General features: G+C 53.4%; 5 protein-coding genes across 20 annotated transcripts in view; 1 reads left to right on the top strand and 4 right to left on the bottom strand.

The window, feature by feature from the left end:
* Nucleotides 1-36,173: 36,173 nt before the first annotated feature.
* AQP12B (aquaporin 12B) lies at nucleotides 36,174-43,158 on the bottom strand. Its single transcript, XM_010359120.2, is given in 4 exon segments — nucleotides 36,174-36,345; nucleotides 36,348-36,491; nucleotides 40,081-40,197; nucleotides 41,896-43,158. Coding segments are annotated over 4 exon segments (1,137 nt in total). The 5' UTR covers nucleotides 42,719-43,158; the 3' UTR covers nucleotides 36,174-36,292.
* A 13,706-nt stretch (nucleotides 43,159-56,864) lies between these two features.
* LOC104658961 lies at nucleotides 56,865-89,484 on the bottom strand. 11 transcript variants are annotated; one of them, XM_030916509.1, is made up of 17 exons: nucleotides 88,718-88,849; nucleotides 87,995-88,123; nucleotides 87,714-87,755; nucleotides 87,320-87,416; nucleotides 87,106-87,227; nucleotides 86,493-86,567; nucleotides 83,207-83,280; nucleotides 81,979-82,158; nucleotides 76,824-76,922; nucleotides 73,860-74,051; nucleotides 72,866-73,014; nucleotides 72,136-72,170; nucleotides 71,508-71,655; nucleotides 70,498-70,713; nucleotides 62,526-62,755; nucleotides 62,197-62,268; nucleotides 56,865-58,046 (listed from the first exon to the last, which is right to left on the bottom strand). In XM_030916509.1, exons 1-17 carry the CDS (start codon nucleotides 88,719-88,721, stop codon nucleotides 57,535-57,537), a joined length of 2,376 nt encoding a protein of 791 aa, XP_030772369.1. In that variant the 5' UTR covers nucleotides 88,722-88,849; the 3' UTR covers nucleotides 56,865-57,534. The 11 variants fall into 11 exon arrangements, with proteins under 11 accessions (XP_030772369.1, XP_030772366.1, XP_030772367.1 ...); XM_030916506.1 differs by having other exon boundaries at nucleotides 88,672-88,840; XM_030916507.1 differs by lacking the exon at nucleotides 88,718-88,849 and adding an exon at nucleotides 89,338-89,484 and having other exon boundaries at nucleotides 87,714-88,123.
* Nucleotides 58,242-60,336, bottom strand: LOC115893219 (skin secretory protein xP2-like). Its single transcript, XM_030916511.1, has 2 exons — nucleotides 59,481-60,336; nucleotides 58,242-59,145 (listed from the first exon to the last, which is right to left on the bottom strand). Exons 1-2 carry the CDS (start codon nucleotides 60,307-60,309, stop codon nucleotides 59,120-59,122), a joined length of 855 nt encoding a protein of 284 aa, XP_030772371.1. The 5' UTR covers nucleotides 60,310-60,336; the 3' UTR covers nucleotides 58,242-59,119.
* Nucleotides 88,995-93,486, top strand: LOC104673094 (E3 ubiquitin-protein ligase ARIH2-like). Of its 2 annotated transcripts, none has more exons than XM_030916510.1 (5): nucleotides 88,995-89,075; nucleotides 89,567-89,681; nucleotides 91,905-92,002; nucleotides 92,405-92,572; nucleotides 92,806-93,486. In XM_030916510.1, exons 1-5 carry the CDS (start codon nucleotides 89,010-89,012, stop codon nucleotides 93,367-93,369), a joined length of 1,011 nt encoding a protein of 336 aa, XP_030772370.1. In that variant the 5' UTR covers nucleotides 88,995-89,009; the 3' UTR covers nucleotides 93,370-93,486. The 2 variants fall into 2 exon arrangements, with proteins under 2 accessions (XP_030772370.1, XP_010375324.2); XM_010377022.2 differs by lacking the exon at nucleotides 88,995-89,075 and adding an exon at nucleotides 89,156-89,290.
* A 27,828-nt stretch (nucleotides 93,487-121,314) lies between these two features.
* The window catches only part of KIF1A (kinesin family member 1A), a 113,008-nt gene continuing 94,379 nt past the window's right edge, over nucleotides 121,315-139,943 (bottom strand). For 4 of the 5 annotated variants that reach the window (XM_030916630.1, XM_030916627.1, XM_030916628.1 and 1 more), the window contains 11 exons: nucleotides 134,932-135,046; nucleotides 133,057-133,190; nucleotides 131,451-131,512; nucleotides 130,889-131,034; nucleotides 129,937-130,137; nucleotides 129,298-129,375; nucleotides 128,426-128,550; nucleotides 127,298-127,450; nucleotides 126,521-126,713; nucleotides 125,593-125,711; nucleotides 121,322-124,955 (listed from right to left, as the gene is read on the bottom strand). In XM_030916630.1, the coding sequence (XP_030772490.1) occupies nucleotides 124,913-124,955; nucleotides 125,593-125,711; nucleotides 126,521-126,713; nucleotides 127,298-127,450; nucleotides 128,426-128,550; nucleotides 129,298-129,375; nucleotides 129,937-130,137; nucleotides 130,889-131,034; nucleotides 131,451-131,512; nucleotides 133,057-133,190; nucleotides 134,932-135,046 (1,369 nt within the window). In that variant the 3' untranslated portion in view covers nucleotides 121,322-124,912. Of the gene's footprint in view, nucleotides 124,956-125,592; nucleotides 125,712-126,520; nucleotides 126,714-127,297; nucleotides 127,451-128,425; nucleotides 128,551-129,297; nucleotides 129,376-129,936; nucleotides 130,138-130,888; nucleotides 131,035-131,450; nucleotides 131,513-133,056; nucleotides 133,191-134,931; nucleotides 135,047-139,943 lie in introns of all 5 variants that reach the window. The other variant, XM_010377021.2, reaches the window with a different exon arrangement.

The raw sequence follows: 139,943 nt of genomic DNA, 5'->3' as shown, positions 1-139,943 counted from the left end.
AAATATGAGGGCAATTTAAATGCCAAGAGTGACCTGTGGACGGAATCTACCATTTGAGGCGTTGAAAGGAACAGCTGCTAAGCGTCAGGCAGCAGGCTCTGGGTACAATCCTGGGTAAGGCCAGAGATGCAGCAAGGGCAGGAAGCTTTGGGCTGGGAACAAACAGGACACGTGCTCTGGCATCTCGGGGGGAAGTGGGCCTGGAATGGAGCAATAGGGGGTTTGGAATGAACTGAAAAGCAGAGGGGGCTCCGAATTACAGGTGGTGAAAGCCCCGTGTCTGCCTCACTCAGAGGCCAGCATCCCTGTAGGATCATTTGGGGTCCTTTCGAAGGAGGCCTATGCCCCCACAGGTGGTGTGACTTTTGTCCCTCCTAGTGACAAGCTCTGACAGCGCTTGAGGACTGGAGGAAAGTGGACATTGGCGACTGAGTCCAAGTCACACAACAGCCCCACTGACGCAGCTTTGAGAGCGGTGGCTGCCTGCATCCCAGCACACACTGGAGTCTCCAGACCAGTGCCCACTCTGCCCTGAAGGAAGCAGAATTGTCAGCTCCAGCTGTCACGGTTGTGACCAGGCAGTGGCTGGGGGTAAAGGTGGGCCAGAGAGGGGGTGAGGGTGACAGTTTAACTTCTGAGGTTCTTTCCACACCCAAGACCAGTCACAGGAAGTGGGAGGTGAAGGCCACATAGCAGGGAGGGTTGTCAGGGGTCCTGGAAAGTCTTTGTCACTGTTGTTTTGCCTGGAGCAGGACAGGCTGAAGAGAAGTGGATTTGACCTGTGAACTCTGCTCAGGACCCCTGGGCACTGTTGTATTAAGGTTAGGGTGGCCTCCCAGCAGCGTGCCCCAGGGAGATTAACAGGAGAACGGGCTCTCACGTCCTTGGGGTCACAACTGAGTTCAGGGTCCCTGCTGGATGTCCAGTGACCCTGTCCCATCTCCAGTCACCCCCTAGAGCATGCTCTGGGACACCCTGGTCCTGAGAGATGATAGGGTGAGTGGCCTGGGAGAGGAGAGGTGCTTTGGGGAAACCAGTTTGGGCAGCTGGTTTGCCTGGGGAAGACAGTGAATGGGACTGACTTCCAGAAGCGCTCAGAAGCTGCTACTGTGGCACCAGGTTTAAGAAAAGACAAGTTTTGCTGTGGGTCAGCAACAAGGAGACAGGATGCAGCTCACATCCATCTCCCCATCCTGGCCTTAAGGCAGAGCTGTCATTAGGAAAGGTCTGGGGTGGGTTCTGGGATTAGCAAGTGATTGCCGGAGGGAAAGGGGAGGTCTGGAATGTCCCCTGGGCATGTACAGCTGTGTCTTCATACCTCTGCATTTGGGTCACATGTGCAGATTCAGGGGCAGTATGAACGTGAGGTGGAAATTCGGGCCGTGATGTCAGCAAGCTGCTGCCCACTCCAGCCTTCCCTTTGGGTCCCCAGGAACGCAGGCAGTTTTATTCTCACAAGGAGGGAGTTCCAGCACGCCGCTGCTGTTCTTACCTGCCATCCTGTGAGCTCAGGAGTCCCTGCTGTCAGTCACCGCTCTCTCTAACCCTTCCGGGCACGGTATCACCTCCCCTCCCCGACCCCGGCTGCTTCTCCTCCAGAGCTGGATTCGGGACTGAAGGAGGTAGGGAGGCAGCACCGAGGCCAGGTCTCCCACAGGCAACCCCCAGCACCCGCGATGGATGGACAAGGGAAGTATGTTTTGTGGAAGAGTATTTCCCAAACTTTCCTACAAATCAGGTTTTAATGAGTTGAACATAATTGGCCTTATAACTACTGTATATCCATCTCTGGGTCCAAAGAAAACAGTGTTTCTGCATCTCCCCAGATGTGAGTCAGCCCCCTATAAAACCCTCACTGAACTTCCCCGGTGCAGGGTTTTAATAGGTGGCTACACCCAAGTAATGTCCTTCCCTTGTCAGAAGGAAAAGAAACAGTGCCCGCCGGAAATTCACTTCCAAATGAGCTTCATGTAGAAATCACTACCCCAAGAACTAGAATTCCATCCAGCTTCAATAGGACCAATAGTGTAATCACTTCACCACCACGGTGGAACCAAAGGCGAGGGCAGGACGGGCTGAAGAGGGGTGAGTTTGACCCCTGAACTCTGCTCAGGGCCCCCAGGCCCCTATTGTGTTAAGGTTAGGATCGCCTCCCAGCAGAACACCCCAGGAACATTAGCTGGAGGAGAACGAGGCCCCCAGCTGCTTCTCCATATGAGGAGGATACATATTAGCTCCAATAGGAGGTCCAATATTAGCTCACAAAAGAGAGAAAATGGGTTTCTGACTCACTGAAACTTGTGACTTGGGAAAAAGATCAACGAGAGGGCAGGGGATGAAGGACCTCTGGTTCCTGGATGAAGAAACTTAACAATGACACAAATATTCTTCTTGCAGTATTCAGAAATCAAATAATGTGGAAATGGTTTACTAAGCTTTACATTTACATAATGTACATTTATAAAACACTACCCTAAAAATTACATTAGGTCTCCATTTGAGATATTGTGTAACCACTTAGTAACAAAAAAAAGAGAAAAACATGGAAATGATTTTAGAAGACAAAATTGTTGCTGTGTTTCTGGATAACTTTATTACACTAATTAGCAACAACAATATAACGTGATTACACTTCCTGCTAATGGAAGACCATTAAAGCCCTTAATCACTCACTGGGAGTCATGTTTTAGGAACCTGCAGGATATTATCTAAGAATTATCAGCTGTTGGAATCCCACTGAAGTCACTGAATGACCAATAGCCGCAAAACTCACAGAAAAAAAAATCAACATTGCTTTAGTAGAGAGCAAAGCGTCTTGCTGTGGTTGCGGATCTTTGTAAGTGGGCTCACTGTAAAGTGGGGTCACTCGGAGGCGAGACACTGTGGACAGCACTTGGTGCACACGCAGGTCTCTGCTCCTCAGTGGAGGAGATTCTGGGCCAGGGCACCCTCAGTGGGGAAGACTCCCAGCCGTGTCTTCCTCCCTTTCTGGAATCTGCAAAAGGACAGAGTCCGCTTCCTAGGAGCTGCACCCTCAGGACTCTCTAACATGTGGCAGGGGGATGTGGAGAGAAGATGGAGCCGTGTCAGCCACATCCTTTCCTGTGGGAGAGCTGGATCAGGGCAGCAGTAGGTGGTGCCAGGAACACAGGATTCAAAGCCTGAGTTCCAGTGCCCGATCTCTGGGGTAGCGTCATGTGAGGCTCCGCCTCCTAGACCTGGGATATGTGGTCCACGCAGGGCCCTGGAACCTGGACCTCACCTGCCACAGCCACGTGCTCCTGTTTCTCAGGTTCCCATCACCGCGAGGGACCTCTGGCAGATGCACCCCATGCATTATCAGAGACATGAGGATGCACCGGGACTCCTAAACTCCTTCCGTAATTTTTATCTCACACTGTGTGTGTTAAAGAATTTAACCTTATACAAAATGATGTCTAGCCCTTCCTTCGGCTTCTGGAAGGTCATGTCTAACCCTTGGAATGTCATGACTGACAGTGTCTTTGTTTACCTTGGAAAATGCCAGATAATCCAGCACGATGACTTAGGATGGGGGTGGGACACACTTGATAGTGTGTCCAGAATTGACGGGTCCGTGGTCTTGCTGACTTCAATAAAGCCACGGACCCTCGCGGTGAGTGTTACAGTTCTTAAAGGTGGTGTCTGGTTTGTCCCTTCAGATGTTAAGATGTGTCCCCAATTTCTTTCTCCTGGTGCGTTCGTGGTTTTGCTGCCTTCTGGAGTGAAGCTGCAGATCTTCAACGTGAGTGTTACAGTCTTAAAGGCGCCACGGACCCAAAATCCACGCAGCAGCAAGATTTAGCATAAACAGCAAAAAAAAACAACAAACTATCCCACATCCTGGAACAAGACTCCCCAGAGTCGGCTCTGCTGGTTGGGCAGCCTGCTTTTATTCCCTTATCTGGCCCCACCCACATCCTGCTGATTGGTCCACTTTACAGAGAGCTGATTGGTCTGTTTTGCAGAGAGCTGGTTGGTCCATTTTACAGAGAGCTGATAGGTCCGTTTTGACAGAGTGCTGCTGATTGGTGTGTTTGCAAACCTTGAGCTAGACACAGTGCTGATTGGTGCATATATAATCCTCCAGCTAGACATAAAAGTTCTCCAAGTCCCCACCCCGCTCAGGAGCCCGGATGGCATTGCCCAGTGGTTGCTTAGCTGGGGCCACCGGTGGAGCTGTCTGCCAGTCCTGAGCCATGCACTTGTACTCCTTAGCCCTTGTGCGATTGATGGGACCGGGCACCACGGAGCAGGGGGCAGTGGCTGTCGGGGAGGCTCAGGTGGCACGGGAGCCCACTGTGGGGGCAGGACTCTGGCATGGCCGGCTGAAGGTCCCGAGCACTGCCCCAAGGTGAGGTGGCTGAGGTCTGGGGAGAATTTGAGTGCAGTGTGGGCAGGCTGGTAGTGTTGGGGGACCTGGCACACCCTCTGCAGCTGCTGGCCCAGGTGCTAAGCTCCTTAATTCCCTGGGACCCACGGAGCTCTCCAGCAGCTCTGAGTGCGGGCCCAGGGGGCCTGCGCCCACCCGAAACTCGTGCAGGCTGGCGAGCACCATGCTCAGCCCCGGTTCCTGCCGGCGCCTCTCCCTCTACACCTCCCAGCAAGCAGAGGGAGCCGGCTCCAGCCTCTGCCAGCCCAGAGAGGGGCTCCCACAGTGCCATGGCGGGCTGAAGGGCTCCTCAAGTGCCACCAGAGTGGACGCCGAGGCGGAGGAGGTGCCAAGAGTGAGGGCTGCTAGCATGTTGTCACCTTTCAATGGTAGTTAGGTGGGGGCTTTTAGTCACACGGCTCAACGTTCTGAGGGCGGGAGACTAAGGTCAGCTATGTGAGCATCTGTCAGTCAACCAACCAATCAATTAATCATGCCTACATAGTGGAGCCCCAGTAAAAGCTCTGCACAGAGATCATCAAGTGAGCCTCCCCAGCAGGCCGTGCTGCAGGCGTGTCACCACATATGCATGCCAGTAGAGGAAAACTGGCCTTACGGCATGGGGAGAGGAAGACAGAAGCCTCTTGTTCTTCTGGATTCTGCCCTGTGGGCAGCTTCCCTGGCTGACTTTAAACTGTGTCCTTCTGTGATAAACTGTAACCACAAGTATAACAGTTTTCAGTGAGTTTTATGAGTCTTTCTATCAAATTACAGAACCTGAGGGTGATGTGGGGTTCCTGGAGTTTGTAACTGGTGTCAGAAGTGGGAGTGCTCTTGAGGACTGTTTTCTTTGTCTTCATATTTGGCTAAAGCTCTTGGAATTGGAGTTGGAATTGGAAGTGAAATTCACTAGAATGACCCCAACTCACTGAAACGTGTGGTTTGGGAAAAGGATCAATGAGAGGACGGGATGAAGGACCTCTGGTTTCTGATGGCCATGGGTCATGTGTGGTATGGACCTGCAGCCGTGCTGTGGTCAGTTACAGGAGGTAAAAGTTTCCAACAGAATTTGGAAATGATGGATCCAAATCCCCAGGAACTGGCTGGCCAGATGCATGAGGAAATACAAAGTAGCAAAAATCAAGCTAGATATGCAATCTCTTGGTTATTCTGTTCCCTAAAAGCTAAAACAAAAGAAAGAGTGAAAGTAAAAGAGAGATCCTTCATCCCCTGCCCTCTCATTGCTCCTTTTTCCAAACCACATTTTTCAGTCAGTCAGGGTCATTCTAGTGAACTCCACTTTCAGCTCCAAGGGTTTTATCAAACTGTAAAGGCAGAGAAAACAGTCCGCAAGACCACTCTCACTTCTGACAATTACAATGATAGGCTATTACCACTGAGGCACTTACACCAGTAGGCTATTGACTACTAACAGCCCACTGTTGACCAGAAGCCTTACTGACAACATCAACAGTTAACACTTATTTTGTGTGTTATAGGTATTAAAACTGTATTCCTCCAATAAAGTACACTAGAAAAAAGAAACTATTAATAAAATCATAAAGAAGGGAAAATACATTTACAGTACTGTACTGTATTTATCAATATCATTAAGTTTTTTGTCATCTGTTTACAAGATGAATCGTCTGTCTGAAATGGTGCAACCGCACCTGCAGACCTCAGTACATATCCAGAAATTGAACTTTTTTCTTGTAATGTCATGACTTTTCTCTGCTTCTTGGGAGCACTTCCAGCATCACTAGTGGCACTTCATATGGGTCCACTGTAAGTTATTGTTTCTGTAAAAGCTGAAATGAAAGCAAGAGAGAGGTGATGAGGCTGAGCCAATGGGTAATGAGGCTGAGGTGGTTGCCTCGGGGCCACAACCAATGGGAAAGTTAGAGGGGAAGGTATGGAAGATGTTGGGATGAATCCTGACATTGCACCTATCCTGGGTTCTGGGAGGTCCAAGATATAGTCGCTGGCCACAGGGTCAAAGGAAAAAGTTATGTTGAAACAGCAGATTGTGGAGAAATTTAGACTGCTTTGCAAAAGAATGAGGAAAGTCAGCTGGGATAGTGAAGGAGCCCATCCTAGCAGGTGAACATCCTTCAACAGTTATTAAGAAATGGAAAGAACATGACTAAGTGTGGTAGCTCACACCTGTAATCCCAGCACTTTGGAAGGCTGAGGGAGGACCGCTTGAGGCCAGGAGTTTGAGACCAGCCTGGTTACATAGCAAGACCTCATCTCTAATTAAAAAAATAATAATAAGGCTGGGCGCAGGGGCTCACGCCTGTAATCCCAGGTCAGGAGTTTGTGACCAGCCTGACCAACATGGTGAAACTCTGTCCCTACTACAAATACAAAAATTATCCGGGTGTGGTGGTGGGAGCCTGTAATCCCAGCTACTCGGGAGGCTGAGGCACAAGAATCGCTTGAATCCGGGAGGCAGAGGTTGCAGTGAGCTGAGATCACACCATTGCACTCCAGCCTGGGTGACACGAGCAAAATTCAAAAAAAAAAAAAAAAAAAAAAAAAAAAAAGAAGAAAGAAAGAAGAAAGAGAAAAGAAAGAAAAGAAAGAAAGATGGGCAGAGCAAAGCAGACATTAATGGGGTTAAAACAAAGCTCTTACGACAGCACTATCAGAAATTGGAACTGCTGGGAACTCCTGCTTGCCCCAACACTGAAGGCCTAAACCTACTTTCATCCAGTTGGGAGGAATAGAAAACATTAGAAGGCAAAGGTGACCACGAGCAAGTTGGCCTCCAGTCACCTAGAGTGATGCTCCTGCAATCCAATCAAGATAAGAGCTTGATTGATGAGAGGGTCTGCATCCCTTGGCCTGACCCCTGGCTGGAGACCCAACGCCATACACCCATGAGTGGGTAAAATGCTCAGGGGTTGGAGAATAAATGTTTTTGGGACTCCTCAACACAAGAGCCCCATACACTGAGATTGCTCCGTGGTGAGCAGGTCAGTGCAAACCTACCCCCAAAGGCCCAGGGAGCTGAGAGGCTGAATAAAGAGGCTGACAAATACAGCTTCTCAGAAAGAAATGTAGAATAGAGACGTAGGAACAGAAGCCACATCTCGGGTAGCTGTGAGCCACTTGCCCTCCAGAAAGCATTCTCTCTCTCTTTTTTTTTATTTAGAGATGGAGTCTCCCTCTGTCACCCAGGCTGGAGTGCAGTGGTGCAATCTCAGCTCACTATAACCTCTGTCTTATGGGTTCAAGTGATTCGTCTGCCTCAGCCTCCTGAGTAGCTGGGATTACAGGCATGTGCCACCACACCTGACTAATTTTTGTATTTTTGGTAGACATGGGGTTTCACCATGTTGGCCAGGCTGGTCTCAAACTCCTGACCTCAAGTGATCCACTTGCCTCGGCCTCTGAAAATTCTGGGATTACAGGTGTGAGCCACCCATGTCCATCCAGAAAGTATCCTTTATCCAGCAAGCTTGTGGGATAGAACATGTGCAGCTGGTCACATCTTCAGACGTTCTTGCCAAGAGGTGTGACCGATGGGCAGGTTAGATAAACGTCTTTATGAAGGATTCTCTCTGCTGCAGGCAATGTCTAAAGACCTTACTGCAGAACACCTTGGTATGTGGGGGTCAAACACTGGTCACCATGGCATTTTGCTTCGAGATAAATACACAGCAACAGGCTGTTCTCCTACTGTGATTCCAAACCTGTTGGTGAAGTCTTCGTAGAAACTACAGCTGGGGTGGGAGGGTGCAGGAAGCAAAGGCTGATGGGATGAAGGCGAAAGTTCAGATGAAAATTGGAATGTTTGAGCAGATTTTATGTGACATGGTTGCACCTGCTGTACCTGAATGTGTCATGAGGTTAGATACTACATCTGGCTGGGAGATGCTTTCCTTAGGTCACATGTAAAACAGAAGACAGGTGTATTAGCCCGTTCTCACACTACTGATGAGGACATACCTGAGACGGCAATTTACAAAAGAAAGAGAGGTTTAATGGACTTGCATTTCCACATAGCTGGGGAAGCCTCACAATCATGGCAGAAAGCAAGGAGGAGCAAGTCATGTTTTACATGGATGGCAGCAGGCAACGGCAGAGCTTGAGCAGGGAAACTCCCATTTTTAAAACCATCAGATCTTGTGAGACTCTTTTGACTATCATGGAAAGACCTGCCCTCATAATTCAATCACCTCCCACCAGGCTTCCTCCCATGACACGTGGGAAATGTGGGAGTTACAATTCAAGATGAGATTTGGGTGGGGACACAGCCACACCATATCAACAGGTAAATCTACCCTGCAGCCAGTATTGGCTGGGCATGCTAAATGGAGCCAATAACCTTGTCCAAGCCCACAGAGGTCATCGATTTGAAACAGTATTAAACACCTGGTGGGCAGAAACGTCTTGCAACTTGAATGAATGCCCTGTTAGAAGCAGGAGTGTGGGCATACATTCTCTGTATGGTCCAGCCCTGTGTGGGGCACACCAGGACTCACAGGAAAGCCTGTGAGCACCATCCAGCAGCGAGAACTGTGATTTTGGACTGGAAAATTTCTGTTTGACAGACAATTTGCAGGTTACTGGGCTTTGATTTTATGTCCCTATGACTGAAGGACATAAAATAACCCCAGAACCTGAAATACCCAGAATGTCTTAAGCAATGCCAGAGAAACACTCCCATGGAGAGGTCAGTGCCCAGAAGAATTCCAGAATAAATGGAAATTTTACTCAATTTATGTATATGGGTACAGGTACATGCTCCTGGGGGAAGGTAGAAGGAGCTCCTTACCCCGTGAGCAGAGCCTCTTTTCACCGAGGACTGATGTTGGAATCCTCTGAGGAGCCACCAGACGCTGTCACCATGAAAACAGTACCCAACTGATCGGTGAACAGCTCTCAACTGATCAGCAAGAAGCTGCTTGGTTTATGGACAGCAGGTCCAGGCAGAATGGAGAGCATCCTATTTGGAAAGCTGTCACTCTGTTTTGTGTTGTTTTTTTCATTCGTTTTTGTTTTGAGACAGGGTCCTGCTCTGTCACCCAGGCTGGAGTGCAGTGGTGTGATCACTGCTCATTGCAGCCTCAGAATCTCAGGACTGAGCAATCCTCCCGCCTCAGCCTCCCTAGTAGCTGGGACTACAGGCACATGCCACCATACCCGGCTAATTTTTAAAAATTTTTTTGTAGAGATGGGGTCTGGCTATGTTGCCCAGGTTGGTCTCCAACTCGTGAGCTCAAGTGATTCTTCCTCCTCTGCCTCCCAAGGTGCTGAGACTACAGACATGTTGTCTGACTGAAGAAGGAGAAATCAAACCAGCTCAGTGGGCTGACTTGCATGTGGTTTTCCCGTTTGGGTTTTTACTGACTGGTGAGGGGTGGCCGGTGACCTGGTCATGTTATCTCAGACAGCCAATGGAAAACTAGTCTATTAAAGAGAGCGCTCTGTGAAAATCGTGGTGGGCATTTCAGGGGTGCATTAAAGTAGGACATGACAATATCCATCAGAAGAACCCCCTTCCAGGATCAGAAGGTGATCAGAACCGGCAAATGGGAGTCCTGGTGCATTCACTTGGGGTGGCCACCGGGGCCCATGGAAACCGTGGGTGTGGGGGCTGCAGCGGTGCAGGGAAGGGCTGTATCTAAACATGTTCTCCCCCTCCACACACCCTCTGAGGCATGAGATGCAACTATCTGCTGACATAGAAACAGAGACTGCAGATGGCTACGGGCAGATTTCCCTGGAAGCGGAGGGGGGCAAGGGGGAGGCCCTGCACATAGCTGGCAAGTAGAATTGATTCTGTAGCCCCAGAAGCCTACAAATAGGTCCTGAAAGGAACAGACATTGACTCTGGGCTGGGCTTCGCTTACCCAGTGGTAGATGCAAATGCGCAGAGTGCTATAAAAGAGTTGGAACAGAAGTTTTCATGCCAGTGTGCACTGCTGAGTTACATTTCTTCACATCAAAAAACACTCTCGTCTTCAGAGCAATGGCTTGATAAAGAACTGAAACAGGCAATCGAAACATTGGTTTTCCAAAAAGAAAGAACCCATAGGTATGAAGGGCTGGTGTGTGCTCACACTGAACATGAGGGGCCAAGGGAGGGTCCCTGCTAGGGAGATTCCTCTGCTTTTCCGGGGAGCTGGAGAGGAGGGGGTTCGCGAGAACTCATACAATTATACAAGTCTTTCCATGAGGACAGGATAATGATACAGTTCATCTGTTTGCTACATGCACATGAGTAATTGTGATAATTTCTTTGTGCTGAAGATTCTATCTGTATTAATAGAGCCAGGTATTCTTGATTTTGTTCATGTCCTCATGGTCTATCTTTCTCCATCTTTTACCTTCAGCCTACTTATATTACAGTTGAAATGAGTTTCTGAAACACAGTGTGTATTGGGATCATGTTTTTGTATCCATTCTGCCAATATCTTTTAATTGACATATTGGTGTGTTTACATTTTATATAAGTACTAATATAATAGGGCTTAATCCTGCCATTTTATTTTTTATTTACTCTTTGTTCCCTCTGATATTTTTTTTTTTTTTTTTTTTTTTTGAGACGGAGTCTCGCTCTGTCGCCCAGGCTGGAGTGCAGTGGCCGGATCTCAGCTCACTGCAAGCTCCGCCTCCCGGGTTTACGCCATTCTCCTGCCTCAGCCTCCTGAGTAGCTGGGACTACAGGCGCCGCCACCTCGCCCGGCTAGTTTTTTGTATTTTTTAGTAGAGACGGGGTTTCACCGTGTTAGCCAGGATGGTCTCGATCTCCTGACCTCATGATCCGCCCGTCTCGGCCTCCCAAAGTGCTAGGATTACAGGCTTGAGCCACCGCGCCCGGCCTGTTCCCTCTGATTTTTAAAATAAACTTAATTTTTAATAGATTTTATTGTTTAGAGCCATTTTAGGTTCACAGGAAAATTGAGCAGAAGATACAGCGATTTCCCTTGTACCCCCTGCCCCCTCACATGCCTAGCCTTCCCATTGTCCACATCTATCACCAGTGTGACATGTTTGTTACAATTAATGAACCTACACTGACACATCATTATCACCCAAAGCCCATGTCTCCCATTAAGGGTCACTCTGTGTTGTACATTCTATGGGTTTTGGCAAATCTACAATGACATGTATTACAGTATCATATAGAGCATCCTACCTAAAAATCCTCTGTGCTCCACCTATTCATCCCTCTCCCACCTTCCCCATCCCTTGGCAACCACTGATGTCTTTACTGCTTCCATAGTTTTGCCTTTTCCAGAATGTCATGTATTTGAATCGCGTAATACATAACAGCCTTTTCAGATTGACTTCTTTCACTTAGTAACATGCATTTAATGTTTATCTGTGTCTTTTCATGCCTTGATAGCTCATTTCTTTTTAATGCCAATAGTATTTTTTACATTTTTTATTTCCACAGGTTATTGGGGAACAGGTGGTGTTTGGTTACATGAGTAAGTTCTTTAGTGGTGATTTGTGAGATTTCGGTGCACCCATCACCTGGGCAGTATACACTGAACCCAGTTTGTAGTCTTTTATCCCTCACCCGCTTCCTACCCTTTCCCTCTGAGTCCCCAAAGTCCTTTGAGTTATTCTTATGCCTTTGCATCATCATAGCTTAGCTCCAACTTACGAGTGAGAACACAGAATGTTTGGTTTTCCATTCCTGAGTTACTTCACTTAGAATAATAGTCTCCAGGCCGGGCGCGGTGGCTCAAGCCTGTAATCCCAGCACTTTGGGAGGCCGAGACGGGCGGATCACGAGGTCAGGAGATCGAGACCATCCTGGCTAACACGGTGAAACCCCGTCTCTACTAAAAAATACAAAAACGTAGCCGGGCGAGGTGGCGGGCGCCTGTAGTCCCAGCTACTCGGGAGGCTGAGGCAGGAGAATGGCGTGAACCCAGGAGGCGGAGCTTGCAGTGAGCTGAGATCTGGCCACTGTACTCCAGCCTGGGCGACAGAGCGAGACTCCGCCTCAAAAAAAAAAAAAAAAAAAAAAAAAAAAAAAAAAGAATAATAGTCTCCAATCTCATCCAGGTCACTGCAAATGCCATTAATTCATTCCTTTTTATGGCTAAGTAGTATTCCATTATTCCATGTATTCCATATTATTTATATATAGATATATAATCTCACAGTTTCTTTAACCACTCAATTGATGGCCATTTGGGTTGGTTCCACGTTTTTGCAATTGTGAATTGTGCTGCTATAAACATGCACGTGCAAGTATTTTTTTCATATAGTGACTTCTTTTCTTCAATGTGACACCATCTTACTCCTGCAAGAATGGCCATAACAAAAAATCCAAAAATAATAGATATTGGCGTGGATGTGGTGAACAGGGAACACTTCTACACCGCTGGTGGGAATGTCAACTAGGTCAACCACTATGGAAAACAGTGTGGAGATTCTTTAAAGAACTAAAAGTAGAACTACCATTTGATCCAGCAATCCCACTACTGGGTATCTACCCAGGTTTGTTCTTTTTGCTTAGCCTTGCTTATTAAGGTCAATAGTATTTTCATTGTCTGGATCTATCCATTCACTTGATAAGGACATGAAGGACATCTTGATTCTTCCAAGTTTTGACATTTACGAATAAAGCTGTTATAAACATCTGTGTAGAGGTTTTTATGTGGACATGAGATTTCAAGTCCTTTGGATAAATACCAAGGTACATGACTGCTGGATCACGTGGTAAGAGTATATTTAGTTTTGTAAGAAAGTGCCAAGCTGTCTTCCAAAGTGGCTGTGTCGATGTGTATTCCTACCAGCAGTGAATGAGGGTTCCTGTTGCTCCGCATCCTCACCAGCGTTTGGTGTTGTCAGTGTTCTGGATTCTGACCATTCTAATAGGTGTGTAGTGGCATGTTGTTGTTTTAATTTTCATTTCCCTGATGACATGACGTGGAGCATCTTTTCATATGCTTATTTATTGTCTGTTTATCTTCTGTGCTGAGGTGTCTGTTAAGATCTTTGGCCCATTTTTAAATAGGGTCATTTGTTTTCTTATTTTCGACTTTTTAAAGTTCTTTTTGCATTTTGGATGACAGTCCTTTATCAGATATATCATTTGCAAAGACATGTCATTCCCAGTCTGTGGCTTGCATTTCCATTATCTTGACAGTGTCTCTTATAGAGCAGAAATATTTAATTTCAACAAAGCCTAACTTACCTTTTCTTTCTTTCATGGCTAGTGTCTTTGGTGTTGTGCCTAAAAAGTCATCGCCAAACCCAAGATCCTCTAGACTTTCTCCTATGTTAGTTTCTAAGGGTTTATAGTTTTGTGTTTTACATTTAAGGATGTCATCCATTTTGAGTTTATTTTTGTGAAGGGTGTAAAGTCTGTGTCTAGATTCTTTTTTTTACACATGGATGTCCAGTTGTTCCAGTACCATTTGTTGAAGAGATTATCTTTTTGTTATTGTATTTCCTTTGCTCCTTTGTCAGAGATCCATTGATGATATTTATGTGAGTCTATTACAGGCCTCTCTTCTGTTCCATTGATCTTTTGTCTATTTGCTCACCAGTACCACACTACCTTGATTACTGTAGCTTCATAGTGAGTCTTGAAGTTGAGTCAGTCCTCCAGCTTTGTTCTTTTCCTTCAATATTGTATTAATACTCTGAGTCCTTTGCCTCTCCACACAAACTTTATTTATTTATTTATTATTTATTTATTTATTTATTTATTTATTTTTGAGATGGAGTCTCACTCTGTCACCCAGGCTGGAGTGCACTGGTGCAATCTCAGCTCACTGCTACCTCCACCTCCCAGGTTCAAGCAATTCTCCTGTCTCAGCCTCCTGAGTATCTGGGATTATAGGTGTGCACCACCACACCTGGCTAATTTTTTTGTATTTTAGTAGAGATGCAGTTTCACCATGTTGGCCAGGCTGGTCTCGAATTCCTAACCTCAAGTGATCTGCCTGCCTTGGCCTCCCAATTGATGGGATTACAGGCGTAAGCCACCATGCCCGGCCTCCACATAAACTTTATAATTTATTTGTTAATATCCACAAAATTGCTTACTGGGATTTTAATTGGGATTGTATGGAATCTGTACATCAAGTTGGGAAGAACTGACATCTTAATAATATTGAGTCTTCCTGTCCATGAACAAGAAATATCTCTCAATATTTTTAGTTTTTAAAAAATTATTTCATGAGAGTTTTGTAGTTTTCATCATATAGGTCATATACATATTTTGTTAGCTTTATACCTATTTCATTTTTGAGGGATGCTAAAGTAAATGTTAATATGTCTTTAATTTCAGATTCCACTTGTCCATTGCTAGTATATAGAAGAGCAATCGACTTTTGTATGTTAATGTTGTATCCTGCAACCTTGCAGTAATCACCTGTATTAGTCAATTCTCACACGGCTATAAAGAAATACCTGAGACTGGGTAATTTATAAAGAAGAGGTTTAATTAGCTCACAGTTCTGCAGGCTGTATAGAAAGCATGGTGGCATCTGCTTCTGGGGAGGCCTCAGGGAGCTTTTACTCATGGTAGAAGGCAAAGTGGGAGTAGGCATCTCACATGGCAGGTGCAGGACCAAGAGGGGAATGTGCGACACACTTTTAAACAGCCAGATCTTGTGAGAACTCACTCACTATACAGTACCAAGGCAGGGGAGATGGTGCTAAACCATTCATGAAGGATCTACCCCATGATCCAATCACCTCCCATCATGCCCCACTGTTGTAATTCCCAACACTGGGAATTACAGTTCAACATGAGGTTTGGTGGGGACACTACATCACCTGTTAGCTTTAGGAGGGCTTCTTTTTTTGTTCTTTTTTTTTTTAACATAAATGATCATGTCATCTGCAAATAAAGAATTTTATTTATTCCTTCCCAATCTATATACTTTTTATTTCTTTTTCTTGTCATATCACAGTAGCAAAGACTTCCAGTACAATGTAGAAAAGCAGTGTTGACAGGGAACATTCTTGCTCCTGATCTGAGCAGGAAATCTAGTTTCTCACCATTATGTACAATATTAATTGTTGGTTGGTTTTTGCTTTTTGTAGATATTCTTTATCAAGTTGAGGAAGTTGCTCCTCTATTCTTAGATTACTCAGAATTTTAAATTATGAATGGGTTTTGGATTTTGTCAAATGCTTTTTCTGCACCTATTGATATGACGTGACTTTTCTTCTTTAGCCTGTTGATGTGATGGATTATATTAATTGGCTTTCTAATTTTAAACCAGTATTGCATACTTAGAATAAATTGCACTTGATCATGGTGTATTTCCTTCTGTTTTGTTTGTTTGTTTTATATATAATTTATTTTTAAAAAATAGGTTTAGATTTATAGAAAAATTGAGAAGATAGTATAAATAGTTCCCAGAGTGATGATCAGGGAGACATAAACTGGACATGGGTTGGACAACAGCCACAAATCTGCCAATATAAACTGTTTGTTTATATCTTCTGTGCCCAGTTTTCCCTATCATTAACATTTTACATTGATATGGTACATTTATTACGATTAATGAACAAATATTTATTATTATCTAATGTCATAGTTTATTCAGATAGTTTAGTTTTTATCTATTTTTTAAAGTTTATATTTATGTCTCAATTAACACACTTTTTTGGTTCCAGCAGGTCATCCAGGCTATCACATTACATTTAGCTGTTGTGACTCCTTATGCTTCTCTTGGCTGTGACAGTTTCTCAGACTTTCCTTGTTTTTGATGGCCTTGACAGTTTTGAGGAGTACTGGTGTAATGAGAATGCCACAGCAATGGTTGCTACCTAGGCATTAGAAGTAGAACATCCAAAAGATTGAAGCCAGTGGCTAGAGAGAAGAACTTAGAAGTTTGGTATGCAACAAGATCTTCAAAACCAAAAACAAACAAACAAAAGTGAACTTAGAGGCATCTCCCACACCTGGCAGACTGGGCTCCCTGCTTTCCTGTGGCTTCTTTTAAATGAACCTTTCAGACATTTGCCCATGAACTTCAAGTGGCTGGAGGATGAAGGACTTCCCTCCTAACTGTGCTCTCCCTGTCCAAGATCTATTTGTAATAAAGCTTTGAACATATTACATATCATGGTGATGTATTGAATTTTCACCTTCCACCAGAAGAACCAGGGGATACCCCAGGTCAGGTTTCCCCTGGGATGCTGGGAGAACACAAGGTTAGGCTCCCAGCATCAGAGTGATAATCAGGCAGACACGAGTGAAGATCAGGCAGACATAAGCTGGACATAAGTCAGACAAGAGCCACTAAGCTATCTGCCAGTATAAACAAGTTTTCAGTGCAAGGAACCTCCCTGGCCACGGGTCAGACACTAGGTATTAGGTTGTCTTCCAGGTGATAGAAATATCCCATGAAAGGATACCATAGGCCAGTCATGGTAGCTCACACCTGCAATCCCAACACTTTGGGAGGCTGAGGTGAGTGGATCACCTGAGGTCGGGAGTTCAAGACCAGCCTGACCAACATGGAGAAACCCTGTCTCTACTAAAAATACAAAATTAGCCAGGTGTGGTGGTGCATGCCTGTAATCCCAGCTACTCAGGAGGCTGAGGCAGGAGAATTGCTTGAACCTGGGAAACTGGGAGGTGGAGGTTGCAGTGAGCCAAGATCACACCACTGCACTCCAGTCTGGGCAAGGCAAAAAGAGCAAAACTCCATCTCCAAAAAAAAAAAAAAAAGAAAGGATACCATAAACACCCACGTCCAGCCCCTCTTCATTTTCTGTTAGGGCAGGGTTGCTAGCTGCTATGGTACTGGAACCCCAGTTTAGCTGGGGGCTCTCAGAGCAATGGCTGAAGTATGTTGTAGAATATAATTTTATTATAATTTATGTGACTTTTTTCATTATAAGACTGAAATAATGTGTTTTGGGGAGAAGACCTCAGAAGTAAAGTACCATTTTTGTCACCTTATATCAAGGGTACATACTATCGACATCATATCAACATCATTTATCCCTGTTGATGTTGACCTTGAGGTAGTGTGGTGAGTTTTCTCCACTGTAAAGTGACTCTCTCCCCTCCCTCCTTTCCATACTGTATTCTTTAGAAGGAAGTTTTCATGTGCACCCCACAGTTAAGGAGTGGGAAGTTATGCTTCCTTTCCTTGAGGGAAGAGTAGCATCATAAAATATTTAGAACTTTTCTACACAGGATTTTTGTTTCTTCTACCCCATTAACTTGTTTATTCAATACTTAATTTATATCAGCATGGATTCATGGATACTTATTTTATACTTTGGACTATGATTAAATATTATTTTATTTATTTTGTTACTCTATTCCAATCTTGGCCACTGGGGAGCTCTTTTGGTTGGCTCCTGTGTCTCTCTGACATGTTGCCACCAATGTGGGTTTTTATGTCAGGCACTTCCTAACTTTCTGGCACTACAAGATGCTCTAGGCTCATCTTTTATATTTCTAGCCCCAGTCCTAGAGTCAGCCATTTCTCCAAGAAATCTTGGCTCCTTTTATTGGAGAATTGTCTTAGAAATCAAGATCTGGGCCGGGCACAATGACTCACGCCTGTAATTCCAGCACTTTGGGAGGTAATGTGGATAGATCACCTGAGGTCGGGAGTTCGAGACCAGCCTGGCCAACATGGTGAAACCCCATCTCTACTAAAAATACAAGAATTAGCTGGGTGTGGTGGCACACATCTATAATCCCAGCTACTTAGAAGGCTGAGACACAAGAATCACTTGATCCTGGGAGGTGGAGGCTGCATTGAGCCAAGATCATGCCACTGCACTCCAGCCTGGGAAACAGAGCGAGACTCCATTAAAAAAAAAGAAAGAAAGAAATCAAGATCTGGGTGCCAGGTGTGTTTGTTGCTATTGAGGTGTTGATTTGTTTAGGCTCTCTCTGCTGACACAGTGAGGAAATATATGTGTGTATACTAGCCCATGTATATACATGTATTTATAAGTATTTCTCTAAGTAATCATGACTTCATTTGATGTTTCCAAATCTATTACTATGTAGATTATTCTAGCTTCCTTCCCTTGCTTATCCCACCCAGTGAGAAACCTGGCACCCACCATCTGCCATCCGTTAGCCTAACTGTGCAACTTTAGCATACATGTATAGTGGCATAAGAATTGTTCACCCTCATGCCTGTGGGAAACGACATTATCAAGTAGAGTACAGTGCTTATGTGCAGCGTCCTTTGCCTTCAGTCTTCCAGGCAACACTGATTTCCAAGGTTACTTAGGTTAGCACCTTTTCTTTCCACTCCCTTCAGTGAGGTTGTTTTATACACTTGTAATACAGTTAGATGTTTTTGTCATAGTCTGCATTCTTTCTTGAGAGCCTCCAACCTCCTAAATGACTTTTTAAAATTTTGCATACATTAACATTTATCTTTTATTCTGTAAAGTACATGGGTTTTGAGAATTGCATAATGTCAAATATCCACCATTATGGCATCATACAGAATATAGTACTTACAAAATAGATTTATTGTCCTAAAAATTCCTTTGCTTCACCTTTTTAACTTTCTTCCTTCCCCTCAAACCCCTGACAACAACTGACATTTTCCATGTTATATAATAATTATTGATATATGCTATATAACAACTGTATAGTATATCACCTTTCAGACTAGCTTCTTTCATTTATCAATATGCACTTAAGGTGTCTCCATGCCTTTCTGTGGCTTGACAGCTAATTTATTTTTATTACTGAGTAATATTCCATTGTATGGATGTACCAAAGTTTGCTTATTCATTCACCTGTTGAAGGTTATCTTTGTTGCTTCTAATTTTTGGTGATTATGAATAAAGCTGCTATGAAAATTCACATGTTGGTTTTTGTGTAGACATAAAGTTTTCAAATCAGTTGGGAAAATCATTAGGAGTGTGATAGCCTGATCATATGGTAAGACTATGTTCAGCTTTGTGAGAAACTGCCACACTATCTTCCAAAGTGGTGGTGCTATGTTGCATTCCCACCATCAGTGGGTGAGAGTTCCTACTGCTCTGCATGCTCATCAGCATTTGGTATTGTCAGGTTGTTGGATTTTAGCCATTCGAATAGGTGTGTTATTGTTTTAATTTTTAATTCTCTAATGATGAATTATGCAATTATGTATATCAAATATACATATGGAAATGTACATTTGACAAATATGCACTTCCATATGCATATTTGATATCTGTATATCTTTTCTGATGAGTTGTCTATTCTGGCCTTTTGTTCATTTTTAATTTGGGTTGTTTTCTTATTAAATTTTAACAACTTTTTGTATATTTTGAATATAAGTCCTTTATCAGATACGCATTTTGCAAAGATTTTTCTCCCATTCCACGGACTGTCTTTATATTCTGTTAAGAATATCTTTTGCTGGCAGAAAATTTTATCTAAATAATGTCCAAAGTTAATTTTTCTTTCATGAATCATGCTTTTGGAGTGGTATCTAAAAACATCATCAAACACAGGGTCGCACAGAATTCCTCCTATGTTTTCTTCTAGACGTTTTATAGTTTTGCATTTTACACTTACGTCTGTGATCCATTTTGGATTAATCTGGGGAGAAAGTGCTAGGCTCGTGTTTAGGTTTACTTTCTTTCATACAGACTTCTGTTTGTTTTAGCATTGTTAGTAAAAAAATAACTACTCTCCTTTATTTCTTCATTTTTATTTCTTTCTGTCCAATATATATACCTTTCATTTCTTCTTCTTGTATTGTTGCATATGCTAGGAATTCCAGTGCAATGTTGGGTGGATGTGGTGAACAGGGACATCCTTACCTTGTTTGTGATCTTAGTGGGAAAGTGACCAGCTTCTCACCATTAAGTGTGATGTTTCCTTGTAGCTAAAAGTTTGCTTGTAGATGAACTTGATCAAGTTGAGAAACAGCATCTCTATTCCTAGTTTGCTAAGAATTTTTTCATGAATGGATGTAGGATTTGGTAAATGCTTTTAGTGAATCCTTTGATATAATCATCTAATTTTTTTTCTTTAGCCTGTTGATATATTGATTCGAGTAATTTTCAAGTATTGAAACAGCCTTGGATATCTGGGTAGCAGTTTTTAATTTATTTTTTATACAGTTGGATCTGACTTGATATTTTGTTGAGGAGTGTTGTGTGTGTGTTCATAAGCGATACTGGTTTGTAGTTTTCCTTGTCTCCTTTGGTATTAGAGTAATGCTAGCAGCGTAGAATGAGATATAAAAGTGTTTTCTCTACTTCTCTTTATTGGAAGAGATTATGGAGAATTAATATTAATTTTTCCTTCCTTAAATGTTTGGTAGAACTCACCAGTGAAACTATCTGAAAGTAGTGCGTTTTTTTGTTACTGTTGAAGTCATTAATTATTCATCCAACTTCTTTATTACATACATGTAGACATGGCAATTCAGATAATCTTTTTCTTTTTCTGTGATTTTTGATAGTTTCTATATTTCAAGGAATTGGTTCGTTTTGTCTAGTTATCAAATTTGCAGACAGAGTAGTCACAGTATTCCCTTATTATTCTTTTAATGTCCAAAGAATCAGTAGTGATGATTCCTTCTTCATTTCTGATATTAGTAATTTGTGTCTTCTCTCTTTTTTTTTTTTTTTTGGTGCAGTTTGGTTTGAAGTTTGTGCCAATTTTATTGATCTCTTTTAAAAAGCTTTTGGTTTCAGTGATTTTCTCTACTTTTTTCCATTGTATATTTCATTAATTCAGATCTAGTTTTTATTATTTTTGTTATTCTGCTTGTTTTAGCCTTAAATTGTTCTCTTTTTGGTTTCCTGAAATGGAATCTTAGGTTGTTGAAATTAGATACGTCTTTCTTTATAATATGTACATTTTAATGCTATTAATAGTCCTCTAAGCTTTGCATTTCCTGCATCTCACAAATTTTGATAAGTGGTATTTTCATTTAGTTCAAAATATTAATTTTCATTTATCTTGATAATTCTTCTTTGATCCATGTGCTGTTTAAAAGTACGCTGTTTAATTTTCAGATATTTGGGGAAAGCTATTTTACTGTTGTTGACTTCTAATTTTATTCCACTGTGGTCTGAAAGATCCTTTGTGTTTTTATTTGTTACGTTTGTTAATGTGTGTTTTATGGCCTAGAATGTGGTCTAATTTGATGACTGTTCCATGAGAGTTTGAGAATAATGCGTATCCTACACGTTAGATGGGTTATTCCAGTTAGATCAAGTTGACTGTTAGAGCTATTCAGGCCATCTTTGTCCTTACTGATACAGACTGGGAACACTGATATATTGGCCGGGCGCGGTGGCTCAAGCCTGTAATCCCAGCACTTTGGGAGGCCGAGACGGGCGGATCACGAGGTCAGGAGATCGAGACCATCCTGGCTAACACAGTGAAACCCCGTCTCTACTAAAAAATACAAAAAACTAGCCGGGCGAGGTGGCGGGCGCCTGTAGTCCCAGCTACTCGGGAGGCTGAGGCAGGAGAATGGCGTGAACCCGGGAGGCGGAGCTTGCAGTGAGCTGAGATCCGGCCACTGCACTCTAGCCCGGGCAACAGAGCAAGACTCCGTCTCAAAAAAAAAAAAAAAAAAAAAAAAAAAAAAAAAGGAACACTGATATAGATATGAATTGAAAATGCTCTGTTTAAGGGACATATGCTTCCCATGAAGCAATATAGTGTTATTCAAAGTTCAACTTATATTAGTTAAAATTGTGTATTGTGAGCTCTAGGACAACCTAAAATTTTTAAAAATATAAACATATTGTTTTGATACCCTAGTGATACCTTAATGGAGGAGCTAAATTGGAATTGTATAAAATACTTCATTAAAACCAGAGAAGACAGCAAAAAGAGGTATCTGTGGTGAAGAGAAGAAACAAAGAAAAGTGGAATTAATGAATGGAAACAGATACAAATGTGATATATATTAATCCAACTATATGAATGATCGTGTTGAATGTGAATGGTCTAAATATGCCAATTAGAAGAAAGATGGTCAGTGAGGATAAAAAAACAAGATCCAATTGTATGTTATCTGTAAGTAACTCATTTAAAAAACAAAGATTTAGATAGGTTGAAAGTCAAGTAATACAGAATGATATACTATGGCAACACTAAGAGTAGCTAACTTAATTATAATAGCAGCAGGATACATTACATATTCTTCTTAAGCTCTCATGGAACACTCACAAAATTAGAACACACACTGGGCCATAAACCATACATTAACAAATGTAAAAAACAAAAATACAAAGATCTTTCAGACCACAATGAAATAAAATTAGAAACTAACAACAATAAGATAGCTGGAAAATCCCCAAGTATCTGGAAATTAAACAGCACACCTTAAAATGGCACACAGGTCAAATAATTCTCAAGATAAATAAAAATTAATATTCTGAAGTAAATGAAAATGAAAATACAACTCATGAAATTTGTGGGATGCAACAAAAGCAGTGCCTGGATATGGCTATTGACAGATGACACATGCATATGTTATACAGGAAGAAATATCTAAATTCAGTAACCTGAGCTTCCATCCCCGGAAACTGTAGAAAGATCACAATTTAAGCCTAAAGCAAGCAGAATAACAGATATAATAAAAATTAAATCAGAAATCAATAAAATTGGACACAGAAAAACAAGAGAGAAAATTACAGGATCATAACCTGGTTTTACATAACCTTTTTCAAAAAAGCCAATAAAACTGATAAATGTCTAGCCAGGCTAACCAAGTAAAAAAGAGAGAAAACACAAGTTACTAATATTGGAAATGAAAAAGAAGTCACTACTACTGACCCCATAAATATTAAAAGAATCATAAAAAATGCTATGAAAACTACGTCCACAAAATACATGTCCACAAATTATATAACTTTAACGAAATGGATCAATTCTTTGAAAGACACAAACTACCAAAATTCACAAGGATGAATAATTTTTTTCTTTTTTTTGAGACAGAGTCTTGCTCTGTCGCCCAGGCTGGAGTGCAGTGGTGCAATCTCGGCTCACTGCAAGCTCCACCTCTGGGGTTCACGCCATTCTCCTGCCTCAACCTCCCAAGTAGCTGGGACTACAGGGGCCCACCACCATACCAGGCTATTTTTTTTTTGTATTTTTAGTAGAGACAGGGTTTCACTGTGTTAGCCAGGATGGTCTCGATCTCCTGACCTCATGATCTGCCTGCCTCTGCCTCCCAAAGAGTTGGGATTACAAGCGAGAGCCACTGCGCCTGGCCACAAAGAGAAAAATTTTAATAGGCCTGTATCTATTATAGATGAAGGCCTATTAAATAAATGAAAAATTCATAAGTTCCCCAAACAGAAACCACCAAGCCCAGATGGCTCCACTGCTTAATTCCACCAAATATTTAAGGGAGGAATTACAGGGATTTTCCACAATCTCTTCCAGAAAACAGGAGCAGAGGGCTCACCTCCTAACTCATTCTCTCTGGCTACTGTCAACCTAATACCAAAACCAGATGAAGACATTATCAAAAAGGAAAACTACAGACCAATGTCTCTCATGAGCATAGATATAAAAATTCTCAACAAACAATTAGAAAACGGAATCCAATAATGTTTAAACAATATTATATACTACAACTGCTAGGCTGAATTATATTCTCCCAAAAAGATACTTGAAAGTCCTAAACCCTGGTCCCTGTGAAGGTGAATTTATTTGGAAACAGCCATTTTAGATATAATCAAGTTAAGATGAGGTCATTAGGGTGGGCCCTAATCCAACATGTTTGGTGTCCTTATATGAACAGGAGAAGAGACTCAGAAACAGAAACACGCAGGGAAGATGGTCATGTGAAGATGGAGGCAGAGTCTCAAGTGATGTTTGTACAGGACCAGGAACACCAAGGATGACCAGCAACACTAGAAGCCAGGAGAGAGGGCCCTGGAACAGGCTCTAGTATAGCATCATGTGACAAATAGCAGGCCCTGAAAGAAATCAACACATTTTACCCCAAAATATATTTCTTTGATGTATTTTTAAGTGGCCCTGCAAAGCTGTCTCTTGTGGGGGAAATTTACATTCTGTAGAGAATCTCCTTCTCTTACTAAATCTTTTCAGGTCTAGCACCTTTTAAGTACTGATAAAAAGACATTGACCATCTATTGTCTCTGAGGCCGGCTACCTGGGTGCTTCATCTGCATAACAAGAACCTTGGCTTCCACAACCCCCCACTTACATTAACCCAAAGCATTTCTTTCTATTGATTTCAACTCTTTAGGCAAAACTTAACTCTTTCAACCAATTGCCAGTCAGCAAATCTTTGAATCTACCTATGACCTGGAAGCCGTCTCACCTCAGCCCTCCAGATGTCCTACCTTTCCAGACCAAAACAGTGTAAACCTCGCATGTATTGATCGATGTCTGCCTGTAACTTCTGCCCTCCTAAAATTTACAAAATCAAGCTGTGACCCAACCGCCTGGGCACATGTTCTCAGGACTTCCAGAGGCTGTGTCCCAGACCATGATCTTGACCCTTGGCAAAATAACTTTCCAAATTGATTGAGACTTGTCTTAGATACTTTTCGGTTTACACTCTATGGCCCCCCCACAGCTACTGTGTTACCTGTTAATCAAAATTAGTGACGGACACAGGAGTCTCAATCAATCCAGTTTTATTAAGCCAGAGCTTAAGGGTGTGTTGGGGAAAAACACAAGTCACAGACATGTCTGTGTCCAATGTTATCCAAACAGGTTTTCAGGAGGTTTAGAATTTATACATTTCTTTACAGGGGGAAGGCATGTAGGATGGCAGGTGGGCAGAAGAATGGTTGACTTTACCTTGTCTTTGTTCTGTACCCAGGAAGATAAGCATCCTCAGCGTGGAACCTGGCAGACTAGTTTTAGGAACTAGACATAGAGTGCAGACCTGAAGTTACAACGGACACGTCCTTGTTTTATAAGCAGATAGGCACCCTTGAAAGGTTGCAAGGTTTCGAGATGTTGGGAGTCTTTTGCTTTCTGTGGTGGTCTGGCTAATGGATAATGCTTTGGCACAAGACTGTAAAGTGATGACTATTTATTTGGGTAAAAGATGGCAGTGTTGTGTGATTGTCTCCATGTTTAACCTTCCCTCTGGCATAACAAGTTTGGAGGTCCTGACATGTTTTATGTTCATCACATACTCTGTCTTGGAATTAGAATGACTGCTGGAGTGTGTCTTGCTCCCGGGGCGAGTAGCTGTGGCTCCCCTTCATACCTGAGGTTCAACTGCCACCAAACAACCCTTCCTGGTGGCTCAGCATCCCAAGCTGAGCTGTGAACAGCTGTTACACCCTTTCCCATGGGGGAAACAGTGGTGGAGTGGCTCTACCTCTCCCTCCCGCTCCCCAACACCCCCAGGGCTGAGCTGAAACTGCACACTCCCTCCTGGGGAAAGAGTGCTTAGGCAAAACCACTTGTCTGCCTCTCTCAGCTGTGGCTGGACCCTGCCCGGAGGGGTCCCTTGGCTGGAGCTGAAGCCACACACTCCCACCTGGGGCACTGATACTTTGACAGTGGCTCCATATACCTCTCTTGGTCGTGGTGGCACCCTGCCCCACAGGACTGGAACAGAAGCTGCACACTGCTTCCCAAGGATACACGGCTCCCAGTCACTGCTGAGCCCTGCCCCTCAATACAACACCAGGCACCCCAGGGAAACAGTGCCCTGGCTACCCAGAGCAGTCACAACTCCCTAGTGCCTATGCTGAAGTAGTGCCCTGACTCCCAGGAAGTGATGGTGTTGCCACCTAGGGTGGTCACGCACCCCAGTACCTAAGCTGCGGTCATGCCCTGCTTCCCAGGGAAATGGTGTCTGGGTTGCACAGAGACCTTCAGGACTCAGTTAAAATGGTACATTTCTCCATGGGGAATCAGTGCCCTGGCCAAGATGAACAGCTGCACATCCCTGGGGGAGCTGGTGTAGTACTCCACATCCCAGGGAAACAGCAATGGCTGAACTGACACACCCGCTCTACAGGCCAAACAACTGTAGTACCCTGGTCCTAAATTCATATGGAACCACAAACGATGCCAAATAGCCAAAGCAATCCTGAGCAAAAGGAGCAAAGTTGGAGGCATCACACTATCTGACTTCAAAATATACTACAAAGCAATAGTAACCAAATAGCATGGTACTGGCATCAAAACACATAAACCAATGGAACAACATACAGAACCTAGAAATAAATTCATGTATTTACAGCCAACTGATTTTATACAAAGGCTCCAAGAACACTCACTGGGGAAGAAGTCTCTTCAACAAATGACGCTGGGAAGACTGGACATCCCTCTACAGAAAAACAAAACTAGACCTCTCTTACTATATATAACAATTAAGTCAAAATGAATTAAACTCTTAAATGCAAGACTTGAAACAATGAAATAGCTAGGAGGAAGCAGGGAAATGTTACAGGACATCGGTCTGAGCAAGGATTTTCTGGAAAAGACCTCAAAAGCGCAGGCAACAAACACAAAAGTAGACAAATTGGATTATATCAAACTAAAAAGCTTCTGCACAGCAAAGGAAACAATCAATCGAGTGAAGAGACAGACTACTGAATGGAAGAAAAGATTTCCAAACTAATTATCCACAAGGGATTAATATCTAGAATACACAAGGAACTCAAACAACTCAACAGCAAAAAACAAAACCAAAAACAATCCAATTTAAAAACAGACAAATGAGCTGAATAGAGATTGCTCGAAAGAAGACATGCAAACAGCCAACAGGAATATGAAAAACAATGCTCATCATCACCAATCATCAGAGAAATGCAAATCAAAACCACATTAAGGTATCACCCCAGTTAGAATGGTCATTATCAAAAAGGCAGAAGTAACAAAGGCGGGCACAGATGCAGAGAAAGAGGAACTCATACACTATTGGTGGGAACGTAAATTAGCACAGCCATTATGGAAAAGCAGCATGGAGGTTCCTCTATATCATCCAGATATCCCACTGCTGGGTGTATACCTGATCAATGAAAATCAGTATGTCAAAGAGATATCTACAGTCCCATGCTTATTGCAGCCCTATTTACAATATCCAAAACGTTGAATCAACCTAAGTGTTCAACAACAGATAAATGGATAAGGAAACTGTGGTACACATATACAATGGAATATTATTCAGCCATTAAATAAATGAAATTATTTCCTTCATGGCAGCATGGATGAGTGTGGAGGATATTATGTTAAGTGAAAAAAACCAGGCACAGAAAGACAACATGTTCTCACTCATATGTGGAAGCTAAAAGATCTCATAGAAATAGGGCAGAAAGTGGTTACGAGAGGCTGGGAAGGGTAGGGAGGAAGATGAAATGGCCAGAAGTCGGTTAACGAAGGCAAAGTATGGCTAGATAGGAGGAGTAAGTCCTAGTGTTCTATACCACTATAGGGTGACTATAACTAACAGGAATTTATTGTATATTTTCAAATAGCTTAGAAAAGAGGATTATGAATGATCCCAAGACAAAGAAATGATAAATGTTTGAGGTGATAGATATGCTCATTACCCTAATTTGATAATTACACATTATATACATGTATGGAACCATCACACTGTACTGCATACATATGTAGAAGTATGATATGGCCATTAAAAATAATAATGCAAGAAAAAAAGGCAAGAAAAGGAAATAAAAGGTATACAGATTAAGAAGAAGAAAATAAAATTGTCTGTTCATGAATTATGATTGCCTATGTAGAAAATTCCAAAGAATTAACCAAAACCAAAACAAAACAAAAGGCTGTAAATTCTTCTATTTACAGCCAACTGATTTTATACAAAGGCTGGAACTTCTACGTGTGATGACAAGGTCACAGACTACAGACTTAATACAGAAAGGTCAGTTGATTTTCTAAATATCTGCAATAGGCAATTACATTTTGATTCCAGACACAGCAGCCTCAAGAGGCAGTATGTGTTCTGGGCAGCCACCGGGGCCCCCCCACCCACACCGGGGTTCCTGGGCCAGGCTGTGCTCCCTCAGGCAGCTCCAGGCACTCTGAGGCCTTCTACCAGCACTTTGGCGGATGAGTTGGAGTCACCATTTGAGGCTTGCCTCGCTTCTCTGGTGAGTCAGGACTGTCAATGGCACTGATCAGGAAGAAATTCCAACTGGTGTTGATGAGGGTATCCAGAAGTTTCTGGCTGTTGTAAGACAGAATGTTTTTTCCTAGAAAAAAAGACTGTTAAATTATCTGATTAAAAAAAAAAAAACCAGAGCAAGTTGTCAAAGAGTTCATCACATTGACTCATTTCCTGATGTGAATACTTGAATAACAATGCAAGATGTCTTGGAATTAAGGAATGAGTTACAGCGGAAAGACGCACTGGCCCAGAAGCACTTGACAAAGCTGAGGCATTGGCAGCAGGAGCTGGAGGACAGCAGTGTCCAGCAGAGAAAAACCAGCCAGCACCCCTCAGGGCTCCTCAACTTACCTTCAGCAGCCATCTGCCAATACTGTGGAGTCCTAATTAGGGAAAGGAGTTGGGGGAAAGCAAAAAGAGAAGGCAGATAAGCTGTAAATCTGCCTTTCTTCATGACACAGGACACACAGCCTTCCTACACAGATAACTCATCATCTTCCTGCACTCAACTTATCAGCAGACCCTCAGCTGATAGAAAAATGCAAGTTAGCTCACCACAACCTTGGCATTACCACCACTGCACAAAGCCCTCTCCAGCACACAGCACAAGCACCATCCTATAAAACCCCAGCAAGCCTTTGTCTCCTTGTAGTCAGCCCCTCTCTTGCTGATCTGCCCATTGCTTTCTTACAACATAGTTTCATACTTTCTCTAATAAATCTGCCTTTCTTTACCTACAACTGTTTTGGCAAATTTATTTACCATCAGTGCCACTGGCCCCAGATACTCACTACCCATGGCCAATATCCCTGCACATTTGAAGCTGACCTGAGTGAAGGAGCAGAGGCTGTCAGCCTGAGAATTGGCTGGTGTGTGAGGTAGCTCCACACTGGGCTCTTTTTGTCTTCCTGAGCCTTGAAGGCCGCACCCGACACTTGCTGACATCCACTCCAGTTCCTGGTCTGACCTGGATGCTGCCTGGTCCCAGAAGCCTTGCTGCGCACTTTCTGCTGCATCCCTGGGCACACGGCTTCTCTCTTCTGCTGCTCTTGCTGGCTCTCCCTTGTGGGTTGGTGCTGTGTGTCTGTCTCTGTGCCCCTCACTAATTGCACACCTATGACAGGTAGACATTATTCCTCTTAAATATGCAGGGACCTTATTTTCTTTATCGCTGATACACAATGCTTATTACTCTGTGTGTGTGTGTGTTTGTGTGTGTGTGTCCGCGCATGTGCGGTATCTGGCATGTGGACCTGTGATTAACAGCCTGACGCCAACACATTCCCTCGGTGAGAATACACAGGTTAAACAAGCTCTTAAAAAGCTCATATTAGATGACCTCAAGGTTGCTAACCTGATCATCGCATGGTAATTAGAAACTCTGGCAGCTTTAGATTTTTTGATTAAAAACTTAAATAAACAGATTAAGTTTTAGGCATCCTTTCAAATGGGTTCTCAGTGAAAAGATTATTGGGAACTGTTCTACTTGGTGCTTAGTGAAAATATTTTGAATTAATGTGTGTACCAACCAGTTATTGCTATTCTTTATTAAATTCAAAGGTTTTATGTCAAATAGAAATTTTTCAAGAAAATTTCAAACTTCAAAGACAAATTACCATTTGTAATGGCACCAAAAAGTGAAATATTTAGGTATTAATCAAACAAAATATGTATGGGTTCTGTCGTAGAAAACTTCAGAATTCTGATTTGAAAGTCAAAGAAGTTCTGATGAGAGGAGAATCTGTCAATCCATGTTTGTGGACTGGAAGACTCTATTGTCAAGATGTGAACTTTTCCCAACTTGGTCTATGGATTTAATGCAATTCCAATCAAAATCCCAGCAAATTTCTTTGAAGATCTGAACAAACAGATTTTAAGTTTATATAGAAAGTCAAAAGACTCAGAATATCCAAGGAAATATTGAAGAAGAACAAAATAGAATCTAGCACTACCTGACTTCAAGACTCAAAGCTACAGTAATCACAGCAGTGGGTCCTGGTGGAAGAACAGACATACAGATCAGTGGAACGGAACGGAGAGCACAGAAATAGATCTTCCCAGATATTGTCAAATGATCTTCCACAAAGGAAAAAGACAATCCAATAGACAATAGATAGTCTTTCCAACAAATGGTGCTGGCACGATGAAAAGTCCACAGGCAAAAATAAAGGAAGGAGGAAGGAAGGAAGGAAGGAAGATGAATCTAGTTACTGATCTTAAACCCTTCACAAATCATAAGTCAAAATGAAACACAGAGGGAAATGTAAAAATGCCAAACTATAAAACTCCTAGAAGAAAACAGAAAACATAGTTGAAAATCTAGGCAACTTTGCATTTGGAGGTGAGTTTTGTGATCTAACCCCAGAAGTACAGTCTGTGAATGAAAATCATCATAACTGGACTTTATTAAAATTGATAGTTGCTTCACAAACGACATCTAAAAGAATGTAAAAACAAGACATAGACTGGGAGAAAATCTTTGCAAAACACATGAGTGACAAGAACTGGCATCCAAACTATACAAAGAGGGTTGGGTGCAGTGGCTCACACCAGTAATCTCAGCGCTTTGGGAGGTTGAGGTGGGAGGAACGCTTGAGCCCAGGAATTCGAGACTGGCCTGCACAACATAGTGAGACCATCTCTACAAAAGATGAAAAATTAGCTGGCTGTGATGGCTGTGCCTGTAGTCCCAGGCTCTCAGGAGGCTAAGAGGCTTAAGCTTAAGCGCAGGAGGTTGAGGCTGCAGGGAGTAATAATGGCACCGCTGCACTCCAGCCTAGGTGATAGAGTGAGACCATGTCTCAAAAACAAACAAAACAAACAAAATACACGAAGAACACTCAAAACTCAGTAACGAACTCTTAAAACTTAGAAAACAAACAGCCCAATTAAAAAGTGGGTAAAAAAAACTGAATACACACCTGACCAAAATGGATACACAGATGGTAAAAATACAGGAAAGATGCTCCGCACCGTGTGTTATGAGGGAGCTGCAGACTGAAGCCGAGGTGAGAAGCCTGTACACACCCACAGGAACGTAGGGCACCCACGTGACTGACCACATTGAGGCCTGGGAGCAGCAGGAACCCCGTGCCTGTGTCCGGCAGGAGCACCCCATGGCAGAGCCACCTGGGACAGCTCGGTGTCTCTCACAGAAGTTGCCACAGCCCCACACAGACCCCAGGGTCACAGTCCTTGGTGGACCCAGGTGATGGGAAAACTCCCCAGAAACAGGGTCTACGTGGAGAGGATCTAAAGAGGAGGAGGGCCAAGTCCTGAGCCCTCACCCCCTGGGGTGGCACCCCCGGCTCCAGGCCAGCCCAGTACCCTGGTGTTCTCCCAGGCAGGCAGCTGCAAGCCCTGGACCCACCTGTTCTTCCTGAAGGTCCGCAAGAGCATCAGCAGCACCATCGTGAACATTCTGTTCCGCTTCAGGTGGAAGCACCGCCTCACCTTTGCTCTGCCTTCCCAGCAAGCCGCCCATTTCTTCTACTTCTCTGCTTCTAGGCCGGCGTGGTGGAGGGCTTCTCCAGGGGCCGGAGCCCTCGTTTCCATATCACGTGCCGGCACCTGAGGTTCCAGCCCACGCAGGTGAGTCCTGGGCCCTAAGACTGGGGTGTGGGAGGAGAAGGTGATGGCCCACACTCTAGGTGGATGCCACCTGCACACATGCACTGCTGCACGGAGGACCCCAGGAGACCCCACAGGTGTGGAAAAGCATTCCGTCTTCCAAGAATGAGAGTCCTGTGCTTCTCTCCTGGAGAACCTGGTGCCCTGAGCAGGGAGGGGAGATGGCTGTAGGCAGAGCGCTGGGGTGGCCATTCCTGTCCTGGAGGTTCTGGGAAGTGGTCTGTGGGGGACCCCGAGTGCAGACAGAAGGGTGGGGCTCGCCTCCTCCGGGGCCTCTGGATGGACAGGCCAGAGCTCCAGAGGCCCAGGGCGATGGAAGGTCTGCCTGGGTGGGGCTCAGGACGACTCCTGCCCTTGCAGCCATTGGAGCGTCCCCAGAGCCAGCCGCCCTCGTGGGCACACAGGCCCTTCCCTGCCCACACGCGACAGGTCTGGACCTGCGACACCTTCTCCTTCACCATCCTGCGGGACCCAGCCCGGGGCCTGGAGTCCGCCTTCTACAAGACGGCCTCGCCCTTTGCCCTTTGGCCTGGAGCCTGTGACACTTCCTGGCCCACACCCGCACCTTCTACGACCCCCGGCGGCCCGACAGCCACTTTGGCCGCAACCTCATGGCCTCCGACCTGGGCTTGGACCACAACGCGCCGCCGGCTTGTGGGGGTGCAAGCGGTGGCCCCGCGCTTCCACCTGGTGCCCATCGCCCAGCACCTGGGCGAGTCCCCGGGGCCGCTGCGCCGCGCTGTGCTGGGGCCTGGATGACCCGGTGGCCTTCCCCGCCCACAGGCGCGCGGCCTTCGCCCGGGGCCGCCGGAGCCGCGCGTGGAGCGCAGGGAGCGCGCCTGGAACCCCTGGACCTGGCGCTCTGCGCGACCCTGAACCTCACTCTGCGGGCGCGGTGGGCGCGCTGGGGGCCGCGGGCTGCGGCGGGAGGTGGCGGCGCTGCGGGCGCGGTGGGCGCGCACCTGCCTCCCGCATGGCGAGGCCGCGGGGCCCGGCGCGGAGCTTGACCCGCAGCTGGCGCCGCTGCAGCACGACCTGGCGCCCATCCTGGGCTACCAGCTGCGGCCAGACCTGGACCTGGCCACCGGCCGCCACCGCCAAGACCTGGCCGCCCCCGAGCTGCAGTTCGCCAGGCGCCTGTACCTGACCAGTTCCCGGATCGCGTGTGGGATCCCGGGCGCCCTGGGGAGCAGAGCCCGCGGCCAGGCTGCCTCGCGCGGCAGGCCCAGGCCCAGGGGAAAATGCGGGCTGTGCTCAGAGGAGGACGGGGGTCCTTCGGGCCCTGGAACAGAAGGCCGCGCCCTCAGCCCCTGTTACGTGGGACCCCACAGGGCGGGAGACGGTGGCCAGGAGCCACAGCTGAACCTGCGCTGTCCCGGCTCCGTTTCTGCGCATCCTTCCCTAGGGCCGCGAAACCTGTTTTTAGCAAACTGCTTTTCTTTCAGTCTACTTGAAAGCCATGCAGGTCGCTCATGGCAGATGCACGATTCCAAGTCATTTTGGCAGGTTTTTTTTTTTTTTTTTTTTTTTTTCCCCCGGGAGTTTCGTTCTTGTTGCTCAGGCTAGAGTGCAGTGGCGTGATCTCGGCTCACTGCAACCTCTGCCTGCCTCAGCCTCCCGAGTAGCTGGGACTACAGGCACGTGCCACCACGCCCACCTAATTTTTTGTATTTTTTTTTTTTTTTTTTAGTAGAGACAGGGTTTCATCGTGTTGGCCAGGATGGTCCGGATCTCTTAACCTCATGATTCCCCCGCCTCACCCTCCCAAAGTGCTGGGATTACAGGCCTGAGCCACCGCGCCAGGCATTTTGGCAGCTTTTAATGTGGAGAAGGCTCTTCCTGCTGAGGGAACCTTCCGGAGATGTTGGGAGTGTCTCATAGGCTGTGGCCAGCTGGGAAGCTGCTCTGCTGAGCCACCTGGAGTCGCAGATTTTAGCACATCTAGAGCAGATGAGCGGCTACTCCCACAAATGTTCACACTTCAGACAGATCACTTTTTTGGTCATAAGTTTGAGTGTGGTTTTAGATGCAAATCTATCCTGATTATGTTTCCCCTGACGTTTCCTGTACTTGTGGAGCTCATAGGACAGACTGAAGGTAAATTCACCACTGTACACAACTTCCAACGTCTGTTTGTGAATTCTAACAGTGTATCTTCAACTGTAAGAAAATGAATTTTGAAACTTCTTCTGCATTATTACCTGGATATTCCAACATCTTATATGAAAATTGTGCTCATTTCTGTCAAATGCAGTGGCCCTTGCTTCAAGGCTTGTGGATTTTGTTGAGAATTTCGAGATTTTCAGAAATTCTAAGCTGGAGTAACTCTAACAGCCTCCTGGTTACTTTACTGAGATGTGGCTGTGTCAGCTCCTCCCATGCTCAGGTACTGACACAGTTACTGCCTGAGCAGTGGGATCTCCACTCCTGGAAGGATCTGTGCAGAGGCTGCAGGCACTCCTGGGGGAACAGACACACCTCTGGCACCCAGGGGCTGGGTGCTGCCCCCAGAGGAGAAGCCCCTCTCCTTCCTGAGGCCCCACCCCCTGCTGCTGCTTCTGTGGCTGACATGTGACAGCCAGGCATGGCCAGGCCCTCAAGCAGAACCCCTGTGAGGGGAGCTGGTTGGCCCCACCCCATCAGCTCCCCTGTGTGCTCAGCAGTCCTTTGCCTGGCAGCATCTGGCAGCCCCATCGGGGCCTCTGGAAGACACACAGGACTGGCTCTCAGGTGTGTCCCACAGGGTTCCTGTCCCCACTCCCCAGCAGGGAAGAGGAGCCTGGGGCTCCAGAAAGAGTCAGCTCTTTGCCTGGGTGGGAGGGGCTTTATGGCGGGGAGGAGGGTGTGTGTGTGAAGGGGCAGCCTCGGGGTGGGGGAGATTCTTCTTTCTCTCCCTCCACCAGACGCTCGGCCAGGAAAATGTGACCTCACCGGCATCCCCAGGGAGAAGCCCACGCACCATGAGACGGGAATCATACAGGGTGGTTGGAGGGGAGTGGACATTCCAGGCAGCCCCTTCTCATCTCCAGGAACAGGAAACCCTGCAGGAGCCAGGGGCTGACAGGACCCCAAACACCAGGGTGTGGCCGGGCTGGCTGAGACCGCCTGGACCCCACAGGGCTCTGGGTGTGCCCCGGTGTCTCCTGCGGCCTCACGATGCGCTCATTAGCATACTCATCACATCCCCACTGCGCATGACGGCTCCAGAACACCCAGATCTGGTGTAAAAATGGGCGGCCCTGCAGCTCTGAGACATCTCCACCTTTTCCAGGAATCCTGTGGCTTTTCCTCCAGCCCCAGCGCCCCTGCATGGGACGGGACTCTAGAGAGCGCCACACTCCCTTTCTCCAGCGGGAGCTTCGGCCTTCGCAGGAAATCTCTGGTCTTTCGCTGTTTGCCAACTTGCCCCTGAATTCCTTCTCGCGGTGGTGTCGAGAGCCTGGACACTGGCCGGGGTGGAGGTCTCACTGGGGGTTGGGGTGTTCCCTAGCCCACCGAATCGGGGACATCTTCCGGCTTTCTCCCCTCCTCCTTCCCCCATAGCAGAGCAGCTGGGCCCAGGGGCTGCGGCCCACCAGAAGACGGGGTGCGGCCTGCGGCAGGACCACCAGCACCTCACTCACTCCCTCTGGATGGGGCAGCAGGACCCGGAGCAGAGGGGCCCTTGTCTCCTTTGGGTGGAAGTTTCCAGACCCGCTCTGTTCTTTGGTAAGGAAATGGCTGGAGGCGCCATGTCTCCAGGTCCCAGTTCTGCCGCAAGGTCCCAGCGAGTGACCCGGCTTTGGGTGATGACCAGGCCATGGTCCTGAGGGGCGCGAACTCAGGGGTGGTGGCACTGGGTGCCCTGTGCCTGATTCACAAGCAGCCTCAGGCTCCAGCACCATCTTCAGCGTCCCGGCGGGCCTAAGGCTTCCCTGGCTGTGGGCTCCCTCCCAGGCACATCCAGGGCTGCAGCACCATCTTTGCAGACTTGGGACCTGGCAAACTCCCTGGGCTGTTCCCTGTCATCCTGCCCTTTCCTCTCCTGCTTCTTCTGTAACAAGAGGCAGGAAGGAGCCCGCGGGAGATGGGGAGACTCAGACCAGCCTCACCGTGTTTCCACACACCCCGCCTGCCCATCCAGAAGCCTCTCTTGGGCCCAGGGGACACACAGGCCTTAGGAATGGTTTATTGATAAACGGCTTCTGTGGGAGTGGCGGGGTTCCCTCTTAGCAGGGCCCTCACACGGACTCACACAGAGCAAGGCCGCTCAGCTGGAATGCGGCCCCTCAACACTGCTGCGCCCAGGCTCCCGGCCACTGGCCCCTTCGCAGGGGTCTGGGTGTCCCCCGAGGCCGGGGCCGGCTTCCCTCGGGGTGTTCGGTACTTGTTCTTCTGGCTGTAGAACAGGTTCCTCTGGAAAAGGCGGGGAAGGCGGCCCTGGTGCAGCAGCACAGCCAGGACCATCCCTGCAAGAGAAGGCAGGTCCCAGGTGGGCTGCAGGGCTCCTGTGCCCAAACACAGACAGGACACCCACTCCCAGGCCTGTGCTAGGACAGGGGAGCCAGGCAGCCTGGCCAGGGGCCCCAAGAACCCTGAGGCCCAGCCCCTGCCTGGTCCTGGTCTTCCCTCCCTGGTCATGCCCCTCCCTCTAGGTATGCCAGCCGTGGGGATACGGGCAAGCCCGTGGGGTTCCTTGTACTCCTGAACCACCCTCTGGGATGAGTGACTGGAATTCCCCTCCCCCCACATTGTCCTGAGCCACCTCCAGAGCTTCGGTGGCCATTTTCCTCCAGGACCTGATGTGGCGTCCCAGGGTGGCTGTTTGCAGGGCTGTGGCCTGGCGTAGAGGTGGGGGATGTGAGTGGACAAGATGTGGGTGCCCCTGGGTGGGAGGCTGGGCCTGACTGAATCCTCAGGGCCACGTTCTTCCAGAACTCCAGGAGCAGAGACTCCTAAATCCCCGCCTGCCTTCCAGGTCATTGGGAAGGGCAGGTGTCCTGGGCAGAAGGGGAGAGTGGATCCTCTTCAAGTTTGATCTCAGTCCTCTAAGGATTTAACCTGCAGCGTGTTGGCTCCACTAGGGCTGGCCTGAGCGGGACCTGCCTGTCACCACCTGCAGCTGCTGTGGCTCCGGACAGTGGCCCCTGTACCTATAGCTTGCTGAGACCGGCTGTTCCCCTCACTCAGCCCTCCAAGGCCCACGCTGGTCCTATCTCTGCTCCCAGGAGGGCAGGCCCAAGGAGGCCAGGTGACCTGCTCAGGGGCGCAGCCAGCAGGTGCGGGTGGCCGCTCACACCCAGGGAGCCAGCCCCATGTCCACACCTGGCTACGGGGCTCCTGCCTGCAGCCTCAGAGCTCCTCAGGGCTCATGCTGACACTGCACATGTGGATAAAGGAGGTTAATGGAGGGACACAGCCTGTTTTGCGGGTTCCTGAAGTCGTTCTAAGATGGCAGGAAAGGGGTGCTGCCAGAAGTGTCAAGCATCCAGATGGATGAGACGGGAAGAGACGCAGGAGCACAGTGTGGGACTGACAAGACACTGATGACATAGAGGGGCCGGATCCCCCTCCGCAGGGACGAAAGCCGGGAAACAACCCAGTTCCTCCGCAGATGCCCCATGCTTTCAGAAGCGGGTGCCCGGGTCTCTGTGGGATGGGGTAGCCCTGGGACTCACCTAGGAGGAGGGACAGCAGTTCCACATGGGAGGCTCCAGAGCCCCAAACCCCAAAATACAGAAACAGCCAGTGCCTCCCTCCCTGGCCCTGGCAGGAGACAGGTTCCTCTCTAGAGGGGGCATGTGGACTCGAGCATCAGGCCCGCCTAAGCCTGGAGTCCCGCCTGAAACCGGGATCCCAGCCTCTTCCTACTTGGCTCCTAGAAGCTGCAAATGCCCTTTGGGCTTCTCCACAGAGGTGGTTCTACAGTGAGAGGTTGTAGCGGGGTGAAGAGTATTTCCCCAGCGACATGTCCTTCCCAGAATACAGGATGTGCCCTTGTTAGAAATAGGGCCTGGGACATAAAATTAGTTAAATTAAGGTGATGTCATACTTGAGTAGAGTGAACCTCAAATTCAATGACTGGTGTCCCTATATGAAGAGACAGACAATGACACAGAGGAGGCAGCCAGGGGAATCGGCAGACATGGGAGTGGTGCGTCTCCAAGCCTGGGGACACCAGGGGTGCCAGAGGCCCCCAGAGTGGGGAAGAGGCAGGAGGCTCCTCCCCAGCAGCCTCCAAGGACGGCTGACCCTGTCAATGCCGCGATCACAGGCTCCAGCCCCCAGAGCTGCCTGAGCATACAACCCTGTCACGTGAAGACTCTTCGTTGCGTCCTTTGCCTTGTAGCCCATGAAGCCACCGCAGGCCATCGCGTGCGGCCTGAGAAACTCAGGAGGAAACTGATCTCCCACCCGGAACTCTGCCCAGGCCTCGCCGACACTCAAGTGCAGGTCAGAACCAGGATACTGTATTTCAGACACAGGAAGTCTGAAGTGTACCTGCCAGGTCCCCGTTCTCAAAAGCTACTGTGAGACGGGCACCAACAAAAAGAAGGAATAAACCAAAACAGGAGGCCATGAGGAAAGCAGGAAACAGAAATGCAACCAGGAGAGCGGTAAAGGGCAGCCCCGGACCGGAGATGGACACCTGTGGGTAACCCAGGGCTGTGGGTCCTTGGGGGAGACGGTGCCCACGCAGGGCACTGGTGTTGAATTAACCAAAGCACCCAGAAGCCTGGGCAGGAGAGAGTCCAGGACCTTGTCACCCTCAGGAAGCAAGGCCTGTGTAGGAAAGGAGAGGCCTCCTGGGCCACCACAGCTCCCCCGAGTCGTGTTTTCATGAGAGGGCTCTGGAGCTCATCAGGAGGAGGAGGCCGACCCACCCTGGGTGAAGGATCCGCAGGGGAGTGCGGGGGCCGCAAGGGAGGAAAGCCGGCCCCCCACATTGCAGGAGACAGCCCAGGGTTGACGCCTGAACTGAAGAGTCTCAGAGAAGCCCTGCAGGCCCTGTGTGTGGGGACAGAGAGGCCAACACTCAGCTGCTTCCTAGCAGAGGGAGGGGCTGCCTCGGGGAGGAGGGGAGGAGTGGGTTCCTGATGCACTTCATGCCCTTTCTAGGGCCGTGCACATGCCTGAGATAGTGTGACCACAACAGAACCACGGTGACAGATCACGATGACGTCAGTGTCACCATTGCAGGGCCAGGGTGCCTGAGAGACCTCCAGCTCCTGTCTTTCCCCCCAGGGGAGGCTGATGCATTGCCCCTGGGACCTCCCCAGTGTAGAGCCAGCAGAAGCTGAAAAAAGCTTCCAGAATTCCACAGGAACCCAACGGCCCTTCTGGTACCTCAGTGAGGTGGAGCTGAGTGTCTGAGAGCAGGTGCGGGAAGGAGAAGGTGTGGGCTCCACCTGGGCCTCTGACACCAGGAACCAGAATCCCCAGATCTAGGGCCAAGAGGGAGCTCCATGACCTCCCCCTGCTGCTCCTCTACTTGGGTCCAGGATGCAGGGAAGGAGGGGCACGCACTGTGGAGGAGCTGAGGGGTCCCCTGTGTGCATCAGCGCGTCCCAGACCCGCCCCACCAGGAGGCAAAGGGACCGGCTGCTCCACCCCCATGCTCACAGCCCTGTAAGTGCACGATGGCACCCTATATCATCTAAGTGGGGCTCCCTGTATCCTGAGGATTCAGGGACTCCAGAATGAGCCCCTCTCGGGGGAGCCTAGCTCCGGGTGTGTGGAGATGCCCCCTGGGATGGGAACCCCAGGTTCATGGAACCCCACTGCAGACACCATTCCCCATGTGCCCAGCACCCCTTGCAAGGCTGGCCTCTCCCCAGCCTGCCCCCTTCTTACCTGGCTGCAGCTTACTCAGCACCAGGACGGTGTCCACAGTGAGACGTGCCATCACAGCCCCTTCCCCACACACCGTGCCCACTGCAGAGACCTCCCCAGGAGCACTGACCCAGCACCCTCACCGCCACTCTGTAGGACCCCACGTGCCAGGACGCTCTCTGGGCCCCAGCAGCCCTAGGGACCCCACCTCGCACCTGCTCTTACCTGTCAGAGGGCCCAGCCAGTACACCTGGGCATACTCCAGTAAGGTGTGTCCTGAGCAGCCAAAGGTCACAGAGGCGGCCAGGGCAGGGTTGAAGAAGGCGGACGTAAAAGGCCCGGCTGTGGGCAGAGCACAGTCAACCCTGGTCCCCAGCCCTGCCTGACACCCCTCTCCAGGCCAGGACTTGACACCCACCACCGAGCCCACACCGAGAACCCACTGTGTGCCTGGGGGTTACTCTTGGCTCCTGGAGCCCCGCCTGGCCCCCCGTACCGATGGACACACAACACAGCCAGGCTGGTTTAGTCAAGCTCTGGGTCAGGGTCAGCAGCTTGGGGGCCCCAGGGCCGTCGAACACCCTCCCGACGTCTCACCCGGACTCCCGTGACCCATCCATGCTACCCTCCAACACCCCACCTTGGGGGATGTGGCCCTGGAGAAAGATAGGGACAGAGAGAGACGGAGACAGAGACTAAGAGAGACAGATAGTGAGAGAGAGACAAAAAGAAACAGAGACAGGGAGACAGAGAGAGAGAGGAGAGACGGAGAGAGATCTCAGAAAGGGTCAGCAGCAGAGGAGAGGAGAGGACCCGGCTGTGTGATGTGAGACAAGGGAAGGCAGCTGCAGCCGGGCCACTGTTCTGCAGCCCCAGGCCGGGGTGACCACCCCAAATAACAGGATCCACCCATACCAGGGACCTGCCTCTGGGCAGGAAAGAGCAGGGAGTGGACCCAGCGGATGGCAAGGGCCACAGAGACATGGAGCCTGCGTCCACCCACGTGTAAACCAGGACCCTGAGGATGGGCAGCTCTGTCCCTGAAACCAGGCTCCTTTGGCTTCATGGAGGCAGGACCCTTGACAGGAGCTCTCCGGTGCCACCCAGGACAGAGGCCCGGGCAATCTGCCACAGAGGTGTGTCCCTGCAGAGATCCCTGCTCACCCGTGCCTCAGTTTCCCAATCTGTACAGGGCTCTGGTGGCACCTTCCTATGGCCTTTGTGATCCAGGTTCTGTGGTGTCTGCCCAGTGCTGGGTCAGGGGCAGTGCCATGGATCCAAGTGCTGGTCCTGTCCTGATTAGGACCTCGGACCCCGGGAAGGAGACCTGGCGCCATGCTCCCTGCAGCCCTTCCTGTGGTGTCCCCAGTGCCTGTAGCACAAGGCGGCCGCCCCGGCTCTCCCCGCAGCCCCAGCGCTGTGGACACCTGTCCCGGGAGCTTGCCAAACAAAGGCTTTCGTGGTGGTGGAGACTAGCGCTCGGAGGGGAAAGCAGACATGGGGGGCTGGATCAGAGGGAGGGTCTGAGTGGAGGGAGCTCACAAGGGGGTGAGGGGACTATGAGAGGTGGGTCCCATGGTCAGCCTAGGTGCAGGCAGGGATCACAGATGTGGGTGTCATTAGGAGGTCAGGGAGACTGAGTGGGGCAGGTGGGACAGGACCTGTCACTCTGGAAGGGGTGATAGAGGGTGCAGGGACTCCCACACCAGACTAGGGCTGGGCCAAGAAGCGCCTGCCTCGGCGGTCCCAAATACCACAGATGCAGAACTTCTGGGAGGAACGGGAACAGCTGGGACTGGGGAGAGGTGCAGTGGCCATGATGGCCCTGGCAGGGGACAGGCTCCTCCACAGCACCCCATGTCCAGCACAGGCCCTCATCCACCTGCCAGGTCCCAGGAAATCACCGCCCCTTCTTGTGGGTTTGTTGGCCACCTGGGCCAGCAGCCCCCTATCCTGGGTGTGAACGGGCCTGAGTGTGCATGGAGGCCACACAGGTGGAGGGGTCTTGAGGGGCTCAGGGGAAGGGGAATTAGTGCTCACCTGTGTAGGCCGTGACGGTGACCAGCAGAGCCACGGCGGGCACCCTGTAGGCGGGAGGACTGTGCCGCAGGTGCAGGAGGATCAGATGGAAACAAAAGGCGCAGGCGGCCTCCACAAGCGCCCCGTGGGGCACAGATGTGCGCAGGGCTGAGCTGCAGCTCTGGGCCATGAGGCTCTGTAGCAGGTGCAGGTCGCTGAGCTCCCAGGCCCAGCAGAGGTGCGTCAGGGTGCTGGCGGCCTGCATGCCCAGCCCCTGGGCCGCCAGCTTCAGCAGTGTGTCAGGCAGAGACACCTTGGCCATGAGGAACTCCTGCAGGGACACGGTGGGGTTGGCCAAGGCCCCGTCCAAGGTGGCCCCGTGCACCAGGAAGAGAAGGAAGAGCAGGGTGAGCAGCAGGTCAGGCCCGAAGCCCCCAGCCCAGGGCCCGAGCTCGACCAGCGTCCTCATCTCCAGGCAGCAGGCCCCGAGCTGCACCGCGCCCACCACCTCCCGGGCGAAGCCTTCATAGGCGCCCACTGGGAGCAGGGCCTTGGAGGCCCGCCTGGCCGCCTCACAGAGGGCGAAGGTGGCAAAGAAGAAGGAGAGGGACACGTTAAGATCTGCCATTGGCCTGGGCCCCGCCGAGGAGCTGTGCCTGCAGGACACCTGAGGGGACAGGGCAGGAGCTGGCTGGTTCCCATAACCCAGAGGGCCCGGGAGTGTGAGAGAGGGCACCTGGGCCTCTGGGAACACCACACCTGCAGCCCCAGCTCCCGCCCCACCAGTTGCCACCCAGGTGCACAGCCAGGATGGCCACAGGGGCCCTGCCCCACAGCCTGGCATCCTCCTGGCATGCAACACACCCGGACCCACTGGCCACGCTCAGCCAGCCCTGGACTCTGGAGACTGGCCCAGCTCTTCTGAGCCTCCATCTGAGCTCCACTACTCCTACCTGCGCTCTTGGCTCCAGGACCCCAATACCTGCTCCCTGCACCTGGCCCCTCTTGAGGCAGGGTCCCCCAGATGCCTGCACCTCCTCCAGGTCCCTGCCTGAACAACGGGCCCCCATTTCTGCCTCCCTGAATGAATGCTGTGTCCATCTCAGTGAGGGCCCCATGCTTATTGCACCTGCACTGTGTCCCCACTGGGGTGAGACCCCCACTCAACCTCCACTGTGTCTCCACCTGGGAGGGCCCCTCATGTTCCCTGACCCTGCCTAGGTGAAGCTCACTCCTGCCTGCACCTGTAGGTGTCTTCCCTTGAGTGAACACCCCCTGCCCCTGCACCTGTAGGTGTCTTCCCTTGAGTGAGCACCCCTGCCCCTGCACCTGTAGGTGTCTTCCCTTGAGTGAGCACCCCCTGCCCCTGCACCTGTAGGTGTCTTCCCTTGAGTGAGCACTTCCCTGCCCCCTGCACCTGGCTGTGTCCCCACCGAGGCCAGGCCCCCTGCACGTGGGCTGTGTCCCTGCCTGTGGGAAGGTCCCCTCATTCCTGGTTGCCTGCACCTCCACTGTGTCCCCACCTCAGCAGGGACCCCCAAGCTTCTTGACCTGCCTAGGGTCCGGTCTGGGTGAGACCCTCCTCCACCTGCTGTGTCCCCTCTGGTCAAGAGTCGGCAGCAGCCCCTGCCCCAGCCCCACATTCCCTGCCCTGTGCTGCCCTAACCTGCCCCTCAGGAGAACTCAAGACCACCCCTCACATCAACCTCCCTCCCACCTTCCTGCCCAGAAAGCGCTTCCCAGAGATGAAAACCAAAAGTGCCATCGCCATTTGCTTGAAATTCCTGCAGAGGGGCGAGTTGCCCACAGCTGCATGGAGATGGTGCTAAGCCTGGGTGTCTGCAGGGGGAGAGAGCCGGGGCTGGGACCATCCAGAGCTCCGGACCCCGAGGGATGGGGCATGAACCCTGCGGGCCCCACGATGGGCAGTCTGTCACCCTGTAGCATGGTTCCTGTCCACTGGGTCTGCACCCAAGCACTGGGACACCAGCCACGGCCATACGGGGTACAGCACGTGGGACCTGCCTGGTGTCCCCCCCACAGCCCTTTCCTTCTCCAGGACCGAGTCCAGCCCCCGAGGGCCTTTCCCCAATCCGCCCACAGCTCCCCTTTCTCTGAGACTTAGATTTCCTTTTATTTTTGGAAACCCAGTTGGGTCCCACCTGGCGTCCCCCTGGCACAGCTGGGGAGACTGAGACCAGGAGGGAAGGGACCTGCCCGAGGGCACTGCCTGTTTTCAGGGAGAGCCCTGTCCCTGAGCGTCCGTGTCCCTTGAGCATGTTTGAGAGTTTTGTTCCTTTTCATTACTGACTTGAACCCATGTCATGAAGAGTCACAGTCTGGCCGTTTTTCTGATGATGAACATGTGGGTGGATTTCAGTTCTCACTACTATGAATAAAGCTGCTATTAGCATTTTAGTCTATTCCTTTTGTAGACACAGACTTTTATGTCTTTTGGGTAAATTCCTAAAATGCCCCGGGTGAGCTCTGCCCACTGAATAAATCCCAGATCTATAAAATTGGAAAGAAGACTTTATTTCCTAGAAAGAGTAGGTCCTTCAGGGTGGCTGTCCTGATGCGCTGGGCACCTCAGCCTCTGGCAGAGCCCGGGCCGGGCACCTGGAAGGAGGGGGTTGGGGCAGGAGCCTCTTGCTGAACAGGTTGGCTTAGCACACAAGCTCCATGGGTTGCTGGAGGAGCCGTGAACATTCAGGAAGGGGTCGTCACTCATGCATACTGAACAAACATACATGTGACATGCGTCCCAAGTTCCCTTGGGGGTGGACATGTGACATCTAAATGTGTTCCTATGAGACCCTTGCCTGGAAAGGTGAAGCAGCAACACAAAGGTGCTCAGTGCGCAGCCCCTGAAAACCAACCAGAGCCAGTCCCTGCTGAGTGGTCCCTGGTCGGAATTACAGAAATCAGCCTCTTGGCCAATCAAACTCAGGGCTTGTGGCACAGAGGAGTGGGGCTGTGTGTCATCGTCTGGAGTGGGTGAGCTGCACCTGAGTGAGTATGGCTTTCCTGGAGACCAGTGCTGCTTTAGAGCAAAAGAGAACCCTCCTGGCCGGCAGCCCCTGGTTTCTGCTTTTAAGTGTCTGGTGTGTGACTCCACCCCTGCCAGGCAGGGCCTCAGGTCTTGTTGATTGTTTGCTATCTTATTGCCACGAAGAACCTGTTTTGTCAGTCTCCTCTCCACCTGCACCTTCATGCTGGTGAGTGTGGTGTCCCAACCACAGACGGAGGGGTGGTGACGCGGCGGGTCCCACCTCCCACTCTGTCATGGCGGAATTTTGGGCACGTTTTTCAGATTTCTCTGGAATCCCCTTGGCCGAGAGGAGTCCGTTCAGCCTGTTGGTGCGGGGGCTCGGGATTTCATTTCTGGTTCTCATATGGCAGGCTAGTGAAAACATCATAAGGGACTGTCCAAACCTTTCCCGAAGTGGTTGCAGTATTTTAACTCTCGCCATTCGTGTGTGACAGTTTTGGTGTCTTTAAAAGTCGGTGGTGTCGAGACGTAAAAACTGTGTCTCTTCCGTTGCTTGTGCGGTTCTTTTCCTGGCTTCAAGTTGCATTTCCCTCATGACAAAAACTTGTTAAACAATTAGTCCTGCACTGTCTGTCCATTCCAGTCTCCTCTGTTCATTTTTAAAGTAGGGTTGTGTGTCTTTTTATTGATTTGTGATAATTCTTTCTATATTCTGGATACAAGATGTTTGTGTGAGGTTTGTTTGGCAGTATCTCTGCAGACTTCCTGGTCATTTTCTGTGTAGTGTCTTTTGATAACTAGAGTATTTTCCTTCGAATAAAGCCAAATTGATGATTTTTAAATGCACTCGTCACTGCTTTTTCCTCTCTGCCCAGGAAACGTCTGTGCACTCTCAGGTCACAGCAATGTTCCCTGATGTCTTCTCCCAGACATTTCATGATTTCCCTGTGAAGTGAGATCGAGGACACCTATCCAGATAGTTGGCGCTTCTTGCACAACATAAGGGTGCGGTTTTGCGTGTTTCCACCTGGATGTCCAGTTGCTCTGGACGCCACACCCAGCCCTGGCTCCACCTTGTGGGTACAAGGCTCTGCCTCTCCTTAGTGATGGGCAGTCAGAGTGGAAACCCCCACTCCCATATCGGGAAAGTCCCCAAATGTCTCTCCTGGGCAGTATTTCCCTCTGAGAAATGCAACTTGCCCCACGGAGGCGAGGCTGGCTGTGACGCTGCCCCTGCTGCCCAGACCGCGGGGCTGGGACAGGGCGGGCTGCGCAGGCCTGGAGTGTGGCCGCTGGAGCCAGCTGGATGGAGGCCTGACTGTGGGAGGCAACTGGCCATCCCTGGCACTGGGAGGGCAACAGACAGTGGTGATGGGGGTGTTGGGGTGCACAGGCCAGGCTTTGGGGACCACAGCCTGGTTTCCAGCCCCTGGGACGCTGCCTCCACTCCCTGAGCTGCCCTCCTGGCCCTGGGCATGGGACCAGGACTGGAGGCAGAAAGCAAGGGGTGGGCTCTGTGTGGGGCAGTGCAGACCACTCTCAGCCATCACGACCTGCCCAGAACCCCCTCAGCCTGGGCCAAGAGCCCACCTGGCCTATACCACACCCTGGAGGCCCCACACAGAGCCACCGAGCACAGAGCCCCCCAGCCCACAGCTCCAGGAGGGAGTAGCCAGAGCCACCCCTCATCTCCCAGAATCCCTGCCCAGAGCCCCCACAGCCCCCTCCCACGGGCTCTGCTTAAGGACTGATCTTCCTGGACCTCTGGTGTCTGCCTGAGCAGAAGGTCAGAGAGCCCACGTCCTGAAGGGTATTAGAGTCCAGTGCCGGCCGGCCTGAGGCCCAGTTACCATCAAACAGGGTGCTGTTGGGGCTCCCTCTGTGGTTCTGAGTCAGGGCCCAGCCTCCCCCCATGACCAGGTCCTGTGCAAGCCCCCAGAGCTTGCCCTGCAGAGGACCCTGGCCAGCCCTGAGCCGGCCTCTGAGGGCCTCATGGGAGCCACTCCTGTCATCTGACCTGTGACCTGTCCAGGACACCTGCCCTCGGCCGTGCGAGGCCTCACTCCTGCTCCTGAGCCAGTTGCGCCCGCCTCCCCACATCCCCTCCAAGAAGGTGGGAGGGGCCCCTGGGAGGGGCTGCATCACCGCAGGGAGCAGGCAGTGGATGCCCGGACTCCACCCAAGGCCAGGGACCCCAAGTCAGAAGAGGTCTTCCTGGAAACGGGCAGCCCCTGAGAAATGAAACTAAAGCCACAGTCACATGGAGGTGGCAGTGTGTCAGGGTGGGGCGCAGGAAGCTGTGGGAAGGAAGTAGATCGTATCTTATTTCTATGGCAGGACATAGTTCAAGCCACAGGGAGGGGAGCGGACCGTTGGAGAAACAGTGGAAGAAGGGGAGGGGTCCACCCTGCACTTCCTCTCCCCGGAAACAGGTGCGTGGGGTGCCTGAGGCCTCTGCCCAGGCCACCTCCTCAGTGCCTGGCGGTCAGAGGGTCCACCCCAGTGTGCATGGGAACAGGCCTCCTTTCCACAGGAAGGTCACCTGGGGCCACCTCGTGGGCCTTCCCTGTCCTTCCTGATCACTGGGGATGGGGGAAACTGGCCTTGGAAGGCCTGGGGACCCCTCTTGGTCAGCCTTGCCTCAGACTCAGAGCTTTGGGCCAGGGCCCAACCTGATCCAGGACTGGCTGAGTGTCCCCCACACGGCCACTCTGCTCTCACACCTGGAGGTGGGACTTAGTCAACCTGCCCTCCCAGAAGCAGCCAGATGGGGAGGGGGCTACGGACCCCTCTGGTGTCACCCTGTGCCCGCAGCCTGGGAAGGAGGCCCCCGCCTCGGGGCCAGGGGACGTCCTGGCAGAGATGGAGCTGCTTGGTGTCACCTGGACCAGAGGCCTGTGGGACCAGGAGCCTCGGTGCCGTGCCTGGGAGACCCAGGCCTGGAGATGGCTCTGCAGACTTTACCGTCACAGGGCACGACGGCCCCACACTCGCAGGGCCTCCTGGGAAACACTGAACTGGAAGGTTGTGGGTCCATTTGGAGGTGGCTGTGAGGGGCTGCTGGTGAGCAGGCTTGGGGGTCTGCTCACGGCCTGGGAGATCAGGCTACCTGCAAGTCCCCACGGTGCCCCACACGGTGCTGGAACGGGGTCTTCCTCCACCCCTGCCAGCCACGGCCCGCTGAGCCGCCTGCTGAAAGCCACAGTGACACAGCCTGGGCTGGAGAAGACGGTGGCTCCAAAGACCCGTGGCAGCCACAGGCCCCTGTGGAAAGGAGGGCTGCGGCTGTCAGGAGCGCTTCCGCCTGATTTTGTAGGGTTGTGTGTGGACATCTCCAAAGCAAACATGTTAGCTCGCTTCCCTCTGCTGTCCCGTCACCATGTAGCATGAGAGGCACCGACTTATGTCACACTATTAAAGCCTCGTGAATTTTACAACAGAATGTTAATGTTATGGGATATCAGGGGATAAATCACCACCTTCAAGGACTTCACCTCCTCTGCTGGGGATGGGACGAGCATGTTTTCCGCTGTACCTAGGACGCTTGTATCAGGGTTGGTGAAAGCGTGGCCTCAGAATGATGTTTTTAGCCACACACTACGGTGTTTTTAGAGATTAAGTACGGCTTAAGGAGCCGGGTACAGGTGCCAAGCTGGCAAGGGGTGGACTTGCGATGCTTAATTTTTTGTGTCAAGTTGACTGGGTTCAGCGATGCCCAGAGAGCTGGCGAATCATGGCTTCTGGTGCGTCTGTAAGGGCATTTCAGGAAGAGGTAAGAATTCGTCAGTCGGCTGAGGAAGACAGATCTGCCCTCAGCTGTGAGGGTGGGCAGCACCCAGCCCAGTGCAGACCCAGGCACCGGGGGCTCCTCTGTCTTCTTGGGCTGGGGCGTCCACCTCCTCCTGCCCACAGACCAGGCATTTTTGGTTCCCAGGCCTTGCGCTCTGGGACTGACACCAGCGGTTCCTCAGTTCTCAGGCCTTCGGGCTTGGACGGAATGATGCCACCAGCTGTTCCGGTTCTCCAGCTTAGGGACAGCAGTTTGTGGGACTTCTCAGCTTCCATGATCAAGGAGCCGATTCCCATAAAAATCTCCTAAATATCTCTCCCCGGACTCTCTTTCTCTGGAGAACCTTGGCTCCTATACTGGGGCCTAGAGGTTTGGTTGTAGCAGGCTCCGGGCCCTGTTCCAGCACCTGGCGGTACCCCCAGCTCACGGGCCCCAGGTGGGGAGGGACAGTCGGCCTGAGGGAGGTGCCTCCTGGGCCCCACCGTGGGCTCCTGTGCAGAGAGGCAGGGTGGGGAGCAAGGACAAGGCTGTCCCCTCCTCTGGCCTCCGCCTACAGGTGCGACTTCTTTCCAGCCTTTTCTGTGGGTGGGGGGTGCACACAGGCAGGCCAGCCCCAGGCGCCCTCAGGACTGCACCTTAGACCTGCCCTGGGAGAGTGGGGATGGGGATGGGGCCTCACCTTGCTCAGGACCCAATCCCGGGGCAGCTGTGCGGCTTTTCGCCTGCATGACAGAGGGGCCTGGAGTGGCCTGGCCCTGCCGTGGGCAGCATGGTGTGGGCATGCAGGTGAGGCCTGCCTGAGGTGCCCAACCCCCTTTCTGCCAGCAGGGACCTCCTAGTTCAGTGATGTGTCTTCCTGTCTGGCATTTCAGATAAAGGCTCTGCAGCTGTGGGGGCTGGACTGTGAGGACACAGGGAGCCTGGGAAAAGGGTTGGTCAAAGGTCCCTGTGGCCACAAGCCATGTGAAGAGGGGCAGGGCCAGGCTCCTGTTTAAGCTATTGTGGGCCCAGGGGTCTCCTTGTCCAGGATGGAAAGCCTTGGAGCACGAGGCACAGGCCCTTCCCCGTCAGCCAGCCAAAGCCTTGAGGGCCGGTCACAGCCCGGACAAGCTCAGTCCCCTCCAAAGGTGCTGCCCAACACAGGGCCTCCCATGCCACATCCCACCCCAATTCTACCCTGGGATCCTTACACACCCACACAGGCAAGGGCAGAAGCCAGGGCACCCCTAGGCTTGGCAGAGCGGGGGACCCCCACTATGTCGTCTTTGTTCGGTCCCTCCTGGGGAACCAGGGGCCTGTGGGTGAAGGAAGTTAACCCTGGAAGGGCCTGGGGACATCTCTGGACCAGCCTCACCCTGGCTTTGATCTTTGTTCCAGGGCCCAGACTGACCACTCTGTTCCCACACCTGGCTCAAGGTGGGACGGGGACCTCCCCAGCCTTCTCAGAGCTAACCCAGAGGAGTGCACAGGGTGGGTAGGCAGAGGGTTCAGGGGCCGCTTCCAATGGGGTGAGGCTGAGGAAAGGGTGCTGAGAGCTGAGCAAGGATCCTGCTCCATTTCTGCTCGTCTACCCCCAGAGCGCAGGGAAAGCCGGACCCACCTGAGCTGGGGGCATATGGGGCTCAGCACTGCACTGTGGCGCCTGATGGGAAGCCCCTGCTCTCTTCCGCCCCTCCCTGACTTGGAGGACTGGAACCTTGGGGAGCCTTGGGTGAGGTCCCTCCCAGGAAATACTGAGCTGAGACACTGCGGGCCCATTTTGAGGTGGCTGTGAGGGGGTTGCAGGTGAGTGTACTTGGGGTTCCTTCAAGGCCAGTCCCAGCAGGTCACCTGCGGAAGGCCCTGGGCAGGTGCCTCTCCCTGTCCTGGAACACCATTCTTCCCCATCGCCCCAGAGGACCAGGCCCAGGCAAGGCTGGGGATTACGACTGTTTATTGCCCCATCCCTGTCAGTACCCAGCTGAGCCAACCCAGGACCAATGGGGCTCCACAACCAGGTGTCCCCCCAACACAGGGTCCGCGCATCCCTGGTGGCCTGGGCCCCCACCAGGAAGCTGCACCACAATGATGACGGTGGACTTGTTCCTGATCTGATAGTCTTGGAGTTTTTTCTCTGGGTCCAGGCGGTAGTTGGCAAACATCAAAAGGAAATCCATGGTGTCTGGGGCAGAGAGGAGGTGCGTCAGCCTGGGCCTGGCCTCCGAATCCCTGCAGGGCCCTGGCTGGGGGAGGGATCCCAGCATATTCCCCAAGAGAGGTGAGGGGGTCAGGGTTTCCTGGGGTCTGCACTCTCAGTTCCTTTCTTGGGGCATTTCACCTGCTGGGGTGAGCTCTGTACCCTGTCAGTTTGCTGGGCTTATACCCACATCCTGTTTGAATTTAGGGGGCAAAGGGAGCATAGAGGAGGCGTTCAGAGAAGGCAGAAACCAGGGGCAGGCCCTCCCTGGGATGGGGGAGCCCTGAGTGCAGGCGTGGGGCCTCTCCTCGTCCAGCAAGGACGCCGAGGAGGGTTGGCCGCTGCTGAACCCCCAAACTTCCACATCCAGAGACAGAAATGGAGACTCCACCAGGAGTTACGGAGTGCCACCCTGCCAGTCACAGACCCCAGAGTGAGGAACCGCAGGACCCACAGCAAAACCCCCAGGCCTTATGTTCACCCCAAGCCCTGGATGGGGACCCAGCCATCCCCTCCCCATTCGTAGCCCTAGGGGAGACCCAGAGCCCTGCCCAGGACTCCTCACCTGGAGTCGAGCCCACCCCCCTGCTCACCTGCCTTCAGCACAGCCTTGGACACCAGCTTCATCAGCCACTTCACAGTCATGTTATTGAATTCCTCCTCAGAACTGGCCACATCCAGCACTGTGCTCTTGCCCATGACACCGTGTACCACCAGCTGGTACATCATCTTCCTCCTGGAGCTGACAACAGGCAGACAGGACTGCCTGCAGCTGTGACTGCTCTGCGGGCCCCTCCTGCCCCTCCCCTCCTTCCTCCCGAGGCACCTCCTCTCTTCCCGCCTCAGGGCCCTCCCCTCCTCCCTCCCCTCCCCTCTTCCCTCCCCCTCCCCTCCTCCCTCCCCTCCCCTCCCCCTTCTCCTCCCCTCCCCCTTCCCCTCCCCTCCCCCTTCCCCTCCCCTCCTCCTTCCCCTCCCCTCCTCCTTCCCCTCCCCTCCTCCCCTCCCCTCCTCCTCTCCTCCCCGTCCTCCTTCCCCGCCCCTCCTCCTTCCCCACCCCTCCTCCTTCCCCTCCCCTCTCCCCTCCTCCTCCTTTCCTTCCTCTCTAAGCCCTCCTCCCTTCCTGATCCCCTGCCCTTGGGGATTTCCACTTTTCCTGCCTTCCCCAGGCAGCTTTGGCTCCCTAAGAGTTTGGCTGAGAAGGGGCTGCAGCCTGCTCAAGCTGCTAGGGCTCTCAGAGGGTGCGTGTGTCCCTGTGCAGCTTTGAGTGTGTGACACATGTCAGAGGGTGCGTGTGTCCCTGTGCACCTTTGAGTGTGTGACACGTGTCGGAGGGTGTGCATGTCCCTGTGCACCTTTGTGTGTGTGACACATGTCAGAGGGTGCATGTGTCCCTGTGCACCTTTGTGTGTGTGACACGTATTGGAGGGCGTGTGTGTCCCTGTGCACCTTTGCATGTGTGACACGTGAGTGTGCATGTCCCTGTGTGGTGAGGATCTGCAGATTCTGTGTGTGCGCATTCCTGTGTGTCCTGGTGTCCTGTGTCCCTCCATGCATGTGTGGTGTGAGCACGTGTCCCTGTGTCTCCGTCTGCATGTGTCCCTCCGCGTGTCTGTGGTGTGAGCATGCGTGTCCCTGTGTCCCCGTTTATCCATGTGTGTCCCTCCACATGTGTGTGGCGTGAGTGCATGTCCATGTCTCCATCTATCTGCCTGTGTCCCTTTGCGTGTGTGTGGCATGAGCGTGTGTGTCCCCGAGTCTCCGTGTGCATCTCTCCACATGTGTGTGGTGTGAGCGTGCGTGAACCCATGTCTCCATCTGTGTGTGTCCCTCTGCATGTGTGTGGTGTGAACGTGAGGGTCCCCGTGTCTCCGTCTCTCTGTGTGTGTCCCTCCACATCTCTGTCCTTGTGTCTCCATCTCTCTGCATGTGTCCCTCCACGTGTGTGTGGCATGAGCATGCATATCCACATGTCTCTGTCCATATGTGTCCCTCTGTGTGTGTGGTGTGAGCGTGCATGTCCCTGTGTCTCCGTCTGTGTGTGTCCCTCTGCATGTGTGTGGCGTGAGCGTGCGTGTCCCTGTGTCTCTGTGTGTCCCTCCGCGTGTGTGTGGCATGAGCGTGTGTCCCCATGTCTCCGTCTGTGTGTGTCCCTCCGCGTGTGTGTAGCGTGAGTGTGCGTGTCCCCGTGTCTCCATCTGTGTGTGTCCCTCAGCGTGTGTGTGGTGTAAGCATGCGTGTCCCCGTGTCTCTGTGTGTGTCCCTCCGCATGTGTGGAGTGAGCATGCGGGTCCCCATATCTCCGTCTGTGTGTGTCCCTCCGTGTGTGTGTGGTGTGAGCGTGCGGGTCCCTGTGTGGTGGGGTCTGAACCCATCTGGATGTGAACTCTCCTGTCCTAGCTGCCTCCAGTGCAGGTGACCAAGGAGGATGGTGAAGTCTATCTCCTCCACCCTCAGGAGCAGGTCATGTGAGGAAGGTTGGGGGGCTGGGGACCCCTTCCTTCCTTCCTCCTTCTCTGCAGATTCCCAGCTGTGCTGCAGAAAGCCTGTCTGGGCAGGATCCTCACCGGGACAAAGCCCCTCCTCCCATTGCAGACTCTTTAGCCTCCACTGCCTCTCCATCCCTCCTCCCATTGCGGACTCCTCAGCCCTGCACTACCTCTCCATCCCTCCTCCCATTGCAGACTCTTCAGCCCTCCACTGCCTCTCCATCCCTCCTCCCATTGCGGACTCCTCAGCCCTGCACCGCCTCTCCGTCGGTCCTCCCATTGCGGACTCCTCAGCCCTCCACCACCTCTCCGTCCATCTTGGATTCTGGTTAAGCCATGGTGGACAGCTCTGTGTGGGCTTAGACACTGCACGGGAGCCTGCTTGTCCACTGACAATAGTCCCTAGGGGGAGGGTGTTGTAGCCCTGGGTCCTCAGCCCTGGAAGCTGAGCCTGCAGGACCTGCTCCGTGTTCTGGGCTCCCTGTGTCTGCAGATGCTCCCAGAAGCTGACCTCCTAAAGCTCCTTCTCAAAAACTTTGCCCCTCCCTGGTGGCACCTCAATCTTCATTTCTCCCCTTCAGCCAATGGCAGACAAAGTCAGGCCACAGAACACAGATCTGGTCCAAAATCTGCTTTTTCAGAAACTTTCTGGGTATAAAGTCCACAGCAGGGCTGGAGCTGTGCAGCTGGATCCTTTGCTGCAGGATGCGCCATGGAATCTTTTCGCCAGACACCCGTGGGGCGGGTGCTCACCAGAAACAAAACCGCCCTCGTGCTTGCCGGGCCATGAGGCCAGGGGTCTGCGTCGGCGGCCAGCAGCCTCTTCTGTAAAGGGCCAGTCGGTGAACGTCCTCCGCCTCCTCGGTGAGGTGCCCACGCTGTCGGCGGAGGGTGGCGGTGGCCGCAGACAATGGAGGATGACGCGGGCGAAGGCCAGGCTGAGCTCCTGTGACTCTGTTTATGGAAATAGGCAGTGACCCATCTGGCTGTGGTTTGAGTCCCCGGCTCTGCACGTCCCAACCCAGGAAGGGCTGCCTTGGACACTCTTCCCGGCCGCCCTGCGTGGGCTGTAGTGTTTATGGAGGTGCCGCAAGAATCTCTGGCCAAAGCCCGGCTCCCCCTTGGCTAGAAGAGGCAGCTGGAGCCCTGTGCGTGTCCCTGACAGCTCAGGCCCAGGAGTGGAGGAGGGAGAATGGCTGGACTTCCAGGGCAGAAGCAGCACCCCCCAAAGAGGTGGCCCATGAGGAGCACAGGGGCCTTTGGGGTGCGTCGTTCCTCTTGGAGCCAGCGGCCCCTGGTCCTGAGCAAGTGTCCTCTGAGCAGAGGCTCTGGCTCCTGCTGTGGGTGCACGTGACGTCCCGCCCGCTCCTATCCTGAGCAGAGCTGCTGCCCGTGGTGGCGCGGGGCCTCCTGTCACACCCTCTCTTCAAGAACCGAGTGTTATTGACAGACCTGGAAGCTTCGCAGTAGCGGACTTTGTTCTGGCAGGACCAAGCCCGGCTTTTCTAAGCAGAGCAGAGCATGGCCATGATTCCACTTCATGAGCTAAGGTTTCTTTCCACTGAGTGCTTTTCCCCACATCAGAGTTGAGCGGCCAGAATTCCAGATGGCGGCTGTGAAACTGCCATCCCAGAGGACACCCAGGAGGCCATACCGTGGGAGCACCAGCAGCGCCACCTGAGAGAGGTGCCGATTCAGATGGAGAAGACCTCGTGAGAACAGCCAGGGGCGGTCAGGATGAGGCTGTGCAATCTCTTGAGTTTCCCAGTAAAGCCAGGGACGCCTCTGCCGAGGCAGCTCGTGACTGAGTTTCCCAGTGAAGCCACTCAAAAACAGCCACAGCCCAGTCAGCAGGGGGGCAGGAGCCTCTCCCATCCTGGGCAGAGGGAAGGTGGGGCAGTTTACAGGGACCCAAAGCCAAGACTAAGCCCTTGTAAGGATTTGGGATGGCGGCCAGGCTGGTGGGGGCACCGTTTGAGCTCCTCCCTATGGGGCTTGCAGCCTTTTCTTCCTGGGGACACAGCTCCCAGGTACAACATTTGTGCTGGACTAGAGATCCTGAACCTGTCCCACAACCTGGTGATGGCCTCATTTTTAGGAAAACAAAATAAACCTGTAGTGAAGGGCATTGTGAGATCTGCACAGTGCAGCCCTGGTCTTTCTGGGAGGCTCCCGGTAAGAGGGATTCGAGGTCTGGAGAAAGTGCACATGGTCATGGCCTCCAGGGGTCTGGGCCGGGCAGGGGTCCCAGGAAGCTATAAATGCTTCCTTCGAGTGAAAATGTGGAAGCTGTCAATAAGGAGAGGAAAATAGTCTTATGCTGAGATAAAGATTAAAGCAAGAATGAAACTTCTATCTGGGAAGCTGTGAACACTATATTATTATTATAATGGTTCTGTTTTATTATTGTTGTCAATCTCCTACTGTATCCAATTTATAAATTAAAATTGATCATAGGTGTGTATGTATAGGGAAAACAGTGTCTACAGGGTTCGGTACTGTCTGCAGTTTCAGGCACCCACTGTGGGTCTCGGAACGCGTCCCCTGCAGGTAAGTGGGGGCTCCTTAGTGTCTACAGGGTTTGGTCCTGTCTGCAGGTTCAGGAGTCCACTGTGGGTCTCCGAGCGTGTCCCCTGCAGGTAAGCGGGGGCGCCTGTTTTGATATGTTGTGCCACAGTCAACCTTCCATTTCCCTGGGTTCCCCGTCCTTGGATTCAACCAGCCTCCGAGACAAAATATTCAGGAAAAAAAGCTAACAATACAATAATAAATAATAGAAGTAAAAAACAACATAGTGTAACCACCACGTGTGGAGCATTTACATTGTATTGGGCGATTTAAAGCAGAGGGCGTGCTTAGGTCATATGCAAACGCAACACCATTTCATAGGAAGGACCTGAGCACCTGTGGGTTTTGGTGTCCTCAGGGGGTCCTGGAACAAGTGTCCTGTGGATCTGAGGGATGACTGTATACAAAGAGTGTGTGGCACACAAGTTACAGAAAATAACAATCCGTGCAACGCCTTTGTGCTAAATTCCACGTGGCCATCGACTCTCTTAGGATGCTTCGGTTGGTTTTTGCCAAACTCTTGTGCCCTCGGCCAACCTGTGGTTTCGAGTGACCCAGGTCCTGACAAAATCAGATAGCCACTGGGAATCTCAGGCACGAGCTGTCCCGGCAGAGGCGTCGTTGGCTTCACTGGGAAACTGAGTCACGAGCTGCCCCGGCAGAGGCGTCGCTGGCTTCACTGGGAGCCTCAGGCACGAGCTGCCCCGGCAGAGGCGTCGCTGGCTTCACTGGGAACCTCAGGCACGAGCTGCCTCCCTTCCTGAAGTCACAATCCACACAGAGACAATCCACAGAGCAGGTCACGCCCTGGTCTGCAGCACCTGTGGGTTTCCAGCGGCCCGGGGGCCTCACCTTTGCCACTGGGGTGGGGAGAGGGGGGCGGTGCCTGCCCGCAGCATTTCTACCATACAGCGACAACAGGCGTAAGCAACCCCCAAAAATAGTTGTAAAAAATCATTAGGAAGTCTTGAGTTTAGGTAATTATTACCTTAATAGGTATTTAAGTACCTATTTTATTAAGTACCTATTAAGATTTATTTAAGTACAAATTTCTGTGATTTGTTCACAGTGGCTGTGTTTAATGACTGGCCTTCCACACCCTGGAACGTTTAGCAGTGGATCCCTTGAGTGGGCGGGACAGGGAAGACCCTCTGCTTCCCAGAGAGGGCGAGGAGCAGATTTACAGTGTCTTTCGTTCACACTTGCACAGGTGTTTGCTCCCGGGGCACCTATAGGTGAGGAGCTGTAGAGTGGAGATGCCCCACGCTAGGCCACCTGTTTCTATCCCACATGCAGGCCCACGTCCGTTAGATGTCCCAGCCCCCCGAGGGAAAGCTCTTGGGCTCACTTTTGGGCCACAGCTCTGAAGGGGAGAAGCTGCCCCGGAGGCCAGAGTAGGGTGGAAGCAGCCACTAGCATGGCACCCATGAGGGGCGATGCTCAGGACAGTGGCCCGAGACCCTGGGGTCTGCCTTCAGCACGTGGAAAGCCCCTCCACTGTCCACCCGGGTGGAGTCATGCAGGAAATGGGGCTCCGCGCCTTCCTGAGTGCCCACCTGACCCTGGAGTGGGTTGGATGGTAGCGCCAGTGCTCCTCTGTCCGGGTTCGGGGTTCTGCCCCCTCCCAGTGTGTCTCTGGGCAGGGTCATCAGGGCCACCCTGTGCCCTGGAGTTCAGAGCCTTCTGAGGCAGACCTGTCCCTCTTCATGGTCCAGCCCTCGTCCTGACTGTTCTCCTGGTCTGCAGAGATCTTCCTGTCCTCATGTCCACTGTCTGTCTGCAGTTGCTTGGAGAAGGTAGGCTCCATCCTCATGTGAACAGCAGACAGTGCGTGAGGGGAGAGCCCTGGGGACCCCACCCTGCTCTGCCCAGTCTCCCCACCAAGCACCCCTTGTTCTGCCTCTAGTTCTGCTGGGTTGGAGCTCCCTGGGTGGGAGTCTGGCCCGGGACTGGCCCTAGACAGCTTCAGGATAGGAGGCCTTCCTCCCTGGGGGCTGCAAGGGTCCCCAAAGGCAACGTCCAGGCTGGCAGGGTAGTGGGTGCTGGGGAGAGACCTGGGGAAGTGGCTAGGGCTGGGGGTGAGCCAGTGGTGGGGGCCAGGAAGCGATGTCAGGCTCGGGCTGGAGACATAGGTGGCAGCTGCTTCACCAAGGCAGGATGCTGCGGGGGAAGAGGGGGACCATCATTCCTAAAGAAACATCAGTTCGAGACCACAGTGAAACCTCGTCTCTATTAAAAATACAAAAAACTAGCCAGGCGAGGTGGCGGCGCCTGTAGTCCCAGCTACTCAGGAGGCTGAGGCAGGAGAATGGCGGGAACCCGGGAGGCGGAGCTTGCAGTGAGCCGAGATCGTGCCACTGCACTCCAGCCTGGGCCACAGAGCCAGACTCCGTCTCAAAAAAAAAAAAAAAGAAACAACGGCTAGATTTAGAAAATCTCCACCGGGAGGGAAGCCCTAAGCTCTGTACTTTGTATAAATAAACAGTGTTTGTGAAATCCAAGATACTGTACAACATCTTCTAAGCAGGAATTATTCCTGCATTTCATGGTGAGGGGTTCAGTGACTTTTGAGAGGTCACACAGCGGTCACCAGCAGCGCGACCTGGGCTGAGGGGACCTGGACCCCTCAGCACCTGGCCCAGACTCCCCTATCTGAGTGTGGGCTGCTCAGTGCCCTGGGCTGAGCCTCAGTTGCTGGCCCGGGAAGCCCCACCTTGCCCCCCAGCCTATGATGGGCCGGCTCCAGGCAGGCCCCGTGGGATTCTGTGGAGACCCCCTCCCTGTCCATCTCTATCAACCACCCCCTGCTCCTCCCAGAGCTTCCCCCTAGGAATCCAAATGGAATCCAAGCCCCAAACACCCTCTGCTTTCAGGGTCGTGCTCTCCAGCTGGAAGGGCCAGGGAAGGGCTCTGGGATTGGACAGACTGGGGACTCCTGAGGCAGGGTGTGAATGCCATCCTGGCACTCTAGACTGGGGACTCCCAAGGCAGGGCGTGAATGCCATCCGGTCACTCTTCATCTCTTTCCAGGGACCAGGGTCCCCATGGACTCTGGCTGGGCGCTGAGCCTGGTGTGGTGTGGCACTGCCAGGGCTGTCTCTCCCCTGGGGCTTTCCCACCGCCGGTCTTGCTCCGAGGGAGGCAGAGGCCAGGTGGACACCCCCTCGAGGACGGCAGCCAGCAACCCTTCTGCTGTTGCCTCGCCTGTGGCCGCATCAGGCTCTCCCCATCTCTCAAGCCTCCAGGCCTCGGCTCTGAGCTGCACAGAAGTGGGCAGAGGCTGTCACAGCGTGCACAGGGCAAGATGGTGCAGGGGCTGTGGGTGGCAGTGAGGACATGATTCTGGCCTCCCCATGTGGAGGAGGCTGGATGTGTGGAGGTAGGGAGGTCCTAGGTCTGAGTTGATTCAGGACCCCAGGGAGGGCATCCAACTGGGCTGCTTGGGGTGTCTCTTCCTGAGGGCCTGTCATGGAGCAGGAGCTGGGGTGGCTTTCACTCCATCCACTCTTGAGCCAAGACCCACAGGCGTCTGGCTGGGGCAGGGCCAGACCTGCAGATGTGCTGGCCTTGGCCACAGGCAGTGCCCTGACTCACCTTGAAGCCTGGCACCTCCCTTCCTCCATCTCTGAGGGGCAGCCTTCTCTGGTGGCGATGGCCTCTGCTCCTCCTTCTCTGGTGGCCACAGCCTCCTCTTCTCCTTCTCTGGTGGCCATGGCCTCCACTCCTCTTCTCTGGCAGCCATGGCCTCTGCTCCTCCTTCTCTGGTGGCCACGGCCTCCGCTCCTCCTTCTCTGGAGGCCATGGCATCCCCTTCCTTTTCTCTGGTAGTCATGGCCTCCACTCCTCTGTCTCTGAGGATCCAGCCGCATTCTCTGGTGGCAATGGCCTCTCCTTCTCTTTCTCTGGCGGCCATGGCCTCTGCTCCTCTTTCTCTGACTGTCATGGTCTCTGCTCCTCCTTCTTTGACTGCCACCGCCTCCACTCCTCCTTCTCTGGCTGCCACGGCCTCCGCTCCTCCTTCTCTGGTGGCCATGGTCTCTGCTCCTCCTTCTTTGGCTGCCACGGCCTCCGGTCCTCCTTCTCTGGCTGCCATGGTCTCTCTTCCTTCTTCTCTGGCGGCCATGGCCTCCGCTCCTCCTTCTCTGGCTGCCATGGCCTCTGCTCCTCCTTCTCTGGCTGCCATGGCCTCCGCTCCTCCTTCTCTGGCTGCCACGGCCTCCCCTCTTCCTTCTCTGGTGGCCACGGCCTCTCCTCCTCTTTCTCTGGTGGCCACGGCCTCTGCTCCTCCTCCTCTCGTGGCCATGGCCTCTGCTCCTCTTTCTCTGACTGTCATGGTCTCTGCTCCTCCTTCTCTGGCTGCCACAGCCTCCGCTCCTCCTTCTCTGGCTGCCACAGCCTCCGCTCCTCCTTCTCTGGCTGCCATGGTCTCTGCTGCTCCTTCTCTGGCTGCCATGGTCTCAGCTCCTCCTTCTCTGGCTGCCACGGCCTCCTCTCTTCCTTCTTTGGTGGCCATGACCTCTCCTCCTCTTTCTCTGGTGGCCACGGCCTCTGCTCCTCCTTCTCTGGCTGCCACGGCCTCCCCTCTTCCTTCTCTGGTGGCCACAGCCTCTGCTCCTCCTTCTCTGGTGGCCATGGCCTCTGTTCCTCCTTCTCTGGCTGCCATGGTCTCTCCTCCTCCTTCTCTGGCTGCCATGGTCTCTCTTCCTTCTTCTCTGGCAGCCATGGCCTCCGCTCCTCCTTCTCTGGCTGCCATGGCCTCTGCTCCTCCTTCTCTGGCTGCCACGGCCTCCCCTCTTCCTTCTCTGGTGGCCACAGCCTCTGCTCCTCCTTTTCTGGTGGCCATGGCCTCTGTTCCTCCTTCTCTGGCTGCCATGGTCTCTCCTCCTCCTTCTCTGGCTGCCATGGTCTCTCTTCCTTCTTCTCTGGCAGCCATGGCCTCCGCTCCTCCTTCTCTGGCTGCCATGGCCTCTGCTCCTCCTTCTCTGGCTGCCACGGCCTCCCCTCTTCCTTCTCTGGTGGCCACAGCCTCTGCTCCTCCTTCTCTGGTGGCCATGGCCTCTGCTCCTCCTTCTCTGGCTGCCATGGTCTCTCCTCCTCCTTCTCTGGCTGCCATGGTCTCTCCTCCTCCTTCTCTGGCTGCCATGGTCTCTCCTCCTCCTTCTCTGGCTGCCATGGTCTCTCCTCCTCCTTCTCTGACTGCCATGGTCTCTCCTCCTCCTTCTCTGGCTGCCACGGCCTCTGCTCCTCCTTCTCTGGCTGCCATGGTCTCTCCTCCTCCTTCTCTGGCTGCCATGGTCTCTCCTCCTCCTTTGGTGGCCATAGCCTCTACTCCTCCTTCTCTGGCTGCCATGACCTCTGCTCCTCCTTCTCTGGCTGCCACGGCCTCTGCTCCTTCTCTGGCTGCCATGGTCTCTCCTCCTCCTTTGGTGGCCACGGCCTCCCCTTTTCTTTCTCTGTCAGTCCCAGCCTCCACTCCTCTGTCTCTGAAGAGCCAGCCCCCTTCTCTGGCAGCCACGGCCTCCCCTCCTGCTTCTCTGGAGGCCACAGCCTCCAATCCCCTGTCTCTGAGGAGCTGGCCCCCTTCTTTGGCAATCTCCACTCCTCTTTCTCTGGTGGCCATGGCTTCCACCTCTCTTTCTCCGAGGAGCCGGACTCCCTCTCTGGCAGCCTCTGCTCCTCCATCTTTGCTCCTGAGGCCTGCAGAGCAAGGGGCAGACACCCAGGCTGAGTTGGTTGGAAAGAGCCCTCGCTCATGTCCTGTGGGCCCTGTGGACCCTGTGGGCAGCCCTCACCTCGCTGGCACCCCCACCTCAATCCTGTACCACCTGTACACAGAGCCCTGGACACCAGGCAACATGGAAAGGCTGGGGGCCACAGAGGTCCCATCCCTGGGTCCCTCTGACCCAACTCCCAGCCCTCAGGTCCAGCCATCCACCCCACCCTTCCAGGTCCCATCTTGGGATCAGTCCTAGCACCCCCAGTGAGCCAGGCAGAGACTGGGGCTGTCTTGGGGCTGCCCCAGACCCTCACCTCAGGCCTAACTCTGGAAAGTTTCCTCCCGAACTCGAGGGGTGGAATCGCGCCCACTCTTCTTCAGCCCCACCAGGCCCCGGGCAGGTCCCTGCCGGCTCCCAGGTGCACAGGCCCTGCTGCCCCTGGGCCCAGCCGGGGCCTCCTCTGGCCTCTCCATGAGCCCCTCCCAGCCTTGCTCCTGCTCATCCGAGGGTCTCCGCCCCTTCAGTCTTGGCTGTCACCACCATTCCTCCACCCCAACCCTCCTCCTGCTGTCGGCCTCAGCCCCAACGCCCACCTTGGGAGCCCCTTCGACCACCTGGCTCGCTGGTGTCTGAGCCTTGCATTTCCTCCAGGACAGCAGGCTGGGCTGTTGGCCGTGTGAGACATTGTGTGATTGGGTGCCACGGACCCTTAAGGTCAGCTCTGTGGGGCAGGGACAGGGCCTCTCCCTCAGGGTGGGGACCCCTGTGCTGGAAGGACTAGGACGTGGTGGCGGCTGGGATGCATCGGTGTGAGTTGGTGAGTGACCCGGAGTTGGGGCTGACCGCTCAGTCCCTGCAGAGCCAGCAGACATCAGGGAGGTAAGTGGCCCCGGTCTCAGGACATGGGTCAGGCGTCACTTACGTGTCTTTCCGGGCTGTGCTGGGCCCTGCGCAGGGTGGGACAGGGCTTGGTCTTCAGCTGCCGAGCTCCTCATTCCCATGGCAGGGAGTTCCTCTTCGGGGCTACACTGGGGGCCACAGGGCAGGCCTTGGGCCTCCCCTTGCTCCCCTGGTGGAGGCGCTTTAGGCCCCTCCTCATCCACGTGCTCTGAGGCTCTGCCCTTGTGCCCAAGGCCAGGCTCCACGTCCCTCCTGAAACACAAGCCAGGAGGTGAATGGAACAAAGTGGACTCTCGCCTGAGCAGAGGGAAGCCCCTGAGGCCCTGCTGGGGTGGAGACCCAGAACCTCAGCTCACCAGGCCCTTGGGCTGCAGGAGGGCAGAGCCCCTGGGTCCCTGCAGTGATGGGGGCAGGTGCGGGCTGCCCAGCTCAGTCCCCTCCATTCCCAAGCAGCAAGCCCCAGAGAGGGGAGGCAGGGCCTGTCCCAGGTTCCTTGGAGGTTTGCAGCTCCATTGACAGGGATTCGGCAATACGTGTGCTTAAATATAATCTAACGAGCTCTGTTTTTCAACCAGCAAATTGGGTGGATTTCTGCGTGGGTGGAGGCTGACACAGTCACACTCCTCTCTTCCACCCTATCCAGTGCTGTGTCCTGACCTTCCCTCCTGCCCCAACCTCGGCAGCCATAGTGCTCTCTGCCTCCCTCATGCCCCACACTGTTGCTGGAGGTCCAGGAGTTTATTTTTCAGCAGGTCGGCTACAAGGTGGCCTGCGGTGCTCTGCCAGGGACCCCGCCATCACCGCAAGCTCCGAGGCAGCTGTCCTCTGCAGGTGGGGCCGGCGCAGCTGGGGGACAAGTCTGGCTCCCTAGCATCCTCCCAGAGGAAGCGTCCAGGAGAGAAAGGGCCCAATGGTGGTCACAGCCCAAATCCCTACAGTGAACAGGGAGTGGGGGATAGGGGCATGGAAGGAATCTGACCCTCAGAGACAGAACCCCCCGGGCATCGGCTCAGGGACAGGGCGCCCCCGGGGGCAACCAATGTTCTGCCTAACACACATCAGAAAATGTGATCAAGGATGCAGGAGAGGCCACAGAGGTCAGTGCCCTGAGGACAGTCACAACCCCTTGCTCAGATTCAAGTCAAATCGCAGACCCAGAACCTACAGATTGAAGGAGAGGGAGAGCACAAGTCCAATGGAGAGGGAGAGCATGTATCCCACGGAGAGAAACACATATTCAACGGAGAGAGAGAACACATGTCCCATGGAGAGGGAGAACACACATCCCACAGAGAGAGAGAACACATGTCCCACGGAGAGGAAGAACACACATCCCATGGGGAGGAAGAACACACATCCCACAGAGAGAGAGAACACATGTCCCATGGAGAGGGAGAACACACATCCCACAGAGAGAGAGAACATATGTCCCATGGAGAGAGAGAACACACATCCCATGGGGAGGAAGAACACACATCCCACAGAGAGAGAGAACACATGTCCCATGGAGAGGGAGAACACACATCCCACAGAGAGAGAGAACATATGTCCCATGGAGAGAGAGAACACATATTCAACGGAGAGAGAGAACACACATCCCACAGAGAGAGAGAACACATGTCCCATGGAGAGGGAGAACACGCATCCCATGGAGAGAGAGAACACGCATCCCACAGAGAGGGAGAACACGCATCCCATGGAGAGGGAGAGCACATATCCCACAGAGAGAACACATGTTCCATGGAGAGGGAGAACATGCATCCCATGGGGAAGGAGAACACGCATCCCACCGAGAGAGAGAACACACATCCCATGAGAGGGACAGCACATGTCCCATGGAGAGGGGAGAACATGCATCCCACTGGAGAGAGAGAACATGTGGCCCATGGAGAGAGAGAACACTTGGCCCAGGGAGAGGAAGAACACATGGCCCATGGAGAGGGAGAACACGCATCCCATGGAGAGAGAACACACGGCCCACGGAGAGAGAGAACACACGGCCGACTGGAGAGAGATAACATGCATCCCATGGAGACAGAGAACACACGGCTCCCATGCGCTTCCCTCCCCTGCCATGAGCAGGGTTTGTGGGCCAGGGAACCCCGGCAGTGTCCTGAGGCAGCGTCCTGGCCCGTGTTCTCTGGGTGCCTGGACTGACACTGGACTTTCCTTCAGTTCTGGAAAGCAGCCGTGGCATGACTTCCTGAGTAGCTAGCCGGACTCTAGCTGAGGTTCCCAGGGCTGCAGGATAAGAGCTATTGTAGGAAAGGCCAAGTGAGCGCCCCTGGCCCGGTGGATCTCCTGCTAAGTCAGTGAATCAACAACAGCATCCCATCTCAGGGGAACACCAGGGATTAGCTCCCCCTTCAAAGCCTTGAGGGATGCAGGCACGGAGACCCCAACGAATCCCCATTCAACGTCCTAGGCTCACCCCTGCCTGAACTGGATCCAGCCACTGCCAATTTAACCAAGCGGGAGCCCAGTGCTAGCTGTCCTGCTGGGTGAGATGCCTTCACTGGGTCAGATGAACACGGTCTCACATTCGTGGCTTGAAGCCACTGCCTCAGCAAACACATCATTTTCTCTAACATCAGGGAAGGCTGTCAGAGGCAGCATACTGCACAAGGGACAGATCTCAGTGCACAGACACCAGCTTTCCCCATGCTGAGTTGGTTCTGTTCTGTCATGAGGGAGTCTAAAACATGTGGAGTATTTGCATGTTCTGCAGAGTATCACATTGGCCCACGATCTTGATAACTCTGTGTTTGTCGGACATGATAGTAAGCAGCAGGAAGTACTCTGGATGCATTGGAAATGGCCCCCTAGAAGGTGAGGAGATAAACCCCACATAGAGCCAGGGGCTGCCACATCAGTGCAGTTGCACCCCAGGGCTCCAGTGCTTGTTGGGATATTCCCTCTGGAGTAACCGATGCCGTGACTGTGCTGTCTGCTCCCCTACCCGAGAAAGGAACACAATGCTTGGTGAATCGATTTGGGCTTTGAAGGCAGCACAGGTCACACTTGGGCAGGCTTCTAGGAGCTACTTGTCAAACGCTGCCAGAGGCTAGTAGCTTTAAGTGGGCCCAGTGCTAGAAAGGAGCCTGCAGCAGCTCTAGGCTGCAGTAAAAGTAGCCTTGCAGTTTGGGCCCTATGACCTGGAAGATCTCACGGTGGACAGTGAAGCCACCAGGAGCCTCAGGCAAGTCCCACCTGGAGGGTCACAGAGCAGCTCCCTGAGGCTCTTGAGGAAGGCTGTGTGTGGCCAGTAGCCTAGCTGTATGGCCAGGGTTTGGAAGAGCAGGATTGAAAGATCTGGAAAAGAAAGCCTGGAGAAAAGAATGGACCTGTGGGACAGGGTGCAATGCATGCCAATAGAGGTACAATCTACCAAGTTAACATGATGGCTCAGCCAACAGGAGCCTGTCCTTGGCCACGCTAGTTCCTGAGCAATGGGCTTGCAAACAGAATATCCATGACAGAAAATGGGGGCTTTCCCCGGGGGAGAAGCAGGGGTTCCCTCTTACCAAAGTGTCTCCAGCTCCTTCTGCTGCCTGTCTGCCCTGCCTGTGGGACTGGCACTGAGCCCCTGGCACAGTGCTAAGCCTGGGAAACCCAGAGAAGACCAAACACCCATTGGATGGAAGTTGATGGCATCAGATCTCTTCCACCGGGAGAAGGTAAAACACATTTCATCCTGTCAGGGATTGACATAAAGTCCAGGTATGAGTTTTTCTTTCTCACCCTCAGGGCCTCTGCCAGCACCACTGAGGCCTCACAGAGTGGCAGACCAGCTGGCCAACATGGGAGCCTGTGTGTCACCATCGAGGCTTCTGGGGAGACCTCGGGGAGCGCTTACTCATGGTGGAAGGCAAAGCAGGAGCAGGTGCATCACATGGTGAGAGCAAACGAAAGGGCGGGCAGTGCCAGGTTCTTTTAAACAACCAGCCCTCCATGAGCTACCAGCACGAGAACCCACTCATTACCACAGGAGGCCACCAAGCCATTCATGAAGGATCTGGCCCCAAGACCCAAACACCTCCTACGAAGCCCACCTCCAATGCTGGAGATCATATTTCAACCTGAGATTTGGAGGGGACAAATATCCCAACCATATCAGGGGGCACTCATGTAAGTGGCAGAGGAAAGAGAAGAATTCTGGGTCCATCCCCAGGGATAACTGCAACAAGGTGGGTACAGTCAGAGGTTTTTATTAACTATCCTTGTATAAGATTTTCCAGGAGGATATGAAACCATGGAGCGCTGGTGAAGGTGTGGCTGCATTGCTGTAGGGAGCACCTGAGTGGCCTGGGGGATGGACTGGAATGGGTGCCGTGGTGCCCTACCAGATACCTTTCTCCACGCTGGTGCCTGCGTCCTACACCTGCTGGGAGTGTTTGCTGCTAAGTGCTCAGAATCAGAGCTGCTGACTTCTCCAGATCAATGCCTTTGGCCAATAGGGGCTTCCACATCCCCAAAGCCATGCCCCCATGTACTCCCATGTCTGATGGGCGTACAAATTGCTGCCTTTTCATCAAGGCAAGTTCACCTCTGTGGCCCAATTTGTGCTCCAGACATTTTCCATGGGGGCAGCCTCTCAAGAACTTCCTCAATCAACCACTTACATCTCCAACTCTACTTTTAAGAAATACGAGCTAAGATACCCTGACAATTTTGACATCCTTATTTTTTCAACTAAGTTGGCAGTTAACCAATATCTCTACTCTCCCCACAAAGCAAAAGGATGACTTAGAGGACTTTCACTCCAATATCCTACTTGCTATTTAGATTTTTGAGATGTGTCATATTTTTAGTTTTGTTCTAATATTCTCCATATTAGCCATTATCATTAGGTCTTTTTATACAATCCACAGTTTAATTATTGTGTTACATTTTTGCTAGTTTATTTGAAAATCACTGTTTTTGCACTTCAGCTCTTCCTCCTAGACTTGATGTACATATTTCTGGAAATCAGCCTTAAGTTGTTTTATACAAGTGCTACTAGTGGTCAACTCTCTAACCCTTTGCTTGCCTGAAACAACCTGACTACGAGAGAGTTTAGCTGGGTATAGAATTAGAGTCTGCCAGTTAAGAAGACATTGCATTGTCTTCTACCTTACCCTTAGGATGTCTACTTTATTATAATTGTTCCTTTCAACAGAATATTCTTTCCTCTCTAGTTGCTTTTAGACTTTTCTAAGGTAAGTCTAGGTATAGATTTAGTGTTGTGGGAAGTCAGGGACCCTGAACAGAGGGACTGGCTGGAGCCGCAGCAGAGGAACATAAATTGTGAAGATTTCATTTTAATACGGACATTTATCAGTTCCCAAATAATACTTTTATAATTTCTTATGCCTATCTTTACTTTAATCTCTTAATCCTGTTATCTTCATAAGCTGAGGATGTATGTCAGCTCAGGACCACTGTGATAATTGTGTTAACTGTACAAATTGATTGTAAAACATGTGTGTTTGAACAATATGAAATCAGTGCACCTTGAAAAAGAACAGAATAACAGTGATTTTTATGGAAGGAGGGAAGGCAACCATAAGGTCTGATGCCTGCAGGGTTGGGCAAGACGAGCCACATTTTTCTTCTTGCAGAGAGCCTATCACCAGATGTGCAAGTAGAAGAGATATTGCTAAATTCTTTTCCTAGCAAGGAATACTAATATTAAGACCCTGGGAAAGGAATGCATTCCTGGGGGAAGGTCTATAAATAAATGGCCACTCTGGGAATGTCTGTCTCATGCAGTTGAGATAAGCACTGAGATATGCCCTGGTCTCCTGCAGTACCCTGAGGCTTACCAGGGTGGGGAAAAACTCCACCTTGGTAAATTTGTGGTCAGACTGTTTCTCTGCTCTCAAACCCTATTTTTTGTTGTTTAAGATGTTTATCAAGACAATATGTGCACTGCTGAACATAGACCCTTATCAGTAGTTCTGCTTTTGCCCTTTGCCCTGTGATCTTTTTTGGACCCTGGTCAGTGGTTCTGCTTTTGCCCTTTGCCTTGCGATCTTTGTTAGACCCTTAGTAGTAGTTCTGCTTTTTGCCCTTTGAAGCATGTGATCTTTGTACCTACTCCCTGTTCTTACACCCCTTCCCCTTTTGAAACCCTTAATAAAAACTTGCTGGTTTGAGACTCAGGCGGTCATCACGGTCCTACTGATACGTGATGTCACCTCCGGTGGCCCAGCTGTAAAATTCCTCTCTTTGCACTGTCTCTCTTTATTTCTCAGCCAGCCAACACTTATGGAAAATAGAAAGAACCTATGTTGAAATATTGGAGGTGGGTTCCCCCAGTAATTTAGGTTTGTTTATCTGGCTTTAACCTTGCTGGGGACTCATGCCTTTCATTGGTTTTGGAAAATTCTCACTTATTATTTCCTTGAGTTTTGTTTTCCCCTCGTGATCTCTGTTCTCCCTTTTTGCCAGTCCTGTTGGAAATTTCTAACTTCTTTTGGAAGGTCACTCAGACCTTTTGATTCTATTCTCCACGCCCTCTTTGAAAACCGTTCTTTCACATCTTTTTATCTTCCAGTAAAATACGTGCAGAAGCTTTCCCAAGATCCATCTTCTAATCCGAGAAATATCTATTCTCTTATTTCTAAATGCTGTGTAACACAGTGAATGCAATTAAAATATCAATGACTATGTTTTCATTTCTACAGATTCTTTTTTGTGTGTGTGTGAGACAGAGTATCGCTGTGTCACCCAGACTGGAGTACAGTGGTGTGATCTCAGCTCACTGTAACCTCCACCTCCCAGGTTCAAGTGATTCTCGTACCACAAAGTCATGCGCCACCAAGCCTGACTAATTTTTGTATTTTCAACAGAGATGGGGTTTCACCATGTTGGCCAGGCTGATCTTGAACTCCTGGCCTCAAGTGATCCAGCTGCCTTGGCCTCCAAAAGTGCTGAGATTATAGGCGAGATACAGATTATTTTTCTCCTCAAATTTACCCTAAGTATGTCTCATTCCTTTTTCTGTTCTCAGTCCTACATTTCATGTCTTTAAATTTTGTAACTGATTTTTATAGATTCTCTGAAACTCACAGGGGCTGACCTTCTCTTTACTTTGTCTGAGGGCCCCCCATGCACGACAAATTGTTTCCTCATTTTCAAAATGACTTTGTGGGTGGGGAGCCAGGTGACCCTCTGTTAGGTGAGGATGTAACAGTCTTGAGAGGCTTCATATTTTCCTCCACCCTGTGCCTCCCGCTGCCACGGGGGAGCTTGTTCTGTTCACATCAGTTACATGGTTCAGAGGATCATGGGCCCTGCACATTCTCTAAATTCAAACCTGCACGACAGCAGAGTCATTCGCACAGCTTCTCAGGGGAACATTGTTTTTCTCCCAAAGATGCATCAGAGGCGCCGTGGGTAGTGACGCCCTGCACCTGAGAGCTCACGGTGGCACTGCATGCAGAGGTCTTGGGGCCGTCCCTGCTTGTGCGACCCTGGCTCCCTCTCCTTTCCGAACGCCATCTTTAAATCATACATTCTTTACTATTAAGACTGGTTTTCTCCTTCCTGCAGACCAGGATAGCTCCGGTGTGACCTCAGTACTGGTTTAGAGGTGCCCTGGGGGACACTCCTTACATTCCCACCAGCTCAGTGATGCCTCTGAGGGACACTGCCTATGCATCCTCCTGACTCCGCGGGCATGGTGGCATGCAGCCCCTCAGGTTATACCCCTGCCTTGTGACCAGAAGAGGCCACCCCTACACTTGCCCTCAAGCGTTAATGCATTCTTGCTGGAAATCCACACATGTACCTCTCAGTCACATTCTGTCCAGCCACGCAGGCCCCGAGCTCCCGAAAGACCCAGACCTGCTTCTTTGGTCCCCTTTGGGTCTCTGGCACTTGGTGGGTGCACACACATATATTCAGCGAGACAGGGTCTGAGCCAACCCGCAGGGGCTGCTGAATGTGCCCACCTCAGGGCCAAGGGCCACCTGGCTCTCTCCAGAGGGCAGAGTCAGGTGGTCACGTACCTGTACTTCTTGGCAGGACTCTGTCTGTGGCAGACGGGCTCGTTGTCCTGGAGAAGAGAGAGGCTCTGGCTGTGTCCTCCCCAGCAGACTGTGGCAGAGTCTGTCTTGAGAGTCTCTCCCTCCACTCCTGGACAAGGCAGCTTCTCCTTTGGAACAGCTACATCTGTCATGGTTCTCATATCCCCATTGTCAGGCCCAGGTGCCTCTGGCTCCTGCCTGCAGTAAAAGAGAGCTGAAACTCTGGCTGAGAGGGGCCCACCATCCCGCCCCTCACAGGCCTCAGGGACCTGGTATGCATCAGTCACACAGGCATGCTTGGAGGTCCCTGAAGCCTTGGCAAGGCTACAAGCAGCCCCCAGCCACAGACACCCCCTCGCCTGAGCATCTGTCTCTGGGGAAATGGGGGGTCTTTGTCAGAAAGGAGGAGGAGAAGGGACCAGTGGGTGGCCTGGAGGCCTGGGGCCTGGCCTAGGGTCACAGCTCCCTCATGGACTTATGTGGTCTGCCCTCCCCGGGCACCTCTGCAGCATCCCTGAGCAGGTCTGCAGGGACAACCCAGGAGGAGGATATCACCTCCCCACAACCCCCCAGCGCCAACGCCCCCAGGGCCCTCTCCCCTCCAGGCAGTCAGCATTGACTACTGCTTATTTTGTGGAGGGGAGTTAGACGTGGGTGCTGCAGAGACAACAGGCTGCTTGACTAAGATCCCATCCCTCTCTCCCTGGACACATGTCCTCAGAGACCACGGCCCCAGGGAGTGTGTGGCCACAGGGACCAGGTGCCAGGCCGAACCACATGGGTCCTAGGGGAGGCCTCAGCCCATCGCCCTGACCTGCAAAGCCAGGCCTGACCCCAGCCTTGCCCTGTGGGGAGGAGGCCCAGGGCAGAGCCCATCGCCACAGATGTGGCCCTCGGGACCCACAGCATCCATCCCCTTCTTGGCAAAATCGCCCACCCGATTAAAGCTGACTGCGGTGGCTGTGCCTCCTCCAGGCTCCTCGAACACTCACCACCCACGAGACCAGACAGGGACGCACCTATCTCCAGTTTCCTGACAGCGATACAGCAGTAGGTACGGGGTCTCAGACCTGAGAGAGGAGTGGGGACAGGACCCATCGCACCTGAGTGGAGTCCTGCCCGCCAGGCACGCGGCCGCATCTGTCCCACACAGGAGCAAAACCAGGCAGGTTCAGCAAGTTCGGCTTCCTGGGTCTCTGGCCAGACTCACCGTTTCCTGGTTGGTCCTCCTATTCCTGAGCCCCACTGTGGGGGCATCACACCTCCCCTCCTTGGACGGTGGCAGACGACACACAGGGGGATGATCCCCACTCTCGCCCCTGCCCGTGGGGCCCTTGCCACACAGATAAGAGGGAGCAGAGGGCACAGACCTTCCTCCCACAGGGGTGTGGTGTGAGCTCGGGGTGGGGGTACAGCCCTGTGAGGGGCCTGGGTCCAGGCCATGGGTCAAACCTGACCCCACGACAGTAGCCCTCTCAGGGAAGGGTGCCCCGCCTGTCCTACTCCCTCCCCGGGTGAAAGGTGAGCTGCCCTCAGCGAGTGCCGCCTCCACAACCAGGGCCCTGGGGTCATCACGCAGGACGGGGTTCCACCCTGCCCCAGGAGGGCCCAGCAGCCTACCTGAACGTGTGGTGCAGAGGGAATTCCTGTCCCACCTAGAGCGGGAAGGTGGGGTCTTGAGGATGCTCCCCTGCCACCCATCACCACGCCCTCCCACCTCAGCCTGGCCCTCGGTGGGGTCACCCTGAGAGTCGCCGCCCTCCACTCGGACATGCCCTTCACTGGCCCGACCACCTTTACCTGCCCACTGTAATGTTCACTGGGTCCCTGGTGGCCACACTGCCCTCCTGCCCACAGTGGCCTGCAGCAGCCCTCCCAGGCTGCCCTCCCCAGGGCCCCCACCCTCTCCGGCTTCCTTCCCCCCTCCCACCCTCCTGCTGTCTCAGCCTCCTCCCGCCTCACCCACCCCTGCACCCGCATCTCCACTCCCCATTCTGCTCCCATTCAGCTTCACTGTGTCCAACAGCCCTCACCCATGTTCTTGTCTCTGCAATAGCTTTTTTTGTGCTGTTAAAATTCTACTTTCTTATTATACTTTCTTTTTAAACAAAGGCACACATTACTTTCAGAAATTAAGAAACCATAACATTTTGCTAAAGAAGTTAAACCTGAGGGGAGAAAAAGGTTCCCAGAACTTCCGATAACAATGGTGAAGCGACATTAAGCACCAGCTCAGGGGTCCCTTTATTTCCTTATTACAGACAGCACACAGGAGGCCCCAGAGAACCGCTGGCTCCGTAAACATGCCCAACGGCGGCCGACCCCAGGGCGCAGAACGGGCGGGACTCACACAGTGCACCTGCTGGTCATTGAAGCGGAACCACTCCGCCCTGCCGGGGGGCTGGGCCAGAGCTGTGTAGTGGCCCCCACTGCAGTCTCCCGAGTGGCAGCACATGGCGTAGAGGTGGTAGACTCTCTCCTCCTGCAGGGCGATTGGGGCTTCAGAGGGTGGGTGTTCGTGGGCGGGCGTGTGTGGGACTGAGTTCCAGGGCAATGGCGGAGGGCCTGCTAGCTGTGACTGTGCTCTGGGGGCGGGAGTATGGACCCCACCTTGCCACCCCTCAGTGTCACAGCTGCAGGCCAGCCTCGGGGCCCAGAGCTCAGCTTCCAAGAGCAACGGGGCTGTACAGGACCAGTGTCTGCCTCCCAGCGGGGGTGGGCTGGGGCACAGCTCCCTCCACCACTCCCTAGCTCTGAAAACCTAAAGCTCTGGGTTTTCCCTGGAAAGTGCCATCCCACACCTGGCTTCCCGTCCCCTTTGGAGGCCATGGGAATCCCCGGCCCCCATCTGAGAATGAAGCACTTCCTGGCTTGCTTACACAGCCACTCTGGGGAAAGCCCAAGCATTGCGCCTCAGCCTGCATTGGCTCTGGGTCAGCTTGGAAGGAACTGAGCATCTCAAGGGGCTCATGGAGAGGAGATCCTCCATGAAGGCCTGTCCTGAAAGCCCAGCACGCAGGCTGCCCTGCCAGCGGGCAGCTGCCCTGCACACCTCCTGCCCCCAGCTGCCGGGGCCCCCTCCCAAGCCCTTTGGACCCCATCACTGCCCTGCCTTCCATCACGCAATGTGGGCAGCTCTTCTTAATCACACCGGCAGACAGGTTTCCCATAGCCAGGGTGGCCTCCGCCCCGCCAGCACCAGCCCACCCTGCCTGTCCTGTGGTTGTTCCTGTCATGAAGGGACAGGCAGGCAGGACACGCTGGCCGGAAATGTGACTGTCCCTGCAGGCTGCGGGCATGATTCCCCACACTGCGGCTCCCCCTCTCCAAGGCTGGGCACTCACCGGGTTGAGGGTGAGTGTGCCACTGTGGGAAGCTTTACACTTAGGCAATGTCAGTTCTCTGGGGCTGGTGTGCAGTTTTAGCACCTGGGCAATGTTGATAGGCTTCTGAATTTTGTGAAACCTCCCGTTTTCAAATGTCAGCTCCCTGACTTGCAGAATCAGGACCTTTGGGAGCCGCAGGAAGCGTGTCTCCTAAGGAAGGAGAGAGGTGGGGGCAGGGAGTTGCACACCCCACTGGCTCTGGAAGAGCCTTCCAGCCACCTGCCCCAGCTGCCTCCCACATTTCCTCCGTCAAGGTTCCTCTGCACTGTTCTGTTTTAAAAAGCACAGAGAATATCACAAAACATGACCATCTACCTCCCAGTTCTATGGTGCCTGCTCTAAGCGGGCAGTCTTGAAGCCCAGGGCCCTGGGAAGGCGGCCGGAAGCCCGTGCCTGTGTATCCAGGGAAAGCCTTGCCTGCAGCACAACCCTGCCTTGAGCCTCTAGTGGGAAGGCCAAGCTGATAAGACTAGGAGTGAGCAAGGACCAGGGGGCAGCTTCCAGGTCATTGTCAAGCTCCATGGACATGAGTGGGCACTTGGCACCCGCTGAAGACTCCTGTCTGTGCTCTAAGGGAAAAGAATGTCTTTTGGGAAAGTTTGACAATTGGAACCAACCCGCCTCCAGAAGACCAGGACAAAAGCCAGACACCATACCCACCTCCAGAAGACCAGGACAGAAGCTGGACACCACAGACCCCCCCATTTACTGGAAGGATCAAGACTTAGCACCTGTGTGGAAAACAGTCTGCACCAAAGGAGGTTCTACAGGGTGAAAAGAATCTAAACAAAGATTGCAGGAAGAAAGAGCAACCAAAACAGTAATGAGCAAATAAAGATAAGTGCTAGCAAGGAATAGAAATGCCTCGCACATGTGAAATAAATAGACAATTAGAGCCCACAATAAGGACATGCAATGCCATGGAAATGAAGAGAGGTGAATACAAAGTTCCTGCACTGTTGGAGAAGTGGCAAAAGAACCAGCCAACATCAGCCCAAGGAGCTGAAACAGCAGGACAAAAACATGCAGGTCGACACAACACAAACATGCAGGTCGACACAACACAAACATGCAGGTCGACACAACACAAACATGCAGGTTGACACAGATGGGTATGGTGTCCAGCTTTTGTCCTGGTCTTCTGGATAATGAAATAATCCAAACCATTCTTTGACATGGAGGATGCCAGGAAAGGAGAGAAGCTCACAAGGCAGGCGGGGCACACAGAAGGTGCTTCGTGAGACGGCAGATTTAACACAGGCATAAGGAAGGTAGAAGTCACATTGCTAACTCAGTGACAAACATGGTCAGAGGTCATTTTGAAAGTCAAGGGCATGCAGTTTAGAGGAAGCATACACTAGAATCCAATCCACTAGAATCCAGAAAGCTCAAAAGTGACAGGGTAGAAAAAGACAGACCAGGGAAACCACAACCAAAAGCAGGCCGCGGCAGGTCTGCTAAGATCAGACTAAGAAGATTTTAAGGCAAAAGCTTAGACAAAAGTAGGCATTTCAAAATATTAAATAGGTCAATTTCCCAGGAAGACAATTCTAAATGTCTATCCACCCAATAACATAGCTTCAAAAATGTGCACAGCAAAAATGGACAGAGCCACAAGGACCTCTGTGCTGATCCACAGTTCTACTGGGAGGACTTCGCGTAACTTTCTGCATAACCGAAAGAACAACAGAGCGAAATAAATCCATAAGGTGATGGCCCGCACTGAGAAAGCTCGCCCCAGAGGACGCAGAGGACGGCGCACCCCAAGGCGGCAGGAGTTTTCCTTTGCACGTGAAACGGTTATGAAAGCTGACCGTAGCCATGTGCGCGTCTCTCACAGGTCTCGACAAGTTTTTAAAAAATGGCCGTCGGTCATAGTTTTTTTCTGAGTACGATTTTTTGACATTTGTACCCAAAGAGTCCAGAATTATTTTTTCTGGCACACTGTCAGATACCTACACCAAAAAGATAATTAGAAGATTCCCACATGTTTGGAAAGAAGCAACTATATTTCTAAATAACCCACAAGTCAAAGATAACATCTAATAGAAATATTTTGAAGTGAACAGTTATGAAAATCTTATAAATCAAACCCTGAGGGAAGCCGCTAAAGCCATGATGAGAAGAAATAAGAGGCTTGAATAGTAGCAGGACATATATATATATACGGGCATCCTTCCATACACACACAGGTACATAGTTGTTTATCAGAAAGTTGAATCTGGCACTGTCAGCAAAACTTTCCCATGAAGACAACAGAAAACCCCGAGACCCAGGAGGCCTCCTTTGCAAAGTTTAGCAATAACTAAACGAAGAAATGACTCTAATTTTATACATATTATTTCAGAAAATAGAAAAGGGATATTCCCCAAGTCATTTTCTCAGGCTGGGATATGCACTTGGAAAAGCCATTCTTGTTTTATCCTCCATCCCACAGACACACGGATCCTTTAGATTTTCTGCTCTATGAGTCTGTCTCCTAACCCGGGTCCTGATGCTCTCTCTTTTCCTCCTTCTCTCCCTCCTCTCCTGCCTTCGTTCCCCACTCTCTGTCCTTTTCCCCTCACTTCCCTTTTTCCTCCTTCTCTGTCTCTGTTCCTCCTTCCCTTCCTTCTTCCTCTTTCCCTCCACTTTCCTCCCTTCTTGTCTCTTTCCCTCCTGCCTCTTTTTCTCCCTTCGTCCTTCCATCCTTCCCTCCCTCTCTCTTACCTCCTTCTCTACCCTCTTTTCCTCTCCAGTCCACAAATACTTAAGAAGCCCTGTTACCCTGTCTTAAGTTCTGTGCACCTGCTGACCCCTGCCCCTGGGAAGCTCTTTTGAGCCAGAGGTACAACAGTGTCTGCATTGTCCCCAGAGGTTCCCACCCTTCTGCTGCCCTGCTCCCACACCACAGTGAGGGAAGCAGCCCAGACCGGGCCCTACCTCCGAGGCGGGGGTCTTGGCATGACAAGGCTCACAGAAGAACCGATTGTCTTCATCATCAAAATTCTGGATTAGAGAGAAACTCAGCATCTCGGTGTCCTACAGAAGAAGAAATGAAGAGGCTAAGAGTCTCTGGGGAATCTGCCATAGCACAGGTGGACACTCAGTCCCCAGACCCTTTCCCACCTCTTCTTTTCCACTGCCACAGGTGGACACTCAGTCCCCAGACCCTTTCCTACCTCTTCTTTTCCACTGCCACAGGTGGACACTCAGTCCCCAGACCCTTTCCCGCCTCTTCTTTTCCACTGCCACAGGTGGACACTCAGTCCCCAGACCCTTTCCCACCTCTTCTTTTCCACTGCCACAGGTGGACACTCAGTCCCCAGACCCTTTCCTACCTCTTCTTTTCCACTTGCCTATGTCTTGCTCTAAGGTGGATTTCAGGCCACAGCCAAGGCAGGGACTTGGCAGGACCTGCCTTCCTCTTAGGCTGGTGGATGCTGGGAGGTCAACGACACTGGGCTTGGCTCAGTGGGGGCCTCCCCAGTTCTGTCTGGAGCCCCCTCCCCAGCGTTGGGTGGATCCCGGGACCCTGCCCTGCTCATCAAATGCCTGCAACTGCATGCAGGTCTGTGCAGATCCAGAATCCAAAGTGTGGGGCTGGAACAAGGATGCCTCTGCTGTGCTGGAGGTGAGACCTGCGGCTGTGTCCGAGGTTCAGTCACCCACACCCTGAGCCACCTCCCACTGGCATTTGGTCAGTGTTTCAAAGACTGTTCCAGCGTTCTGGGACTGAGAAGAACCGTTTGAGCGTTCTGGGACTGAGAAGAACCGTTTGAGCGTTCTGGGACTGAGAAGAAACCTGCTCAGCAGGGGGAAGGGAGGGCCTCAGCCCGGGCAGGGCCTGGGAGGTGGGGTCACCAGACCCCTGTGGGCGGCAAGCCACCCAGGTGCCGAGGCAAGGGCTGGAGGGCACAAGCTGTTCCAGTGTCATAAAATATATAAAATAAGAATAGTCATACTAGATATAGATAATAGATATGATTATACATGAATATCATTAATCATTAGTTTGCAGCAATTACTCTTTACTCCAATATTATAGTAATCTTTGCTCACAATTATAACCTAGGAAAAACCAGGTCATACAGAGATAGGAGCTGAGGGGACATAGTGAGAAGTGACCAGAAGACAGGAGTGCGAGCCTTCTGTTGTGACTGGGCAGGGCCACCAGAGTGCTCCTTGGTCTAACGGTAATGCCAGTGTCTCGGAAGACATCCGTTGCCAAGTGGACTGTGGTCTACGGTAGCGTCAGGGTCAAGGGAAAACACCTGCTGCTTAGCAGACCGGGAAAGGGAGTCTCCCTTTCCCCGGAGGAGTTTAGAGAAGACTCTACTCCTACACCTCTTGTGGAGGACCTGACATCAGTCAGGCCCACCTGCAGTTATCCGGAGGCCTAAACGTCTCCCTGTGACTCTGTGCTTCAGTGGTCATGCTCCTAGACCACCTTCATGTTCCATCCTGTACACCCGGCTCTGCCGTTGAGATAACAGTAGCAAATTAGTGAAAGTACTAAGAGTCTCTGATATGCAGAAATAATGGCGTAAGCTGTCTCTGTCTCTCTCCTCTCTTTCTCTCTGCCTCGGCTGCCAGGCAGGGAAGAGCCCCCTGTCCAGTGGACACATGACCCACGTGACCTTACCTATCATTGGAGATGGCTCACACTCCTTACCCTGTCCCCTTGTCTTGTATCCAATAAATATCAGAGCAGCCTGGCATTCGGGGCCACTATTGGTCTCCGCGTCTTGGTGATAGTAGTCCCCTGGGCCCAGCTGTCTTTTTTGTCTTGTGTCTTTATTCCTACACTCTCTCATCTCCACACACGGGGAGAAAATCCCTCCAACCCTGTGGGGCTGGACCCTACAGACCCCTATCCCACTGCCCACGCCAGCCCTTCTCAGGGCAGGGAGTACAACGTGATCTTACTTTTACATTGTCAAATATATCAATTGATGCTATTGCTTTTGTTAATGCTCTTTTCCCATTCTGAGAAAAAGTATATTTTCATTTCTTCTCTCTTTGTGATTTCTTTCTTTGTGATTTCTTCCCTTCTTTGTATACCTATCTCATACTTTAATCCAGCTGGATTTCCTTTTGATACATGGTGTGAAGTGAGCGTCTAACTTAGTTTTTCTCCAAGTAATAAATGACTGTCCCAACGTTGTTTATTGAATATGCTACCTTTTGCTAATGATTACACTTCCCTCTTTATGACAGAATGGGGAAAATGGTAACAAAGAGTCATTTTCCATGTTATAAAGAAGTATCTGATAAATCCATAAGAAAAATGGGTAACTTGATGAAATATGGGACAGGAACAATGTAGTTGTGAAATAAGAAATAAAAGCAGCTAATGAACATTGCTTGACCTGATGATGCCTGGGAGAAATTCTAGCTCCAACACAAGTCTACATTGAGAGCTTCTGGGAGAATGGGAGAGCGGAAAGCATCCAGAGGCCAATTGCCCTCCCAGACACCTCACCGCAGAATCTGCCCTGGGTGACTGTTTGGAACTCTGGAGTCTATCAAAGGCTTGCAACTTCCAGGGGAAGGCTCAGATGGAAATTATGGTTAATTTCGATCAACTCCAGCTCTTAGCCAGTAGCAGCTACCCATCCCTCATCCTCAGCCCTAGGGCAGCAAGTGTGCCTGTGCTCCTGGAGCAACCTGGAGCTTGCTGGACACAGGGTGGGCAGTAAGGGCCCTGTCCTCCAAACTTGAAGGATTGTCCATTGCTGTTCATTCTGATCAAGGAGGTGCAAACAGAAAAGTATGTGGCCACTGTGGTTGCACCTCTCCCCATTCTTGCAAGCTCCTCCCCAACGGGCTGAAGTGACTTTTGGGGGATTTAAAGGGCCAGCTCTTCCCCTTTTCATTTTTCTCTTTTTCCCCTTTTGGGAGCCAGATATTAAAGATTAGGGCATTGAAAAACAACTGCATGTAAGAGGAAAACTAGAAAGTGAGTGTGTATGGGAAAAGCACAGGCTCTGGACAGACCTGAAGTTTACACCTCAGGCTGTTCCTCAGCACAGAGACAGACTGCAAAAATAAAATTAAAAAAAATAAACAAAAACAATAAGAAAAACAGCAAGCCTGCTTGAAGGAGGAATATCTAACTTCCAGAATTACTACATTATTAGATTCAAATGTCCAATTTTCAACAACAACAAAATCACAAGGCATACAAATAAACAGAAAACTATGGCCTATTCAAAGGGAAAAAAATCAACAGAAGCTGTCCCTGCCAAAGACCTGATGACAGATCTACCAGATACTTTAAAACTCTATCTTAAAGATGCTGAAAGAACTAAAGGAAGAGTGGACACGTGACCCAAGATGGCTCACACTCCTTACCCTGCCCCCTTGTCTTGCATCCAATAAATAACAGTGCAGCCTGGCATTCGGGGCCACTACCACGTCTTAGTGGTAGTGGTCCCCTGGCCCAGCTGTCTTTTTTTTCTATCCCTTTGTCTTGTGTCTTTATTTCTATGATCTCTCATCTCTACACACAGAGAGAAAAACCCACAGACCCTGTAGGGCAGGTACCTAAAAAAGTGAACAAAGCATAAGGGATTAGTGAGACACCATCAAGTGGACAAACATATGCATTGTGGGAGTTCCAGAAGGAGTAGTGAGAGAGGAAGGGGAAGGGAGAATATTTGAAGAACCAATGGCTGAAAACTTTCCAAATTTAATGCAAGATATGAATCTACAAATCCAAGAAGCTCAATGAACTCCAAGTAAGACAAACTCAAAGAGATGACCCCAAGACACATTATAATTAACTTTCAAAAGACAAAGAGAGAATCTTCAATACAGCAAGGTAATGTGACAGAATACCACTTTGCCCCTTTACCGGTGACACTGTTTGATTAAATGATGCATGTGGTGTCCACCAGATATGTCCACCTGTAAAGGAACCTTTCCCTCTTTGTAATCTTTAGGAAATCTGGAGTGACACATTGTCATTACACAAACGTCGTGTTCTGCTAAGCCTTTTACCTGGTGGTTCAGGTATCTTGTGAACACTGTGGTGGGCTAACATTACATCAGGGTTTTCCTTTTCCACTTACCAGTTTATTTCCTATAGAGATGATACTTCACTCTCCTTATTTAGTAGTACTTTGGACTCACAGATAGTCTAAATTCAATGTTAAAACCCAATATTTTTTATTCTTTTTGATGTTCACTTTGTCCCAAATTTGGTTCATTTCAAGTTGCTACCAATGTCCTCTGATATGTCCCATCCCTCACTCTCCAGGCTCACCTTGTCTCTGGGCAGAGGAAGATGCTCGAGGCTCACCTCGTCTCAGGGCTCGTCTCTGGAGTCAGCCCGTTATCTAAGGATCCCTGGTTCCCTTAAGGGACCAAGTGATAGTTCTAAACTGCAAATCCGATGTGAGGATTTCTGCAACCTTAGAAGGTTGCTGCCAGTGCATGGGGTACATTTCAAACTCTGGGTCCGATGGCCTTGCCCATTCTCTCCCCTCCACCTTTCACTCTCTGCAGACCTTTATCCACCCTCCCACCTCCAACACAAACTCACTCCCAAGGCTCCTACTCAGCCCCACTGAGTAAGCCTTTGCTTGGGCTGTTATGCTCCTAGGGAAAGGCCCTTGCCCCTCCCACCTGACCCCATCTGTACCCTCAACCTCCCTGTCTGGAGAGCATCACCCATGTTCAAGACTCCAAGACTCTCTGGAGTCCCTTCCTGGGATACTTGAGGCCCAACCCCCACCCCACACCCCACATAGAGGTCATTTTCCTCTGTGACTCTTGGCTCCCCAGCACTTGCCAGCTCTCTTGCCTGGCCATTGTTACCAGAGGGCAGGGAACAGCGGCCCTCAACATCTAGATGAGCCCCATGAACCCACTCACCAGTCTAGGTATCAGTCACAGCCAGACAACCAGGGCTGGCATTGCGATGCAAGAGGCCAAGATCTGGGCATCTCTACATCAATGTGCCTGGAACAGAGCCTGGCACAGACAGGGGCTCCAGACAGGTGGGTGGGCCAAAAGAATGAATGAATGATGGGCCCTTAGCCCTGGCATTTCAGGAACACTGCCTTGCAGGGCGACCTTGGGACCACAGTACCTGGGAAACTCCACTAGACGGATTGGCTGGCTTGCCAGGTTTCTGCCCAGCCCCCTCCAAGCCACAGAGCTGGGTGTGGGAAGCCAGGGGCAGGATCAGCATCCTGCCTCCTGATGGAATGCGCTCCTCGTGGCCGCACACCAAGCACTGGATGATTTTCTCCACCTCACTCTGGAACACCTGTGTGAGAGGATGGGGCTAGTTGGGTGGGCCCACAGGTCTGGACAGGCCTTGCCAGTCAGGAGTGCTGTCCTGGAAACACCCTCAGGCACCTGGCCCCATTTTCAGGGTAGCAGGCCACACAAAACCTTCCCTATCCTCAGGCCCCCTTGACACTGCCCATCTGTGCTGTCACAAGCTTTGGTCCTTCTGTCTTATGAACACACTGCTTGGTCTAATCACAAGGAGCCTTGAGTTAAATGGGAACACACCACAGGAGTCCCAAAGAAGGGGTCAAAGCCTGGGCACTGCCCGTGTGCCAAGGCACAGGACTTCTGTCCCATCAGGGAGCCTAGAGGTCACGTTGTCCCCAGCCCAGAGCAGGGGCTTGGGAAGTGCAGCCTGGAGGCAAGGGCTGCACAAGGACTGGGCAGGGAGAGCCCTGCCTGGGTTTGCCCCCATGGGGATGGGCTAAGGCGACTGCCTCAGGACGGGCTTCAGGGGCACGGCCCTGGGCTTGGCCATGGTTGGCAAGGAGGGCTGCTGATCCAGCTATGGTTGGTGCACAGGCTTCTGATCAGGGAGGTGATGCTACCTCCAGGGAATACGCCCTGTTTGTCCCCATGGGGCCTGCTCTCTGCAGCTGCCACCTGTGTGCCTGGTCCTCAGTGTGGTGGCCTGGGGCAAGTTTTGTCCTCCCTGTGGCCACTAGAAAAACATGGTGATGGTGGCACCTGCCTGCAGTGCTAGGATCCAGTGAGCCCAGCGCCCAGGGCCTGAGCAGCACCAGCCGCATTGAGTAAGCCTTGTGATGGGAGAGGCCCTGCTGCTGCTAATTCACTACCGACATGCTCATGGCCTCAGCAAGGAGGGCGAGGGGCCTGAGTGAATGCTCCTGAGAGCGTCTCAGGTCTCTCCTGCCTGTCACTCTGCACTCCAAGGCAGACACCTGTGGCCCTGGTGCCCTCTTGGCTGTGATCTGGCCAGTGGCCCTCTGAATCTCTCCCCACCCTGCCCACTGCATCCCCTGGCAGGTGTCCAGCTGCCACCCTCCCTCCCCACTGCCTACCTCCTGCAATTCATCCCGGCCCAGGTGCTGGAGCAGAAGCAGAAACACCTCAGCCACGTCCTGCTGGACGGAGCCTGCAGAGCAGAGACAGAGCCAGGTCAGCACAGCTGCTTCCCACCACCCCAGGGCCTTCTGTGGCCTAGCCCCTCCCCTCACAGCTACCTCCTCTGCTGGCTCTACCCTGGAACCCACCCCTGGACCCCATGTCCTCTCCTTTTTTGGTCCTGGTTCTATCACACGCATCTTTGCAAGCATCTGCCAGGCTGCCTGGCCAGGAGCCGATTAAGAGCAAGTGCCTCTGCTGGGATTCACCAAGCTGTCTCCTGGTCCTCCCCTCCTTCTCCGGCCTTCTCCTCCTGCTCCGGCCCTCTCCTGCTCCGGCCCTCCCCTCCTGCTCCGGCCCTCCCCTCCTGCTCCGGCCCTCCCCTCCTGCTCCGGCCCTCCCCTCCTGCTCCGGCCCTCCCCTCCTGCTCCGACCCTCCCTTCTGCTCTGACCCTCCCCTCCTGCTCTTCCCTCTCCCTCCTGCTCTCGGCCCTCCCCTCCTCTCTGGCCCTCCCCTCCTGCTCTGGCCCTCCCTCCTGCTCTGACCCTCCCTCCTGCTCTGACCCTCCCCTCCTGCTCTGACCCTCCCTCCTGCTCTGACCCTCCCCTCCTGCTCTGACCCTCCCCTCCTGCTCTGACCCTCCCCTCCTGCTCTGACCCTCCCTCCTGCTCTGACCCTCCCTCCTGCTCTGACCCTCCCTCCTTCTCTGACCCTCCCTCCTGCTCTGACCCTCCCCTCCTGCTCTGACCCTCCCCTCCTGCTCTGACCCTCCCCTCCTGCTCTGACCCTCCCCTCCTGCTCTGACCCTCCCCTCCTGCTCTGACCCTCCCTCCTGCTCTGACCCTCCCCTCCTGCTCTGACCCTCCCTCCTGCTCTGACCCTCCCCTCCTGCTCTGACCCTCCCCTCCTGCTCTGACCCCCCCTCCTGCTCTGACCCTCCCCTCCTGCTCTGACCCTCCCCTCCTGCTCTGACCCTCCCTCCTGCTCTGACCCTCCCCTCCTGCTCTGACCCTCCCTCCTGCTCTGGCCCTCCCCTCCTGCTCTGACCCTCCCTCCTGCTCTGACCCTCCCTCCTGCTCTGGCCCTCCCTCCTGCTCTGACCCTCCCTCCTGCTCTGACCCTCCCTCCTGCTCTGACCCTCCCTCCTGCTCTGACCCTCCCCTCCTGCTCTGACCCCCCTCCTGCTCTGACCCTCCCTCCTGCTCTGACCCTCCCCTCCTGATCTGACCCTCCCTCCTGCTCTGACCCTCCCTCCTGCTCTGACCCTCCCCTCCTGCTCTGACCCCCCCTCCTGCTCTGACCCTCCCTCCTGCTCTGACCCTCCCCTCCTGCTCTGACCCTCCCTCCTGCTCTGACCCTCCCTCCTGCTCTGGCCCTCCCCTCCTGCTCTGACCCTCCCCTCCTGCTCTGACCCTCCACCTCCTGCTCTGACCCTCCCCTCCTGCTCTGACCCTCCTCCTAGCCTGCTCTGGCCCTCCCCTTCCTGCTCTGACCCTCCCTCCTGCTCTGACCCTCCCTCCTGCTCTTGAACCCTCCCCTCCTAGCTCTGGACCCCCCCTCCTCTCTGACCCTCCCCTCCTCCTGCTCTGACCCTCCTCCTGCTCCTGGCCCTCCTCCTGCTCTGGCCCCTCTGGACCCCTGGCCCTCCCTCCTGCCTCTGGCCCCCTCTCTGCCCTCCTCCTGCTCTGAACCCTCCCTCCTGTCTTCTGGCCCTCCCTCCTGCTCTGAACCCTCCCTCCGGCTCTGGACCCTCCCTCCTCCCTCCTGCTCTGGACCCTCCCTCCTGCCTGAACCCTCCTCCTGCTCTGGCCCTCCCTCCTGCTCTGACCCTCCCTCCTGCTCTGACCCTCCCTCCTGCTCTGGCCCTCCCCTCCTGCTCTGGCCCTCCCTCCTGCTCTGACCCTCCCTCCTGCTCTGCCCTCCCTCCTGCTCTGACCCTCCCTCCTGCTCTGACCCTCCCTCCTGCTCTGACCCTCCCTCCTCCTGCTCTGGCCCTCCCTCCTGCTCTGACCCTCCCTCCTGCTCTGACCCTCCCCTCCTGCTCTGACCTCCCTCCTGCTCTGACCCTCCCTCCTGCTCTGACCCTCCCCTCCTGCTCTGACCCTCCCTCCTGCTCTGACCCTCCCTCCTGCTCTGACCCTCCCTCCTGACCGGGCCCTCCCCTCCTGCTCTGGCCCTCCCCTCCTGCTCTGACCCTCCCCTCCTGCTCTGACCCTCCCTCCTGCTCTGACCCTCCCTCCTGCTCTGACCCTCCCTCCTGCTCTGGCCCTCCCCTCCTGCTCTGGCCCTCCCCTCCTGCTCTGGCCCTCCCCCTGCTCTGACCCTCCCTCCTGCTCTGGCCCTCCCCTCCTGCTCTGACCCTCCCTCCTGCTCTGACCCTCCCTCCTGCTCTGGCCCTCCCCTCCTGCTCTGACCCTCCCTCCTGCTCTGACCCTCCCCCCTGCTCTGACCCTCCCTCCTGCTCTGACCCTCCCTCCTGCTCTGACCCTCCCCTCCTGCTCTGACCCTCCCTCCTGCTCTGACCCTCCCTCCTGCTCTGACCCTCCCTCCTGCTCTGGCCCTCCCCTCCTGCTCTGGCCCTCCCCTCCTGCTCTGACCCTCCCTCCTGCTCTGACCCTCCCCTCCTGCTCTGACCCTCCCTCCTGCTCTGACCCTCCCTCCTGCTCTGGCCCTCCCCTCCTGCTCTGACCCTCCCTCCTGCTCTGACCCTCCCCTCCTGCTCTGACCCTCCCTCCTGCTCTGACCCTCCCTCCTCCTGCTCTGACCCTCCCCTCCTGCTCTGACCCTCCCTCCTGCTCTGACCCTCCCTCCTGCTCTGACCCTCCCCTCCTGCTCTGACCCTCCCTCCTGCTCTGACCCTCCCTCCTGCTCTGACCCTCCCTCCTGCTCTGACCCTCCCTCCTGCTCTGACCCTCCCCTCCTGCTCTGACCCTCCCTCCTGCTCTGACCCTCCCCTCCTGCTCTGACCCTCCCTCCTGCTCTGACCCTCCCTCCTGCTCTGACCCTCCCTCCTGACCGGGCCCCAGGCCAAGCTCCATCATTTGTGCACTTCTTTGTCCACTCACTGACTCACTCATTCCTTCAGCAAATAGGCCCTGAGCCAACTTGAGGAGCGGCACTGGGCACTCAGAGAGCAACAGGCACAGCCTGGCTGGGCAGTGGAGCACCCTCAGGCCCAGCCTCTAAGTCAGCCCTGGAATGACAGGCTATAGCCTGGCCATTGGCCCTACCCTCTGACTCACCCTCTAGAGTGTGGAGTGGACATCTCTCCTTGGCAGAGTCTCTAAACCCAGCCTGGCACAAGGTGGACGTCCCTCCTGCTGATGGAGTGAGTGTCCCTTAGCCCTACCCCCAGTCTCCTGACAACACCCCCCACACTTGGCGATTGCTGCCACCATCAGCTCATGGACCGCAGTGTCCCAGCCCCGGGTGGCTGAGAGGGCTCCTATTCTCTGGACACTCCCAGCAGTGTCTTTCTTGGGCCAGCACATGCCTGGGTCACATTGGTGACTCCCCAAGGTCCCGCTTCCTCCCCTCCCAATGGTGCGAAGCCCCAGGATGCTTCTTGGGCAGGTAAGTCACAGACTCTATGCTGAGGTGTCCAGGAAAGAGGCCCGCCCCACCCATGGGTCAGCCTCTCTGCTCCTGACTCTCCCCTGGAACCTGCCCCACGCAGGCCTCTGGCCATCTTGCAACTGCCTTTTCCCAACTTTTGCTGAATGCTGCTCCCCAGTGGCACCGGGTAAGGGGTGGTGCAGACCCCTCAGGGGGACACACAGCCCTTCGTGGGATCTCAGGGTCTGGGCTCCACCTCTGCCTGGTGCCCTGTCCCTGTGCCTCCCAATGTCCACTCACCGTGCAGACCCAGGCAGGTGGTGAGGGCATTCGTTGGCACAGGTCCACACCGCCTCTGCAGTCCCCTGAAGATCTGGCCAAGAGCCTGCTCGGGCTGGGAGGCCCAAGGCTTCTCCTGGATCCTGCGGCCACAGAGGAAGCCTGGGTCCTTACCTCATCCGCACGGACCTGCCGGGACCTGGCCCAGAGGCCCTCAGGCCACCCAGCCTCTCACCTGTCTCGGAATTCAGGAGTCAGAAAGAGACACTGCAGGAGGGCGTTGAGGTAGCAGGTGAGGCCTTGATTGATGAGACCCGCAAAGGGGGCTCCACCTAGGATGACCATGGCCAAAGCCTTCTGAACTCACAGGCTCTCCCCCAAGAACTGGAGGCGCTCCCAGTCTCAGAGAGGGGACTTCTGACTTCCTTCCTTTTCACACTGGGCTGGACACAAGCCTGGGAGCTCCCCACTCACCAGGCAGAGGGGTCCAAGGGGCCTAGGGCCTTTGCCCTCTGTCCTTTCCTTTTCCACTGCCTGCAGTGGCAGCAGCTCCTTCAACACACTTCAGGGCCAGCACCATCCCAGAGGGCTCTCCCTGGGGCCCCTGCCCAGAGACCCAGGAGTCCTACCTGGAGCCTCCTGGCTATACTCGGTCTCCGCATCTGTCCTGCCTGTGGTGACAAATTGCTTCAATGCCCACAGGGACCCCGAATAGTACAGCGCAACTGCTTTCGCCTTTTGCAGAACCTGCTGCAGCGGTTCCATTCCAGCGGATATGCTTGCCCAGAGGGTGCTGCTGCCGCAGGCCATTGAGGGAAGTCCTGTCTGGGTGGCAGGTGCTGGGAGAGAAGCTCTGGGTTCCCTGGAGCTCAGCATCCACCCCGGGCCCATGCTGGAGGTGTGGACTTACCACGACCATCTCTGTGGGTCACCGCATCACGGCCCCGGCGGCCACACCGAGGCTTCCTGCCCGAGGCAGCACCTGCAGCGCTCCGGTCAGCAAATACGTTTGCCTCACGGTTTCCACACCAGCATGTTCCTGCAGCGGCCGGGGAGACAGGACTCAGGGCTCTGTGCTGACTCCAGGCTGGTGTGTCCCACGGACGGGTGTGACTGCTCTGAGCCCAGCACATGTGAAAGGCACCCCAGGAAACTGAAGAGGAACTGGGGCCGGGGCAGCAGTGACGCTCACACCACCAGGCCACCACACAAGAGCCCCAGGCAGCTGCAGCGTCCCGGAGGCGCTGAGCACAGGCAGCCCGGGCCCTCCCCAAGGGACAGTTAACATTCTTTTGGTTTAAGGAGAAAGTGTCAGTGGAGACCTTGCTCTCCACACAAGACCCCTCCAGGCACAGGCGGTGCCCCCTCCCTGGCCACACGCACAGTGCAGTCTCCTGTCTGCAGCCTCCTGGCCGGGCTGCACACCCCAGCCTCCCGGAGCGCACACTCTGTGCCGGCGGGACACAGAGGCGCCAGCGCAGCAGGGAGGCCGGGCCGCGGGAAAGGAAAGGCTGCACTCTGCAGGCCAGTGCAGCTTCCACGCTGCGAACCGAAGACACCATAAGGGGAAAAGGGCAGGGATTCTACCCAGCGAAGGAACACGATTCATGGCACGGAGTCCAGAGGCCCTCACCCATCTGGAAGCATGTTCCCTGTACAGCAGGACAGTCTCGCCCTGGCTGGCTTCTCTGGGCCACTGGGGTGGGGCCAAGCAAGCATGGGCGCGGGGCTCCATGTTTGTGCCAGGGCACGTTTCAGTTTCCTTCTCTGCAGAACATTTCTGAGAACTCCCCGCCCTCTCCTTCCTGTGTGGGTGCTGGAGGGGGAAGGGGGACTGGGAAATCCTGGGGGGTGAGGAAGGGGCCCCAAAGGGGAAGCCCACTGCCCTTTCCCCTGTCCCCCTCTGGGCACTGCCCCTGCCCCGCATGGCCCTGGGGGGTGGGCTCCAGCCACTGCCCCTCCCGCCCCCACGGCTGGCCTTGGGGCTGCAGGTGGGGAGACAGTCCCCCACGCAGTGCAGAGCACAGGGAGGCAAGCAAACGCCACTCCCCCAAACCGAAAATTCCTCATCTGGAGACAGACAGGCAGGAGGAGAAGCCTGGGAAAGCCTGGCCCTGACCTTGGCTTCTGCCTGAGAGAGGGACTCCCCACTGTGCTGGCCTGGAGGCGGCACTGCCTGCGGGACCCTCCCCTCCCTGGCCTGGGGATAGCACTGCCTGGGGGACCCTCCCCTCCCCGGTGCCTGGAGCTCACCAAGCGTCTCCTCCAGTTATCAGGGTCGACGTCCACCCCAACTTTGCCCCATTTCCCTAGCAGGAAGGCCACTGGGAGCATTGCCCTGCGTCAGAGATGGGGTGCACCCCCTGGGGGCCCCCTTCCTGGCAGCCCTTGGGGTGGGGTGGCCCAGGCAGCTCCCCCAGTGGGCGGGACAGGGGTGGGTAGGGCTGGGGCTGGAGACTGAGCTGCTGGTTGCTCCTTTCAGCTGTGGAGAGTGCAAGGCCAGACCGCAGCCCCAGGGCCCCCAAGCCAGCTCCCCATGAGCCATAGCGCCCCTGAGCCCCTGCTCAAGTTCGTGCAGGGCAAAGATGAGATAACTGGTGAGTCCGGGCAGACACGGTGGTGGGGTGGGGTGGGGGCGGGGGAGTACTGGATTTAATTAGAGGCTTGCGTTTGGACTGGAAAGGTGACATAAAAGGAGTTCCTCCCCGTCACCCCCAAAGTTCCTAAACTTGAAAACAAGCTGCTGGGGTCTGAGAGAACCTGGCTTACAGCCAGCTTCCTGGCAGCTTCCACACTGGGCAGACACAGGACTGAGGAAGGAGCCTGGGATCCCCAGAACCTGGGCACCCCAGAATCTGGGCTTCCTAGAACCCCAGACACCCGGGACCACGGCAACTGGAGTTGGGAGACCAGGAGAGGGTGGTGAGAGGTGAGGTCAGTGGTGGGTGGTGGCTGCAGGGGGTGGAGGGAGGGGAGGGCTGCAGGGGGTGGAGGGAGGGGAGGGCTGCAGTGGGTGGAGGGAGGGGACGTCTGAGAGCTTCTGCTGTGAGGGTGTGGATGTTGATCCTAGGAATTGGGTCATTCTTGTCATACTCGACCAGAGAGCTGAGAAGCCAGGGGGAGACAGCACTCAGGACACAAAACATCATTCCAAACAGCCTTCGCTGCGAGCCTGGCAGCTGAGAATGCCGGCTGTAACCTGAAGTCTGTTTTATCTCCTGACCCAGGAGTCTGGTTACAATACTCAGACGAGTTTTCCACACCACGGGCAGCACTCCCTGGTCAGCGCTTGCCAGCTCCTCAGAACCTTACCAGTGCCAGTGAAATGAGCGATGCAGAAGGCATTCCTTCTCATCACACCTCTCCTTTCCATAGCGCCTCTGACCTCCCCTGCTCTTTCAGGCACACCTCCACTTGCACAGGAGGCTGAGCCTCCAGGGTTCACAAACTGTTCACTGGAATAAAGTCTCTTTCCTCCAGATTCCTTTTCAGAGAACTTTGGTTCACAAGGGTCTTCCCTGGGCAAGGCCAGAGCAGGTGGGGACCTTGGGGGGGCCTTGGGGAGGTGGGGAGGAGCCCCCAGGGTATGATAACCCTCCCTGCTGGGTCTGGGAAAAGTGGGGATAAATAAATCCAACGTGACTCCAGAGCTCCAGGCTGGAGCAAAGGGGCCGAGGAGCGCCCCACTTCCAAGACGGGAGGACCCAAAGCCGGAAGCCTGGGCTGTCTTAGCCACACGTGGCCCCCTAGGACCACCAGAGATCCCCACAAGCCAGGCCCTCCAGGGTCCCAGCTGCCGGGCATGGCCTCAGCTTCCCCACCCTGTCTCTGCAGTCAAACAGGCTCAGAGAGAAAGGAGCAAGCCTTCCCAGGCCCAGCAGAGCCTGGGATGAACCCACAGCCTCCAGGTGCCCCTCCTCCCTCTGCACTGTGCTCATCTTGAGTGGAAGCCCCCAGAGGCTCTGCGTAGGAGCCTGGGGAGGGGTCACCCTCCATTGTGCACACATGCTGGACCCCTCCTCGCGCTCCCCGGAGCCTGGTCCTGCACACAGGACTCTGTCCTCGTGCTCCCCGGAGCCTGGTCCTGCAGACAGGACTCTGTCCTTGGCTGCTTCTAGGCCACTTTCTCAGGGACCCCCATTAAATCTGGGGCACTAATGACAACAGGGGCAGGCGCTGCTCAAACCCAAAGGTCAGACTCAGTGTGTGGGAAGCTGAGCCCTCTCCCTGCCTCCTCCACTGGCTTCTGTGCCGAAGATCTCTGTGATGGAGGTGGCACCATCCTTCCCTCTCCATCCCAAGCTGTGGAGCGGCTCTCCCTGGGCTCACAGCCCCACTGTGTCCTTGACAGCCAACACCTGAGACTGCCCCTTGAGCTCCTGAAGGGCTGCTGAGGTCCCCATCCCTGCCCTGTCCTGCTGCCACACCCAATCCTGGCCTTGCTGCCCTCCCTGCAATCCGGTGACCAGCCAGGGAGGCCAGGAGAAGGGGGTGACCATGGCAGATGAGGCCCTAGGGGTGGGGCAGTGTGGGTTGGGGCTGAAAAGGCACAGGCACCTGCTCTAGTGCCAGGAGCAGCCCAGAGAGGAACCCCACAGAGATGCCCTACCCTGCAAAGGGCCCTGGCTTCTCTGAATGCACTGGGGACAAGGCTGTGTGCTCAGGCCAAGAGGAGAGTGGTGGAGGGAGAGGAAGGACCCTGGATGGAGAGGCTGAGGGACTGTGCTGTCCCCCGACAGCCCTGGCAGAGAACAGTGTGGACTGGGGGTGCCAGAGTGCTGCCCCACTGTGCCCTTGACAAGGACCCTTGGCCCATACAGGGGACGAGTATGACGGTGTGGACAGGGTGGAGATGAGCTGTGGGCATGCAGTGGACCCAGAGAACCTGAAGCTCTGGTGCCGCCAGCTGATAAAACAGGTAAGCTCGGCCACAGCCATGCCATGTGGAGTCCTCCCTGCCATATGAGGGGGCCAGAGAGCCCCTAGATTTGACTTATCTGGAGGGAGGCAGGCTCCCAGCTCCTTTGAGAGAATCCAGTGAACGGCTTCCTTGGGCTGGGAAGCAGCACCCGGGTCCTCATCAGGAGGCTGCAGCCCCATGTGTGGGATGCGGTGTGCATGTTGGGCTCCACAAGAGGCCTGGTTTGGGGCACAGAGCACACTCAGGACCCCTCAGGGAGGCAGGTGGATGTGGGGGCCTGAGGGGCAGTGTCCCAGGGGAGTCTGCACAGGGCCTGGCGGGCTGGCGGTGGGGACTGCAGCCACACCGGGGCCTTTGGTGTGAGGTGCACTCTGGGCCCTCCCTACTCTGTCTTTTCAGGGCAAGTACACACTCCACTGCCCTGCGGAAGTAAAGGGGAAGAAGTGTGGGGCCCAGTGGCTCTACCCGGAGGTACGCCGCTGCACCCAGCTGAGCGAATCTGAGCAGCAGGAGTTTGAGGAAGGACTTGCCCGGGCTGCAATGAGACACTACTGCAACCTGAAAGTGGTGGGTGCGGCCCTGCTGTGGAGAGAGTCCTCAGGTCCTGTGGCCCTGCCCTACAGTGCGGGAGGTCTGAGCCCTGCCATGCTGGTCCCCAGAAAGGCACCTCAGTACCCCGCAGTCCTTCACTGCCCTGCGGTCCTTCCCTCCAACAGCCGGGCCCTCACTGTGTCCCCGCAGGGAGGTGGCAGGGGGAGGCAGGGCTCCTTCCACCCGCTCTGAGAGGCCCCTCCCCACAGTGCCCAGGCTGCAGGAGCCTCGTGGAGCGGAAGGATCCAGTCGAGCTTCGGGTGCATTGCACAGTCTGCTGCGCCATACGGGGTGTGCCCTACGACTTCTGCTGGCAGTGCATGCAGGCCTGGAAAGGGCCTATGTTGTCCTCGAACCGTTGTGGCAACAAGGACTGCAGGGACCCGATCCTGCACATCCTCGCCACCTGTGCCACCAAGGACCTCCCAGACAGCTCGATCCAAGCCTGCCCTTCCATCCGGGCCTGCCCCGAGTGCGGGCTGCTCATCGAGCACAAGGAGCGGTGCAAGTACGTGACATGCTCCCGGTGCGACACGAAGTTCTGCTTCGCCTGCCTGGAGACGGCTCAGGCCTGCGAGGCGGCCAAGCCAGCCAGCTGGTTTAAGTGGTGCGCCAAGCCCCTGGCCCCACGGCAAAGCCATGTTCCTGTGTGGAGCCCATACCAACAGAGATTGCTGTTGCAAGGCCAGCCTCTTGAGTTGGAAGCCTTTCAACCGAGAGTTGTTTTTGCCCAGCAGCCAGCGGCAAATGAGGGGAGATGTTTGATTTTATGAATAGTGTAAAGCAGGCTCTACTCGGTGCTCCCACCTCCGCCTTTCCTGCCTCAGCCTGAAACATCCTTCCCCTGCCTTGTGTCACCAGCCTTTTCAGAAACAGAGCTGCTGTGAGGAGTTCCTTGATCTGTGATTGACACATGACCATGGAGACACCATTCTTAAGTCAGGGGTCCGGGGCCTGCAGAGAGGGTGGTACATTCAAGGGTATCTGAGGAAACAAGGGAGGAGCCAAATCATTGGCTGAGAGAGATGGGAAATGAAAGAACACCAGATTCACAGCCGCAAATCACTGACTGGATAGATGGATGCGTGGATGGATGAGTGAACGGGTGTGTGGATGGGTACTATGGTGGAGAGATGGGTGGTTGGATGGAAAGATGAATGAATTGACAGATGAATGGATGCATGGATGGACAGGTAGATAGATATATTGATAGATGAGTGAATAGGTGGATGGGTGGATGGATGGATCGATGGATGGATGGATGGATAGATGTATAGATGGGAAGAGGGATACATAGACATATGCAGAAATAAAAGATAGAAAGCTAAACAGGAAAAAAGATGGAAAGGAAGAAAGCACTGCCTCCACAGACTCAGGTCTAGGTAAACAAACCTACTGAGGCACACTTGCACAGAGCCGCATGTTCTGCTGAGACAGGCATGAACCCATTGGGGGCAGTCACCCACATGAGGCTGGGGGTCCCTGCTCACTGATATTCTGGGCTGTTTGCTCCCTGGGGCTTCTTCAGGTGAGATCCAGGCTGCCCTGGGGGTGCAGTGCTGGGCCTGGGGAGAAAGGGAATGTCAGCTTGGATGCAGACCAGGAGCAGAGCCCTAAGAGGAGAACTTTGGGACCAGGCCCCACTGTGCTCATGAGGGCAGGGTGGAATCTAGGTCCCTGCGCAGGCACCAGGGGCCTTGGCTTTGCCACCTCCAGCCTCCCTCAAGCTGTGTCCTGTACCCCTGCTTTGGAAGCTCCTCCTGGGTGCCTCCCAGCCCCAGCTGACCTCCGATCAAAAGTAATTACCTGTGGTTATGGGACCCTGGGCCACGACAAAGGTCACCGTGGAACATGGGTCACCTTGGGCCCTTCTGGCCCCAGCACAGGGCCTCACAGTTCTGCTGCCCCCTGAGGGGGCGGGAGAGGCCTGCAGGGCCAAGCTGGACCAGAGGAAACCGGAACCTGTCTATCCGCCTCAGCTTTAAAGAAAGGCCCCTGGTTCTCCTAGAGGGACCAAGCAAAGACAACAGAGTGGGGATCCGCCGCTCTACCAAGCCTGGGGTACCCTGGCTTCTCCCCTTGCCTGTGTGTGGGTGTGAACCAGGCACAGGGCACCCAGTCCCACAGCCCCTGAGTTCGCGCCTCTCAGGACCATGGCCTGGTCGTTGCCCAAAGCCGGGTCACTCACTGGGACCTTGTGGCAGAACTGGGACCTGGAGACATGGCACCTCCAGCCATTTCTTTACCAAAGAACAGAGCGGGTCTGGAAACTTCCACCCAAAGGAGACAAGGGCCCCTCTGCTCCGGGTCCTGCTGCCCCATCCAGAGGGAGTGAGTGAGGTGCTGGTGGTCCTGCCGCAGGCCGCACCCCGTCTTCTGGTGGGCCGCAGCCCCTGGGCCCAGCTGCTCTGCTATGGGGGAAGGAGGAGGGGAGAAAGCCGGAAGATGTCCCCGATTCGGTGGGCTAGGGAACACCCCAACCCCCAGTGAGACCTCCACCCCGGCCAGTGTCCAGGCTCTCGACACCACCGCGAGAAGGAATTCAGGGGCAAGTTGGCAAACAGCGAAAGACCAGAGATTTCCTGCGAAGGCCGAAGTTCCCGCTGGAGAAAGGGAGTGTGGCGCTCTCTAGAGTCCCGTCCCATGCAGGGGCGCTGGGGCTGGAGGAAAAGCCACAGGATTCCTGGAAAAGGTGGAGATGTCTCAGAGCTGCAGGGCCGCCCATTTTTACACCAGATCTGGGTGTTCTGGAGCCGTCATGCGCAGTGGGGATGTGATGAGTATGCTAATGAGCGCATCGTGAGGCCGCAGGAGACACCGGGGCACACCCAGAGCCCTGTGGGGTCCAGGCGGTCTCAGCCAGCCCGGCCACACCCTGGTGTTTGGGGTCCTGTCAGCCCCTGGCTCCTGCAGGGTTTCCTGTTCCTGGAGATGAGAAGGGGCTGCCTGGAATGTCCACTCCCCTCCAACCACCCTGTATGATTCCCGTCTCATGGTGCGTGGGCTTCTCCCTGGGGATGCCGGTGAGGTCACATTTTCCTGGCCGAGCGTCTGGTGGAGGGAGAGAAAGAAGAATCTCCCCCACCCCGAGGCTGCCCCTTCACACACACACCCTCCTCCCCGCCATAAAGCCCCTCCCACCCAGGCAAAGAGCTGACTCTTTCTGGAGCCCCAGGCTCCTCTTCCCTGCTGGGGAGTGGGGACAGGAACCCTGTGGGACACACCTGAGAGCCAGTCCTGTGTGTCTTCCAGAGGCCCCGATGGGGCTGCCAGATGCTGCCAGGCAAAGGACTGCTGAGCACACAGGGGAGCTGATGGGGTGGGGCCAACCAGCTCCCCTCACAGGGGTTCTGCTTGAGGGCCTGGCCATGCCTGGCTGTCACATGTCAGCCACAGAAGCAGCAGCAGGGGGTGGGGCCTCAGGAAGGAGAGGGGCTTCTCCTCTGGGGGCAGCACCCAGCCCCTGGGTGCCAGAGGTGTGTCTGTTCCCCCAGGAGTGCCTGCAGCCTCTGCACAGATCCTTCCAGGAGTGGAGATCCCACTGCTCAGGCAGTAACTGTGTCAGTACCTGAGCATGGGAGGAGCTGACACAGCCACATCTCAGTAAAGTAACCAGGAGGCTGTTAGAGTTACTCCAGCTTAGAATTTCTGAAAATCTCGAAATTCTCAACAAAATCCACAAGCCTTGAAGCAAGGGCCACTGCATTTGACAGAAATGAGCACAATTTTCATATAAGATGTTGGAATATCCAGGTAATAATACAGAAGAAGTTTCAAAATTCATTTTCTTACAGTTGAAGATACACTGTTAGAATTCACAAACAGACGTTGGAAGTTGTGTACAGTGGTGAATTTACCTTCAGTCTGTCCTATGAGCTCCACAAGTACAGGAAACGTCAGGGGAAACATAATCAGGATAGATTTGCATCTAAAACCACACTCAAACTTATGACCAAAAAAGTGATCTGTCTGAAGTGTGAACATTTGTGGGAGTAGCCGCTCATCTGCTCTAGATGTGCTAAAATCTGCGACTCCAGGTGGCTCAGCAGAACAGCTTCCCAGCTCGCCACAGCCTATGAGACACTCCCAACATCTCCGGAAGGTTCCCTCAGCAGGAAGAGCCTTCTCCACATTAAAAGCTGCCAAAATGCCTGGCGCGGTGGCTCAGGCCTGTAATCCCAGCACTTTGGGAGGGTGAGGCGGGGGAATCATGAGGTCAAGAGATCCGGACCATCCTGGCCAACACGATGAAACCCTGTCTCTACTAAAAAAAAAAAAAAAAAAATACAAAAAATTAGCTGGGCGTGGTGGCACGTGCCTGTAGTCCCAGCTACTCGGGAGGCTGAGGCAGGCAGAGGTTGCAGTGAGCCGAGATCACGCCACTGCACTCTAGCCTGAGCAACAAGAACGAAACTCCCGGGGAAAAAAAAAAAAAAAAAAAAAAAACCTGCCAAAATGACTTGGAATCGTGCATCTGCCATGAGCGACCTGCATGGCTTTCAAGTAGACTGAAAGAAAAGCAGTTTGCTAAAAACAGGTTTCGCGGCCCTAGGGAAGGATGCGCAGAAACGGAGCCGGGACAGCGCAGGTTCAGCTGTGGCTCCTGGCCACCGTCTCCCGCCCTGTGGGGTCCCACGTAACAGGGGCTGAGGGCGCGGCCTTCTGTTCCAGGGCCCGAAGGACCCCCGTCCTCCTCTGAGCACAGCCCGCATTTTCCCCTGGGCCTGGGCCTGCCGCGCGAGGCAGCCTGGCCGCGGGCTCTGCTCCCCAGGGCGCCCGGGATCCCACACGCGATCCGGGAACTGGTCAGGTACAGGCGCCTGGCGAACTGCAGCTCGGGGGCGGCCAGGTCTTGGCGGTGGCGGCCGGTGGCCAGGTCCAGGTCTGGCCGCAGCTGGTAGCCCAGGATGGGCGCCAGGTCGTGCTGCAGCGGCGCCAGCTGCGGGTCAAGCTCCGCGCCGGGCCCCGCGGCCTCGCCATGCGGGAGGCAGGTGCGCGCCCACCGCGCCCGCAGCGCCGCCACCTCCCGCCGCAGCCCGCGGCCCCCAGCGCGCCCACCGCGCCCGCAGAGTGAGGTTCAGGGTCGCGCAGAGCGCCAGGTCCAGGGGTTCCAGGCGCGCTCCCTGCGCTCCACGCGCGGCTCCGGCGGCCCCGGGCGAAGGCCGCGCGCCTGTGGGCGGGGAAGGCCACCGGGTCATCCAGGCCCCAGCACAGCGCGGCGCAGCGGCCCCGGGGACTCGCCCAGGTGCTGGGCGATGGGCACCAGGTGGAAGCGCGGGGCCACCGCTTGCACCCCCACAAGCCGGCGGCGCGTTGTGGTCCAAGCCCAGGTCGGAGGCCATGAGGTTGCGGCCAAAGTGGCTGTCGGGCCGCCGGGGGTCGTAGAAGGTGCGGGTGTGGGCCAGGAAGTGTCACAGGCTCCAGGCCAAAGGGCAAAGGGCGAGGCCGTCTTGTAGAAGGCGGACTCCAGGCCCCGGGCTGGGTCCCGCAGGATGGTGAAGGAGAAGGTGTCGCAGGTCCAGACCTGTCGCGTGTGGGCAGGGAAGGGCCTGTGTGCCCACGAGGGCGGCTGGCTCTGGGGACGCTCCAATGGCTGCAAGGGCAGGAGTCGTCCTGAGCCCCACCCAGGCAGACCTTCCATCGCCCTGGGCCTCTGGAGCTCTGGCCTGTTCATCCAGAGGCCCCGGAGGAAGCGAGCCCCACCCTTCTGTCTGCACTCCGGGTCCCCCACAGACCACTTCCCAGAACCTCCAGGACAGGAATGGCCACCCCAGCGCTCTGCCTACAGCCATCTCCCCTCCCTGCTCAGGACACCAGGTTCTCCAGGAGAGAAGCACAGGACTCTCATTCTTGGAAGACGGAATGCTTTTCCACACCTGTGGGGTCTCCTGGGGTCCTCCGTGCAGCAGTGCATGTGTGCAGGTGGCATCCACCTAGAGTGTGGGCCATCACCTTCTCCTCCCACACCCCAGTCTTAGGGCCCAGGACTCACCTGCGTGGGCTGGAACCTCAGGTGCCCGCACGTGATATGGAAACGAGGGCTCCGGCCCCTGGAGAAGCCCTCCACCACGCCGGCCTAGAAGCAGAGAAGTAGAAGAAATGGGCGGCTTGCTGGGAAGGCAGAGCAAAGGTGAGGCGGTGCTTCCACCTGAAGCGGAACAGAATGTTCACGATGGTGCTGCTGATGCTCTTGCGGACCTTCAGGAAGAACAGGTGGGTTCAGGGCTTGCAGCTGCCTGCCTGGGAGAACACCAGGGTGCTGGGCTGGCCTGGCGCAGGGGGTGCCACCCCAGGGGGGTGAGGGCTCAGGACCTGGCCCTGCAGTGACATGGCATCTGCCCTGGACACCTGGGCCTCTCTTTGCCACCCCTGTGGCTGTGTCTGGCACTGCCTGGTGGAGTCATTGGCAGCTGTCCCAGAGCCTGGCCCTGGGTCCCTTCCGACCAAGCTGTGCCTGGAAGGTAGCTCTGCAGAGATGCACTGAGTCCTGCTCCCACGAGGCTGCTTCCAGGCCAGGGCTGCCCCTGCGGAATGGGCTGGGCATCCGGGGTCCACTCGAGGTTCCATCTGTCTCCGTCCATGGTGGGGTCAGTGTGCTGTGGCTATGAGGGTGCTGACCCCATGTTCTCCATGGCACTGGTCGGGCGCCCCTGTGTAGCATGCAGAAGGTTCCTGAGGAGCCCAGAGGTGTGGGGAGGAGCCTCTAGGTCACTGCTCAGAAGCCAGGCACCCTACAGTTCTGTGCCCAGCCTCGGCCATGAGCTGCTCTGCATGAGGGATGGGGGCTGGGGGGGCTGTAGCGGGCTGTGTGTTTGCTGGGGGGTGCAGCACATGGCGTCCTCTTGAGAACTGGCCAAGAGCAGTGACACCTCTTCCTCTCAGAGTACCCCCCATGACGCTGGCTGCCCACCTCTCACCTCTCGTTTCTCCTAGACCAGTCCCTTGTGTGGACTTCCCCACTCCCTGTAGCCACAAACATGGTAAATATTGCACAACACACAAAGTACAAAATAATACACAGAGTTGAGGCTAAACATGCCAATCACAACAAGAAACGTGAATGTCTGTAACTCACCTACTGAAAGGTTCACATTGGCAGAGGCTCACAAAGCAAAGCCCAGCTGTATTCACTCATAGAAGACATGTTAAATAGGATAAAAATAACGGGTCTGGCAAATGGAATTAATAAGGTGGGGGCTGTGATCCTGACATATGAGTAGGTAAAACTGAGGTTCAAACACATTTAGTGAGACAAGAGGTCTCCTTGCTAATGTTGAAGCCAACCAATGATAGTGAAGACCCCAGAGTTATGAACATCTATGCATCAGGTAGCTCAGCAGGCACCATCCTGCACCACAAACTCCAGAAGATTCCTGGAGAAGTAGAGCCAGCCTGACCAAAGGGCTTGCATAGTTCTCAGAGGAAAATTAAAAGCTTGGCATATTTGCCTCAATAGAAGAAAATAAAATAAATCAAATACCCACTTCAAGAGGTAGAAAAGAATAGCATTATAAAATTAATGGAAGCAGAGTTTTAAAAGATGAAAACAAAAATTAATAAACAACAAGGAAGTAATCAAATGCTGGTTCTTTAACAAATTAAACAAAACAGATAAAATATAAAATTATAGGCTAATTTCTTCAGTGAATACTAATACAAAAAGAGAATTAAAGTATTAGCAGATATAATTCAAAAACAGGTAAAATAGTAATGGCCCAGTACAAGTGGAATATCAAGAATGCAAGGGTGGTTTGATAGTAGGACATTTTTCTAATAATTCACCTGTCAGCAGCTCTAGGAATAAAATCATGTTCGTATTTCCATTGATACTTAAAAAGAAACTACAACATCCATTCCTTGTTCAAAATAAGTTAACAAATTGGAATTGATGGATCATTTCTTACACACACGCAGACACATACACGCACACACAGACACACACACACACACCCCAGCATCTCACTTAATGGAAAAAGACTATAGTTGCTCCTGGTAAATCAGAAAGAAAGCAAGACCTCCCGCTATGCCCATATCTACAGCGGGAAGCACTGGAGCTATTAGCTAATGCATTCAACAGAAGAAAACAGAGGCATAAAACAGGAAAGAAGAAATCAACCTCTATTTGCAGATGATATGGCAGATAGGATGGTAATACTGGAGAAAACACAAACACTAAGACAACTCAGCACATAACAGAATATAAGATTAATATATAAATTATATAGAATATATATAGTCAAGCACAGCAGGCTTCATCTGTCATCAATACACAGAAAAATAACAGTAACAACCAAACTGTAAAATTCTTAGACATAAACTTAATAAGAAATGTGCGGCCGGGCACGGTGGCTCAAGCCTGTAATCCCGGCACTTTGGGAGGCCGAGACGGGCGGATCACGAGGTCAGGAGATCGAGACCATCCTGGCTAACACGGTGAAACCCCGTCTCTACTAAAAATACAAAAAACTAGCCGGGCGAGGTGGCAGGTGCCTGTAGTCCCAGCTACTCAGGAGGCTGAGGCAGGAGAATGGCGTAAACCCGGGAGGCGGAGCTTGCAGTGAGCTGAGATCCGGCCACTGCACTCCAGCCTGGGTGACGGAGCGAGACATCATCTCAAAAAAAACAAAAACAAAAAACAAAAAAAAGAAATGTGCAAAGCCTGTGCAATAAAACCCTAAATGCATTTCTAAAGGACACAATAACAAACCTGAAAAAATGGAAAGACACCCATGCTGTTAGATACCATATCTCACTCAACATGCTAAAGATGACACTTCTCCCAAGTTCATAGATAAATGTTATGTGGTTCCAGTAAAAAATCATAGTGTTTCATGCTAGACACTGGGTTTTAAGACTCGTATGAAAAATAATAAACAAGAATAGGTAAGAAAGCCCTAGAGAAGACAGGCAACAGGGGCATTGACCGTGGCTCAGATCATCCAGCACAGCTGAAGTGTCGGGAGGATGTGTGGGGCTCCCTGCCATCCTCAAGCTTTGATCCTGCTCCTGCGACATCATTTGCATTCACCAGGGCTCCGGCTGTGAAGAGCGGGGTGAGGGATGAACACACGCAGAGCCTGTGATGAATCACAGATGGAGAGCCTGCTCCCAGTGAATACATGTGGCCTCAGGTGACAAACCTTCCTCCCAGGCTCCTGACGCCCCGGTGGCCCATGGCCCCTCCAGTGCATGGGGTTCCTGATGAAATCGCCACGCCCAGGGCATTTGTGAGGTGCTCTGGGCCTTACCAGGCACCCAGGGACTGCCAGCTGTGTCCACGCTCCTGCCCCAGCTCCTTCTTCCTGGGGGCTGAACTTGGCCCAGACCCTCCCTGAACCCTCCCCAATCCCAAACGCAGGTCCTGGCCTGGGGCTTCCCTGGAGCCAGGTAGCCGAGGAGCTACTGGGAGCAGGGCCTGGGGCTGATGTGGGGAAGGGACGGGCCACCTACCTCCAGCTGATGACGGTCCCCACCAGCTGCAGAGTCAGGTAGAGGAGGCTGAGGACAGACAGGAGAGCCACACTCGCCCCCGGGGGCTCTGGATTATCTGCTGCAGTCTTCAAGGGGAGGAAACCAAAGCCCAGGAGGCCCCAAGTTGGGCTTCAGCTGGTCTAGGCCCCAGCCAGCACTGGGGACCTCTTTCCTCCCGACCACAGAGGCTGCAGGGCCCTGGAAGCCCAGGGCTTTCATTGGGGCCTCAGCTGTTGTGCTGCTGCCCCAGGCCATGTACGCAGCCCCCACAATACTGCGGAGATCACCCTTGACCTGCCCAGGTGGTCTGCCACGCATTCAGCTCCCTGCAGGAAGGGCCTTGGCACCTGAAGGTGGATGTTGGTGGGCTGAGGAGAAGGGCTGGGCAGCACCTCGCCCAGTGCTACCGCCTCCTGCCGTGAGGCTTGGCACAGTGAGAACCACCCAGCCTGAGCCGCAGGGTGAACGTGGCAGGTGGCCTAACTAGGCCCCCGGAGTGCAGGAGCCCCCTCCCTTGGCCCCGGCCCCTCCTACCCTGGTGAGGTCCCAGTCTCCCTGTCTTCCTGGCTTCCAACAGGAGCTGTTTCTGCCTGTGGGCCACGGCCTGGGGTCACCTGCCCTCCACGCAGGCTGCACACAGCTGTTTCCCTGGGACCCGGAGGTCAGGTCTGTGACTCAGCACTGACTGCAACTCAGAGGCCTGGTGACCTTCCCAGGTCCCCTAAGGAGGGGGGACTCGGTCCACAGTGGCTCCTCTTAGCCTCGGCTTCCTCAAACAGGAAGGGGAGCCCAAGGAGGGCCTGTGCTCCCTGTGTGGGGAGCTGGGGTCTGGGCCCAGGCGCTGGGGAGACGCCCTAGCTCCTTCCTCCTCTGAAAGCTGATTAGCTGGGGATAGACCCTGGGACCTGCATCCAAGTGGGGTGGCCTCCCCCACCATCGTCACCTCCCTACTTTACTCTGCCGTCACCATGGTCACCTCCCCGCTGCACTCCCACCTGCCATTGCGTCACCACTCCACTGCCTCCTTGCCATGGCTGGGGGTGCCCCGTGGGATCCCTGAACTCTGCAGATCCCAACTGAACTCAGAGTCTCCACACCCCCACCCCAGTCACCACCAGCCCGACTCCCTCTTATGTCCTCAGGCTCAGGACTGCCACCCATGCAGCCAGGCCAGACCTGTGGGGGTCACAATGGCCCCACCCTCCCCTGAAATCTCACCACTCCTGGGGTTCTGGGGTCCTCCCTTCTCTAGTTCCCTCTGGTGGCCCAAGCCCAGGTTGCCCCCCTCTCTCCCACATTCCTGCACATCCTCCTAACTGGCTGCCCCTCCACTCTTGTCCCTCCTGTCCAGCCCCATCTAAGTCACACCCAAATCTCACTGTGACCCTTTTCCTCAAGACCCTCTCTGGCTCCCCAAAACCCAGGGGCTGAAGTCCAGGCTTTCAGACAGGGTCTCCAGGGTGACTGCCGGGGGACCTCCGTACATCTCTGAGTGTCCACTTCTCATGGGTGAAATGACCTGGGTTCCACGGGATGTCGCCAGTGAGCCCACTCAGCTGCTGCCTCAGCCGGGCAGGTTGGTGGGAAGTCGCCCACTCAGAGGAGCTGGACCCAGCCTGGCTACCGAGCCTCGTATCTTCCTCACCTGGGCAGACCGTCCCTCCCATCAGGGCCCACACTTGCCCTGTGTTGGTGTCTTTAAGTGTAACCTTCTTTACGGCTTTTGGAGACACTGTGATCTAGCTAAAGGAGTGAATCCCAAATGGTGGAACTGTGCAAGAGACAGAGAGATTTGGAAAGCAATGCTTCCTTGACCTGGGCTGGCCTCCAGGAGGGCTGAGTGCCCAGGATTCATACGGAAAACCCACAGGTTCCCCCAGCTCGGGAGATCGGCAGCACAGGACTTTGGGGTAGAAAAACAGGCAGAGGGGTCAGGCGCGTGCCCGCCTGGGCAAATATTGGCTTGTGGCCTTGCTTTCCCGGGCTGGGAGCCCATGAGGCACACATGGCCCTGACAGAGGCCCGGGGGGAAGGTCCTGCTACTCCTGGGGGATCCCCACAAGGGGGGGCTGCAGGATGGGGACCCTGCTCAGCACCTGCTGGGGTGGATACACAGGGCATCCTGGTCTCCAGGCAACAGCTGAGGGATGAGGGGAGCCTGCTTGGACGAGGGGGCTGGCATTAACCCTGACCTGGCCACCGCGCAGGAGGGGCAGGGCTCGGGGGCCAGGGATGGGGCCTGCCCTCTGCTGAAGCCCCCAGATACAGCACCTCAGCTTTCTCTGCCCCACCCCACCCTCAGCTCCCTGGGATGGGAATCACCTGACCATGGTGAGGCAGGAAGTGAGGCTCTGAGACGCAGAGGGTCTTGCTCCGTGTCACTCAGCGGTGAAATCGGCTGGTGCTGAGGGTTCTAGGAGGGGCTGTTTCCCCACTGTCGTTGGCCCTCAGGACACCATCTTCCCTGTTCCTTCCATGCCTTGGTCCCAGACCTCCAGTAGTCGGTCCAGTGCAGTGAGTGGGCAGGAGGGGCTGGCCTGTGCTCATCTAGGTGCCCAGGCTGCAGCTCCCTGGGTGTCTGAGGTTTGCTCAGTGACTGCTGTGTCCACTCAGGCCACTCCAGCAGGTCCCGTCCAGCCAGAGAGCAGAGTCTTCCCACCACAGGGGAAGCGGGGGCCCTTCTGTGAGGTTCGGACAGACCCAGACCCCACCCCACCTCCCTCCACAAGCCCTTGACCATGCCTCTCTGACGCCCTCTCCCAGCCCTCCCATCCTGACCCTTCGCCCCTCCCTAGTCCCTCCCACTGTGCCCCAACCCCGGCCCTCTCACTCACCCCTCCCTCCCTGACACCCTCCAGGAACTCTCTGGTGCCCCCCAAATAAGCCCCTCCCCAGCCCAGCCCCCCAATTCCTCCTCTTTAGGTCCTCTCCACGTAGACCCTGTTTCTGGGGCGTTTTCCCATCAGCTGGGTCCGCCAAGGACTGTGACGCTGGGGTCTGTGTGGGGCTGTGGCGACTTCTGTGAGAGACACCGAGCTGTCCCAGGCGGCTCTGCCATCGGGCGCTCCTGCCGGACACAGGCACGGGGCTCCTGCTGCTCCCAGGCCTCAATGTGGTCAGTCACGTGGGTGCCCTACGTTCCTGTGGGTGTGTAAAGGCTTCTCACCGCGGCTTCAGTCTGCAGCTCCTTCATAACACACGGTGCGGAGCATCTTTCCTGTGCTTTCTGCTATCTGTGTATTTTCTTTGATGAGGTCTGTTTAGATTTTTTACCTCCTTTTTAATTGAGCTCTTTGTTTTCTTATTGCTGAATTTTAAGCATTCTTCCTACATTTGGATGCCAGTCCTTTGTCCAGTGTGTATTTTGCAAAGATTTTCTTCCACATCTGTGGCTTTCCTTACATTCCCTTCGCAGAGCAAACCACTTTACATTTTATACAGTCCGTCTTACTGATTTCCTCTTTTATGGATCATGCTTTTGGTGTTTTATCTAAATAATTCAGAGCCTGACTGAAGATCACCCAGATTTTTTCCAATGTTTTCTTCCCATGGTTTTGTAGTTTTGCATTTTACGTTTAGGTCTGGGATTCCTTTTGGCTTCATCTCTGTGGAAGGCAGGAGGTCTGTGACCACATCTTTCTGGTTCTTTGTGTGTGCCTGCTTCTGCCTGTGGGCATCCATTTGTTAAAGCACCTTCTGCTGGAAAGACTCCCCATCTCCACTCATTTGCCTTTGCTCCTTTGGACCAGTTGGCGCTATTCATGTGGGTCCCTCTGGACTCTCTATTACTCTGTTTCGTGCACTGATATGACCAGTCTTATGAATTGCGCATTGTCCTGACTATGGAAGCCTTATAGGAAGTCTGAAAGTCAGGTCATGTGAGTCCTCCAACTTTGTTCCTCAGTACTGTGTGCCAGCTGACGGATCACAGGGGTCTTAATTGGAGAGGAGAGCTTCATTTCTTACAAAGGATTGTAGCCTGCAGCCTGGCCATTGCAGGCTGGGAAGCATAGCCTCTGGCAGAAACTGGAAAAAGGTGCTTCAATAGTGGGAAGGGGGAGAGGAATCTATGCTGAACAGGTTGTCTACGTACACATATTGAACAGATTTTAGGAGAAGCTATGAATATTCATGAAGCGGGGAGCACACGCACACATGGTAAGCACACATGCCTGCCACATGCATGTTCCCTTTGGGACAGAGACTTCCATTTCAGTGCATTAATCGTAGGCCCCAGCCAGGCGCCGTGGCTCACGCCTGTAATCCCAGCACTTTGGGAGGCTGAGGCGGGTGGATCACCTGAGGTCAAGAGTTCAAGACTAGCATGGCCAACATGATGAAACCCCATCTCTACTAAAAATGCAAAAGTTAGCCAAGTGTGGTGGCACACGCCTGTAATCCCAGCTACTTGGGAGGCTGAGGCAGGAGAATCGCTTGAACCCAGGAGGCAGAGGTTGCAGTGAGCCGAGATTGTGCCACTGCACTCCAGCCTGGGCAACAGGAACGAAACTCCATCTCAAAAAAAAAAGAAAAGTAGGCCCTATATGTCAAGGGGTGACACAGGGGACACGTGACCAGACCAGTCCATGGTCCATGGTCTCTTACTAGGAAGAGATGCTAGTTGGTTGTGGTACTAAAACCAGAAAAAGGGATCGGGGTCTGACCAGTCTTTCAAAACGGCTGGTTTCTGTTCACCAATTAGGAAAGAACGTCCAGTGGCAGTTGGTGAGGAAGGGGGTATAACAAGGTGTGTCTGGCCTCCTGTCCCATCGTGGCCGGGAAGTCAGCTTTCAAGGTTTCTCTTGGGTCCCCTGGCCAAGAAGGGGTTTGTTCAGTCAGTTGGGGGCCTTAAAACGTTATTTTATTTCTCATATGTAGGCTATTCTACGTCTTTCCCCTCTCCGTATAAACTTGAGAATCAGCTTGTCAATATCTGATTAGCTTGCTGGGATTTTGATTGGAAATGAATTGAATCTTTAGCACCAACTAGGAAAAACTGACACCTTAACAACATTGAATCTTCCCATCCATAAGCACAGAATGTCTCTCCATTCACTTAGATGTGCTTTGATTCTTTGCAGAAATGTTGTAGTTTTCTACATACAGATCCTCTGCATATTTTGTTTGATTTATACCTACTTATTTCTGTTTCTTTTTTAATGCTATTATAAATGACATTTTTATTTAAAATTTCAATTATTTGTTGCTGGTTTATAGGAAAATGATACACAATAATTACAAATTATTTAACTTTTGTGTATTAATTTGTATCTTGTGACCTTGCTGTACTCAATTCCTAGTTCCAGGAGTTTTTTGTTTTTTTTTTTTTTTCTTTTTTTGGCAATTCTTTGGCATTTTTTACATAGCAAACTCTATTTTCTGCAAAGAAAGATACTTCCATTTCTTCTTTCCCAGCCTGTATACCTCTTATTCCTTTTCCTTGTCTGGTTGCACTTAGAATTTCCAGTAGGATGCGGAAAGGAGTGCTGAGAGGGAACACCACCGTCCTCGCTCAGTCTAAGTGGGGGACTGGCCAGTTTGGGGCATTAAGTGTGATGTCAGCTTCAGGGTTTTGTAGATGTTCTTCATCAAGCTGGGGAAGCTCCAATCTCTTTCTTGTTTTTCATTCTCACCTCCACCCCAGAGTCCTTCGCTGTGGAGGAAGTTCTGGGCATGTTTCAAGATGATTACTCTGCCCCTCCCCTTGATGGGAACATGAGGGGATTTTTCTTTGCTCTTCTCTCTGAGAACTTGGTGGGGTTCATGGTAGTAAAGCCCACGAGCACATGAACGTCCCCCAGCCTGGGGCGCAGGACCCTCTCTGTCTCTAGCTGGTCCACACACAGCCTCCAGCAATTTGCCAGAACTGCCACCTAGGGCCTCCTGCCAGCGGCAGATCCAGCAGCTTCTGCTCCAGGGTGCCAGTCTCCGCTGAGACTCTGTGCTGTCTCTTCAGAGTTTGGGGTGGCAGTATGCCCTGTGAGCTCAAAGCTCGGATCAGTGGAAGAAAATGGATTTTCAGGTTCGTCAGCTTTTCTTGCTGTAAGGATGAGCTTCGTGACTTCCAAGCTCTTTAGGCACCAAAGGCACTCACCTAATGTTGTTAACTTTTTAAAAATTTAGGGTCCACATGAGGTCTCTTAAATTTCTTTTAATCTATTTCCCTCACCCTCTCATCTTGTAATTTACCTGCTGAAGAGCAGAGGTCGTTTGTGAGTGACGTCTCCCACGTCTGGGTTTCGATGCAGGCGTCCGGCAGTGTCTGTCGGCATAGCCTGTCTCCTCTGTATTTCTTACAGCCGGCTCTGGACACGTGATCAGCTTCAGCGCCAGGTTTTTGTAAACCACCCCTCAGGTGGACTTGTGCCGTTCCATCCAGAGGTAGATTTTGCCCTGCTGTGTCTTTGGTGATGCCACTGCCTCATTCATTCATTCATTTGCTCACGTGTTGGGGATTATACAGCCATGGGGTTTTAGGGCGACCTTCTCTCTTCTTTTATAGGAAAAATACCTCTGCAAAGACAAATGTCTGCTCTTCAGCTACCCGACCGTGCTTAGGTGCAGTTTCTAAAGGAAGATAGGATAATGCTTGTTTCTTTTTCCTGATTTACTTATTTCCGAAATGAGTTGCATCCTCTGATGTTTACCAGTGAGCTTTTTTTGTTTGTTTGTTTTTACTATTTTTAAATTGTCATTATAAACCAATAGATGTAATCATATTACATGTTGTATTAGTTTGTTTTCATGTTGCTGATAAAGACATACTCGAGACTGACCAATTTACAAAAGAAAGAGGTTTATTGAACTTACAGCTCCACGTGGCTGGGGAAGGCCTCACATTCATGGCAGAAGGTGAGGAGGAGCTAGTCACATCTTACGTGGATGGCAGCCGGCAAAAAGAGAGGTTGTGTAGGGCAACTCCCATTTTTTTTTTTTTTTTTTGAGGCAGAGTCTCGCTCTGTCCCCTGTCCCCCAGGCTGGAGTGCAGTGGCGCGATCTTGGCTCACTGCAAGCTCTGCCTCCCGGGTTCACGCCATTCTCCTGCCTCAGCCTCCTGAGTAGCTGGGACTACAGGCGCCCGCCACCACACCTGGCTAATTGTTTTTTTTTGGATTTTTAGTAGAAATGGGGTTTCACCATGGTCTCGATCTCCTGACCTTGTGATCCGCCCGCCTCAGCCTCCCAAAGTGCTGGGATTACAGGCGTGAGCCACCGTGCCTGGCCAGCAACTCCCATTTTTTAAAACCATTAGATATCATGAGATCCATTCACTATCACGAGAACAGCACAGGAAAGACCCACCCCCATGATTTAATCATCTCCCACTGGGTGCCTCCCATGACACGTGGGAATCATGGAAGCTACAAAATGAGATCTGGATGGGGACACGGGGCCAAACCATATCACAGGTGTTCCCGTCATCACATTTGTTATGATGCTCAAATGGTCCCATCCGAGGCCAGTGGGAGCCTCTAAGTCGGACCCTAGGTCCTTTTGAAGCAACCCTTAAAGTCTGACAATGGTTCTGGGTCCTCTTGGCAAAACCCTTGAGGTGTGATCATGTTTTTGTTGAAAAGATTTTCATGATAATCTTGTGAAATTCTCATCCCCGCTCTGGAACTGGCAGTTTCTCCCAGCATTAGAGAGAAGTTCTATTTAGACAATACAATCTCGGGTCTAAGAATGTGTCACTGTTAATGAGCTGGTTGTTGTTTCTAGGCGTTTTCAATAGACAGAACTAGGAAATGTGTATTTTTTTAAAGAAAAATGAAATCTATCATATCTTCATACTGACCCTTCAAATTCAAATTCAGTCTGTTTGTGGTTTTCCCATGATTGATTCTTTTGGGATTTCCAGATATATAATTCTATCATCTGCAAAAGAGATACTTTTTATATTTCCTTCTCTATTTTTGTCCCTCTCATCACTTTCTCTTGTGTAAAGAAATTAGCTAGTAATTCCAAAACGCCATTGAATAGTGGTGATGCCAGCATGCCATTTTGCTCTGTTCCTAGTTTTTCTGCATCTGTGGTGATGACCATTTTTTCTTAGCTCTACGGATATGATGGATTTTATTAATAGATTTCCTGATATGAAGCGACCTCTTCATTCCCAGAGTAAACTCTACTTGGTCATATCATGTCAGATAGGTTAATTATTTGATTACGTAAATGAAATCACTATTAGAGATAAGTGAAATGAATGGGAAAGGAGTTTCAAAGTGTGTTCTTGTATCATGAAGCCCTCAAGGTCATCCCTGGTTCAGAGACTTCTAGAAGGATGCACAGGATCTAGCGTACAGTGGTGCCATGGCTGAGACTGGTTATGGCAAAAGACTCTGAAACCACATCTGTGAATGGAAAAGGCATGGGGTAGAAAAGGCATGGGGTGTGGTGTGAAGGAAACCAGGCTCGTGCTTCCAAGGCCTCTCTCCCCATGGAGCAACACAGGATGTGTTTCATTCCCAGCAATGCTGCGTGGTTGTCCGTCTGCAGGGCTGCCCATCGGGGAGCTCACTAGAGACTCAGTGCCTGCAGTGTTGACCGGAAGCTGGCCATGCCCTGCCTGGAACACACCAAACTCCAGACTCAGAAGGAAAGTGCATTGAGGGCTCCAGTATTTGTACAGTCTGGACACAGTGAACCCTCATCGTCATCCAGGGAACAGTTCCAGTGCCAAGTTCCCAGATGCCATCTGAGGATCCACCTCACAGCAGATATTTAAAGAATAGCAGGCACAAGTCTGCTGGGCTAATTATTTTCTGCACAATGCCCAAGATTAGAAATTTTGAAAAAGAAACTATATTTGACTTTAAAAGATATTAAACATAATTTTATAAGGCAAAATAAAATATTATCAAAACAGGAAGACAAATTACAAAGTTAGAAAATTAAAACATGGGGGGTGCCCAAGATGACCAAATAGGAACAGCTCCAGCCTCCAGCTCCCAGCGTGAGCGACACAGAAGATGGGTGATTTGTGCATTTTCAACTGAGGTACCGGGTTCATCTCACTGGGGCATGTTGGACAGTCCATGCTGGTCAGTGGGTGCTGCCCAACCAGCAAGAGATAAAGCAGGGCAAGGCATCGCCTCACCTGGGAAGTGCAAGGGGGAAGGGAATTCCTTTTCCTAGCCAAGGGAAACTGAGGAACACAACACCTGGAAAATCGGGTCACTCCCACCCTAATACTGCGCTTTACCAAGGGTCTTAGCAAATGGCACACCAGGAGATTATATCCCACACCTGGCCCAGAGGGTTCTATGCCCACGGAGCCTCCTTCATTGCTAGCACAGCAGTCTGAGATCTAACTGCAAGGCGGCAGCGAGCCTGGGGGAGGGGTGCCCACCATTGCTGAGGCTTAAGTAGGTAAACAAAGCAGCTGGGAAGCCCAAATTGGGTGGAGCCCACCGCAGCTCCAGGAGGCCTGCCTGCCTCTGTAGACTCCACCTCTGGGGACAGGGCATAGCTAAACAAAAAGCAGCAGAAACCTCTGTAGATGTAAATGTCCCTGTCTGACAGCTTTGAAGAGAGCAGTGAGTCTCCCAACACGGAGGTTGAGATCTGAGAGCGGACAGACTGCATGCTCAAGTGGGTCCCTGACCCCTGAGTAGCCTAACTGGGAGACATCCCCCACTAGGTGCAGACTGACACCTCACACCTCACACAGTTGGGTACACCCTGAGATGAAGCTTCCGGAGCAAGAATCAGACAGCAACACTTGCTTTTCAGCAATATTCTATCTTCTGCAGCCTCTACTGCTGATACCCAGGCAAACAGAGTCTGGAGTGGACCTCAAGCAATCTCCAACAGACCTACAGCTGAGGGTCCTGACTGCTGGAAGGAAAACTAACAAACAGAAAGGACACCCACACCAAAACCCCATCAGTACGTCACCATCATCAAAGACCAAAGGCAGATAAAACCACAAAGATGGGGAAAAAGCAGGGCAGAAAAGCTGGAAATTCAAAAAATCAGAGTGCATCTCTCCCTCCAAAGGAAAACAGCTCATCACCAGCAACGGAACAAAGCTGGATGGAGAATGACTTTGACGAGTTGAGAGAAGGCTTCAGTTGATCAAACTTCTCAGAGCTAAAGGAGGAACTATGTAACCAGTGCAAAGAAATTAAAAACCTTGAAAAAAGAATGGATGAATGGATAACTAGAATAATCAATGCAGAGAAGACCTTAAAAGAACTGATAGAGATGAAAACCATGACACGAGAACTACGTGACAAATGCACAAGCTTCAGTAACCGACTCGATCAACTGGAAGAAAGAGTATCAGCGATTGAAGATCAAATGAATGAAATGAAACAAGAAGAAAAGTGTAGAGGAAAAAGAGTGAAAAGAAATGAAAAAGCCTCCAAGAAATATGGGGTTATGTGGAAAGACCAAATCTACGTCTGATTGGGGTGCCTGAAAGTGAGGGGGAAAATGGAACCAAGTTGGAAAACACTCTTCAGGATATCATCCAGGAGAACTTCCCCAACCTAGTAGGGCAGGCCAACATTCAAATTCAGGAAATACAGAGAACGCCACAAAGATACTCGTCCAGAAGAGCAACTCCAAGACACATAATTGCCAGATTCACCAAAGTTGAAATGAAGGAAAAAATGTTAAGGGCAACCAGAGAGAAAGGTCGGGTTACCCACAAAGGGAAGCCCATCAGACTAACATTAGATCTCTCGGCAGAAACTCTACAAGCCAGAAGACAGTGGGGACCAATATTCAACATTCTTAAAGAAAAGAATTTTCAACCCAGAATTTCATATCCAGCCAAACTAAGTTGCATAAGTGAAGGAGAAATAAAATCTTTTACAGACAAGCAAATGCTTAGAGATTTTGTCACCCCCAGGCCTGCCCTACAAGAGATCCTGAAGGAAGCACTAAACATGGAAAGGAACAACCGGTACTAGCCATTGCAAAAACATGCCAAAATGTAAAGTTCATCGATGCTAGGAAGAAACTGCATCAACTAACGAGCAAAATAACCAGCTAATATCATAATGACAGGATCAAGTTCACACATAACAATATTAACCTTAAATGTAAATGGACTAAATGGTCCAATTAAAAGACACAGACTGGCAAATTGGATAAAGAGTCAAGACCCATCAGTTTGCTGTATTCAGGAGACCCATCTCACATGCAGAGACTCACATAGGCTCAAAATAAAGGGATGCAGGAAGATCTACCAAGCAAATGGAAAACAAAAAAGCAGGGGTTGCAATCCTAATCTCTGATAAAACAGACTTTAAACCATCAAAGATCAAAAGAGACAAAGAAGGCCATTACATAATGGTAAAGGGATCAACTCATCAGGAAAAGCTAACTATCCTAAATATATATGCACCCATACAGGAGCACCCAGATTCATAAAGCAAGTCCTTAGAGACTTACAAAGAGACTTAGACTCCCATACAATAATAATGGGAGACTTTAACACCCCACTGTCAACATTAGACAGATCAACGAGACAGAAAGTTAACAAGGATATCCAGGAATTGAACTCAACTCTGCACCAAGCAGACCTAATAGACTTCTACAGAACTCTCCGCCCCAAATCAACAGAATATACATTCTTCTCAGCACCACATTGCACTTATTCCAAAACTGACCACATAGTTGGAAGTAAAGCACTCCTCAGCAAATGTAAAAGAACAGAAATTATAACAAATTGTCTCTCAGACCACAGTGCAATCAAACTAGAACTCAGGACTAAGAAACTCAATCAAAATCGCTCAACTACATGGAAACTGAACAACCTGCTCCTGAATGACTACTGGGTACATAACAAAACAAAGGCAGAAATAAAGATGTTCTTTGAAACCAATGAGAACAAAGATACTACATACCAGAATCTCTGGGACACATTTAAAGCAGTGTGTAGAGGGAAATTTATAGCACTAAATGCCCACAAGAGAAAGCAGGAAAGATCTAAAATTGACACCCTAACATCACAATTAAAAGAACTAGAGAGGCAAGAGCAAACACATTCAAAAGCTAGCAGAAGGCAAGAAATAACTAAGATCAGAGCAGAACTGAAGGAGATAGAGACACAAAAAACCCTCCCAAAAATCAATGAATCCAGGAGCTGTTTTTCTGAAAAGATCAACAAAATTGATAGACTGCTAGTAAGACCAATAAAGAAGAAAAGAGAGAAGAATCAAATAGATGCAATAAAAAATGATAAAGGGGATAATGCCACTGACCCCACAGAAATACAAACTACCATCAGAGAATACTATAAACACCTCTATGCAAATAAACTAGAAAATCTAGAAGAAATGGATAATTTCCTGGACACTTACACTCTCCCAAGACTAAACCAGGAAGGAATTGAATCCCTGAATAGACCAATAGCAGGCTCTGAAATTGAGGCAATAATTAATAGCCTACCAACCAAAAAAAGTCCAGGACCAGACAGATTCACAGCTGAATTCTACCAGAGGTACAAGTAGGAACTGATACCATTCCTTCTGAAACTATTCCAATCAATAGAAAAAGAGGGAATCCTCCCTAACTCATTTTATAAGGCCAACATCATCCTGATACCAAAGCCTGGCAGAAACACAACAAAAAAAGAGAATTTTAGACCAATATCCTTGATGAACATTGACGCAAAAATCCTCAATAAAATACTGGCAAACCGAATCCAGCAGCACATCAAAAAGCTTATCCATCATGATCAAGTGGACTTCATCCCTGGGATGCAAGGTTGGTTCAACATATGCAAATCAATAAACGTAATCCAGCATATAAACAGAACCAAAGACAAAAACCACATGATTATCTCAATAGATGCAGAAAAGGCCTTTGACAAAATTCAATAGCCCTTCATACTAAAAACTCTCAATAAATTCGGTATTGATGGAATGTATCTCAAAATAGTAAGAGCTATTTATGACAAACCCACAGCCAATATCATACTGAATGGGCAAAAACTGGAAGCATTTCCTTTGAAAACTAGCACAAGACAGGGATGCCCTCTCTCACCACTCCTATTCAACATAGTGTTGGAAGTTCTGGCTAGGGCAATCAGGCAAGAGAAAGAAATCAAGGGTATTCAGTTAGGAAAAGAAGAAGTCAAATTGTCCCTGTTTGCAGATGACATGATTGTATATTTAGAAAACCCCATCATCTCAGCCCAAAATCTCCTTAAGCTGATAAGCAACTTCAGCAAAGTCTCAGGATACAAAATCAATGTGCAAAAATCACAAGCATTCTTACACACCAGTAACAGACAGAGAGCCAAATCATGAATGAACTCCCATTCACAATAGCTTCAAAGAGATACCTAGGAATCCAACTTACAAGGGATGTAAAGGACCTCTTCAAGGAGAACTACAAACCACTGCTCAGTGAAATAAAAGAGGACACAAACAAATGGAAGAACATACCATGCTCATGGATAGGAAGAATCAATATTGTGAAAATGGCCATACTGCCCAAGGTGATTTATAGATTCAATGCCATCCCCATTAAGCTACTAATGACTTTCTTCACAGAACTGGAAAAAACTGCTTTAAAGTTCATATGGAACCAAAAAAGACCCCACATTGCCAAGACAATCCTAAGCCAAAAGAACAAAGCTGGAGGCATCATGCTACCTGACTTCAAACTATACTACAAGGCTACAGTAACCAAAACAGCATGGTACTGGTACCAAAACAGAGATATAGACCAGTGGAACAGAACAGAGCCCTCAGAAATAATACCACACATCTACAGCCATCTGACCTCTGACAAATCTGACAAAAACAAGAAATGGGGAAAGGATTCCCTATTTAATAAATGGTGCTGGGAAAATTGGCTAGCCATAAGTAGAAAGCTGAAACTGGATCCTTTCCTTACTCCTTACATGAAAATTAATTCAAGATGGATTAGAGACTTAAATGTTAGACCTAAAACCATAAAAACCCTAGAAGAAAACCTAGGTAATACCATTCAGGACATAGGCATGGGCAAGGACTTCATGTCTAAAACACCAAAAGCAATGGCAACAAAAGCCAAAATTGACCAATGGGATCTAATTAAACAAAGAGCTTCTGCACAGCAAAAGAAACTACCATCAGAGTGAACAGGCAACCTACAGAATGGGAGAAAATTTTTGCAATCTACTCATCTGACAAAGGGCTAATATCCAGAACCTACAAAGAACCCAAACAAATTTACGAGAAAAAAACAACCCCATCAAAAAGTGGGCAAAGGATATGAACAGACACTTCTCAAAAGAAGACATTCATACCCCCAACAGACACATGAAAAAATGCTTATCACTGGCCATCAGAGAAATGCAAATCAAAACCACAATGAGATACCATCTCACACCAGTTAGAATGCCAATCATTAAAAAATCGGGAAACAACAGGTGCTGGAGAGGATGTGGAGAAATAGGAACACTTTTACACTGTTGGTGGGACTGTAAACTAGTTCAATCATTGTGGAAAACAGTGTGGTGATTCCTCAAGGATCTAGAACTAGAAATACCATTTGACCCAGCCATCCCATTGCTGGGTATATACCCAAAGGATTATAAATCATGCTATAAAGACACATGCATGCGTATGTTTATTGTGGCACTATTCACAATAGCAAAGACTTGGAATCAACCCAAATGTCCATCAGTGACAGACTGGATTAAGAAAATGTGGCACATATACACCATGGAATACTATGCAGCCATAAAAAAGGATGAGTTCGTGTCCTTTGTAGGGACATGGATGCAGCTGGAAACCATCATTCTCAGCAAACTATCACAAGAACAGAAAACCAAACACCACATGTTCTCACTCATAGGTGGGAATTGATCAATGAGATCACTTGGACACAATAAGGGGAACATCACACACCGGGTCCTATTGTGGGGAGGGGGGAGGGAGGGATAGCATTAGGAGATACACCTAATGTAAATGACAAGTTAATGGGTGCAGCACACCAACATGGCAAATATATACATATGTAACAAACCTGCACGTTGTGCACATGTACCCTAGAACTTAAAGTATAATTTAAAAAAAAAGAAAATAAAAATCAGCATTGCTTTAGCAATTAAAAAAAAAAAAAAAAAAAACCAAAGTGATGGTCCATGAAATAAATCATTGATGAGCTGGACTTAATTAAAAGGAAAACTTCTGCTCTGTGGAACACTGTCAAGAGAATGAGAAAACAAGCCATAGACTGGGAGAAAATATTTGCAAAATGCATATTTAATAAAGGACTATTAACACAAATATACAAAGAACTCTTAAAAGTTAATAATAAGAAAATGAACAAGAACTCAATAGCAAGAAAACGGATAACACAATTAAGAAATGGGAAAAAGACCTGAACAGACATTTCTTAGATGAAGACATACTGTGCCGTAAATTTAAACAAATAGAAAAATGTTTAGAAAGAAGACATATAAATGGCCAAACAGTACATGAAAGAAAATGCTCAACATCACTAATCATCAGGGAAATGAAAATCAAAACTAAGCCGGGCACAGTGGCTCACGCCTATAATCCCAGGGCTTTGGGAGGCCGAGGTGGGCAGATCACCTGAGGTCAGGAGTTTGAGACTAGCCTGGCCAATATGGTGAAACCCTGTCTCTACTAAAAATACAGAAATTAGCTGGGGTAGTGGTACATGCTTGTAATCCCAGTTACTCAGGAGCCTGAGGCAGAAGAATCGCTTGAACCTGGGAGATGGAGGTTACAGTGAGCCGAGATCGTGCCACTGCACTCCAGCCTGGGTGACAGAGTGAGACTCCATCTCAAAAAAATAAAGAAAATAAAGCCAAAAAAAAAGAAAAAGAAAAAAAGAAAAAAGAATAAAAAGGAAATTAAAACATATGACAAAGGAATGAGCTGTCTGATATATGTGTAATTGACTGCAAATTAAGAGGAAAATTTGGCCACAGACGTAATAGGCAAGTCACAAAAGAAGTAAAAATAATCTGGCTGGGCATGGCGGCTCATGCCTCTAATCCCAGCACTTTGGGAAGCCAAGGTGGGTGAGTCACTTGAGGTCAGGAGTTCGAGACCATCCTGGCCAACATGGTGAAACTCCGTCTCTGCTAAAACTACAAAAAATAACCAGGTGTAGGGGCGGGTGCCTGTAATCCCAGTTACGTGGGAGGAGACTCACTTGAACCCAGGAGGCAGAGGTTGCAGTGAGCCGAGATTGCACCACTACTCCAGCCTGGGCGGCAGAGTGAGACTCCATCTCAAAAAAAAAAAAAAAAAAAAAAAAAAAGCTATTAATCACATGAAAATAATTTAGCAACACTAATAAATAAAATAGAAAAATGATAAGGTACCACTTATACCTGTCAAATAGGGACAACTAAAGAGACTCAGCCACGCAGTGAGAGGATGATGGGCACTATGTTCAGAAGCCGTGTGTGTCCACACACACACACAAGATGCATGTATGAATACATCTATATGCACAGATGAATTTATACAAATTCCCACACAGTAATTCCAGCTAGGACTTTATCCCCAAAAATAGGATAAGAGCACGGTTTTGTGTGTAGAGACCCATGTTGCTCTGTTGTTTACTGTACTGGAAAGTACAGTTTGGAAGAATCTGGAAAGCACCAATTCATTCCACACAAGAAAGGAGGAAGGTGTGGGGTACAGAGCAGGTGGGAAGCTGGTGGACGCTCTCGGGCCAGGTCCTGGAAGCTCACACTGTGGGAAAGAGGGGCAGTTCACGGGAATTCTTCTTGGGAAATACCATTTGCTGTGCAGTGGGATCCTCTGACACCCCACACACCTATAAAGTCACGAGCTTCTGGCTGGGGGCCTGGCAGGCTCCAGGTGGTGGTTGGTAGGAAGAGAAGGCCTCAGGGATGGGGGTTTAAGTCACTGCTTCCTGAGTCCTGACCTGTAGACAGGACATGCCTGCGGCCCTCTGGCCCTGGGTCCACTTGGGTCTAGCTGGCCAATGGGCGTCACCCCAGTAGGATAAGGAGTCTGGCTGGATCCTGTCCGGGTATCCCCAAGGCCAGGGCTCAGCTCCCCAGAGACACAACACGTCCAATGGACACATGAGCCTCCAGACACCCACACTGTGGCTTGGTCTGCTTCCAGGATCCACAGGGCTAGTCTTAAGGTCTTGGGGAGAGGAGGGTACAGGCTGGATGGGTCAGCGAGGCTCAGCCCAGGGTTCTGGAACCATCTCAGGGTCTGGGTCTCAGTTTCAGGATCTGCCGCACAGGCGGGGAGCTAGGGAGCCTCCCCAGGGCCTGGGATCAGCATTCAGACTCCACCTCACAGGGGATGCAGGAGGGGCCCTGGGCCCAGTCAGGCTTTGGGGCAGCAGCAGGAGGTGTCAACATGGGCAGGAGGCTGGAGCAGAAGGGAGCCAGGTGCATTACGGGCCACCTCTCCCTGGGGAATGGGTTCGGGTTATCAGTGGCTGTCTGCACAGGAGTGGACTCTGTCCCCAAAGCTGGGGCTTCCAGGCTTTTCGGCCCTCTACACATCCTTGAGGCCATGAAAGCTTTAGTCGAGACCCCTGAAGGTCTGTCCCTGGTGCAGGAGTGACAGTGGCCATCTGCTGAGCTAAGATGTGAGTCTGTCTGTCCGTGTGAGTCAACTGTGCCACCAGCTCTCACTGGACAGCAACAGAGACTTGCAGGCATCCAAAGGGTCTGAATGGCTCCCAGGCCCCGGAGAACTACCAGCCGGGGCTGCACTGAGGCACCAACATGGACAGAAAGACCATCCCAGCCAGGAGACGGTGCAGCCAGGGAGGGTGAACCAGGCCCCACAGAGCACAGGATGACCGTGCCCAGCTTAGCACTGCCCTGGACACAGAAGTGGTCCCAGGTCCCAGAGCCTGGTCACACCGCTGGTGGAAGCACCAACGGCGGAAGCCCGGTGCCACTCAGCCCACACTGCTGGTTCTACTCCCTGGTCTTCCAGAGCCTTTGGACCACACACGTCATCCCTGGTGCCCCAAGAACAAGGTCAGGTGGAAGCAGAGGTGGTGACAGATTTCTCCTTAACACTGGAAGGCACAGCCACTTGTTACTTAATGTTAATTTTGTTAGTTTCATTCATTGTTTTAAAAAACAGAAACCTTCTACAGCACTTAGTCTGTGTCAGGCCCTGTCCTAAGCTTTTCCAGCGCTAACTCATTTATCCTCCTCAACCGGTGAAGAGGCTGGTTCTGCCCAGTCACTGAATTCTGGTTTGATTCGCTTCCCACTCTTAATTTTTAAAAGAATTGCACAGTAACAGAAATTCATTGTAGAGAAATTAGAAAGTCTAATGAATAAAAAGGTTTTTTCTTTTTCATTTTAAAATAATGGTAGACTCACAAGAAGTTATTAAAACACACACACACACACACACACACACACAGCACAGAGAGGAAACTGTGTGTGCCCTTCACCCAGCTGGCAGAAAGTTCTAAGTCTATAATCTCAGGACTGGAAGACTACGACCTCTCAGACAGGAGGAGTCCGCATGCGCTGAATGGTGTCTATGTCAGCCCTGACAGCCCCTCCCACCTGTAGCCAGAGGGTGGACCCACACAAGGCCCCGGAGCCCCCATGCTGGCCAGCAGGGTCCACCTCCCAGGCCCACTGAGGAGCATTGTCTTCTGAGCAGGTGCCACCCTCACTCGATGTCCTGGAGATGGCTGTCACCTGTGACATAAAGCCACTCACCTCTGGAGGGCCTGGGGGCTCCTGAGGACTGGGGGGCCCTGCCCAGAGTCCCCCGAAGTGCACGGCTGTCACCCCATCCTCCCATCAACCATCAGTGGGACGCTGGTCCCCAAACTGCAGCCATGCCTTGGACAAGACCAAGGCCCTCGTGTGCGATGGCCCGGCCTCCAGAACTCCAGGAGGCTCTGAGGATCTGGGCCCAGGCGCAGACCCCATGGACTAGAGACTCTGAAAGGTCCAAGCCCCAGAGGTTGCCTGGGATGGGTGCAGTGGCCTGGCATGAGGGTGGTAGGTCCCTGGGGAAGCATCCGGGGCTGGTTTACAGGGGTGCAGCCGGTCATGGAGGGAGGCAGGTGGAAGTTGATCTTCCAAGACCAGCACCCTCTGTACATTCAAGTCTTTGACGCCTTCCCTACCACCTCCCCATGCCCACCTTGAGAGCCAGCCCCTCCCTGCTTCATCACTGGGAGAGGGGCACTGTCTCTGGACCATGCTGGATGCGTGCATCTGCAACCATTTTTCGGGCCCCCCCCAACACACCTAACATGCAAATAAAGCCACAGCAGAGCCCACGGGAGTGCTGGGTAAGAGCCACGTTTATTTCTTAATTGGACAGAGCCTCAAGTGCACACACAGTACAGGAACCTAGGGCTAACACTCGGGTGTATGACATCGGGACGAGCGTCATGACATCGGGACGGTGGCTATGATATGGGGTCTGGGGTGTGCCCACAGCAATCACATATGTACAAGCCAGGGACGCGGCCTCTGAGCCACAGGGGAACCAGGGGACTGGACTAACCACAGGAAGCACAGGCCCAGGGAGAAACGCAGGTCACCACAGCTGCTGTCCATCTGGGGGACTGCATGGCCCGGCCCCAGGGGTGAGGGAGTGTGCCTTCCGTGGTCCCCACACGGGTGTGGCTGGCATAGGACCAGTGCAGCAGCACAGCAAACACCTGTGACATCAGCCCCACCAGGGCCCCAGGTGCAGAGGACTCCAGGGACCAGGGTTGACAGGGAGGGCCACCTCATCACAGCCGTCCTGGGTGGGAGAGTTTGTGCCTGTGCAGCTGGTGAATGAAACATTGGCATCTTCCAAGGGATGACTCTCAGTGGGAGGCCTTGGACTTGGCACCCCTGGGCACTGGCCGGGTCTCATCAGAGCCCGAGTGCTGGTTGGCCTGGAGCCCGGCATCCCTCTCTATCTGGAGCCGCAGCAGAAGGAGCTCCCCCTTTCTGGTGGAGGATGGCTGCCCCCAAACCAAAACAAGCCCCCAGACTCGGCAGTATAAAGCATTAGATGAAGCCATCTGAGGGAGATGGCTTTCCAGATCTCACCTTCCCCACTTAGCAGGAACCAGCAGCCACGCTGGGCCTGACTGTCTCCTGACCACTGCACCCCGTGAGCACCTCCACACCAGCCCTCCACCTCACAGATGTGGAAACTGAGTCTTGGGGAGCTCAAGGAACTCAGCTAATGTGATCCCTAGGTGGTTTCTGGCAGAGAGAACTTCAAAAAGCCAGGTTTCCTGACTCAGGCGGCCTCCTCTCACCATCAGCTCTGGGTTTCTGGGCCCTGGCTCAGGCACCCCTCACTAGAGCAGGCCTGGAAGGAGGGAGTCGACGGGGGCTGCGGCGTGGCCCTGGGTCCTAGCCAAGGCCAAGACAGCACCTGGCCGAGAGGACACAGCCAGGCAGCCTCCATGGCAGTGGAGGCTTCTGAATTGAGGCAGCTCCCAGGCTTCTCCCCTCAGCCCATCCATGCCGCAAGTGCTCTGCAGGTTGGCTGGCCTCAGACACCTGCGACCTGGGGGCACCCAGACCCTTTGGAGGCCGCAGCCTCAGGCTGGCTGACCTGAGTGGGCCGTGGCAGGGCCTGCATCTCCTCTCGCCTGCCTGGGGCCCGTGGGGCTCTGACTCATCTCAGACCAGCGTGTTCTGCCCCTGCCTCTCCTTCCTGCCTGGACGCCAGAGCGGGTGCTTCTGCAAGAAGCTGTTCTGCATTCTCTCCTCTCTGCCTCTTGGCCCACTGCCTCCAGAGGACACCCATGGGGAGCACAGGCCACCTGGCTTCTGAATTTTATTCTGGGATGTGAATCCTCACTCACCTGGGAGATTTCCAAAGAAAACTGCTGTGTCCTGTGTCCTGCCTTCCCAGGCATGGCTTCCTGAGCCCTGATTCTTCCTCACAGAAACCCCTCATCAGCCCCTGGGAGAGCCTCCCAGGTAGGGGATGAGGGCGGCAGTGGCTACACTGCACCTGAGCCCAGGTATGAAAAGGCAAGCCCACGGTCCCAGCTCCCAAACAGGCTGTCCCAGGCAGGCAGCCACAGAGACTGCAGCCAGCGTGGGCCCCGGCCCGCCTGCCCTGCACCCCACTCTCCGAGGTGGAACTTCAGGGGTCCGAGCAACCTTCCCAGAGGAAAATCTCACACCAGAACCTTCCCATGTGGTGTGGAAGGCCCATGCTCCCCGACTCCCGAGCCGCTGCCTCTCCCCAGGCATGGGATCGGGGTCTCTGAGGCTCATGTCATCATCACGTGGGACAGCCTGGGAGGGTAGGAGCCTCAGAACCAGTGGGGTGCAGCGTCTCCCCCACTCCAGGAAGCAGGATCTGGTGAAAGTGCTGGGCGGTGCCAGAACACCTGGCTCTAGGTCTGGGGTGCCAGACCCGACGTAACTGCTCCCGTGGGCCACGGCGGGAGAGGGGCTCTGTTGCTCGGCTACTGTCTTTCCTTGAGCTAAAAAGAGCCCACATCGACCTCTGGGTGTGGGTGGGGAGGGCCCTAAAACCTCCCTAGGCCTCTGGACATGACTCCTATGACCAGACTCTCAGCCTGGGACTGGCCCCCGTGCTGTCCTGGATGGCCCTGGGACACTGGTGTCTGCAGAGGGGGTGAAATGGGACAAGAACAAAGGGACACTCCAGATGCAGAAGGGAAGAGCTCCTTAAAGACAGTAACCACTGAGCCAGCTGCCCTCCGTTACCCACCGACTGGGACACCCCACCCCATGGATTTTCTCAGTGGGACTCACAGAAACTCTGCCCTGGCAACAAAGAGAGGAAAGTCTTTGTAAGAAACCTGCTAGTGGCAAAATTTCTTCCCAGAAGCTACCTTGAGCTCACTCCATTTCTTACCGCAGCTGAAGAGGCTGCATCACAGCCCTCAACACCTAGACCGTCACCCTGAATTGCGACCTTCCCTGACATCCTGGTCTCAACCCATCACCCTTCCCTGATGGTCCGGGGACAGCACACAGCCCCATAGTTTGCACACTGGCGGGTGATCCTGACCCTGCTCCCTCCCAGTCCCCGCCCAGGACAGATCACAGCCTGGGTGCCGTCTGCCTCATCTCAGAGCTAGAGCCGAGTGTCACCCCAAACCCTTTCCTGGGGGAAGCTGCCGGAACTCTTCTTAGAGTCACATCTCAGGTGGCTGCCCAGAAGAGATGTGCGTTCTACCTCCCACCAGAGGAACTCACACCACTCTCCATGCCGCTCACACTTCAGGCACCAGAAGACCCCCCACCCTCCCTCACATACACCCAGGACCCATGTGGCTATGGAGAAGCCTGGGGCCCAGGTGATGCACCCATGTGCTAGCCCCAAGGTGCCCCACTGGTCCAGACAGCTCCTCACTGTGGCCTTCCAAGGTGTCCCTGCCCTGCCCTGCCTGTCCCTAGCAGGTTTGGGAGACACACGTGGGAACAAACGGGGTGGAGGTGTTTGGGGGTTCCATCTGAATATTACAGGGCTATGTGGAGGCATTAGAAATAAATACTTATAAATAGAACAAGTCTTATAGTTAATTTCCGAGTTGACCGTTTCAATGTCACTAACTAACGTATATTAATTATAAGTCTGTCTATGCTTAAAAAAATATTAGAACGGCAGCAAGAACCCCGTGACCTGTGCCCTTGGACCCCCCCAGCCCCTCCCAGCTTGTTCCACCAGAGCACATTATGCAAGAAGAACTGACACGTGCAGCCTCTGCTGAGAGCACAGCTGGTCGTGTGGCACAGGTCCCCGGGCCTGGCATGGGTGTCCCCTGGGGGGTCGACCCAGTCGTGGGCTGTCTGGCAGGAGAGGGGCCAGGTGGCAGGTGACAGGACAGACGAGGACAAGGGTGGGGATGGGCTGGGCTTGCCGGCTGTCATGGGAGGGCTCGGGTTCAGACCCGCATCTGGGCAGACCTCCTTCTGGAGAGCTTGGACCTGCAGGAGAGTTGGGAGAGGCGGCGTGGTCAGGCCAGTAACACCTGCAGGCCATATCCACCACACCCTCCGCAGGCAGGCAGCCGTGAGGGGCAGCCACAGACCCCATGTCCCCACTGGTTCCCTCACCACCTGGGGAAGGGACTGAATCTCTGCTTCCAGTGTGTAGGACTCAGCCCACCTGTCCCCTTCTGCACCCTGCTTTTCACATCCCTGCTGTGGGAGGGACCAGCTCCTTCCGCAGCCTGCCCCAGGGCACGCGGTTTCCCCATGCCAAGGCCACTGGGTGAGGATGTAATTTTGAAAGTATGGCCTGGGATTTATCACTCCACAAGAAGCCATGACTCAGGGAGTGTTAACAGCCCTAAGGGTGTCCCCAGCCCACACAAGTGAGGGCAGGCCGCACCGCCTTCCCCTGGCCACACTGCTTCCCCAGGCGGCCTTGCAGGCAGGACCCCTGGCAGAGCAACCACACCCTGCGGCTGGCCCTACTGAATGGTCCCTGCCAGGAAGGGATTGAGGGCAGGACCCCCGGGAGAGCAGTCTCATCCTCCAGGCTCTACCAAATGGTCCTGACCAGGAGCCGGTTGAGGGCAGGACCCCCGTGGTAGCAACCTCGCCCTGCAGGCGGCCCTACCGTATGGTTCCAGCCAGGAGGGGGTTGAAGGCGTACAGCCAGTCGTGCATGTCCTTGTCACTGGCGGCCTGCAGCAGGATGCCACGGTGTTCCGTGCACACCGCGAACGTGTTGGGTGTCTGCAGAGGGAGGATGCTGGTGAGGAGGTGCCAGGCCATGTGGTCAGCACACCACCCTCCTGCTCCCCAGGGCCCAGGCAGGCAGGGAAGGGGCACCGCCAGGAAAGTCCCAGGGAGGGGACACAGAGGGAAAGGCTGACCCAGCCAGGGCTGTGACTGCCTTCTGGACGCGTCTGCAGCTGGTGGTCCCAGGACACCCTCACCACTGCTCTGCATCCCCACGGGACATGCATGCCCCACATGGCCCCTGCTCCCTGGGACCCTGGCTGGGTTGCTGGTCCAGATGTGGGTCCACACCACCCACCTCCACCACAGGGAATCAAAAAACCATCTCGTAGACACTGGGACCACCTCCAGATGGCTCAGAGAAACTTCTCCTCTGGCCAGCCTGAAGAAGTCTGGGCTCCTGAACTTGTCCAGGGCGATTTCAGCTGCAGGGGCCGGGCAGAGTGGGGGTAGGAGGGCTCCTTTGAGCCCTGTGGCTCTCCCATTTCTGCAGGGCTGGTGCCACCACCTTGGGTGACTCCAGAGGAGGGGACATGGCTGCGGCCATCACACAGGAGAATACTAATGCTTGCCCTGACCGGAGCCCATCCCCACTAGCTGTCACCAGGAGCATGAGCCCCATGAGCAGGCAGAGGCCTGAGGCTGAGTCCGTGAGCCTGGTCTCTGTGGAACAGGATGGAGGGCCAGAGTCCGGGGTGAGCAGAAGGGCCTCCTGCTCCAACGCAGGGCTGCAGAGGGCGGCGGCTCAGCTCCTGCCCTGCTGGGGTTCCCGGTGCCCGAGCCGAAGCCGGGTCCAGCCGCACCTTGAGCATAGCCTGCTGGTCTTCGCTGTACTCCACCTGGGCGGTGGCCAGGTTGAGCACAAACCGCTCCACGGTGTCCTTGTCACTGTTGTACATGTAGGCGTAGGGGCGCCGCACCACCACGAAGCGCCTGGCCCAGCCCGACGTGTGCGGCTCCAGGAAGTGCAGGTACCCCTTCTTGGAGACGATCGGGCTGAGGGCAGAGAGCTGCTTGCTGGGGCCCTCGGTGGGGGTGGCAGCTGACTTGGGCGCTCACCGTCCACCACCCAGAGCTGGGACACAGCAGTGCCACCCACCTCCCCAGCCAGAAAGCGGGTCGAGGCATCGAAGGGTGCCTGGCAGAACCCTGACCCAGCAGGCCGGAGACCAGACCACCCACCCAGCTCTGGGCCTCAGTTTCCCCCCATAAAATGGAAAACCTTAAAGAAAAAAGCTAAAGTTGCTGCAAGGCTGCCATACGTGCCCCGTGACCACGAGTTCCCCACCTGGGCCTTGGCTCTGACCCCACCCACTCCTCTGTGCTCTGTGCTGGTTCCCAGCCCAGGCATGTGAGTCCCAGGGGCCTGCCTGACCTCCCAGCATGGAGCTGCCCCTGCATGTGGGTTAGGGGCAGCCTGCCTGAACCTCCAGTATGGGGGTCGGGCAACCTGCCTGTCTCCCCAAGTATGAGGGTCCCATACTTGGGACCTGCGCCCCCAGTATGGGGATCAGGGTGGCCTGCCTGTCCCCTGTCAGCACAGAGCTGGTGGCGGTGCTTTCCAGGGGGGGCCCACACACCTGACTCGGATCTCCTGGATGTCAGGAACCAGCAGGCGCTGGGGCTCCTTGTCTGTCTCTGTTGCCCGGGCAGGGGAAGGGAGCTTCTTGGAGTCAGCCTCTGGAAGCAGCTCAGGCTCTGGGCTGGCTGGCCGGGAGCAGGGCTGTGGGGTCCTGGGAAGCAGAGGGAAGTGCTGCACACTGCAGACCTCCCTGGGCCTAGGGCCATCTCCCCCAGGCTGCACCCTCCTCAGAGCCGCAGTAGGGCACCTTCGTGGGGTCTCCCAAGCTGTGCCCACAGTGGGAGCTCCTGGGGCCCGTCCACCAGGACAGCCAAGCTTGTGCCCAATTCCAGGAAGTGCTGGGCTTGGTGGGGAGGGTCCCCCAGGAACCTCAGGGCCCCAGCCAGGGAGCCTGTGCCCCACTCCATGCCTTTCTCCCAGTGGCTCTCCTGCCCCCACCTCCACCCTGTGAAAGCAAGTCCAGCATCTCTTTAATTCCACAATTAGACTGAAGGTGACACGAGGTTCTAAGGAGCCACTGGAGCAGAGGGCACAGCTGGCCTCCCGTATGGGCCCCCTACATGGGCCAGGCCCCACACGACTTGACCCGGTGGTCAAGGAGGCCTGCAGAAGACAAGGCCAGCTGACGCCACTGTCTTTCTTTTTTAAGCCAAAATTTGGAACCCTTAAGGCATTTTAAAACAAGAGTGAAAACCATCTGCCTGCTTATGAATCGGACATAAGGGGTTCATATGGGGTCTCTTCCAAATGCGGACCTGCAGGGGCCAGGTGTTCCCACCGCAATACTGACCCTAACAGCGCCCACGCCCTCTTTCATAACCTTTTCTTTTTCCATTATTTTATAAGCACTGTCTCAGGAAAAGGGAGCTTTAGCTTGTTTTCCAGGCATTTCTGGTCTTCTTCAGGGAAGAGAACACACACACTAGGATGGAGCTGGCGGGGCACAGGTGCCCTCTGAGAGGGCTGCAGACTCCACTTCTCCAGGCCCTTCCCTCAGCCTGTGGCCATCCCGAGACACTTGGCCATTGGGGCCCCCCGTTCTGTGCTCTCCGTGCCCGAGTCATGGCCATTGCCATGGGTCGGCCGTGGTGCCAGAAGCCTCTCCGGGAGCCTAGAGCTCACTCACCTCAGGTCAGTGGCACCATACCGCCCTTCAACCAGAGAGGGGCAAGTGGAGGAGGGGGTGAGAGTGGCTGCCCCTAGAGGGGACATCGATGGGTCCCGGAGCAGGGTGACAGACATCTCAGAGAGCTGCGGAGGAGAGAAGGTATTTTTCAGGGGACACAGGGAAGTGGGGTCTCCGGCCTCCGCAGGTGCTGCTCCCTGTGCCTGCGTTTACCCTGCACCTGCTGCTCAGGGCACCCCACCCCTCCTACCAGCAGCCTTGGCTCAAAGTTGGCCAGTTCAAGACCCCTGGCCCCCTTCAGCCCCTGCGGCCCCTGGCCAGCCCCTCCCAGCACTTCAGGCTCTGACCTGACCCAGTCAGCCACCCCACCAATGCCTCGAGGAGTGGGCTGGGTAAGCTCTGCCCTGCTGCCTCCTGCCCATGCCAGCATGAGGTGGCGATGGGTGTGCCATGGGGGCAAAGAAAGCTGTGGGCCAGGGCTGGATGCAGCACAGGGGCAATTTCCCAGGTTATGGGGTGGGGTCGGTCCCAGGAGGAGGAGGGACAGCCAAGTGGGGGCTTGGCCAGAGGCCACAGGGTGACGGCCAGACAGGGTGGGGGCCAGGAAAACAGCAAAAGCCTGCAAGCACATGGGTGCATCCCAGGTCACAGGACCCACCCGGCCCCTCACTCATGTTCCCACCTCCCATGGACTCCAGGCTGACCCAGGGAAACCAGCCACTTAGCTATGAGGTGTCTCTCTGCACTGAGATGTGTTCCTAGGAAACTCTTAACTGCCTTTTCCCACTCAGAATGGGAGTCTTCCTCAGGGACCACTGCCTATGGGGGCCCGAGCCCCGCAGGGCAGCCTGGTGCAGCCCCTCCACACCCACCTTGCTCTCGCTGGCACTGACGCAGACGTGGCTGTGTGTGTACTCTCTGTTGAACGTGTGCGTGAGGAGGCGCAAGCACTGTGGACAGAACACACACGTGGTCAGGGGCCAGGCCTCCTGGGACGCTGCTCAGCCAGCCTTGCAGGCTCTTCTACCCACCCTTCCCCAGACACAGGTGGGTTCCGACACCGCAGCACAGCGGGTCAAGGTGGACAGCACTTCCACCCCGCCCGTCATTGCGTGAGCCCAGGAAGCCTCCCAGGGTCAGGCTCAGGCTCAGGGCCTGGTGTGAGGGCCAGAGGCATGCTGCCTCCAGTATGGGAGGCCTTCCCAGAGGCCCGTTAAGCCACCAAAAGAGCCACTTGTGGGTGGAAGTAGTCAGCTCCCCATCAGCACAGGTATTCAAAAGAGAGCGAATCATTGCTTGGGAAGGGAGGCTGCAAAAGGCACCCAACTTTCAGTGTAGGTGGGGTGGAGTCAGCAGGCAAGGGGACCCTAGGGACCCTTCGAGCTCCTAACTCCTTGTGGTGCTAACCAGAGCAGCCATGGGCAAGGCTGGGTTGCCGGAGTTGCCCAGGAATGACTCAGGGCCCTTGAGGGCCTGGGGCTACGGCTGTGCTGCCCACCAGCTGGACCCACCTTGACAGCCAGCTCCCGCTGTCTCTCATTGGGAGCCTCCAGAGGTGATGGGCGGCCCTCAGTCGAGAGCGGGGAGGAGGCGCTGGAGGAGCCGTGGGACTCAGAGTCCTCGCTGAAGGCCGGGGACAGTGCCTCTGGGATAGGCCGCTGGGTGGTCTCCAGCTTCTCCCGCAGGAGCAGGTAGTGCCTGGTCTTCTCCACCTTCACACAGGACACAAGGCCTTACCTGCTGCACTTCAGGGGTGACCTCTGGAGCTGGGCTCAGCCTCAGCAGCAGCATGACCCTCTGGGCAGACCCCTGGAGAGCCCCCCTTTCCCCTGGGCTAAGACTGGAGACTGATGGCCCTCAGCTGTGAAATGACGGAACAGATCCTGGCGCTCCAGGGTTGACAGCACTCAGCCCCCACCCCAGCCCTGCTGCCTTCATGGCCAGCAAGCAAGCTGCTCCCTCTCGGACACATGTATCTCACGCGCCAGGTTGTGGGGCAGGGCTGTGCTGCCCTGCAGTGCTGGAGGCCTCGGGAGAGGGCTGAGGGGTGGGCACAGCCCTGGCCTCACGCATCTCACACGTCACGCATCACGTGTCACACACACTCGGCCCGAGGCAGCGCCTAGATGCTGCATGTTGGTTTTCCTGATCAAAGCCACAGAGGGCAGCCCGGTCTTGTGACTTTCCTTCCGGGTCCCTTTCTGGCCTCTGTCTATATGCCTGAGTCTCCCTCGGCTAACTCCAGAGCATGCCTCTGTGCTACACCGGCTGTGTTTCTGTCATGCGCCACGCAGCCCCGCGGTGCACACTGGAGCATCACATGCTCCTCCTGCAGGTGGCTGTGACTCCCGACGCGCTGTGCTGCACCCCAGTGGGCACCAGGCACTGGGCCCTCTCCTCGTGGCTGCAGACAAAGCCACGTGGGCATGACCATGCAGGCCTCATCCTCTGAGGCTGCCTCACCTCCTGCAGGAGGCTCAGCTTCTCCAGCTCCCACTGGTGGTCCAGAATGAGACTGTCGCTCCGGGGCCTCCAGCCCGCCAGGTTCTCCTCGCCCCGGACGTAGGCCACAGATGTGTCCAGGACTCGCCGGCGCCGGCGCTGCATCCCTGGACGGAGGATGCGGACACCCCATCCGGACCTGATGGGTGGCTGCTCCTCCCACCCACCCTAGAGGTCCGCCCGCCTCTGCAACTGCCTCCCCTCTGGGGTGAAGATGAGTTTCCCCTGGTCCTTGGTCCACCCTGGGGCCCAAAGAGCCATGCAGGCCCCCTCCAGAGGAAGTTATCCAGCCCGGCGTCCCATGGCCATCTGGGCTGTGCCTTGGGAACCCAAGGAAGCCAGCAGGCCTGACTCTCCTCCCTCACTCTCCTCCCATCTCGGAACAACTCCAGAAGCCACAAGGTGAGTGCCTGTGTTCTGTGAGGGATCCCCCTGCAAATGGCAGCTTAGCTGTGGTCACCCCGAGTGGGCAGGGGTCGAACAGTCCAGGAACCCACCCAGTGAGAGCAGGGCAGATACCTACCTGGGCTGCCCGCGTCAGCCACGTGGCACAGGCTGAGCTCGTACACGCCGGTCACACGGTTACTGCGGGGAGTAGAAGGAGTGACATGCAGTCACCAGGCCCCGCAGTGGGGACACACAGCCAACCTGGCTGCTGACTTTCCCCACTATCAACCGCACATTCAGCCTGGCTGGGGCGTCGAGGTCCCTGAGCTACAGCCCCTGCTCAGAGTCCTCATCCCAGACCCCCTCCGGCCCCCAGAGAAAAGATGTATTGACTGGTCTTGCTCAGGTGCCCATGGGGCTGTGACCTGCCCCGACAGCAGCCTCCACTTTGTCCCAGCCCAGGGGAGACACAGGCAGCATGAGCACAGCATCTGGCATCTCCAGTCCCTCCAGGGCATCGAGAGCCCCGCAGGCCCCGTACCCCACAGAGCAGCCCCGTACCCCACAGAGCAGGCCCCGTACCCTGCAGAGCGGTCCCGTACCCCGCAGAGCGGCCCCGTACCCCGCAGAGCAGGCCCCGTACCCCGCAGAGCAGCCCCGTACCCCGCAGACCAGGCCCCGTACCCCGCAGAGCGGCCCCGTACCCGCAGAGCAGGCTCCGTACCCCGCAGAGCGGCCCCGTACCCCGCAGAGCAGGCCCCGTACCCCGCAGAGCGGCCCCGTACCCCGCAGAGCAGGCCCCGTACCCCACAGAGCGGCCCCGTACCCCGTAGAGCAGGCCCCGTACCCCGCAGAGCGGCCCCTGTACCCCGCAGAGCAGCCCCGTACCCCGCAGAGCAGCCCCACTGTGCCCAGGACAGATTCTGAGAGCACCGCAGTCACCCTCCCACAGACAGGTCGGTGGCACTGCACAATTACTGAGTGACCTCCAGAATGACCAGTCAGCCCTTGAGGACACTGGGTCCTGACCCCCAAGCTTTTTCCTCCCAGCTGTGCCCAGTGTGAACCTGGATACCAGGTCCCTGTGGCAGACCACGGGGAGACCCACTGAAGGTAGCCATGGGTGCCCGGTAGCCTTGGCGGCCCTGCTGTCAGGGCCCTGACATTCCAGCTCATTCTCCCCCACCCCCAAGAGTGCAAGCACGTGGTCAGCACGCAAGCACGGCTGGTCCTGGTGTTTGGTTTCTGGCTCCCCAAGGTGCCAACAGCCTCCAAGAAGAGCCACCCAGCACGTTCTGTGGGAAGCTGTGTCCAGAGCCCCCTTCCAGGCACCGCCCATGTATCCAGCTTCTCCTTCAGTGCCTTGTGGGCAGTCCCATGGCACAGGTTCCTGTGGTCCCCAGGGAAGACGGTCACCGGCAGTGGGGCACGGTGTGGCCCCAGGATCACCCACTGCGGAGGTTGCAGTGAGACTGCCTGCCCCTCCTCCCGTCCCCCGTAGGCTGGCCCTCAAGTCCCTCATACTGGTGTCGGTGTACCCTGCAGGAACCATGGCCTCCACGGAGTCTCCATCTGGGGTGAGCAGGAGGGGACTGAGCACAGGGAGCCAGCCAGGAGTGTGGCCGGGCCTCGCACAGGGTGAGCTGCCGGGTGGCCCAAGGACCGCTGCCAGGCAGAGCCACACCTGGCCTGCACCGAGACCAGGGTGGGAGTCCCTGTGGCCCTCACCCCTAGGGGCTTACCTCTCCGAGGCCCGAAGGCTCCCACTGCCAAAGAGGTTGCGGATGGAGCGTGAGGCTGGCAGCTTGGCGTCGCGGGAATAGAAGACCATGCAGAAGTCCTTGGTGATGACGGCTGGCTGGGTGCAGTTCTCCATCTGAGATAGACGGGGGTGGGGCTCAGGCACAAGGATACCCCAAGTGCCCAGGTGCCCTTCTAGTCTTCTCCTGGGGCACAATGCCCAGCACCAACGGGCAGCCCCAGGGCCTTCCCAGGGTCTCAGGTGTGGCCTGGACCCAGGCAGGAGAAAGTCTCTGCTCCTGCCCTCAAGTCAAACCCCACTGGGGACAGGCAGCCACAGCCCTGTGCATGCCTGGGCTACATGAGGGACTGGTCTCCACGTGTGGGGACCCCGAGGGTCCCAGGCACAGGCCCACTGCTCGGGCCTCAGCTGCCTCACCATAAAATTGGGGCGACACAGGCTGGGCGCGATGGCTCAAGCCTGTAATCCCAGCACTCTGGGAGGCCGAGATGGGCGGATCACAAGGTCAGGAGATCGAGACCATCCTGGCTAACACGGTGAAACCCCGTCTCTACTAAAAAAATACAAAAAAACTAGCCGGGCGAGGTGGCGGGCACCTGTAGTTCCAGCTACTCGGGAGGCTGAGGCAGGAGAATGGCGTGAACCCGGGAGGCAGAACTTGCAGTGAGCCGAGATCCAGCCACGGCACTCCAGCCTGGGCGACAGAGTGAGACTCTGTCTCAAAAAAAAAAAGAACAAAAAAACAAAAAAATTGGGGCGACACCCTCCCCGACCCTGGAATGTCTGTGAGGATTAAACCGGGTCTTGTTTGAACACAAGCATTTTAACTCAAACACCACAGAAAACAACTTCCTGGTGGATGACACGCTGACTGCTAAACAGCTGGCCCCTGTGTCTTCCTGAAGTAGGGGCAGTTGCTATGCACAGCTGAAGAGTCCCAAGCACTCGCTGGGAAGAGCTCGGCCAACATCTCCTCAGCACAACCTCACCACCGTCCGGTGAGATGGTCACGCCATCCCCATGTGAAGCCGGAATAATTTGGCTCTAACTAAGGAGAGGGGACATGCTTGCAGATGCCCCCACCCACTGCTCCCCACCCTCCCTCTCCCTCACTACTATGACTAGCAAGAAACACCCACACTTCCAGCTGCCTCTTGCACTTGGAAGGGAGGCCACAGCCCAGGTCTGGCCACGGCCTGTGGACTGCAGACTCCTGGGGGGCCGTGGGGATGGGATACTTCTGTTTCTGTGCTGCCCGGAACGCAGACACAACGTCTGGTGGTCCTTGCATCCCAAGGACAACACCCACACACTAAGTTTAGCAGAGTGAGTTAACTGCCATTCAAAGCACACGGAGACCGGGCGTGGTGGCTGACGCCTGTAATCCCAGCACTTTGGGAGGCTGAGGTGGGTGGATCACCTGAGGTCAGGAGTTTGAGAACAAACTGGCCAACATGGCAAAACCCCATCTCTACTAAAAATTCAAACATTAGCCGGGCGTGGTGGCGGGCACCTGTAATCCCAGCTACTTGGGAGGCTGAGGCAGGAGAATCGCTTGAACCCGGGAAGAGGAGGTTGCAGTGAAACTGCGCCATTGCACTCCAGCCTGGGCGACAAGAGTGAGACTCTGTCTTTAAAAAAAAAAAAAAAAAAAAATGCACATGAATTTATGTATTCAACCTTGTAGTTCAGTTTTTTTTTTTTTTTTTTTTTCCAAAAAGGTACACGAATTTAACCCAGGAACTTAAGAACTTGAGAAGTCGTCTGGGTCATCTGGGGTTGTCCAGAGCTTACAAGAACCTCAAGCTTCGGGTCTGGGTGGTTTTGATGGAATGCCCTGGCATAGGTGCCTTGCCTCGATATAAGCAGAGAGCGTCATGTAGATTTTCTCTCGGTAAGGGGTGACCCGGTTCAGCAGGAGAGAGTTGTGCATGGAGCTGTCCCACGCAGCCTCAAATTGGTAAAAGGTCCTGAAAGGAAGCAGAGATGAAGTAGAAGTTGATGGCATGGGGGCTGCTCTCAGCCATGTCGGAGACATGCAGACAGACAGAGTGACAGACGTGGGGCAGCCGCAAGGGAGCGGCCGGGGGCACAGGCTGGAAGCCCGGGCGGCGGTACCAGGAAAGACGGCTCCCTCCTTACTCAGGACCCAGAGAGTAGGGTCTCTTAGACGCCCTGATGGGAGCAAGCCCAGCATTTTCCCAGCACCACCACAAATGGTGCCCCAGCTGTCACGCTGAGGCTGGAAGGAGAGGAGGCAGCAGGGAATGAGAACAAGAAGGGCAGAGAGGGAAGGGAAGAGGGAGGCAGGACAGGGAGCTGGGACGTGGGGAACACAGGGAAGAGAGAGGGGAGGGCAGGAGGAAAGGACTCGGGCAGAGAAGAGAAGAAGGACAGAGGCAGGGAGGGAGAAGGCAGAGCTTGCACCGGGCCCACCCCAGCCTCAGTCTGAGTAAGGAGGCACCACCATCTCTCCCTGGACCTGAAGGGGACCTGCCCGGGTTTGACAAAAACCTCCATGGTCCATCTCCTCTGACAATGGACTCACCCTTGGTCCATCGGGCAGAGGAAGGCCCCGGGGGGAGGATGCTTGGCATGGAGGCAGGGCGGCTGCTGCGAGGCCGTGTGCAAGAGTGTCTCTCTGTTAACACACGGGAGACAGCGGCGGCCTCGCTGTGTCCCTGATCCCCAACCTGGAGTTACGGTGAGCACAGCCTGAACCAGCTGCCCATTAACCCTGTCCCAGGGTGGCTCAGGGCCAACCCCAGGGGCCTGGGATTTTACATCCCCATGGGGTTGAACTGCATTCCACAAACGCTTTGGGTGCCATCTACTCCGGAACAGGGTTTTCTGTCACGTGAGAGTTCCTGTTTGCAGCCCTCTGGATGGCGGAGTGACAGAATTCCTTCCTCAGGCCTGGTGCTCACAGGGAGGACTGGTCACAGCCAACGTGGACAATTTGCCTGAATCCAGAGTGTGGCCACTCTGCAGACCCTGAGCAGCAGGTTCAGCTCCCCCACCCCACCACCCGCCCAGCCTCGCCCAGCTCCCCTCCAAGCATCCTCACAAGGACACAGTTCAGAGACATCGACACACACAGCTGGGCGGCCACGCAGGCTCCAAGGCGGCCGGGCCCCTCCAGAGACCGCGGTGGAGCCCAGGTGGCACCAGGCTGCCCTGTCTACTACACAGCATGGTCTGGGATGCAGGGCATGGGTCTCACAGGTCGGGGGTGTGGAAGGAAGCAGGGACCAGGGAGGGCTGCTGTTGGACACACGTCACGGAGGAGCAATCCCGGGAAAGTGAGGACAGTGGGTGGTCAGAGAAAGGGCATAGAAGCAGGCAGACGCCGAGGAGAAAGGAACTCGGAAGAGCAGAAGAGGACAGACCAAGCAAGGGTGGAAGAGAAAAGTGAGCTGTACCTAGTGTCATTTCCCAATGAAACGCTAAAGGTGGAGGCAGCCAGGACACACACGTACACACACAGAAGAAATGGAGACGTCAGAACAAGCACCGGCACAAGACCCAGGGCAGAAAACTTAGGAGCTCTGCAGGCACACGCTGGATCTCACGGCCCCCAAGCTCTCGCTGCACACAGGGCTGGGGTGCAAGCCCCACGTGGGGCCCCTGGCCCTGGCCCTGCAGACACCCCCTTCCCTGGGGTTTGCAGTGAGAGCCTTGCGTCTGTCCTCAGTCGGACCAGGTGGATGCCTGGGAGCCAGGACAAAGGCCTGGAGGGATTTACTCCTCTCCTGGAACATTGCGGGATCCTGTGGAGGGTCTGGGCTGCAGGCCAGGGCTGGAGCCACTGCAGCCTGACCCGGAACAAGCGCCTCAGACTGCCTGGAACACCGCAGAGCCACTTCACAGCTGCATAGCCTCAGGATGTCACCAACAGCTCTGTGCCCCATTTCCTTGCAAGTACCATGGGGCAGTAATTGCCCCTACCTCAAGATGTCTTGCAGATTAAATGAGCTAATACTTGAGCGCAATGAGAACACAACCTGGAGCTGGTTCATGTCAGCATCACTATCTTCACTATCTGGTACACGTCAGCATCGCTATCTGGTACACGTCAGCATCGCTATCTGGTATATGTCAGCATCACTATCTGGTATACGTCACTATCTAGTACATTCTAGCATCGCTATCATCCTCATTACCTCTATGCACTGGGTAAGGCCCAGCCTGCAGTTCCCACCAGCTCTGTCTCTCCTGCTGGGCCCAAGCATTCAGTCCCGTGCTGGACCCTCTATCTTCTGCCTCCAAAGTCCCTAAAGGGCCTCAGCTTGCTTCTCTTCCCCTTCCTTCTCTTCCATCTCTGTGTGTGCAGACACAGCCCACCCGTCCCTCACCCCTTGGCCCCAGGATCAGAACCAGCAGGTCTTTTCCAGCATCAGCACCTACTCCCTTCTGTGCACCCTTCAGAAAGCACCAGGTCCTCCCAGCCCAGGCACTCCTCAGTCATCAGGAACCATATTCCTGCCCCATCCTGGGGCTCCTTGGCCCCAAGTGGGACACAGCAAAGGAACAAGCCCAGTGAGGCAGGCAGGACCCTAAGGCCCAGCCAGGGGCTGCCCCTTAGAGCAAGTGGACTCTGCTGGAGCCAGGCCTGGGCTGTAAGTAGAACATGAACCCACTTCCACATGAGGCCCATAACAACCCCCTTGGGGGTCCTAGCAGAGAATTTCTCAGTCCAGGTAGCATGTGGCTTTGCCCTGCTCAGACCCCAGTGGACTAGAATCTCTCTGAGAACCTGACTGTGGTGGAGTCTCACATGTGAGCTGGGGAGAGAATGGTGGGAGGGGGCCTTATAGGACTCTGTGCACAGCAGGGACGGGGTCTTCCCATACCACTGTCCCATCCCCCAGGTGCCAAGATGGCCAGCCGGACCAGGGTCTGACATGGGCACAGCCATGGTGCTGTCCTTAGGTCATTTCCAAACTGCTGGTCAGCCCTAGAGGCCTCCCACTCTGCCCAGGGGAGCTGCACACAAAATGCCTCTCAACCAGCCCTTGGCCCACATCCTGCCTGGCTCCAGCAGGTCACGGGCAGCAGACCCTGGAATCTCAGGCCAGGAGAGTCCCTGGCAACATTCTTTAGTCCCCCTACTCCCCTCAAGCCTCTACAGAAGGAGGACAGGTCTTACCCAGATCCCAAGTGAGACTAGAGGGGACAATGGCTGGTGGATCGGAGTGGAGCAGGCTGGCAGAGTAGCAGCTCACCCACACGGGACATACATGGGACCCACACTGCCAGCTGGGGCCCACCAAGCTTGCAGGGCACAGCATGGGAACCACTGACAGGTGCCCCGCGATCATACAGCAGGAAACCAAGACCCAGGAAGGCTGAGAGGTGGCCAAGATCACCCTGCCATGGCAAAAACTGCAGGATGTGGGCTGGGAGGGCCTTGGAGACCACTCCAGGACCCCCACTCCAGGAGCGGGCGTGAGGTTGCCCCAGGCCCTGTCCCCTGAAGCCCCCTCACTCTATCCCACGTGACAGCTGCCAAACCCTCAGAATCATCACAAGAGGAAACATGCAGTCCGGATGTGGAGGCCCAGGTTCTCCAGCGAGGTGATCTACCAGGCTGAGGCCACAGATGGCAGCCAGGGCAGACCCTCCTCACCCGTGGGGAACATGATCCCAGCAGAAGACTTGATCCAATGTGAACACACAGCTAAGAGCAGGGGATTGTGCTTGAACCCCGACCTCAGGGATACGGTTCACAGGATCTGGACGTGACACAACACAGTCATGTGGCACCACCGACCAAGCAATCCAAGAATGGAGCAGAGAACATAGGCAGCCCAAGTCTGTCTCTGGGATGAAAGCTGGAAGCAGGATTCGCACAGGGCCCAGCCAATTGGAGCAGGCTGGGCCAGGCATCCCTGAGGGCCACAGCCTGAGCCAGCTCTGTAGCCTCTCCACCTCCAGCCTGAGTCCTGGTCAGTGCTGGCTCCACTCTCCCAGCCCCCTGAGGGCAGTTGCAGGCTCCCTCCTCGCCTGACTGAGCCCTGCCCCTGGGCTCTGTCCTGTGGGGAAATGTACAACTGGGAAGCCTGACGGTGCCCTTGAGAGTTCGAAAACTGGCATGGGGGCAAACCTGCAGTAGGTCCACCCAGAGACAGGAGAGATTTTACAGCTAGGCCGGCGAGAAGGAAGTGGGTGGAGTCAGGAAGCCTCCCTGGAGGAGGGTCCCTTGCAGCTGGATTTCAAATCCCACGAAGGACTTAGACATAGGGGCTGGGATGGTGGGCATACCACATGCCAGATACCAGGCACAGGCACAACAGAAGCAGGGAGATGGTGGGGGCGCAGCTGGAGAGAGCTGCATCCTGTCCCCACAGGCTGAGGAATGCATGGACTCTGAGCATCATCGGATGCGGCTCTGGCCCCGGGCTCCACCAGCAGCACTGGGCTGCAGCCACTGACAGCCAGAGCTGATGCCCCAACCGTGTGCCACCCCTGAAGCCGTGCCAGCTGGGAGACAACCAGCATGTCACTGCTCCCCACCAGCTCCACCGGACGACATGGCCCTGGAGGTCGCTGTCCTCAGAGAAGGAGAATCCTAGACCAGATCTGGCCTCAGAGGCAGTGCCAGGTCGGGGGCTTGGCCTCTTCCACTCTCCCCTCCACCTCTGCTTTTGTGCCCCCAGCTCAGGCAAGCTCACTCTTTCCTGGTGAGCCCTCCCCACTGGGAAGATCCCCACAGTCCCCTTGCCCTGGCTGACACCATCACGGGACTCCAGCTCCAGAATGAGGGCCAACAGTCCCCATCACTGCTGTGCCACAGGGCCAGGACACAGCCTGCTTGGTTAGTGCCTGCTATGGGGATTGGAGGGTAAGGGATGAGGGAAGGAGGGG

This window comes from Rhinopithecus roxellana, chromosome 14 (genome assembly GCF_007565055.1).
Source record: "Rhinopithecus roxellana isolate Shanxi Qingling chromosome 14, ASM756505v1, whole genome shotgun sequence".
NCBI classification, from domain to species: Eukaryota; Metazoa; Chordata; class Mammalia; order Primates; family Cercopithecidae; genus Rhinopithecus; species Rhinopithecus roxellana.
The sequence above is the reverse complement of the archived record's forward strand: the minus strand, read 5'-3'. Positions and strand labels throughout refer to the sequence as shown.

Bases quoted from the DNA above. Each gene is read 5' to 3' on its own strand.
- LOC115893219 (XM_030916511.1), bottom strand. From the start codon at position 60,309: ATGGCAGCCAGAGAAGGAGGAGCGGAGGCTGTGGCAGCCAGAGAAGGA. The intron at 59,146-59,480 runs GTGAGTCAGGGC...ACTTCTGTGCAG, and splicing joins GGGAGGTGCCAGGCTTCAAG to CTCAGAGCCGAGGCCTGGAG.
- LOC104673094 (XM_030916510.1), top strand. From the start codon at position 89,010: ATGGCCCTGGGGGGTGGGCTCCAGCCACTGCCCCTCCCGCCCCCACGG. The intron at 89,076-89,566 runs GTGGGGAGACAG...TGCTCCTTTCAG, and splicing joins GGCTGGCCTTGGGGCTGCAG to CTGTGGAGAGTGCAAGGCCA. The intron at 89,682-91,904 runs GTGAGTCCGGGC...TGGCCCATACAG, and splicing joins GGGCAAAGATGAGATAACTG to GGGACGAGTATGACGGTGTG.
- LOC104658961 (XM_030916506.1), bottom strand. From the start codon at position 88,819: ATGGAGCCCCGCGCCCATGCTTGCTTGGCCCCACCCCAGTGGCCCAGA. The intron at 87,756-87,994 runs GTAAGTCCACAC...TTGTCACCACAG, and splicing joins GACCCACAGAGATGGTCGTG to GCAGGACAGATGCGGAGACC. The intron at 86,568-87,105 runs GTGAGTGGACAT...CTCCATCAGCAG, and splicing joins CACCTGCCTGGGTCTGCACG to GAGGGACGTCCACCTTGTGC.